The sequence below is a fragment of the Salmo salar genome, chromosome ssa04 (genome assembly GCF_905237065.1).
Source record: "Salmo salar chromosome ssa04, Ssal_v3.1, whole genome shotgun sequence".
Lineage (NCBI taxonomy): Eukaryota > Metazoa > Chordata > Actinopteri > Salmoniformes > Salmonidae > Salmo > Salmo salar.
In genome coordinates this window covers 10,918,017-11,038,044 of record NC_059445.1, presented here as the reverse complement: position 1 = coordinate 11,038,044, position 120,028 = coordinate 10,918,017, and the positions used below count along the sequence as shown (strand labels likewise).

Here is a 120,028-nt window from a genome sequence, read left to right as displayed (position 1 = left end):
GTGAGATCTGTTTGAAAAGGGGCCGTATCAAACGATCTATTCCTGCATTCACTGGCAAAGTAAAGAGAGAGCACACATGTACAAAAGCCCTCTGCATGAAGTTGTATTTACATACATGGGCACGGTATGCAATGCATGAGAAAACATCCATCTCTCCCAACACCATCGCCTGACTTCAACCCTCCCAACCCTCTGCCAGCGTTTCACGCTGATCTAATTGTTTTGACTGAACGCCGACCAGCCCCCATTAGCATGCCTGTCAGGTTCCTCTCCTCTTTTTTCATCCGTTCTTTTTTCTCTCTTTTTTTATCGCCCTGCTCCCCCTAATCAGTCCCTAGCTGGCAGTGCTTTGCATGGCGGGTGAGGAGAGAGAGAGAGTGTGTGTGTGTGTGTGTGTGTGTGTGTGTGTGTGTGTGTGTGTGTGTGTGTGTGTGTGTGTGTGTGTGTGTGTGAAGAGGAGTGAAGCGTGTGTTCAGGGAAGGGAGGTGTTTCCTTTCCGCATCTGCTGCCTAATCGACCTCAACACACCACTTCCGCCTCTCCGGGAGAGAGAGAGATATAGAGGGAGGGAGAGAGAGAGATAAAGAGGGAGGGAGAGAGAGAGAGAGATTGAGAGGGAGGGAGAGAGAGAGAGAGAGAGAGAGATTGAGAGGGAGGGAGAGAGAGAGATTGAGAGGGAGGGAGAGAGAGAGATTGAGAGGGAGGGAGAGAGAGAGATAAAGAGGGAGGGAGAGCGAGAAATTGAGAGGGAGGGAGGGAGAGAGAGATTGAGAGAGTGAAGCGGGAGAAGGAAGAGAAAAAGAGGGGAGAGAGAGAAAGGAAAAGAGAGAGAGTATGGGTGGAAAGAGAGAGAAGCGAGATGGAGAGAAAGAGGGAGAGAGAGAGAGAGAGAGAGAGAGAGAGAGAGAGAGAGAGAGAGAGAGAGAAAGAGACAGAGTGGAAGGAGGAAGAGAGAGCTGTGTCAGGTTACTGAACTAATTGTCTCGCTGATGTAATGCCACAGCATGTGCAGGTATTCCATCTGCTCCAGCTGGGGGGATGCACCTGACACACACACACACACACACACACACACACACACACACACACACACACACACACACACACACACACACACACACACACACACACACACACACACACACACACACACACACACGCCCCCAGCACACATCAAGACAGTCAACAAAAATCTGACACACAAACACCCACACACCACTCATACATGAATATGCGTACACATTACAGACCCAGCACCCTCACAACACACCCCTCCCACCTCTTCCCCACTTCTCAGTCTCACACTCCTACCAGTGCATTCATGTCAACACACCCCTGGCATTCACTTGTATACATGCAGTACTAAAATGGAACATTCAAAAGCTTTGACATTGGAGAGCTATTTGACCATTTTTCACAGAGAGGTGGAATGAGGATATGATGGTGTCATGTCCTTGGAAGGGCAGGAGAAAAGACAAATACCATGTCACGCCCTCTAAAGCTGCAAAAAGCTAAATGGACACCTTCACCCCTCCTGGCTATCAGGTTTCAATGGCCCCTCCTAAAAAATATAATACTTTATAATTCTCCCTAAAAGAATGGTGGGCAATTGCTATATTTTGGGGCGGCAGGTAGCTTACTGGTTAGAGTGTTGGGCCAGTAACCGAAAGGTTGCTAGATCGAATCCCTGAGCTGACAGGGTAAAAATCTGTTTTTCTGCCCCTGAACAAGGCAGTTAACCCACTATTCATATGCTGTCATTGTAAATAAGAATTTGTTCTTAATTGACTTGCCTAACTAAATAAAGTTTCAATAAAAAAAATATCAAAAATAGTTGTAGCAATTAAACTGACTTGACATCACATAAAAGAGAAGCATGTTAATAAATTAAAATAAAGTGTTCACATTTAAATAAATGTTAATGGAACGTGTGTCGCATTACAACATAACGTCTGAATGGCTATTCAAGAGACTGCTGCAAGTGAAAAGAAAGTGCCGCTTCAGTGGCAGGGCTGAGTACCTTCTAGCCTAGCTCCCTGCCTGGGTAAGACCTGAGACCTTCTAGCCTAGTTCCCTGCCTGGGTAAGACCTGAGACCTTCTAGCCTAGTTCCCTGCCTGGGTAAGACCTGAGACCTTCTAGCCTAGCTCCCTGCCTGGGTAAGACCTGAGACCTTCTAGCCTAGTTCCCTGCCTGGGTAAGACCTGAGACCTTCTAGCCTAGCTCCCTGCCTGGGTAAGACCTGAGACCTTCTAGCCTAGTTCCTGCTGGTAAAATAGTAGCTCCCTGCCTGGGTAAGACCTGAGATCTTCTAGCCTAGTTCCCTGCCTGGGTAAGACCTGAGATCTTCTAGCCTAGCTCCCTGCCTGGGTAAGACTTGAGACCTTCTAGCCTAGTTCCCTGCCTGGGTAAGACCTGAGATCTTCTAGCCTAGCTCCCTGCCTGGGTAAGACCTGAGATCTTCTAGCCTAGCTCCCTGCCTGGGTAGACGACCTGAAGATACCTTCTAGCCTAGCTCCCTGCCTGGGTAAGACCTGAGATCTTCTAGCCTAGCTCCCTGCCTGGGTAAGACTTGAGACCTTCTAGCCTAGCTCCCTGCCTGGGTAAGACCTGAGTTATTGAAATAAAACAGGTCCACAAAAGAGGACCAGCATGTTGTTAAATTAAGCACGTCCATCACAATATAGTCATATCATGGGTCAGTGTTTGATAGAGCCATAATGTAATGGTCTATGTGGTCCCATTGGCCACCATTATGCTACTGTATTATGCTGGTGTGGTTGCAGGCGCAGGAGTTCCCATGAAAGAGGACACGCCAGCCTTTTCACCAGGCTTGGCCATTGAAAGCGATCTAACGTACGGAAGGCCTTGGAACACAAGGACCCGGACGGATCACGTATCGCCACAAGGAACAATGACACGTTAGATGCCCCCGGTCACCCCCCTGCAGAATACAATAGGATTGAGAATGTCATTGAAGAAAGGCCTGAGTTCAAGTACATTAGGGGAATAGAGGTGGAGCCTCATCGGAAGGACGAAAGGGCCAATGCTAACGGCTGAAGCAGTTATTAAACCACTGGCTTTGGGTTTAGCTGGGATTTGTATAGGATATCTCACTGAGTTGTGCTTGGCTCCAGTCATCTCTCCTAATGGCACACAGGTGAGAGCTGGGCCTGAGGACAGTAGCTAGGTTGATAGGGGCTCTTTGTCCCCCGGAGTACGGACACACTATCTGGCAATAACAAGAAACAAAAGGCCCTTGTGAGGCCAATCACACACACACACACACACACACACACACACACACACACACACACACACACACACACACACACACACACACACACACACACACACACACACACACACACACACACACACACACACACACACACACACACACACACACACAACACACACATACACACACAAAGACACACACACACACACACACACATGTCATGCATACCAATTGACCAGTTTGTCTTATGAATACTTAGATACTTAGTAGTGGATAACTCTTCACAGCTTTCAATAACTCACTATAAACTGAGGAGGTGAATTACCGTATGACACTAGCCAGGATGCAATATCATATCAGGGTGGTAACGCTTTGTGACTGACCATAACTTCTGGTTGCTATGGACCTTGAGGCCAGGCTTGATCAACCTGTTTCACAGCAGACAGAATGATAGACGAGAACTCAGTGTTCAGAAACAACTCGTACACTTCCCCATGTAGACGGTGACGCCACCATTATGTCAATATTTGCAATGTACCTGTACACTTATACTCAGGGCAGCTTGTTTAGCGTGATGGAGAAACCCTTTAAAGTGGGCGGTGGCAGTGACGATCAGTTTACTGAAAACAATCAGCTGTTTGAGAACTGAGTTGTGACGCTGGTCCTTGGGCACAAGTCAAGAAAACAGAAAGTGGTGATAGGCAACGAGTGCCTGTGTTTCAGGTAAACAGTGGATGTGCTGACAGGACAAGGAGTGTCCTACATCACACTCTGTTCACTACTTTTGACCAGATCCTTATAGGCGCTGGTCAAAATTAGTCCACTATAGAGTGAATAGGATGTCTCTGTGTTTCAGGTCAACAGTAGGTGTGCTGATAGGTTAAGTGTGTCCCATTCAGCACGTCATTATAGTACAAAAGAGTTTAAATGGCTTTTTTGCTTGGTTAGATGGGAGATTGACGGTATTGTTTAATTGTGTAAACTAATGCCCCTAATTGACATTAGCAAGAGTCTGGGTGACCATTGTTCCCTTTTTGAGGAAACCTACAGAACTAGTGGCACAAGAATCTCTACATAGTAAACCTCTTATTTTCTGTAAGGCAGCCAGTGACTACTTGGCTGTTTGGCATTTATTAGGATGACTCATGTACTGGAGGCAGCTCTGCAGGGTAATCACTAGCTGGCACAGCCACAAAGTCGTAAAATTGTATTTTAAACCTACCCCTAACCACACTGCTAACGTTATGATTAACCCTAACCTTAAAATACGTTTTTAAAAATGTCAAGAATTTTTACAATATATAGTCAATTTTTCAGCCCTGCCTCTAGGACAAGATTCATCCCAATAAACGTCAACCTGCGCCTGAAGGTCTACATTCCAAGAGCGTGACAACACCTGATATAATGCAGTAGAGGAAGGACAGGTGAGGTGAGTTTTTGCTGATGAGACACACTGACTGTCTGGGAAAAGTGAGAGAGGCTAAAAGGACACTGCTTACCTGCAAAATGACAAACGAAAAAGAACCCTGACCTTAACCCTGACCTTAACCCATAACCCTGACCTTAACCCTGACCTTAACCCATAACCCTGACCTTAACCCATAACCCTGACCTTAACCCTGACCTTAACCCATAACCCTGACCTTAACCCATAACCCTGACCTTAACCCTGACCTTAACCCATAACCCTGACTTAACCCTGACCTTAACCCATAACCCTGACCTTAACCCTGACCTTAACCCATAACCCTGACCTTAACCCATAACCCTGACCTTAACCCTGACCTTAACCCATAACCCTGACCTTAACCCTGACCTTAACCCATAACCCTGACCTTAACCCATAACCCTGACCTTAACCCTGACCTTAACCCATAACCCTGACCTTAACCCATAACCCTGACCTTAACCCTGACCTTAACCTAATTTGAACCAATTCTGAAATAAAATATTGGTTTGCAGGTCAGGAGTGTATCTGTATAGCCTTTTTCGGGAAAAGCTATGTCAGTCATTATGACGACCAGTAATGATACTTTAGTTCAATTTTGAACCCAAATTGTGTTAAAATAAAAACAATCTTATGATAAATGTATGAGAATTTGACTTTAGAGAAAGTCAAGGCTGACCATGCCGTGATAGCCACCTAGACATTGTTCAGGCTGTAGTAGCACAGTAGTAACACTGGTGTTGACACGTGTCCATATATCTGGATGTTCACACTTCCCCTTTAAAATTCCAGAGACCAAACACTGGTTTAATAATTAAATGCTTCAGTCAGTGATAGAAGCCCTGTTTTAGTTCACTCATAATAGGTTGACTTATCTGGTTTAATACTGGGCCTGTAGCTACAGTATAGCCCCTCCTCCGTGCTGTAAGGCTACTGTGGCTCGGTTGGAGCACGGTTTGCATACGTGACCTCATCCCTGCGGGAATAGCTTGGTGCTCCCTCAGTCACATAACAACACAACAGGTGCTCGGCAGAAGCATCCATAGCTACAGTGCCCTTCGTCTATCTGGCTTTCACCCTCGAGTAACACGTGGTCCTCTGGAATCTATGACACTACGGTTGATTTGCTGAACTTCTATAAATACTTCCCTGTTGAAAGTCAACAGACATGCTGTTGACGTCTTACTGATATTCTATTGATAGTTTGTTGAGTATCCATCTACAGATGGAATATCCAAGTAAACTGTCACCTTTTCTTTTACAAAGCACTTAGGCGCAGAACTTACTATCGATCAAGTCAACAGGAAGCTATGAGATGTTAAAACCTGAGCTATAGCTAACCTAGTTGCCATAGTTATGACCTCAGGGGATCCAATTACCTTTAAGTTTGGCACTGTACTCCGTTTTGTCCGACTGACTCCTCCGCACCAGTGTCCCAAGGTTGATGTCACCTTTAATGTCGGCAGCGGTGTCATCGTTGGCCACCACGATGGTGTCCGTCTTCCTCCTCTCCAAGTGCATGTAGCGCAGGAAATTAGGCCTGGTTCTCCTCTTGATCACTTTCTCTTTTTCCTTCTCTTTCTCACTGCCGTTGTTGGCCTCCTTGTTGGGATCCATGTCGACCAAGAAGCCCTCTTCTTCTCCCCCCGTGCTCTCTGTCCAGCCAGGGAGAAAGAGAGAGGGAGAGAGGGACGGATGAAGAGAGAGCCTGAGAAGTGCAACAGGTGTACTGTAGTGCACTACTGCCAACGCCACACAGGTACTGTGGCCCCTCCCTCTCCAAGGCACCTGCCCTGCCGTACCTGTCACAGGAGAGCTCTGCGGCCCCTCCCTCTCCCAGGTACCTGCCTTGCCGTACCTGTCAGAGGAGAGCTCTGTGGCCCCTCCCTCTCCCAGGCTATTACCCTGCCATACCTGTCACAGGAGAGCTCTGTGGCCCCTCCCCCTCCCAGGCTCCTGCCTGCCATACCTGTCACAGGAGATCTCTGTGGTCATGCCCCCTCGACTGCTGTACTTCATGGCCCTGCCCCCTCCACTGCTGTGCAATGCAACGTCCCCGGGAACACCTGCATCTCTAGAGAGAGAGATAGAGGGATAAGAAGGGAGCAGTGGAGGAGAGAGGGACTATGACCACTACACTAACAAATGTACTATTTTGGTTTTACTAAAGAGAAGGGTCTCAAGGGACAACATGCAAAGCAAAACAATGCATGGAAAACTCTTGGTATTACATTGGTTACAGTATGCGTCAAGACAATGAGCCAGCATTTGTACATTTTATTTGTAATGTAAATGATGGTTATTGTTTTTTTTCCATTTGAAGAACCTGGGGTCTATATCTAAAGGTGTTTACTATTCAGAATACACACAACAAAAATACATCAAATATATAACCAATAGATAACCTTTATTTCTGAGAGCTCAAGGAATCCCACATCCATGTTCATGAGATCATTATTTCCCACCAACTGTAAAATTAGATGCATGAATTCAACAAGTGGGTTGCTGTGGGAAAAAAGTCTGTTCAAATGTCAAATAAGTGACTCATTGCAGCAGATGCTGCACTTTAGGCAGATAAATATTGAAGGATAAAAACAGAATGCACAGAATCCACATGTTCACAAACATACAGCATATTCTTCATAATAGAGAAATGTTGACGATAACACTTAAAGTTTGTCCAGGAGGGCTACAAGCTATAACTAGGGCCCAGAGGTTTTCCTGGTGATTTCACTTGGTCAGGGGAAAGAAACCTGGTCCTAATCATACTGTATATTAACAATGATGAAAAGTTGTCGGAAAAAGTTACTTGCTTACCTTTATAGGTCAAATCTCTTCTAAACTACAGCAAAGTAAATAGGGGATTAAAACGAGAGCACAAAGCACCAGGTCAAAGTGCACAGTGAGGAGGGAGGAGGGTTTTAAAGTGTGTATACCCATCTGCGTACAGCATTTGACCTGTGTTGACCATTCCTAATCGGCTGGGCTAGCCAATACGTTAGCTTATGTAGTTAAGACAAGCTACAGCAAACATTGAAAGCGATCAACAGTCACGAAGCACTGACTGCGCTTGAGAGAAAGAGAGAGGGGCATAATAGTGTAGTTTAAACATCATGTACTCTATACAGTATGTCCAGTAAATGAATGGGCCAATTTCAAAAACAAATGTTATTGAACCTACAAATGATTTGATCACAGTAACACGATAATACACACGGTTCTCACTCTGCTGATAAAACTGCCATACAAAAGTTTCAAGTTTCAATGTCACATGCACAAGTACAGTGAAGTGCCATTCTTGCAAACTCAAAACCCAACAACGCAACAATGCATTATCTGTCATACTTCAGCCAGATCTGGTTCAACAGGTATGTTGGCCATACAACAATAAGCTACTACAATGTTTTCTAGACAGGTCGTGCATTCCATGGTGAGAGGACAATGAATGGAGGCATCATTTCCCTCCCCACTGAAGCACAGGGCAATAAAGGCTCATATTGTGTTTCCAGCTCACTGTGTAGCGTGTTGTAAGACACCTGTTAGTCCTCCATTAGACTGTGTTGCTCCCTGTAAAACATTACACATCAGGTTGAATGACGTCATCCTGATTTTTTTTTATTCCAGAATAATACTTTCCCCTTGTGTGCCAAGCCTGTTCAGTCTGCTGAAGTTCATATGCCCTGGGGGAGCTTGTGGAAGTTAGGTAACCATGGGTGTGGACTGAGGTTCCGGCTTGGCATGGGGCTGCTATGCTGCTCAAAGATAGACTGGCTACAATGACTTCACACATGAGAGAAAGGGATTGTCAAAAAGTGACAATCAAACTCAAGATAAAACACACAATAGATGCGGTAAAGAGGTCAATGGAACTCGACCAGAACAATGGAAATACCATGGAAACGTGTGGGGGAAAGATCCCACATCTCCTCATTGCCCCCCAGCAAAATTAGCCTACATTTAGGCTATTGTTTACATGTGTATTTCACACTATATTGAGGTACAAATCAGAGTATAATACTTGTATGGATGTCAACCCCAATACATGTTCATGTCATCATCACCAATTAACTGCATTACAGTTAAAAATTACTTTGAGTACCACCACCGATTTCTCTATGCTAGCTATGCTACCAGCTTATACGAGCAGGAGTTAGCATTTAGCAGTCACTTCTTCTAAACTTGAAAAGGGACTACTTCTAAATGTTCAACATGGTCTCAGAGTATTTTGTATTATTCTGTACGTAAATCCGAGATACTCCATTTAGTATGACATGTTACGTTTCGTATGGTATGTTCCGAATTATAAACTGGGTGGTTCGAGCACTGAATGCTGATTGGCTGACAGCCGTGGTATATCAGATCGTATACCACGGGTACGACACAACATGTATTTTTACTGCTCTAATTACATTGGTAACCAGTTTATAATATCAATAAGGCACCTCAGAGGTTCGCGTCGTGCCTAAGAACAGCCCTTAGTCGTGGTATATTGGCCGTATACCATACCTCCTTGTGCCTTACTGCATAATTGTAATTTGCACAATATGTTACAAATTTGCAAAACATATAATATGTTACAAATTTGCAAAACATATGGGCTCCTGAGTGGCACTGTGGTCTAAGGCACTGCATCTCAGTGCTAGAGGTGTCACTACAGACCCTGGTTCAATTCCAGGCTGTATCACTACCGGCCGTGATTGGGAGTCACATAGGGCGGCGCACAATTGGCCCAGTGCTGTTAGGGTTTGGCTGGGGTAGGCTGTCATTGTAAATACAAATTTGTTCTTAACTGACTTGCCTAGATAAAGAAAAAGGTTCAATTTATTTTTATTTTTTTAAGTATATGTTATAAATTCTAATTTGTTGTGGCTAACGTTAGCTAGGTGGCTAGCCCTAACAATAGCTAGCTCTAGGGATTAGGAGTTAAGGTTAAGGGTTAGCTAAAAGGGTCAGGGTTAGGGGAAGGGTTAGCTAACATGCTAAGTAGTTGCAAAGTAGCTAAAAAGTAGTAAGTAGTTGCAAAGTTGATAATTAGCTAAAATGTTAAAGTTGTCCGTGATAATATTCGAACATGCAACCTTCGGGTTGCTAGATGTTTGTGGTATACAGCCACATTGTGGGCCTGTTAAAATACATCAATCATGAGTCATTGGACAAATATCCACTTTGTTAAATCACATTTGTTGAATGTGCATGTCACGGTTGTCTAAAGGAGCTGACCAAAGTGCAGCGTGGTTGTAGTTCCACATTTGATTAAATCCGTGAAACTTTGCAGAACATAAATAACTGAATATGAAAAAACAACAAACCGTGACGCAGCGAGAAACAAACACTACTCAAAAGATAATAACCCACAAAAACCCAGGAAGAAAAACCCCTACTTAAATAGGATCTCCAATTAGAGACAATGAGGACCAGCTGCCTCCAATTGGAGATCAACCCAAAAAACAACAACATAGAAATAGAAAAACTAGAACGTAAACATAGAAATACAAAACATAGAAAAACACAAAACACCCCCTGTCACGCCCTGACCTACTCTACCATAGAAAATAACCTCTTACTATGGTCATGACGTGACAGTACCCCCCCCAAAGGTGCAGATTCCGAATGCTACCACATTTACATTTACATTTAAGTCATTTAGCAGATGCTCTTATCCAGAGCGACTTACAAATTGGTGGATTCACCTTATGATATCCAGTGGAACAACCACTTACAATAGTATATCTAAATCTTTTGGGGGGGGGGGTGGGGGTTAGAAGGATTACTTTATCCTATCCAAGGTATTCTTTAAAGAGGTGGGGTTTCAGGTGTCTCCGGAAGGTGGTGATTGACTCCGCTGTCCTGGCGTCGTGAGGGAGCTTGTTCCACCATTGGGGTGCCAGAGCAGCGAACAGTTTTGACTGGGCTGAGCGGGAACTGTGCTTCCTCAGAGGTAGGGAGGCGAGCAGGCCAGAGGTGGATGAACGCAGTGCCCTTGTTTGGGTGTAGGGCCTGATCAGAGCCTGAAGGTACGGAGGTGCCGTTCCCCTCACAGCTCCGTAGGCAAGCACCATGGTCTTGTAGCAGATGCGAGCTTCAACAGGAAGCCAGTGGAGAGAGCGGAGGAGCGGGGTGACGTGAGAGAACTTGGGAAGGTTGAACACCAGACGGGCTGCGGCGTTCTGGATGAGTTGTAGGGGTTTAATGGCACAGGCAGGGAGCCCAGCCAACAGCGAGTTGCAGTAATCCAGACGGGAGATGACAAGTGCCTGGATTAGGACCTGCGCCGCTTCCTGTGTGAGGCAGGGTCATACTCTGCGAATGTTGTAGAGCATGAACCTACAGGATCGGGTCACCGCCTTGATGTTAGTAGAGAACGACAGGGTGTTGTCCAGGGTCACACCAAGGTTCTTAGCACTCTGGGAGGAGGACACAATGGAGTTGTCAACCGTGATGGCGAGATCATGGAACGTGCAGTCCTTCCCCGGGAGGAAGAGCAGCTCCGTCTTGCCGAGGTTCAGCTTGAGGTGGTGATCCGTCATCCACACTGATATGTCTGCCAGACATGCAGAGATGCGATTCGCCACCTGGTTATCAGAAGGGGGAAAGGAGAAGATTAATTGTGTGTCGTCTGTATAGCAATGATAGGAGAGACCATGTGAGGATATGACAGAGCCAAGTGACTTGGTGTATAGCGAGAATAGGAGAGGGCCTAGAACAGAGCCCTGGGGGACACCAGTGGTGAGAGCACGTGGTGCGGAGACAGATTCTCGCCACGCCACCTGGTAGGAGCGACCTGTCAGGTAGGACGCAATCCAAGCGTGGGCCGCGCCGGAGATGCCCAACTCGGAGAGGGTGGAGAGGAGGATCTGATGGTTCACCGTATCAAAGGCAGCAGATAGGTCTAGGAGGATGAAAGCAGAGGAGAGAGAGTTAGCTTTAGCAGTGCGGAGAGCCTCCGTGACACAGAGAAGAGCAGTCTCAGTTGAATGACCAGTCTTGAAACCTGACTGATTTGGATCAAGAAGGTCATTCTGAGAGAGATAGCAGGAGAGCTGGCCAAGGACGGCACGCTCAAGAGTTTTGGAGAGAAAAGAAAGAAGGGATACTGGTCTGTAGTTGTTGACTTCGGAGGGATCGAGTGTAGGTTTTTTCAGAAGGGGTGCAGCTCTTGCTCTCTTGAAGACGGAAGGGACGTAGCCAGCGGTCAAGGATGAGTTGATGAGCGAGGTGAGGTAAGGGAGAAGGTCTCCGGAAATGGTCTTGAGAAGAGAGGAGGGGATAGGGTCAAGCGGACGGGTTGTTGGGCGGCCGGCCGTCACAAGACGCGAGATTTCATCTGGAGAGAGAGGGGAGAAAGAGGTCTAAGCACAGGGTAGGGCAGTGTGAGCAGGACCAGCGGTGTCGTTTGACTTAGCAAACGAGGATCGGATGTCGTCAACCTTCTTTTCAAAATGGTTGATGAAGTCATCCGCAGAGAGGGAGGAGGGGGGGGAGGGGGAGGAGGATTCAGGAGGGAGGAGAAGGTGGCAAAGAGCTTCCTAGGGTTAGAGGCAGATGCTTGGAATTTAGAGTGGTAGAAAGTGGCTTTAGCAGCAGAGACAGAAGAGGAAAATGTAGAGAGGAGGGAGTGAAAGGACGCCAGGTCCGCAGGGAGGCGAGTTTTCCTCCATTTCCGCTCGGCTGCCGGAGCCCTGTTCTGTGAGCTCGCAATGAGTCGTCGAGCCACGGAGCAGGAGGGGAGGACCGAGCCGGCCTGGAGGATAGGGGACATAGAGAATCAAAGGATGCAGAAAGGGAGGAGAGGAGGGTTGAGGAGGCAGAATCAGGGGATAGGTTGGAGAAGGTTTGAGCAGAGGGAAGAGATGAGAGGATGGAAGAGGAGAGAGTAGCGGGAGAGAGAGAGCGAAGGTTGGGACGGCGCAATACCATCCGAGTAGGGGCAGAGTGAGAAGTGTTGGATGAGAGCGAGAGGGAAAAGGATACAAGGTAGTGGTCGGAGACTTGGAGGGGAGTTGCAATGAGATTAGTGGACGAACAGCATCTAGTAAAGATGAGGTCAAGCGTATTGCCTGCCTTGTGAGTAGGGGGGGAAGGTGAGAGGGTGAGGTCAAAAGAGGAGAGGAGTGGAAAGTTAGGAGGCAGAGAGGAATGAGTCAAAGGTAGACGTGGGGAGGTTAAAGTCACCCAGAACTGTGAGAGGTGAGCCATCCTCACCTCTCACCTACCAAACAAAACATAAACAAAAACAAAAGGGAGGGTTGGGTGGGTAACTCCTATCTATGGCGGCTCAAATGCAGTCAACATAACCTTAACCTCCAGCAGAGGAGGCGGCTCCGGTTCGGGGCGTAATACCTGCTCCACCCGCTGATCCTTCTGCTTTATTACCACCCGACCGTGGATCGTCGTCGAAAGAACCAGACTGTAGATCATTGCTGGAGATTCTGGGCTGCAGGCCGCTGCTGAAGACTCTGGGCTGCAGGCCGCCGCTGAACTCTCCGGGCTGCAGGCCGCCGCTGGAGACTCCGGGCTGCAGGCCGTCGCTGAAGACTCCGGGCTGGGGAGCGTCGCTGGAGGCTCCGGGCTGGGGAGCGTCGCTGAAGACTCTGGACTGGGGAGCGTCGCTGGAGGCTCCGGACTGGGGAGCGTCGCTGGAGGCTCCGGACTGGAGAGCGTCGCTGGAGGCTCCGGACTGGGGAGCGTCGCTGGAGGCTCCGGGCTGGGGAGTGTCGCTGAAGGCTCCGGACTGGGGAGCGTCGCTGGAGGCTCCGGACTGGGGAGCGTCGCTGGAGGCTCCGGACTGGGGAGCGTCACTGGAGGCTCCGGACTGGGGAGCGTTGCTGGAGGCTCCGGACTGGGGAGCGTCGCTGGAGGCTCCGTGCCATGGATCATCTCTACAGGCTCCGGGCCATGGATCATCCCTACAGGCTTCGTGCCATGGATCATCCCTACAGGCTCCGGGCCATGGATCATCACTGGAGGCTTCGTGCCATGGATCATCCCTACAGGCTTCAGACCATAGATCATCACTGGAGGCTTCTTTCGTGGAGCTGGAATAGGTCTCACCGGACTAGAGAACGTCGCTGAGAGTTCTGGACTAGGGAACGTCGCTGGAGGCCGGGTGCGCGAGGCGTTCTGACAGGTCGCACAGGTTTGTGTTGGCGAACTGGGGGTACCGTGCGTAGAGCTGGCGCAGGATAACCTGGGCCGAGAAGACGCACCAAAGACCAGGAACACTGAGCAGGCATGCTCCTTCCTGGCTGAATGCCAACTCTAGCACAGCACCTGTGAGGAGCTTGCACCGAGCGCACCGGGCTGTAGCTGCGCACTGGCGACACAGTGCGTATCTCAGCATAACATGGTGCTTGCTCGATCACTCGCCCACCACAGTAAGCACGGGAAGTTGGCATAGGTCTACAACCTGACTCTGCCAATCTCCCCGTGTGCCCCCCCCAAAAAATTGGGGGGCTGCCTCTCGCACTTGCCTCGCCGTTGGTATCGTGCCTCCACCTGCTTCCCCGGCATACTGTTGTATCTCTCCAATACCTGCTCCCAAGTCCAGTCTATCCTTTCCTCCAACTCCTCCAGCAACCAGGATGCCATCTCCTCCCGGGCACGCTGCTTAATCCAGTCCTCCTGTCCACCCTGCTTGGTCCTTTGATGGTGGGTTATTCTGTCACGGTTGTCTAAAGGAGCTGACCAAAGTGCAGCGTGGTTGTAGTTCCACATTTTATTAAATCCGTGAAACTTTGCAAAACATAAATAACTGAATATGACAAAACAACAAACCATGACGCAGAGAGAAACAAACACTACTCAAAAGATAATAACCCACAAAACCCCAGGAAGAAAAACCCCTACTTAAATATGATCTCCAATTAGAGACAACGAGGACCAGCTGCCTCCAATTGGAGATCAACCCAAAAAACAACAACATAGAAATAGAAAAACTAGAACTTAAACATAGAAATAGAAAACATAGAAAAACACTAAACATACCCTGTCACGCCCTGACCTACTCTACCATAGAAAATAACCTCTTATTATGGTTAGGACGTGACAGTGCGCCAATCCGGCGTCCTTCTATCCCCCACGGTCTGCGTTCCAATTACCTCTTTACCGCATCTATGTCTCAAGTGACTCCCTCCAACTGGTTACTGAAGGCCTACATACGGGTCAAAGTCAATCAATTCATCTATGTTTGTCGTGATTAAAGTACAGCGCCTTCAGAAACTATTCACACGCCTTGATTTTTTCCAAATTTTGTTGTGCCTGAATTTAAAATGGTTTAATGTAGTTTTTTTTTTTATCACTGGCCTACACACAATACCCCATAATGTCAAAGTGGAATTGTGTTTGTAGAAATTTGTACAAATGAATTACAAATTAGAAGCTGAAATGTCTTGAGTCAATAAGTATTCAACCCCTTTGTTATGGCAAGCCTAAATACGTTCAGGAATGTACTGAACAAGTCACATAAGTTGCATGGACTGTGTACAATAATAGTGCAATTTTTGAATGACTACCTCATCTCTGCACTTCACACATACAGTGCCTTCAGAAAGTATTCAGATCCCTTGACTTTTTCCACATTTTGTTAGGTTACAGCTTTAATCTAAAATTGATTAAATTGTTTTTTCCCCCTCATCAATCTGCACACAATACCCCATAATGACAAAACAAAAACAGGATTTTTGTTTGCTAATTTATTACAAATAAAAAACTGAAATATCACATTTACTTAAGTATTCAGACCCTTTACTCAGTACTTTGCTGAAGCACCTTTGGCAGCACTTACAGCCTTGAGTCTTCTTGGGTATGACGCTACAGGCTTGGCACACCTGTATTTGGGGAGTTTCTCCCATTCTTCTCTGCAGATCCTCTCAAACTCTGTCAGGTTAGATGGGGAGCATTGCTGCACAGCTATTTTCAGGTCTCTCCAGAGATGTTTGATCGGGTTCAAGTCCGGGCTCTGGCTGGGACACTCAAGGACTTTCAGAGACTTGTCCTGAAGCCCCTCCTGCGTTGTCTTGGCTGTGTGCTTAGGGTCATTATCCTGTTGGACAGTGAACCTTCGCCTCAGTCTGAGGTCCTGAGCACTCTAGAGCAAGTTTTCATCAAGAATCTCTCTGTACTTTTCTCTGTTCATCTTTGCCTCTATCCTGACTAGTCTCCCAGTCCCTGCCCCTGAAAAACATACCCACAGTATGATGCTGCCACCACCATGCTTCACCGTAGGGATGGTGCCAGTTTTCCTCTAGAAGTGTCGCTTGGCATTCAGGCCAAAGAGTTCAATCTTGGTTGCATTTGACCAGAGTATCTTGTTTCTCATGGTCTGAGAGTCTTTAGGTGCCTTTTGGCAAACTCCAAGCGGGCTATCAAGTGCCTTTTACTAAAGAGTGGTTTCCATCTGGCCGCTACCATAAAGGCCTGATTAGTAAAGTGCTGCAGAGATGGTTGTCCTTCTGGAAGCTTCACCCATCTCCACAGAGGAACTCTAGAGCTCTGTCAGGGTGACCATCGGGTTCTTTGTCACCTCCCTGACCAAGGTCCTTCTCCCCTGATTGCTCAGTTTGGCCGGGAGGCTAGCTCTAGGAAGAGTCTGGGTGGTTTCAAACTTTTTCCATTTAATAATGATGGAGGCCACTGTGTTCTTGGGGACCTTCAATGCTGCATACATTTTTTGGTAACCTTCCCCAGACCCTTCCCTCGACACAATCCTGTGTCGGAGCTCTACAGACAATTCCTTTGACCTCATGGCTTGGTTTTTGCTCTGACATGCACTGTCAACTGTGGGACCTTACATAGGTGTGTGCCTTTCTAAATCATGTCCAATCAATTGAATTTATCACAGGTGGACTCCAATCAGTTGTAGAAACATCTCAAGGATGATCAATGGAAACAGGATGCACCTGAGCTCAATTTCGAGTCTCATAGCAAAGGGTCTGAATACTTACGTAAATAAGGTATTTATGTTTATTTTTTATAAATTATAATAACCTATTTTCACTAGCTAATTTCTCGGGTATTGTGTGCCGATTGCTGAGGTTTTAAAAAATATATATATTTTAGAATGAGGCTGTAACGTAACAAAATGTGGAAAAAGTCAAGGGGTCTGAATACTTTCCAAAGGCACCGTACAATTATCTGTAAGGTCCATCAGTCGAGCAGTGAATTTCAAACACAGATTCATCCAAAAAGACCAAGGAGTTTTTCCAATTCCTTGCAGAGAAAGGCACCTATTGGTAGATGGGTAAAAATAAAAAAGCAGACATTGAATATCCCTTTGAGCATAAAGACTTAACTCAGTCTGGCTTCCAACTTACTCTTGAAATGTTAATAGTAGAATGCACTAGTAGAATCTTCTTGTTACAGTATGTCAGTCATTGCATACCTTAGAGAGATATTTATAACTTGTCAGAAATGTCCAGATCAACTAGCCCATGTCAGCTAACATTTTTTAGCTACTATAGGTTTTTTTTATCCCAAAGATTTTGTTGTAATGTTTGAGTCACTGAAATATCACATGAATACACATTAGACATGGCAAAATGTATAGAATTGTAAGAAAATGTGCTTTAATACTGCAAAATGTTCTCTGTACCTCATGACAAAATGTGTAGAACAGCAGGGAATAAGCTTCAAAACCTGCAAAGAAATGTCCATATCTGTTTATGTATGTGTGTGATTGTGTTTGTGTACATCAATAGTCTATTTATGAACATGGATACACTTTGAGATTTCAAACCAAGGACGGGTGCAGCTTAGCCTACCACCCGCTGGTGTTTATAGCCCTGATGTGTGCATCTTTTGTTTGAACAACCTGCGAGGCAATATGACAATAAAAGAAGACTGAGGGGAGGGAGAAACGCTGAAATGGCTGGTGTGGGTGTTTGTTTATCGAAGACCGCTAGCTGGGCACAAAAACAGCAGATAAGGACTTTGGTCTCTGTGGCTTCGCCAGCTTAATTACTAGCTTCCAGAACCATTACACCATTCAGGATGTGCTAGAGATGAGAAACACAAAAGCTAGGGCGCTACAAAGCCAGATAGGGCCGTTACCATAGTGGCCATAAGGAGGGCCCTGTCGCGTGAAGGAGGTTCATAAACTAGTGGGCAGATTAGACAGCTAGAAGATTGGCTGCTGAGGATTTGAACAGTCTGGAGTTGTCAGTGTCACAGCTTTAAGGAAAACTGGACATTAGCCTACAATATAGCCTAAGAAACTACCATTGTGGAATGAAATGGTATGAATGTGTTATTTAAGCAATAAGGCACGAGGGGGTGTGGTATATGGCCAATATACCACAGCTAAGGGCTGTTGTTACGCACAACGCAATGCAGAGTGCCTGGATACAGCTCTTAGCCGTGGTATATTGGCCATATAGCACAAACACCCGAGGTGCCTTATTGCTATTGTGGCTTTCAGCGAATCAGCATTCAGGGCTCGAACCACCCACTTAATAATGTGTAATTATGAAAAAACAAATGTTTTGCAACAGAATCGGCATAATGAAGACCCCATGTCTGTAACTGTATTTTTTATTGTACTTAAAAAAAAAAAATTGCCCAAATATATTTTTTATTAATATCAGTCTGTGACCTTTTCCAAGATGGCGGTGAACAGGGCCAACCGGCATAACGTTTTCATGCTACGCAGGAACAATTTAGTGAGCTCGCCATCTACTCTGACATTGACCTCAAGAAGGTCAGAGTTCAGCACCTCTCAAAGGTCATGTAGTGTGTTATAAATAGTCCAGTTTTTTTGTTGAAGAGATCTTTGTAATCAAAGAAAAATAAGGTAATACCACCAATCATCAATGGTTTGTCAATAGCTGCACATATCACTTGAGGATGAGAAAGTGATTGCTTGAGTATTTGGGCCCAATTAGTGCCCATGTCTGTAATGTTGAACAGGGGCTGCCTTGGCTGCACTGTATTCACTATTACAAACAAAAATGTGATTCAACACATCAACAGACCAGACCACGTCGACCAACACAGTCAGTAACACAAGACAAGTCTACATTCTCCCATTGATGGATGTCAGCCATTTTCTTTTGGCAAAGGTCTCCTGCGTCTTCCATGTTCTCCTTCCCTTGAGGAATGACCTTGGCTGAAGATAGGGGGCGGTAAACGATAAGGTAGGAACACATTCAGGAGCAACGCAGCACCGACGTGGGGAAATACTCAACGGGAAGCAGGAACTAAATGAAAAGAAGCCGCTATAATGCGTTTGCTTCTGCGCTCTTCGCTATGGTACACATCGGCATTTCTTGGTTCGCATACTGCCTTTAAAAGCGAGCTTGTCACACAAGAAATTACCTCATATCTGATAAAAACGATGCATTATCAAACCGAAGAGCGAGGACGACCGAACTCCTCTGACTACAGGATATATTTTAGTAAGTTATTAGCCAACCACCATGCAAGACACGGTAGCTCATTCCTTCACCGATTACCAAAACGTGGCCGTTAGTTAGGGTAAATGGTACGGTATTAGCTAAGGATACATATTTCACAGCTGGTTTGGGAACTTACAATTATGGCCGCGTGGTATGGTTACATTCTACACATTTCAAGTGTGAGATGTGTTTTGACTGAAAAACATCCATAATAATAGGTCTAACATGTTGTTGGATTAAAAACGCTATATTTAAATATGATTAGCTGCAACACTTTCAATTTACAGAGCTCTTGAATTTTGAAAGGACATATTTTTGGTGGCTACAATGTTGCCGTACCCTTTAACCTTTGTCACGTGTTCTGTCATTGGTGAAGACTTGTTACAAGTCGCCACAAAGTAATCCGTTTTCGCTTTTTATACGGTCTGGCTGGTAGGCTGTCACATTACAGTACAGGACTGATATATAATTAAGTCAAATTTGAAATACTATTTTCTTTCTATTGGTGTATATATGGGTTGTTAAAATGTGTTCCAGTGTGACATTAACAATGGCAGGTTTAAAGACGGGTCCCCATTGAATGTTTTAATTGCAGAAGACATTGATGGGGTATTCAGTTTTAAATGTACTTTTTGGACCTCGGTCCATATAGGTCAGTGTCACCCGCCTGACAGTTATAACCATTGAGGGGGTAGGGCATGTTGTCTTCAGTGTGAACTCCTCCACCCCGTACTATGGGATGATAAGAAATGCACTCATTTACAGAGAGCGAGCGAGTCTGGTCACACCTATTGGTTTAAAATGTTTACATTATTGTTATCTGGATGATGTAGAAAATTGGGTAAAGTCAGGCAAATGCCCAGATCAATGCCCTTTGCCTAAGGGATTTAACCCCATAGGTGGTGATTTAATGGCAGCTATGCATTTTGCTTGTTAGAACACATTGCCCTAATCCAGGTCAATGGGTTGGGGTTAACCTGGGTTTTGATGGGTGCCAGATTAGTTACTTAAAGGGGCAATTCTGCCATTTTCAACATCTCCATCACCGAACTAGTTTCTACATGTGAAAACAGCGTGTTACTATGACCTGTGCTTAAAAAGATAGGAAGAAAGGTCCTAAAACAATGCTTCTCTGTGACATCACAGGGTAGGATTTAAAAGTAAAAAAGTGATTTTCCAATAGAGGATATTTTATTGCTCCTCGCATCACTGCAAATATTAACTTTTGATCGTGTCATCGGGTAGAACTAACTTTCTCTATTTTTTTCCTACGAAACGTAGAAATGCTCAGTTTTCACACGTTGACACTGGTATTGTGCCGGAGATAATGAAAATGTGGTTGAAAAGGGGTGGAGTTAACCTTTTTGAAGCGTTAAAGTGGAACACTATTGCATTGCAGTGTTACATTTTTCTGTGTAGGGGCCTTACATTTTCTGTACCAACCAGTGGAAGCTCCTCAGGGGAGGACCGTCCTCAGTGAATTTCAATAAAAATACTGAAACAATAAAGTTATCAATTTTTAGATTAAACTATACTAAATATATTCACATGTCACCAAATAATTGACTTTAAAACACAGTTCTGCAATAAAGGTCTACAGTAGCCTCCGCAGCACTCTGTAGGGTAGCACCATGGTGTAGCCAGAGGACAGCTAGTTCACATCCTCCTCTGGGTACATTGGGTACATCCTCCAGTGTAACTGCTAAACTGCTTTCTGACTGTACAGTGTACTGCATGATTGTAGCTAGCAGGTTTACGCGTTAGTTCTAGTCGCTATGTTGACTGTGACATGACAAGGATGTAGGCTGTGTGTAGTGGTTATAGTGGTCATGATATGAAGGTTTAGCTTGGAAAGATTATTTCGCCTGGTCACAGACAGCTGATGTGTTGTGCACTGAAGTCCATAAGCGAAGGGAAAAGATGAGAGGAGGAGAGCGTGTAGATAGTTGCGAGAAGGAATTATATACAAACAAACAGCAATGGGATCATGCTGTTTTTATGTGGGTGCTATGAAAGTGAACTGTTTCTGTGTGATCGGGTGTATTCATTACGCTGAGTCTGTTGAAAAACATTTCTTAAACGGAAGCAAACGGAACCGGGATAAAAATAACAGAATTTGTCCAATAAAAATTCACATTTGTGACTGTTGGACTAATGATTACTCCCTAGATCAGCTAGATGCAGGCAAGAGTGTGCAAGGCGGTATTGAATGTGTCACTGTCTGTGACCTTGATTACTCAAAATGATCCACGTTGTAAACTTTTATTCATTGGCTAGGTTGTAGCAGCCTCATGATGGTCACAGGGAAAGTTTGAGTCATGTATAGCCTAAACTTATCGATGTTACATTGAGCTGGGTGAATGGAATATGAATGACAGTCATCCAATATGCTGTAATAGAAAAAGGCCATGTTCATAAAAAAATTATCATCCTCAAAAAATGTCAGGCTCCCGAGTGCCGCAGCGGTCTAAGACACTGCATCTCAGTGCAAGAGGCGTCACTACAGACCCTGGTTCGATTCGTGATTGATAGTCCCATAGGGCGGTGCACAATTGGCCCAGCGTCGTTAGGGTTTGGCCGGGGTAGGCCATCATTGTAAATAAGAATTTGTTATTAACTGACTTGCCTAGATAAAGAACAATCCTCCCTCATCTTAAACGGCACCGACCGCCACTGGCACCTAGTAACACTATAAATGTTGCATCAAGCACTTGGGGTATATCAACAGTTCCAGAAAGGTTTGAGAATGAATACAGTACGTCAGTCAATTTACTTTGCATGCGTTTCTGTTTTCTTCTAGAAACCTCTGACGGGAAATACATCTCTCCCTTTCATGATATTCCACTTATCGCCAATGGAGATCAGGTATGCTCTCGATGGTGCTACACATTTTGTTCAATCTGGGTCTATTCTTACTTGGTTGTTGTAGCTTTTATGAAACCGGTCTATGTGATGCAAGGGACAATGTTTCCATATTTCCTTTTTGCATGTGGAAATTATAATGGGTGTGAGTATGGAACCTTTTAGGCTGGCATTTTCAAACAGAAGCCACATTCATTGCCATTGATTTTTGGTGCGTTCAAGTGCTAAGACCACGTGTCAAACTCATTCCAAGCAGGGCTGAGTGTCAGTGGGTTTTTGCTCCACCCTTGTACTTGATTGATGAATTAAGGTCACTGATTTAGTAAGGAACTCCCCTCATCTGATTGTCCAGGTCTTAACTGAAAGGAAAGACCAAAAACCAGCAGACACTCGGTCCTCCTTGGAATGAGTTTGACACCCCTGGATTAGACAGAAAATCTCTGAAAAAGCATGATTTTATCTGACAAGGAAATATGTTTATTGAATATGTAAAGGTTATGCATACTTTTCAGCGGGTTTGTCAATAGTAAGGTGGCCTGCAAATGTCTAGCCATTTTGTAGCACCTCACTTGCTGGGTATTTTTCCTGTCAGTCTACTATTAGTGTCTGGAACCTCGTACGTGATGTCAGATATTGTGTAGGTCTACCAAATATGTCTTTATTATTAATGTCATTTGTGTCTTACTGAAGGAAAATGATGTGCCATCTAAAAAACTGAAGAAGAATGACAATGAGGTATTTGCTCATGCTGACATCTCTACTACAAACAAAGCAAAACAATTGAATCTCTTTAATGAATGCTGAACGCCTTGATTATATTATCTTTGATATAGTTCATATTTTGTTTTACAGGTTCTGTATAACATGGTTGTGGAGGTACCTCGATGGTCCAATGCCAAAATGGAGGCAAGTATTGTTTTGGGAGCCTGTCAATGTTACTTTAAGTATTAATCTAATACTATGGTGTGTCCATATACAAGAGAATTTGAGACAACCACCGACATAAAGGCGGTCGACTTTTGTCCGAGGTTTGTCGTCCCTCGTTGGCCGAGCTCTATTTTGATTGATCCAAACATCGTTGAGAGCTTTCTGACGTGCTAGCACACTGGTCTTTGACTAGAAACAGCCAGACAATAGATTAATAATGCATCTGTCTTAAAAAGAAAGGTCCTATAAATATCATCTTCCCTTAATTTATAATGATGTCCTTGCACCAGGCATCTTGTTAACGATATTTAAGCACTTCAGGCAGAGGGAGAGCGAGCTGGAGCTGTGTGAACTTTGAAAGTTGATGGAAAGGTCATCTCAAGGTCTCCAGCAGTGGCAGCTGATGGAATAGTAGAGGAGAATGAAAGTGCAAACTGGGTTTGTGGGTACTATTTATTTTATGAGGATTTTAAAATGGACGCCCTTCTGATGTCACTGTCTCTCTTAAGCTGGTAAACTGCTGACCCAAGTTTAGACTGACATCGTGTGTTAATTATGCATCTTTCTTTTAGATTGCAACCAAGGAACCACTGAACCCGATCAAGCAGGATATGAAGAAGGGCAAACTCCGATACGTGGCCAACGTGTTTCCTCATAAAGGTTACATCTGGAACTACGGGGCGCTCCCACAGGTGAGACCTCTGTCACCTCTGAGTTGATCATCCCGCTGTTGCGTTACAGTGCTCTCTTGTTACGGAGTTGATCATCCTTCTGTCGTGTTACGTATTTCACCATCCCTCTGTTTTCTTCCGGAGTTGAAGAAAATCAACAACTGGAGAGATTCTAAATGGACGTCTATCCCATTGTTAACCCTATTCGCTAGTCCTTCAGCGGAAAACACTAGAACGTCTCAGTGGAAACTCGACTGCCAGTAATGCATTTCTTCTTTCATCCTCCGGCAGTATTGATTTGGCCAAAGTAATTGACTAATACAGGCGGATACATGGAAAACACTTCACAATTCATAAAACGGGTCTTGTTGGTGAAATCCACAGCGTGTGGCCCTGAGCGTTTTCATATACGAGTGCATTAAGCAGCCTGCCCCGCGGACATCATTGATTTGCCCATTACTTATTATTATTGTCTGCTGCACTCCCCACTGGCTGAGAAAGATGCACTGTGGTCGGCTCGACAAATTTGACAGTTCATCTCACGATGTTCGAAACTACGGTATACAAACAGTGTTTACAGGGCTAATGTTGTTAGCGCTGTCTGTTCTCGTGTTGAAACAGACATGGGAAGACCCGAACCACACGGACAAGGACACCAAGTGCTGCGGTGACAATGACCCCATAGACGTCTGCGAAATCGGCACGCTGGTAAGACTGTCTAGACTTTGGCTAAATCATATCCAAGAATAATAACATTACTTGTATGTATGAAAGTTAATTTAGTCAGTTAATAGTTAATTTACAAACAGTATGTGTCTAGACCATATTATAATTGAGCAATAAGGCCTGACGAGGTGTGGTATATGGCCAGTATACCATGGCTAAGGGCGGTCCTTATGCACGACGCAACGCAGAGTGCCTGTATACATCCCTTAGCCATGATATATTGACCATATACAACAAACCCCCGAGGTGTCTTATTGCTATTATAAACTGGTTACCAACATAATAAGAGCAGTAAAAATAAATGTTTTGTCATACCCATTGTATACAGTCTGATATACCACAGCTGTCAGCCAATCAGTATTCAGAGCTTAAACCACCCATTTTATAATATGTATATAAAGTAGAACGTATAATGTAATACGTGTTAATAAAGAACACGTCATGTATATTGTACTTTTATCTGAGGAGTTGTCTCTCTTCTTACCTGTGTCCTGCAGGTGTGTTCCCCAGGTCAGGTGATCCAGGTGAAAGTGCTGGGGGTCCTGGCCATGATCGACGAGGGAGAGACGGACTGGAAGCTGATAGCCATCAACGCTGACGACCCAGAGGCCCCCAGCCTTAACAGTCAGTCTTAGGAACTTGTCATTGTTGTAGTAGACATTTTCAACACGTCGCACACATATTAGGCTCCGTTTACACAGGCAGCCCAATTCAATCAAATAGTGATAAAAAGATCTGGTCTTTTGACCAATCAGTTTTGAAAACGATCTGATGTGTAAAGATTGGATCTGACTGGTCAAAATACCAATTAGTGGAAAAATGATCAGAATTGGCCTGCCTGTGTAAACCCAGCCTTAGACACATTATCCGTAGCACAGTATCCATTAACCTAGTGTGTTTGATCCCAGTATTTTACATTTTTGTAATTTAGCAGAGGCTGTTGTCCAGACGTTGTTATCCAGAGTGCACACATTTGTCATATACTGGTCCCCTGTGGGAATCGAACCCACAACCCTGGCATTGCAAGCCCCATGCTCTACCAACTGAGCCACACAGGATCAGCATATGTTTAGAATCACAGTGTGCTCTCTTGTATTCTCCTCAGGTATCGAGGATGTCCGCAAAAGCAGATCAGGTCATTTGGAGGCCACGGTCGACTGGTTTAAAAAATACAAGGTGCCAGACGGCAAGCCCGAAAACCAGTTTGCGTTCAATGGACAGTTCAAAGACAAGGTACATGGAGTTTCTCCATTAGGGCCACATACTATATATTAAAGCGTAATAGCTGGCATATATCGTACTATTTTCCTGAAAGTGTTCCAGTCCAGTGCCATGGTAGTTACTTTAATAGGAGGGACTCTGATGGTGCAGTCCCTTCCCCAGGGATAGCAAATGATTAGTTTCTTTCTATTGTCCTTTGTCTCCCTCCCTCCATTCCTCCTCCTCTTTAGGACTTTGCTGTGGAGGTCATTAAGTCCACTCACGAGCACTGGAGGGCACTGGTGCAGAAGCAGACTAATGGTGGCGAGATAGATTGGTGAGCGTGTGTGTGTTATCCCAGCAGGGTGTGTTAGCCCACCAGGGTGTGTGTGTGCGTTTCAGTTTCATCCTACGTTACACATAATACACTGCTCATGTGGTCGGTCAGCTAACAGCCCCCCAGCACCCCTTATGAAATTACAATAAGCCTGCATTATGTGTTGTTGATTTTTCTGTGATGCTAGATAATGACCTAAGTTTCTTCTTTAACAACAGTAAAAACGTCTCTGTCTGCGAGAGCCCCTTCAAATTCACTGGGGAGGACGCCTGCAATGTGGTCAAATCGGTGAGAATATCAATTCAGCTCTGTGTGTGTTGTAACTACAACTAAGCTTTGTGTTTTCAAGCAATGTCGTCAGGAACATTCTTAGTATCGCGTTTGGATCTGATAGTCTTGTGACATCATATCCTGTGCTTCCTCCTTAGGCTCCTGCTGGTGGCGAGGCACTTCCTGTATCTGCAGAAGGTATGTATCAAGTGACTGACTTGCTTGACAATGAGACCCATTTTAGCCACATGATTGAATTGACAAATGCATATATTCATATTATATATGTGTATATATTACATTCCCTTTTTTAATGTCACATTGATATCCACTATTGTCTGTTACAGTGGACAAGTGGCATTTCCTTTCCAAGTGATTCTGGAGTGAAGTCCTGCGACGTAAAAAGCTGAGAACTTTTGTCCAATATTCAAATGAAGCACTTAAAATATTTTTTCTATTTTTACTGCAAATGTTTTAGTATTCAGCTGATTTGGTTATTCCCATCTAAATTTGTAAACGATTATATCATGTTTTATTGCATTATGTTTGAGACTGATGTTCTTGTACAGACAGACAGGCCTATTGTATTTTATTTAAAAGTGCCAAAATGCATTTCAGTAATGGGTTGTATGCTATTGAACTAAGAACCGTTATTTGATATTCATAATTTCTCAATTCGAAAACTACGCATGGTGTGCGTTTGATTGACATCAACAACATTTCCACACACAAACATGCAGACCAAAATAAATATTTGAACCACTCAAATTCAAATGACAACTAGATGTGAAACTTAAAACGTGCTTTAAATAAATATAAATTTTATTAAAAACACCCACATCTCAGCAATATCAGGAATGATATCATAAACAGCTTTCAAATAAACTGCATTCAGTACATTACAATACTTACAGCATTATAACATTCTTAATTCCATTTTTAGCATACCAACCTTAAAGGGTAACAAGGGAAGCAGTAATAAAAAAAAGACGGAGGCAGAAAATAACAAAACGTTTTAAAAACTTTAGTGTCTCGAACTGCAAAATACCAACGTGTACATTAAACTGCTAGCTTAACATAAGAGCTGTGCACTCTCGTGCGTTAGTCAAGCTCAAAGTCATTCAAGTAATGTTGAATCACACTCCAACACTCTGAAGCTTTTCAAGTATGGCTATGCTCGTCACCCGCTATGTCTCAGACACTCCTTTTCACAACCACAACCTGCTACTGTCGCTGGGTCCTGTACACTGAAATTCAACATTAAAATGATCTATTCTTTTTTTTCACAGAAACTGCAATCCTTTACAAAAACTATTAAGTGACTTGAGCTAACAGGAACCTTAGAGCTGTAAACATTGCTGTTTTTTGACAGTGAGTGTGGCAATCTACAAAACCCAGGAACATTATCTAACTGAGCGTCCTGTGAACCTGGAAAAGACTAAAAGATAGATTTGAAAGAAGATTGCTGATAGAAACATGGGCCATGGGTACATTTGACAAAATTACAATAAACCTACACCTTTTAACATATTACAATAGTAGGTTGTTATTAAAAATCAACAATTGTATTTCCGTAATACAAACACATGGTATGTACAATGTGGCATAATTTATTTTAAACACATTTACAATAATCTACTGATTTTCTTATCTTAAATAAAATGTTTTGTAATATTTTATTACATTGTTTTTTTTCTGAAAAAAGAAAGGAAGTGCTTTGGGAAAACGATAGTATAAATGTTAGAGTGGGGGGGTTGTCACTCAGAAATCACCGTTGACTCCTCATATATCATTAAAATCAAATGGAGAGAAAGATAATCGTAATATAATTGTTTAGTGGTTATAAATACATTTCACTATTAAACTATACACAGGCACACAAATGTGCATCATCATCTAGCATCATAACTGCCCTGGTCTTGCCTCACAGTAAAAGCGAACGCATCGCTCTTTACCTTGTCAATGCCACACTTTCCCTTTAGTCAATTCAGTGCATATTATGTGTTCAAATGTACTTCAAAAGTATACCACCAATCTACTAGCTAAAGCATAAGTACAACAAAAAAAACGCAGGTCGTCAATTCCATATTTTTGCTGATAAAGTTTAGTTTTGTGTTTTCTAAGTGTGTATGAGGGAAAAGAAGAAACCCACACACTGCTCTTGCTAGTGTCACTGCTCTTTATTGAGCTTTACGTATCAGCCACAAGGCCTTCATCAGATGGCTCTGACGAAAGCTCTGACAAGCCTTGAGGCTGATACATGAACCTTTAATAAAGAGCGGTGATACTAGCAAGAGCAGTGTGTGGGTTTCTTCTTATCTCAACTGTTACCGTGCACTTGCAACAAAGATAGCTCAGATGTGCGAGTGCCTTTTTAAGGGTGTGTGTATACAGTACCAGTCAAAAGTTTGGACACACCTACTCATTCAAGGGTTTTTCTTTATTTTTGACTATTTTCTACATAATAGTGAAGAATAATAGTGAAGATATCAAAACTATGAAATAACACATGGAATCACGTAGTAAAACCAAAAAAGTGTAAAACAAATCAACATATTTTAGATTCTTCAAAGTAGCCACCCTTTGTTTGCCTTGACAGCTTTGCACACTCTTGGCATTCTCTCAACCAGCTTCACCTGGAATGCTTTTCCAACAGTCTTGAAGGAGTTCCCACATATGCTGAGCCATTGTTGGCTGCTTTTCCTTCACTCTGTGGTCCAACTCATCCCAAACCATCTCAATTGGGTTGAGGTCGGGTGATTGTGGAGGCCAGGTCATCTGATGCAGCTCTCCATCACTCTCCTTCTTGGTCAAATAGCCCTTACACAGCCTGGAGGTATGTTGGGTCATTTTCCTGTTGAGCCCAACCCAGAAGGGATGGTGTATCACTGCCGAATGCTGTAGTAACCATGCTGGTTAAGTGTGCCTTGAATTCTAAGAAAATCACAGACAGTGTCACCAGCAAAGCACCCCCACATCACACATCCTCCTCCATGCTTCATGGTGGGAACCACACATGCAGAGATCATCCATTCACCTACTCTTCATCTCACAAAGACACGGCGGTTGGAACCCAAACAGTCAAATCTGGACTCATCAGACCAAAGGACAAATTTCCACTGGTCTAATGTCCATTGCTCATGTTTCTTGGCCCAAGCAAGTCTATTATTATTATTAGTGTCCATTAGTAGTGTTTCTTTGCAGCAATTTGACCATGAAGGCCTGATTCACGCAGTCTCCTCTGAACGGTTGATGTTGAGATGTGTCTGTTACCTGAACTCTGTGAAGCATTTATTTGGGCTGCAATTTCTGAGGCCGGTAACTCTAATGAACTTATCCTCTGCAGCAGAGGTAACTCTGGGTCTTCCTTTCCTGTGGCGGTCCTCATGAGAGCCAGTTTCATCATAGCGCTTGATGGTTTTTGCGACTGCGCTTGAAGAAACTTTCCGAATTGACTGACCTTCATGTTTTAAAGTAATGATGGACTGTCATATTTCTTTGCTTATTTGAGCTGTTCTTGTCATAATATGGAAATTCCACAAATTAACTTTTAACAAGGCACACCTGTTAATTGAAATGCATTCCAGGTGACTTCCTCATGAAACTGGTTGAGAGAATGCCAAGAGTGTGCAAAGCTGTCATCAAGGCAAAGGGTGGCTATATAAAATATATTTGGATTTTTTTCACACTTTTTTGGTTGCTACATGATTCCATATGTATTATTTAATAGTTTTGATGTCTTTACTATTATTCTACAATGTAGAATATAGTAAAAAATAAAGACAAACCCTTGAATGAGTAGGTGTGTCCAAACTTTTGACTGGTACTGTAAGTAATTCATTGGGATTCAAGATAGAGGCAAATCGCTGAATGAGAGGAAAACTAGATGAATGTACAGAAATGAGTTGAAATATCCCTGATTTTGCTATTATATCAAAGCTTAAAGTTCAAGTAATTCTTCCTAGTAGATCGAGCATGAAGAAAGCAGTAAGCAATGAACTCAGCCTTGGTGGTGGCCTGAAGTCTGTTATTGTAGTTAACTTTTTCTGAAAGTGACAACAAAGGAAGGAGAAGGAAATGTCTTTGTATCATGCTCCTGTAATATTGCCAAACTAGTTCTGAGGTATATGGCAAGTAGGTACTTTAACTGTACATCGTTCATTAGCCTTCTCAACGCCCCTAGGGTCTCACATTATATGTTCGCATAGCAAGTTGAGTAGCACCATATGTAATTAAAATCAGTTCAAACCCAAAGAAATATAACTTTTCTTTACAACACTAAAATCCTAAAGCGTTAAAAAAAGAGTAATTAATTTACTGTACAAATCTAATCTTTTATCATACAACTAGATTACAGTTATTTAAAGATCAACCACAGCAAGCCAGCTGCCTTTGAAACCGTGATACTGACATATGAGCTAACCCTGTTTCATGTCCTACACCAAAGGAAGGTAAGGAACATGTTCACAAAACACAACAGTCGCATGACAACACGTAATATAGCCACAATTCAGGTTTTTTTCTGTGAACCTGTGGTCAAGAACTCTGAAACAGTTGCTGACAAAGTAAATAACCCTTGAGAGAATATGCGAGAATCACATTTTTTGTTGTTGAATCATTACCGTCTAAAAATGCACCTTTTTTAGAATGTCTCGATTTACAATGTAAAGGACATGATAACAATTGTGAAACTGAAAGCACCAGAAAGTAAAATGTAAAAATTAGATTGGCATGATATTCTTACTGTTTTACAGGTAGGCTACAGTAATTTAAATCAAGTTTTTGTGATAAATCTATCAATTTCATGTCTAGAAAATAATTCCTTTGTTGTAACTGTAGACGTTTTTGCAACAATCATCTGATCTGAAGGTATTATCAAAATATTTTACCTTCAATATCAAAAGTGCTTTTTTTTTGCTGATGATATTTTGTCGATTTTGTACAGTATTTTCAGTTTCATCCATTTTCACACAAATCATCTGGAGAAACGCGTTTATCTATGCACACTGATTTGGTTCAAACATGAAGACATTTGAACAAAACTGTATAATAAAGACACGCTCCACTTTTAGCACCGTTATTGTGGTGTGTCCACAAAGTTCAGTGTTTTTTTTTACAGTATGTCAAGATTATATATAAAAAATAATGTTTAAACGCTTAATTAGAAAATGAAAGCCACCAAAAAAAACATTGTTTCCAGTAAATATAGAAGTCCTGATGTATTGGACCTGCAAAGCACCCGAGAAATGTTAACAGTGTGTATCTTGTAAAAGTAACCAGATAATAAATACTTCCTTAGTAGAGGGGGGTCAACCAACCAATCAGTAAGGTCCGAACTTTCAAGCGGTGACAAACCTGATGTACTCTATAACGTGGTACGACTTTAAATTGATCAAGTTTCTTCTCCACCCACGCTGTGTGTTCTTCTGACACTGTTGCTTACCGTGGGGAGAGAGAGGATGCTCTGTGTTTTGAGGCTAGTGGTGCTTCAGCTTGAGGTTTTAAGATAGCACCGTCAGTATAGCACCGTGAGTTTTTATTCTCAGTGTTATTCCTCATGAGTGAACCCTACAGAACAGTATGAATATCTCTTGTCTAGATGAAGCGGCTGTACGGCCCTGTGACCTTGGTAAAAGCGTAGGGCGACGTGTTGACGTAGGTGTTTGTGGTGCACGACATAGACCTCTCCATGAGGGTCTGGATGAAGCGCTTATATGGAGGCTCTCCTTGCTGCTCCGACAGCTCCGGGTGCTCCCTCTTCGCTCCCTTCTTAGTGCTCTTGCTGGGCGTCACTGTGGTGCCCTCGGCCCCGTTCCTCTCGGCGTCCTCATCCTTCTCCCGTTGCTTCTCGGCCATCTTGGCCTCCCACAGTGCCAGGCCATGCTTCGCCTCGTTCATGTTCTTGTGCTGGTAAAACACCAGGGAGATGCGAGCGGGGTGGTTGCGTTTGGGGTTTTTTAGCGGCGTGGTGGCATGCATCTCCCGTTTGGCACACTCGATGAGGATGGAGCCGTGGCTGGGCGCCACAGCCACCCCGCCGATCTCTGGATCCAGGAAGTTGTGCTCGTTGTCGGACCACATGGCCGGCTTCTCCTTGGGTGTGGTGGGCGTTGGCGGACCCGACCTGGGCTCCTGCTTGATCATGGGGGAACCCCCGTGGAGGTGTTCGTTGGGGAGCCCTGGGAACCCTGGTTGCGTGGGTGTCATGCACGGGCTTTGGAGACCCATCTCGGTCTTGACTTGCATACAGAAGGGGTCCTGGGGGCCGCCTGGGGGGAACATTTTGGTGCTCTGGGAGAGGTAGGGGTTGGGGTACCCACCAAACTGATTGCCTTTGCTTACTGCTGCTGCATAGTCCAGCCCTGGGTGGTGGGCTGAGGGTGGCCTGGAGAGGGCATCCAGATATTGGGCGTCGGGGGCACCGCTGGGACCGTACGAGGGGGGACCGTAGGGGCTCATGGGGTGGATGCCGGACCTCATGCTGCTACAGTTGCTGTAACCATTGATCTGTAAACCGGGCTCACCATACCGCGGAGGGTAGTTGACCCCATAGCGTTGGTGCGCACCATACTGCTGCTGCATGTCGGGGTAAAGCGCTCCTGGCCTCTGTTGCCGGTACATGTCCAGGTGCTTTGGGTTCAAGGTGTAGTAAGGGTGGTAATTGTCTAAGGGCGTACCTCCGTTACACTGGTAACCCGGGTAGGGGCTACCTGGAGTCATGGGGCTGGGATAAGAGCTTGGTGGATTCGACCCATTCATGTAAGAGGTGGGTAAGTGCAAAGGGGAGGGGTAAGAGCTTGCTGAAGCTGGTGGCTGGGGGTACATGCTACCTGGCTTGGAAGTGCTTTGAAAAGGGCCGGGGTGGTTGGGGAAGCGGACGTAGGGGCTGGCTGGATGGGGGGAGCCAGGGAAGGCGTGAAGGGCGTTCTGGTGCTGCTGTTGCTGGAGTTGCTGGAGGTGGGCGCCTTGGGGGTGACCTGGCGGCTGACCTGGTGGCTGGGGGGTCGTTCCCATGGTGCCTGGATTTGGACCTAGGAGAAGAGAGCGATGGAAACACATCTTAGAAACAGGCAGCATAACTAGGGCCTGCTGTTTTGGCCGATTATGTCACATTACCTAGATTTTTATCTTTATTTTAAATATTTTCCAGAAATTAGAATTACACCAAAAATGCAAGTAATTGTCTGAGGATGGTGCTGCACCATCTGACATAAAATGGCACAGTTTGATGAAAAAGCTTTAAATGAAAAGTTAAAATCCAAGTAATGTGACAAAACACAGGGCCCTAAGCATAACTTATAAAATGCTAAGAAATATTGTAGACTGACTGTGTACGATATCACCAGACATTATACAAGATGATGCCAAGGACGCATGTTGATCGATCTATAAAGATTCAATCTATTAGAGGCTGATGGAATGCTAGAAAGTGCCGGAGGAGAACAACAGTATCGTCTGTGTCTTCTATTCTAAAATATCACTAGTCCTCCCACATTGTGTCTGAACCCTTCTACACGGTGTACATCTCCACCCACCTGTCCCAGGAGTGCTCTGAGCTATGCTCTCATAAGTGCTACTAGATTTCAGCTTGGCCTGTAGGGCTTTCTCCGCCTTCGATGGCGTGTCCGGTCCACCGGCGTTCTTGTTCGCGGCAGCCCGCTTGGCGTCCAGCTTCTTCTGCCGGCAGGACTTGGCGGGCTCGGAGAGCATGCGGATCTGGCGGCGGAAGGCATTGAGCACCTGGATGGCGCCCGTCTTGATCTTCTCCTGCTGGCCCTCTGCACTGCCAAATTCGTCCGTTGGTGAGGCCTTGTAAAGGGGCAGCACATGGAGCTGCTCGTCCTCCGGAATCTTCCCGATCTGGCGGTTGTCCTCCTTGGTTAGCGTGCACACCTGGGATAGATGGTGGATTGGAAGAGACAAGCTTGAGTGCTCTGTTTGCTTTTTACAAATGTTTTGACTAGTGTTATTTTATTTACATCTGAATATCCACTGGGAAGAGGCATCTCCTGTTTATTGCAGTATTATTTTAGTATTTCTTTTTTTTTTAGCAAATTTAAACATTTGATACTGTATTAGCATTTTGCTCTGTCATATTTAGATGTTGGCTTACCACAGTGCTGCCCCCCTGCATGTTGTGGAGGTCTCTGTGAGCATGAGCACAGAAGTCCATACAAGCGGTGACCCCGGAGAAAGGTCGCCCCTCCCCCTTTCCCAGACGGCAGTCTGGCGCCCTTTGCTCATGTTCCACCTGTGGATGAACAATATGGGAGTTAGTCACTGTCTGCAGACAGGCGAGTCACTATACTAGTGTAGATAAGTGGTTCTATCTGGCGTTAAGAGAATGTGGGTTACTGGGTTAAGTACCAGTATGTCACAGAAATACTAGGGTTGTGTTCAGTTAAATGTTTTGAAAAATGGAGGCACAACTTGAACTTGTCCAATGAACACACAGATTTTCGTCTGCGGTTGCAAAACATTTTGCTACGGCGTGCCCCACTGAACACGACCCTCAGTGCAAAGAGAAGACATGGATTCCCATAGGGTTTATGTTACGAACTAAATCACTAAATGAAACTTATCACTGTTCAAGCTAATAAATAATTTAATTTAAAGGCTCCTGTTGGGGATATAGCCCCTTTAAATTAACCATTGGTGGATTTTTTTTAAAGCTTGTGTTGAGTTACATGGAGGCTGCCCAGAAATCCTTACCTGGTTTTGATAGGCATCCGGTGCCAGGGTTTTGTATGTGGGGGCCATTAGGGTTGCCAGATTCTGAAGGTTTTGCTCCAGCCTTTCTTCCTGATAGAGAAGCAAAACCATCAGTGTAGCTTTGTTTTGATGACTGGCAATGCATAATTAGAGTAACACTAAATAAATATGTTTATTAATACAGTATGTACTGTATGTTTCACCTCTTTTGGGTCGTCCCCAGTTAGCTTGAATTTGCGTGGGATTTTGCTCCTTGCAAACTTGCAGCCGTTGTAGTACATGCTCCAGGAACAGCCAAAGGAGAAGGAAGCACCACAGGCCTCTGGGTCCAGCCCCTGGCACGCACACGTCCTCCTAAACAACAAGGATGAGAGGAATAACTCCGTTATATAATTATACTGAACAAAAATATAAAAATAACATGCAACAATTTAAACTATTTTACTGAGTTATAGTTCATATAAAGAAATCAGTCAATTGAAATAAATTCATAAACCCTAATCTATGGATTTCACATGACTGGGCACAGGTGCAGCCATGGGTGGGCCTGGGAGGGCATAGGCCCAGCCAATCAGAATGTTTTTCACCACAAAAGGGCTTTAATACAGACAGAAATGCTCCTCAGTTTTATCAGCTGCCCGGCTGGCCTCAGATGATACTGCAGGTGAAGAAGTCGGATGTGGAGGTCCTGGTCTGGCATGGTTATACGTGGTCTGCGGTTGTAAGGCCGGTTGGACATACTGCCAAATTCTCCAAATAACGTTGGAGGTAGCTTATGGTCGAGAAATCAACATTCAACTCTCTGGTAACAGCTCTGGTGGACATTCCTGCAGTCAGCATGGCAATTGCACACTCTCTCAAAACTTGAGACATCTGTGGCATTGTGTCGTGTGACAAAACTGCACATTTTAGAGTGGCCTTTTATTGTCCCCAGAACAAGGTGCACCTGTGTAAAGATAATGCTGTTTATTCAGCTTCTTGATATGCCACACCTGATGGATGAATTATCTTCGCAAAGGAGAAATGCTCACTAACGGGGACATAAAGAAATTTGTGCAATTATTTCTGAGAAATACAATTTTTGTACATATGGAACATTTCTGGGATCTTTTATTTCAGCTCATGAAACCAACACTTTACATTAATATTTTTGTTCAGTATATTTGGTGGGAGCTTATATTTGTCCTATTTCACACATACAGTGTGTATTGGAAATGTGTTTTTTTGCATATGCTAATTCTCCCTGAGACATCCTAAGAGAGTGAGGTCATGGCCAAGGTCTGCCATTATCAACCACGATCTTAGATCTTAAGCTTAAGTGCCTTGCTTAAAGACACATCAACAGATTTTTCTCCTTGTCGTCTCTGGGATTTCAACTAGCGACGTTACGGTTATTGGCCCAAAGCTCTAACCAATAGGCCATGCTATTGTACAAAAATATAAAAGCAACATGTAAAGTGTTTATGTTTCATGAGCTGAAATAAAAAATCCGAGAAATGTTCCATATGCACAAAAAGCTTATTTCTCTAATATGTTGTGTACAATTTTTTTTACATCTCTGTTAGTGAGCATTTCCCCTTTGCCAAGTTAATTCATCCACCTGACAGGTGTGGCATATCAAGAAGCTGATTAAACAGCATGATAATTACACAGGTGCACCTTGTACTGGGGGCAATAAAAGGCCAATCTAAAATGTGCAGTTTTGTCACACAACACAATGCCACAGATGTCTCAAGTTGAGGGAGCGTGCAATTGGCATGCTGACTGCAGGAATGTCAAACAGAGCTGATTCCACAGAATTTAATGTTAATTTCTCTTGAATGTTGATTTCTCTACCATAAGCCGCCTCCAACGTCGTTTTAAAGATTTTGGCAGTACGTCCAACTGTCCTCACAGCCGCAAAACACGTGTAACCAAGCCAGCTCAGGACCTCCACATCCGGCTTCATCTGAGGGTGGGGGGGGGGGGGGGGAGTATCTCTGTCTGGTTCTGGCTCCCCAGTGGGTGGGCCTATGCCTTCCCAGGCCTACCCATGGCTGCACCCATTACCCAGTCATGTGAAATCCATAGATTATGGAATTTATTTCAATTGACTGATGTTTTTCTATGAACTGTAACTCAGTAAAATCTTCGATATTGTTGCATATTGCATTTATACCGCTGGTATTCCTTAACAACAAGGACGAGGGGAACAACTCCTTTATATCAGGCACATGTATTCCTTAACAACAACTATTAGGGGAACAACTCCTTTATATCAGGCACATGTACTCCTTAACAACAAGGATGAGAGGAACAACTCCTTTATATCAGGCACATGTACTCCTTAACAACAAGGACGAGGGGAACAACTCCTTTATATCAGGCACATGTATTCCTTAACAACAAGGACGAGGGGAACAACTCCTTTATATCAGGCACATGTATTCCTTAACAACAAGGACGAGAGGAACAACTCCTTTATATCAGGCACATGCACTCCTAACCAACAAGGATGAGAGGAACAACTCCTTTATATCAGGCACATGTACTCCTTAACAACAAGGACAAGAGGAACAACTCATTGAATGCTATTCATAAAACTCCATGCTAGATTTACCAAGTGCTCCCTCCTAGAAGTACATTTGTCAAAACCCTTAATCAACACCTACTATTTATTGTCATAGGCTTGGTTTAAATCCTGTGTATAAATATTTAATCAAACACATTGCTGTGAATTTATACATTTCCAAATACCAGGTGGTACGGTTACCATTCCAAAAAAGGTTTATTACGTACAGTTGAAGTCGGAAGTTTACATACACCTTAGCCAAATACATTTAAACTCAGTGTTTCACAATTCCTGACATTTAATCCAATTAAAAATTCCATGTCTTAGGTCAGTTAGGATCACTACTTTATTTGAAGAATGTGAAATGTCAGAATATTAGTAGAGAAAATTATTTATTTCAGCTTTTATTTCTTTCATCACATTCCCATTGGGTCAGAAGTTTACATACACTCAATTAGTATTTGGTAGCATTGCCTTTAAATTGTTTAACTTTGGGCCAAACATTTTGGGTAGCCTTCCACAAGCTTCCCACAATAAGTTGGGTACATTTTGGCCCATTCCTCCTGACAGAGCTGGTGTAACTGAGTCAGGTTTGTAGGCCTCCTTGCTCGCATACGCTTTTTCAGTTCTGCCCACAAATTTTCTATAGGATTGAGGTCAGGGCTTTGTGATGGCCACTCCAATACCTTGACTTTGTTGTCCTTAAGCCATTTTGCCACAACTTTGGAAGTATGCTTGGGGCATTGTCCATTTGGAAGACCCATTTGCGACCAAGCTTTAACTTCCTGACTGATGTCTTGAGATGTTGCTTCAATTTATCCACATCATTTTCCTTCATCATGATGCCATCTATTTTGTGAAGTGCACCTGTCCCTCCTGCAGCAAAGCACCCCCACCAGATGATGCTGCCACTCCCGTGCTTCACGGTTGGGATGGTGTTCGTCAGCTTGCAAGCCTCCCCCTTTTTCCTCCAAACATAATGATGGTCATTATGGCCAAACAGTTCTATTTTTGTTTCATCAGACCAGAGGACATTTCTCCAAAAAGTGTGATCTTTGTCGCCACGTGCAGTTGCAAACTGTAGTCTGGCTTTATTTATTTATTTATTTTTTTAAATTCTGCGGTCTTGGCTGATTTCTTTTGATTTTCCCATGATGTCAAGCAAAGAGGCACTGAGTTTGAAGGTAGGCCTTGAAATACATCCACAGGTACACCTCAATTTACTCAAATGATGTCAATAAGCCTATCAGAAGCTTCTAAAGCCATGACATAATTTTCTGCAATTTTCCAAGCTGTTTAAAGGCACAGTCAACTTAGTGTATGTAAACTTCTGACCCACAGTGAATTCTAAGTGAAATAATCTGTCTGTAAACAATTGTTGGAAAAATGACTTGTGTCATGTACAAAGTAGATGTCCTAACCGACTTGCCAAAACTATAGTTTGTTAACAAGACATTTGTGGAGTGGTTGAAAAACTAGTTTTAAAATGACTCCAACCTAAGTGTATGTGAACTTCCCACTTCAACTGTATACTCCCAATATCTTAAGTCAAATATAATTGTAATTGCGAAAACGTAAGTATGGATAATTGAGATTTATATAGGAACTAATCATCGCTTCCCAGTGGGAAAGTGTAGTTTCGAGCACACAAAGAAACTCCTATAACTTTTACTTATGAGTCAGCCTAGCAGTGAAAAATTACATTGGAAACCTGCAGTTAAGCCTTTCCGCCTTATGTCCCATGCCTATGTGAATGACATGGTAAATGTTATTCATAGTATACTGTTGGCAGTTGTTTGATGACACGGTGAATGACATTACATCATGCCGAAACGGCACGCTACACCATTACACATGCGCTCCTGTAGAGTGCAGACATTACACTTCCTGTTTGAGCGGTTGAGACAGATGCTGCCAGTAGAATAGTTAATGCAGTCATTGTGTGCATTGACTAGAACAAGCTGTTCTACCTGACAGTGTAGCCACAAACACAGCGCTTTGGAGAACTAAATTAGTTAGCTATGTTATACATGGAATAGCCTGGTCCCAGATCTGTTTGTGCTGTCTTAGCAACTCCTGTGAATGGTCATTGTCATGCCAACAAATGACCATAGGAGTTAGCAAGACAGCACAAACAGATCGGAGACCAGGCTAGACACAGAGGGATAAAGCATTAGAATGTCTAACTGACTGAGTGTAGGATGATTCTGATGGACCAGCTTTGGGCAAACTTTGTCACAAACAACGCTATGACATGGTAAGTGGGATCACTTCCTCTCATCACGGGTTGGGTTGAATAGCCTTTAACTATCAAAAATTCACCACCAGGTAACTCATCCCAGATAGGGTTCAGGGTATTGTAAAGTGAAGCTACCCAGAAGACAACAGAAGGGAGTGTGTGAATGAGCTGTTCTGTTCATTGGTATCAGGACCGGGACAAGCTGGCCTTTAATATTATGGTGTATCAACTGATCAAATGCCTAGCTAGTGTGTGTCATGTCTGGTTGTCAGTTAGTTTGTTTTCAGGTATTATATTCAATTTGAAGTTGTACACTGAACAAAAAGATAAATGCAACATGCAACAATTTCTAAGATTTTACAGTTACAGTTCGTATAAGGAAATCAGTAAATTGAAATAAATTAATTGAAATAATAAATTCAACTATGGATTTGACATGACTGGGAATACAGATATGCATCTGTTGGTCACAGATAGGCCTACCTTAATTTTAAACTGGTTGTACATTTGAATTAAAAACTTATTCACCTGAGGCGGACTTTCCTGTTTTGAGTGTACTATTTTGCAGTGTACTGTATTTGCATAGCAATGAGTAGCACAATGTGGTTGCAGTCCCCCTCAGTAATGTCTTGGACGTTGTCCGTGTCAAATAAATAATATGACTAAAATTAGAAAAGGTGAAGAAAATGTGTGCGCTTGGTTCAGCTGTCTAAACACATGTATGGTATGATTAGAAGCAGGGGCGCAACTTTGGTTTTAGAAGAGGGCGGTACATCATTTCTATTTTTTATTTTTTGCCAGATGGATAAACTCTCCAAACAGCGTACCCGACCACTCGGAGGCGTCCGCATGGTCCTAAAACACACCATTGCCTCGTTTAGGATCACATTCCAATGCTAAAACTTGGGGGTGGGGACAAAAATGCAATTTCAGAATGTGGGGGGACACCCGTCCCCAGTGAAAGTTGCGCCCCTGATTAGAAATTACGATTTTAGAGGCAAAGGCCCTTACTCTTCGTTGATAGCACATCGTCGCTGGGTGAGGGCGCCGTGTCTCGTCAGCGTGTCGCTGAGCTCCATGTAGAGCTGGTCTGCCATGGTGGTGGGGATGCCGTCCCAGATCAGGATGATCACCACGATGCACGCCGCCTCGCACTTGTGGCGCTCCCGCTCACGCACCAGCACCAGGAGTTTCTCGTCCACGCTGCCGCGCCGGATCACCTGGAACACACCAACGTTTTGATTTATTTTATTTGATTGTAAATCTCATTGAGATGAAGTGCCTTTTTCCCAGAGGCATCTGGTCTGAGATCACAGCGAGATAGTACAGTAAAATTTCCCTTCAAATTACAATATGGTGCGTTTTCACAATTGACAATTTTGCTCTAAATACCAATCCTCGATTCTAATTTCAGCTATCCCAATTGGGTGGCAGGTAGCCTAGCGTTTAAAGCGTTGGCCCGGTAACCGAAAGGTCGCTGGTTCGAATAGCCTAGCTGACAACGTGAACGATCTGTCGATGTGCACTTGATGAAGGAAAGGAACATCTTAATAAGATGCTACCACCACCCATGACTTCAACTCTATTCTTAAACCAATACTGTCTGATCAGTGATCACCAAAGTATGGAAGGTACACATTACAGCAGCCCCAATTCAGAGTGAATCCTCCATATATTTAGATTTTAGTACCCTAATTTGCTCCATAGGCACTGTACTACTATGGCTGACCTTGTAAAACAACACATTCCCTGCACCTATCCGGTGTGTGATAATAATAAAAAATGAATTTCTGAGATATTGTCATACTTCATTCACACTTACCCATTTAGCAATGGGGCATCCCTGTGTACTCTTCCCTTCTTTGCCTGTGTACACCACTTTTTCAATCCTGATGGCACTGCCAGTTAGCCCAGACCTTCAAAAGCAAGAATGATAGTTAGAGTAGATGCATGTGATATAGTAACAGAAGAGTGTACGGCAATAAAATGAGAATATGAACAATGTTTGTTAAGTGTGGGTGTAAATATGGGGTTCAGAAGTGTACAACGTTACAGAGCGTTCTGATTGTAACGTTACAGAGCGTTCTGATTGTAACGTCTCCACATTAAATGTGATATATATGATATACAGTGGGGGAAAAAAGTATTTGATCCCCTGCTGATTTTGTACGTTTGCCCACTTACAAAGAAATGATCAGTCTATAATTTTAATGGTAGCTTTATTTGAACAGTGAGAGACAAAATAACAACAAAAAAATCCAGAAAAACGCATATCAAAAATGTTATAAAATTATTTGCATTTTAATGAGGGAAACAAGTATTTGACACCTCTGCAAAACATGACTTAGTACTTGGTGGCAAAACTCTTGTTGGCAATCACAGAGGTCAGACGTTTCTTGTAGTTGGCCACCAGGTTTGCACACATCTCAGGAGGGATTTTGTCCCACTCCTCTTTGCAGATCTTCTCCAAGTCATTAAGGTTTCGAGGCTGACGTTTGACAACTCGAACCTTCAGCTCCCTCCACAGATTTTCTATGGGATTAAGGTCTGGAGACTGGCTAGGCCACTCCAGGACCTTAATGTGCTTCTTCTTGAGCCACTCCTTTGTTGCCTTGGCCGTGTGTTTTGGATCATTGTCATGCTGGAATACCCATCCCCAGACCCATTTTCAATGCCCTGGCTGAGGGAAGGAGGTTCTCACCCAAGATTTGACAGTACATGGCCCCGTCAAATGATGCGGTGAAGTTGTCCTGTCCCCTTAGCAGAAAAACACCCCCAAAGCATAATGTTTCTACTGCCATGTTTGACGGTGGGGATGGTGTTCTTGGGGTCATAGGCAGCATTCCTCCTTCTCCAAACACGACGAGTTGAGTTGATGCCAAAGAGCACCATTTTGGTCTCATCTGACCACAACCCTTTCACCAGTTGTCCTCTGAATCATTCAGATGTTCATTGGCAAACTTCAGACGGGCATGTATATGTATTCTTGAGCAGGGGGACCTTGCGGGCGCTGCAGGATTTCAGTCCTTCACGGCGTAATGTGTTACCAATTGTTTTCTTGGTGACTATGGTCCCAGCTGCCTTGAGATCATTGACAAGATCCTCCCGTGTAGTTCTGGGCTGATTCCTCACCGTTCTCATGATCATTGCAACCCCACGAGGTGAGATCTTGCATGGAGCCCCAGGCCGAGTGATATTGACAGTTCTTTTGTGTTTCTTCCATTTGCGAATTATCGCACCAAATGTTGTCACCTTCTCACCAAGCTGCTTGGCGATGGTCTTGTAGCCCATTCCAGCCTTGTGTAGGTCTACAATCTTGTCCCTGACATCCTTGGAGAGCTCTTTGGTCTTGGCCATGGTGGAAAGTTTGGAATCTGATTGATTGCTTCTGTGGACAGGTGTCTTTTTTACAGGTAACAAGCTGCGGTTAGGAGCACTCCCTTTAAGAGCGTGCTCTTAATCTCAGCTCGTTACCTGTATAAAAGACACCTGGAAGACAGAAATCTTTCTGATTGAGAGGGGGTCAAATACTTATTTCCCTCATTAAAATGCAAATCAATTTATAACATTTTTGACATGCGTTTTTCTGGATATTTTTGTTGTTATTCTGTCTCTCACTGTTCAAATAAACCTACCATTAAAATTATAGACTGATCCTTTCTTTATCAGTGGATAAACGTACAAAATCAGCAGGAGATCAAATACTTTTTCCCCCCACTGTATGCAATGATATATATATATATCTGTGTTGAAACCACAGTTCCTCCATAAAATCAAACCAAATGTATTTTTTATATATTTTTTAATTTTTTTTATATATTTTTTTTTATATAGCCCTTCGTACATCAGCTGATATTCTCAAAGTGCTGTACAGAAATGGCATCTTGGCACTCTCCCACCATTGTAAATAATATTTTGGAAGCTTTAGAAATGCATTTATTAATGTCTACATTTTGTTTTTGCCACGTTTATTCTATTACAGACACCATAATGCATACTTTTAAATTATATGATGTCGCCTAAACATACAAATAAAAATTAAAAAAATCCTTAAATTACAATTTTTAGAGATCACTAATGTTACTGTCCCCACTACAACAACAAAATACATGTAATTGTGTCCTTAAAACACTGTAGAATTCCATTCATTCCGAACACGGCCTGCTCCTACTGGGGAGTACCAATATGGCATCAAAGCCTCTCAATAGCATCAGCAATCCAGGGCTTATATACATCACTGGATATATGCCATTTAACAGACACTGTTATCCAAAGCAGCATACATTCATGCATGCATACATTTTACGTACGGGTGGTCTCAGGAATCGAACCCATGATCCTGCCGTTGCAAGAGCCATGCTCTACCAACTGAGCTACAGAGGACCACAGTCACACAGCTACAGAGGATCACAAATGTAAAAGGAATGGAACAAATACAGACTTGATGCATGTATTCCCAGGTTAAATACTAATGGAATGTCTATGTGTCATATCCATGTCATGATTTATATGCCACCATGTTGAATTCTGGTGAGTGGTAAAATCAGGAACCTGTCACTCTGAGTATGGAGGTCATGTGACCAGAAAGTGATCCCAAAATGGCTCTGGTGTGAGAAAGCTTGAGTTGAAATGTTTGTTTGAAACCATGAAAAGTTCAGTAATTGTGCACAGAAATACCTGTTCCTATGGTTTATTTGCGTGTGAGAAAGCAACGGTTTAAATGTTTGTTTGAAACATTGAAAAGTTATACATTCAGTAATTGTGCATAGAAAAACCTGTTCCTTTGTATTATGTGGAATGACGTGGGATAAAACAACCCACCTTGTCTCCATGATGTCACGGATGGCCTTGATATTCGGAGCGGAGCCCAGGTGAGTGTAATACGGCCCTTCGTCCTTCTCACTGATTGACTCTGTATCAAAACAAAGAAAGAGACAACCCCCATACCCAAATTAGACATCAACCAACAAATAATCTGTGTGTAAAGACAGACATGAAATGTGACTCACCCATGCAGTGGCAGGAAGGGATATCATACTGGGTCTTGATAGGAGTATCCAATAGGTTTTTAATGGGAGTATCCAAGAGTTTCATGGGGGAATTCATAAAACTCTGGAGCAGGGGTTCCTGCTTGGGGGTGAAGTCTAGGTGGGGTCTTTTCAGCCCATTGGAGCCAGGGCGCCCCATCCCCATGTCCTCCATCCCACCCAACCCACCGTCCAGGTCCGCGTGGGTCGAGAGCACCGTCACAGCGCCAGACTGCTCCACCTTGACCTTGTTGGGTGACCTGATGACGAGGGACTTCCTGTCGAAGACTGGCGAAAGCTGATACTGTCTGAGAGTCTGCTCCATGGTGGCTAGGATGCTCCGCTGGGAGCTGCTCTGGCTCTGCTCGCCGCAGCACGACGTCTGGGGCTGTGGATTGTACTCCTGCTTGACCTGGATGCCCCCCGCTACCATACCCATCTCCCGGCCCTGCTGTTGATGCTGCATCAAGGGCGGCGGTCCAGGCCCTTGGTGGTGAGGGTGTTCGAACCGCGGCCCATTCACCATCTTGATGGGCCGGACGCCGCGCTTGTAGTCTACAGGGGTCTGTGGATGAGTGTGACCCAGAGACCCACGCTCAGACTGCCTCTGTAGAAGATGCATCCTCAGGGCCGCGTGCCTCTGGAAGTCCCCCTGGGGTCCCCCATGTCCCAGGGGTGGAGGCCCCCCCCTCTGGAACTGGGCGCAAGACTCCTGCTGATTCTGCTCCATTTTAGGATACATCTGCTGTTGCTGTGCAGACACCTGCTGGTTTAAAGCACCGTGTGGTAAGTGAGGTAGCGGTTGTGGGGGGGTCTGGGTAAGGGGGAAGTCCATGTGGTTGGGGTGTGGTTGTCGGAGGTGGGGCGGTGGCGGCTGCTGGTGGGAGTATTGCTTGGGTCCGGGGCTTGGAGTGTACTGCCTCTGCTGTTGTTGTTGGTGCTGCTGTTGTTGTTGCTGCTTCATCTCCAGCTCCATCTCCATCTCCATGGTATTACTGCTGCTCTGTCTCCATGACGCCTGCTGGGACTGCTGTGCGTCGTTGGGCTGAGAGGGGTCTACAGGATTGTACCCAGGGTTGTTTCTCATCATAGACTGTATCTGCTGCTGGTGCCCAGGCTGGGGTTGACCACCCTGACCTCTGTAGCCTCCAGCAGGGGATTTCAGCTTCTTCTCTAGCCTGATGTAGTCCTCCAGCTTGAGTTTGTTTAGCTGTTGACCGTCCATCGTGCCCTGGTTGGGGTCCTGCGACTGGGGTGCGTTGACCGACTGCTGTCCGTCGTACTGAGACGGATGGGACAGCGGGCGCTGCTGCTGCTGTTGATGTTGTGGATGTTGTGGCGGCTGCAAAAAGCTAGGTGATAGTATTTCCTCTAGATCTGGGTCGCCTTCGCATAAGTGCTCTGGCTGCATGGGGGCTCGAAAACAATTCTCCCCTTGCTGCTGCTGTTGAGGAGGAGGAAGATTACACTGCTGCTGGTGCATGTGTTGTGTATGTGGCTGCTGTTGAGGAGGAAGATTACACTGTTGTTGGTGCATGTGAGAAGGGCCTTTAGAGTCGGCCTGCTGCTGCCACTCTGGGGCAGGGTTGTGTTGGGCAGGAGGCGCTTGGTGAGGCGACTGGGCCGGCCGCGGCTGCTGTTGCTGGTAGGCCCCTCCGGTGGGTCCTACGTCGAAGCTTTGTCCCCCTGTCTGGAACCTCCGTGCTGAGTCGGGCTCCAGCCTCTGGCCCCGGGAGTTTAGATCTATCCAGCCCATCTGGGAATTAGGGCAACTGGGATCCGCTCCTCCTCTCTGCTGCTGCTGGGTCGGGTCTTTCATCATCCCGTTTTGATGGGAGCGTTGGGGTCCGGGCTCGCTACCACCGGGCAGGGAAGCTGGGCCCATGGAGCCCTGGGGGCCCGTAGAGTCAGCTCCACAGGGGTTCCCGGTCTGCTGTTGCTGCATCCCATACTGTTGCTGCCGGCGCCTCCCCTCACTCTGCCCCATGCCTGGGCTGGGGAAAGGGCCGGGGCTGAACACAATGTCCTCTTCTGTCTGCAGCGGAGTGCTCTGCTCTAGAGGGGTCAGGAAAGAGTTCTGATGGTTAAACTCCTGGTTAGGTTTCCTGTAAATGCCCTCTGTGTTGTTCTGATGTTGTGAGCCGTCAGCGGGCTGCTGTTGCTGGTGCTCTCCTCTGTAACTGTTAGAATACCCATTCACCATATACGGGGCAGCTGAGTTGTTATATCCATTGCTGCCTTGCCCTTTAGGGGCTGCTACCCCAGTTTGCTGCTGTTTCTCAGAGGCAGGCATCTGGGCTGAAATGGGAGGGAACCCTGAGGTAAGAGAGGTAGGTGACTGCGTCGTGGCTTGTTCAGGCAGTTCAGGGAGTTCGTTGGTGAGTGAGCTAATGTCGTCGACCAACCCCACCTCTGGTTGAAACTCCTGCGCGCCCGTCTGTGCTGCGATGGACACTTGTTCTGGGTAATACTGAGACAGAGTTTTCTCTAGAAGGTCACCAGGTGTGCCTTTAATGGAATTGGGGCTCACTGTAGCACCGTTAGCTATTTGCTTGTTCCTCGATAGTGAGAAAATATCCCCTCCATTTGAGAAAGTATTACAGTTTCTCTTATCCAGTCTTGTCCCATCGCAGTCAAACTCCCCAGGCTTTGTCAACTCTGGGAAATCGTCCATGATGTCCCCACCATCCTTTTTGTCCCACATCTCCTCTCCATCCCCTCCATTAATCTCCAAATCCGATCTGAGTTTCTTGGCCTGGTGAAGGCCCAGTAAGGACTGGTCACAGAGCGCATGCTTCAGATCCCCGCCATTGATCATGTTATAAGAGCCTTGGTTGAACAGTCCCTGCACTCTGGCAGGACTGCTACAGTTCTCCCTGTGTCTCTTCATTGGGTTGACAACCCCTGCCACGGCCTTGTTGTAAAGGTTCCAGTTTCCATCCCCGTTGATCTGCTGATGGGCTCCTTCCGGCGACTGGGTGCCATTTTGGAGCTTGGCGGTGATCAGGTTGTCTGGTTGAGTGGCGGCGCAGAGTTGTGCTAGTATCAGACTTTCTTCCGTCTCCTGGCTGGCCTTTTCTGTTTCCATCTGGCCTGCTCTGAGTCCATTAACAGGGCTGCCCTCTGTGCGTCCTGCAGGAGAGACGGAGAGAGAGAGGTATTACTAACCATGAAATACAGAAACAACAGACAGTGATAAGGTATGATTACACATTTAAACAATAATGTGAATGGTGCACATAGCACTGATCTTGAATTAATGTGGAAATTGGTATTATATGATAATAGACAATTTTTATACAACCATCCTATGATTCGTCAAATGTCATCACTAGTTTCCACTTTCCCATAACATCATATTTGTTTGAAACGAAAGGGAAATAACACACATTCTCTCCTAAATTGAATGGAATTGGATTTATTTATAAACACTGAGGACAAAACACATGTGGGCGGCGACCCTTTGCATGGGGGCGGAAGATAGCCTAGTGGTTAGAGCGTTGGGCCAGTAACTGAAAGGTTGCTGGATCGAATCCCTGAGCTGACAAGGTAAAAGTCTGTCGTTCTGCCCCTGAACAAGGCAGTTAACCCTCTGTTCCTAGGCCGTCATTGTACATAAGAATTTGTTCTTAACTGACTTGCCTAGTTAAATAAAGTGTCGGGAAACAGTAATTGAGTCTGAAATCATCGCCAGCCTGGGTTACAGAGTTGAGTCAAAGGAGTAATATGTTTACACTTGGCTCTGAGTGGATTTCAGTTATGCGATATGAAGGAAGAGTCACAGAATTAGATTATCCTCAACTAGGTGGCAAGCAGGGAGAGAAATAAGAGTGCTGGGGGAAGGTTATCCCAGGACAACGTGCCGGGTCAACATGGAGTGACACACACAGTGTGGGAACCAGAGCAGTTGAACATTTTTTACTTATGGAAAAAGGAGGTCAGACTTTCTGTAATACTGTCCTGTGAGTTTCCGCCTTTATGAAATCAGAGATGGTGAAATACAATCAGCTCCATTTCCTTTAGTCAACCGAGCTAAATGTAAAAATACCACGAGGCCAGATGCATAATATTCCCAGTCTACATCCATCATGCTGTACCTGATGGGAGAAACGCCAGTGAAGTTGAGGAATATATCTTCTGAATGTGCTGCTCTTTTTAGACACAAATGAACGCAGTGGCACTCAGATTCTCACGAATCAATTGGCAGCCAGAGCAGTATGAATGCTTCTCTGAGACAGACTCTCTCAGGCAAAACATTATTGGGTAGACAAAACATGATCAAATTATGCACATTCACCCCCCTCTCCCAACCCCCACACCCTCAACCCCCCCACCCCCGATGCAACGAGACATTAGAAACTGTCTCGATATAGAGAGACAGCTCCAGGAAGGAAGGGGTCTCGATAAAGAAAGAAAAGCCAGAGGCAGCTTGCAGCATTCTTTGCGTGCGCAGCATATTCACAACACAGCACACAGCTCCGAACCTGAGCAGCTGTCTTTGGGGCTCAGCTTGGCGAGTGAGGCTTCACTCCACAGCTAGAAGCAGCCGAACATGTTTACAGAAGAGCGAAGGGAGCGAGAGAGGAGACATACCAACGGCTCCTCTACTCCTCCACCATGCCTCTTTCTTCTCAGGCAGATGCTGCTTGTATCAAACAAAGGGGTGCATGTGTCTGATCACATGGCTAGACACTGACCTCATTCCATGAACTGCTACATGCTGGGAGTTTATGCTATAGAATGACTTGTAATACGTGCTGGAGGATAAGATGACACTACCCTTTTCTTGAAGGAGAGGATGGGGAATAGGTTTTGTTCCATTTTTTGCTGGGGACTGGTACCTTTTTTTCATTCAATATGGAAGAAAAAATGTATATTTGTTAAAAGAGATTGAATGGGATCTTAAGCATTTACACATTTGTAACGTATTGTACGAATTGGAATTCATAACATATCATACAAAATGGATGACGTTGTGCACAATTTTCAGGCACCCGTTTTGGCTCATGAGTGCTAATTTAAAAACTACTGGCCGAAATTATACAAAACCTCTGTATCATCACTTTAAAGGAATATTAAATATATTTGTTACAGGTATAGTAAATATGTATATACACTGAATAAAAATATAAATGCAACATGTAAAGTGTTGGTCCATCTTTCATGAGCTGAAATAAAAGATCCCAGAAATGTTCTATACACACAAAAAGCTTATTTCACAAAAATGTTGTGCACAAATTTGATTACATCCCTGTTAGGAGAATTTCTCCTTTGCCAAGATAATCCATCCACCTAACAGGTGTGGCATATCACAAAGCTGATTAAACATCATGATTATTACACAGGTGCACCTTGTGCTGGGGACAATAAAAAGCCCCTCTAAAATGACATTTACATTTACGTCATTTAGCAGACGCTCTTATCCAGAGCGACTTACAAATTGGTGCATTCACCTTATGATATCCAGTGGGATAAAATGTGCAGTTTTGTCCCACAATACAATGCCACATGAACAATTGTCATGCTGACTGCAGTAATGTCCATCAGAGCTGTTGCAAGAGAATTTAATGTTGATTTCTCTACCATAAGCCATCGCCAACATCGTTTTCGAGAATTTGGCAGTACGTCCAACCGGTCTCACAACCTCAGACCACGTGTATGGCGTCGTGTGGGCAAGCAGTTTGCTGATGTCAATGTTGTGAACAGGCATGAGCTATGGACAACATACACAATTGCGTTTTATCGATAGAAATTTGAATTCACGGAAATACCATAATGAGATCCTGAGGCCCATTTGTTTAAGGTATCTGTGACCAACAGATGCATATCTGTATTACCACTCATGTGAAATCAATATATTATTTATTTAACTAGGCAAGTCAGTTAAGAACAAATTCTTATTTACAATGACAGCCTAGGAACAGATCAACTGCCTTGTTCAGGGGCAGAACAACCGATTTTTAACTTGTCCGCTCAGGGATAGCAACCTTTCTGCTACTAGTCTAACGCTCTAACCACTAGGCTACCTGCCTCCGCTAGATTAAGGCCTAATTAATTTATTTCAATTGACTGGTTCCCTCATATGAACTATAACTCAGTAAAATCTTTGAAATTGTTGCACATTGGTGTTATGTTTTAGTTCAGTATATATTTATTACATCAATGCTGAGTTCCACATTTTTCAAACTGTTGAAACATGACTGAGGCTGCGTCATGTAACAACGATATTCTCCTTCTGTAATGTTGATGTTTGAGACAGGCGGGGAAAGGAGGCTGGTAATATTACAGATGGTAGATGGGAAAAGAGCTTGCTAGGCGTCGGCTGTTTAGCACTGCTATTCCTCACCTTCTGCCCCATTGTAATTTACAGGTAACTGCCAAAACAAAGGAAACACTTGAGTAAATGAGCCCCATTAAGACAGTATGTTGGCGTTTCCTTTATTTTGGCAGTTACCTGTACGAGGGGTGGTTGAGGCCAACTATCTTATAGGAAACTTGGCTTTATCCCCTCCATATTGTCATGTCAGTAAGGCCATACTCTGGATAATATAACCCTGGTTCCACAGAGGTGTGAGTCCCTGGTAGCCAAGACAGACAGTCTACTCTGTCCTATACTGTAGTTAGGAACTTTATCATATGGGATTAGAGGTATAGAGTTAATGCACAACTCCTAGAGGACACCTAGAGGGACGATTGGGCAGTCGCAGATATTGAATTACATTATGGATTTGATTGAGTGTACGCTTATCAAATCCATGACCTTTGGTTTGGCCGTTGTGACAGACAGTCAACTTAGTTCACACTCTGGGCTGTCTATTGTTCACAAGGTCAAGCAATGACATCACGGTGGAGTCACGATCGGATAACACTGGATAGGCAGGAAATAAGATGCCTGATTCTCATATTGTAATATGATTCGGCCCCTGCAGTGCTCACACACCACATCTTGCCCCCTTTCAGTCATTCTGGTCTGTTGTGACTTGACAACAATGCTGACTTGTCCTGCCCATTGCACCGCAATATCACCAACTTAGTAAACATCAACACAGCCAAGTCTTTGTCAAATTTTCAGCAGGCAAATTATGCTGATGTAGCATAATTACAGTATGTCCTTGTGTGGAGATATTTCAGAGAAGGGTTTCAGAGCTACTGCACACCAACGGGCCTATCGTAGCTAGGTGAGAAGCCAGTTAAAGGCTGTTGAGGGTTGTATTGCATTGTGATGCAGGGAGGCATCTCTCTCCAAGAAGAGAGAGTGAAAGAGCAATACTGTGAACCTTCACTCGTCTCCTCCTCCTCATTCCCCCCCCCCCCCCCTCCCCCAGGGAAGCAAATATAGATTCCAGCGATGGCATTGATTTCTGTCTGCCACACGCCATTATTAATGCATGTAACATCCGCAGCATCTGTGAAATAATTACAACGCGCCAGGGCCAGAATCCAGCCACAGTCTAATCCATCATAATTATGAGCAACTCCTCTGCAGATGTCTCAAGGAGGAGCCGGCCGCGGCTCAAAAAGGAAGGGACTTTTCTGTAAAATATCACTGAAAGAGAGAGTTTTGGTGGTTAGTTTGACGTGGTGGGCTTCTAATGATTGTCGACAGCGCCATTAAGCCGGGAGAGCGTTGTCATCCCGCCGTTGAGATTTATGCTGTATCGCATTAGTGGAAACCAAGACTGTTCTCAGGACAGGTCTGCTGCTTTTGACTAGCAGAAGTGACTTTTCATAGCAAGTTAGGAGAATTAACGTGGCAGGTTAGGGCAATTAAGTTAAGGTTAGGAAAAGGGTTAGGACAACCAAGACTGTTGTCAGGGCAGGTCTGCTGCTTTTGACTAGAGCGTTGTCATCCCGCCGCTGAGATTTATGGGCCGTGGAAGACGAGGGCTGGTCGTGCGTGGTGTGGTGGCACAGGGCTGTATCTCAATAGTCTAAGATGGCTTCCTTTTCTCTTTCTTGCCGCATCTCCTTTCCCTTCATCATTGATGATTGGCGGCCCGGGCCGTGCCTCCATAGTCTAACATTGAGACAGGGCATTGAAATGACAACTTCCTCAGATCTCTGTTCTCTTAGGGACCACACACACCGCACGGAATGATGATCTGCTGTTTGTCTGCAGTTTGTTCGGCGCGGTGTGTTTCAGGGACCACCCGCTGGTGTACGTCTGACTGCTGACATTTCTGTCCTGTTCTACATGTAGAATCAGTTTGCAAATTACGGCTGGCATTATATTCAGAGGTGCTATGTACTCTTGGCTGGCAAACGCTACCGGTATGACCGTGACTTTTTAAAGCTCTCAAAACTCATGTCAGCAAAAATGTGTGTTTGAGGGCCACTAAATCATGTCCTTTCGTGCATGGAGCTCAGTGCGGGGGCCTCTAGAACGAAACCGCCAAACCGCTATGGTCCGATAAGAAAAACATGGTCCCCAACCTTTGAGAAACATAATTGGATCCAGCTTTAGATTCCCATGAAAACTCTCTCCCTCCCTTAAAGCGCGTTCAGCTCTATATGGAGCCGAGGACTGGTGTAGAAAAAAAGAGGGAGATATAATAATAAACAGCAGTGGTCGCGTGGTATGTTTCATTTGGCACAGTGTGTCTGTGTGTGTCTGTGCACGTGCACACCAAGTCAGTGGGGTTGATGATCTGGAGGCCATTACAGTTGCTTATGATCATGCAAGAGAAGCTGTCACCTTCAAACTGCACACTTAGACACACACTCTCTCTCACTCTCACTCTCTCGCTCTCACCTTCCAAGCCTGAACTTCATTAGGGCAAGAGAAGACTAAAAACAACAGTGAGAAAAAGTTGTGTGTGCATACTGTATGTCTGTGTATCACAAATCTACTAATGCACATATTGATGTATGGAGAGCTATCTATTTATCTGTCCAAAATAAAGGGTTGACTGATAGTAGATACGTTATGCTGGCTACAGCTCAGTACAGACTAGGTTGAGGTCGAGAGGAGAAAGGGATATGAGTGTATGTAGAAAAAGCTCACATGTAACCGATTCAGCTCCACATGTGCTGTATTCCATGTGTCTGGCAGGGCAGGGAGTGCATGAGGTACAGTTCAGTTTGTATGAGTTTCTGAGAGGGAAGAATTTAAATGAGGCACCTGCTGGGGCAGACTGACAGGAAAAAATGTAATTCATCATACCCAAAGTTTAGATGGAAAGTTATTTCGACTTCTATGTCGAGGGTCATAAGGTTCACACTGTAGTGTGCTTCCAGCACTTCCAATTTTTTACCCTTTAGTGAGAAAAAAAATGATTTATTATCACATACACAGGATAGGTGCAGTGTAAAGTTGTTTTGCAGAGTCAGCCATAGTAGTATGACGCCCCTGGAGCAAATTAGGGTTAAGTGCCTTGCTCAAGGGCACATTGACAGGTTTCTCACCTTGTCGGCTCGGGTATTCATTTAACTGGCCTAACCTGCTGCCCTCTACTCCTACAGTTTCGGTTAGTCACAATACAGAGACATTTCTTTAAAGAAAAAGTTACTCGTCCACTAACTTGAGGCAATCAGATCAAGCAATTACGGCTCATGTTTGCCCCCTCCAGCTATGCAGTTGCATTGTCTGTTGGGAAACAACAATAAACTCAGAGGAAACTGGTCAAACTCAGGGCAGGCTGGCTGGCTGGGCATTAACAATGTCCCCCCCGAGACTGTGTGTCATCCCTCCAGGACATTACCACCTCAGCACCAGACCCCCAGTGTTAGAGTGATAAATCACACACTAACGAGCCAGCCTGCCAGGATGAAATGGGGTGCTGCTCTCCCTGTCACTCTCCCTGTCACAACAGAGGTGACAGACCAACTGGAGGAGGAGTGAGAGGTAGGGCAATGGGAATTCTCAGGTTAACATCCAATCCACTCTGGTGGTGTCTCTCGTGACGTGAACATGCCCCCAAGTTCTGATGTTGAATTTGTCTCACGTGACGTGAAAATGCCCCGAGCTGAGCTCCGAGGTTGAGTATAAAGTTGTTGATGTCTATTGTCTACTCTAAGACTGAGTATGTCTCAGGATCAGGTCGACAATGAAAATAAAATGATAACGGAGAGGGGTGGAACGTTCTATACATTATAGCTATTTGTGAAACAATACCTTTTGCGAGTTACAATTACTTAATTTCCAAAACCGTTTCTAGTAAACTATCAATAAACAAGCAATAGCTGTAAAGACTTGAGTAAGTAAGTATGCCTTGGAGAAGTAAGCTTGTCACGTCCTGGCCATAGAGAGCTCTTATTTTCTATGGTAGAGTAGGTCAGGGCGTGACTGGGGGGGTTTATTCTAGTTTTATTTTTCTATGTTGTTTCGTTCTAGTTTCTGTTTTTCTATGTTGGGTTTTTTGGATGATCCCCAATTAGAGGCAGCTGGTCATCATTGTCTCTAATTGGGGATCATGTTTAAGTAGTTGTTTTTCCCACCTTTGTTTGTGGGAGATTATTTTGAGTTAGTGCATGTTGCACCTCTGTCGTCAGGGTTTGTTGTTTGTTGTTTATTGTATGTCTTGCATAGTTTCACATTATAATAAAATATGTGGAACGATATTCACGCTGCGCCTTGGTCCGTTCCTACACACAACCGTGACAGAATCTCCCACCACCAGAGGACCAAGCAGCGTGGTAAAGAGGAATGGACCTGGGAGGAAATCTTGGACGGGAAAGGACCCTGGAGGCAGAAAGGGGAGTATCGCCGTCCGAAGGAGGAGATGGAGGCAGCGAGAGCAGAACGGCGACGCTACGAGGAATTAGCACGGCAACAATGGAAGCTCGAGAGGCAGCTCCAAAAATGTTTTTGGGGGGGCGCACATGGAGTGGTCGGCGGAGCTGAGGGGTGAACCAGAGCCAGTCAGGGAGTCAAGTGAGGAACTCGACGAAAGATTCTGGAGAGAGGTGTTGGCATTGAGAGCGCTGCAGAGCGGGCGTGCTTACCCTGAGGAGCGTGTAACCAGTCAGGCACCGTGTTATGCGGTGATGCGCACTGTATCTCCAGTGCGCATTCATAGCCCGGTGCGCACTGTGCCTGCACCCTGCATTTGCCGGGCTAAAGTGAGCGTTCAGCCAGGACGGGTTGTGCCAGCTCTACGCTCCAGACCTCCAGTCCGCCTCCACGGTCCAGTATATCCTGCACCGGTTCTACGCACCAGGTCTTCAGTGTGCCTCCACAGCCCAGTACGTCCTATGCCTCCTCCTCGCACTCTCCCTGGAGTGCGTGTCCTTAGTCAGGTACGTCCTGTGCCTTCTCCTCGCACTCGCCCTGAAGTGCATGTCACCAGTTTGGTGCCACCTGTCCCGGCTCCACGCACTAGGCCTACGAATTATTTGCAATTATGTTCTGGCTCCCTGACTATCCGCTCAAGATAAATCGTCCCACGGCTGTATGTAGTTGATGATCCCTGGTATTGACCATCTATTCTAAAGTGCATGTCCTTAGTTATGATGCTGGAAACACATGGTGAAGATCAGCCATTAATAAAGCTGAACTGACTAATGTAGTTCCACTCAGACTGAGGATCTATTAGGACCCTTAAAGATGACGAGTCTTCCAGCAAGCTGCTGAGTGTGTGTGTGTGTGTGTGTGTGTGTGTGTGTGTGTGTGTGTGTGTGTGTGTGTGTGTGTGTGTGTGTGTGTGTGTGTGTGTGTGTGTGTGTGTGTGTGTGTGTGTGTGTGTGTGTGTGTGTGTGTGTGCGTGTGTGCATGTGTGCGTGTGTATTGCTGAGCTAATCCCTTTCAGACACAGCTGGATGTACCGTGCTACGGGCGTCCTCTCTCACCCTCCGCCATCATAATCAGAAGTGACAACGTCCCTTTGTCCAACATGGGGAACCTTCTTTGTTAGATAACTTCACATATGGGCTCCAAAATACTTCAACATACACAGACTGAGAATTAAGGAATGCCTAATAGATATTGTCTTTTCACGAACCCAAAAGGCAAGACTTAGACAAAAAATATGGTCCACTTGACAAAAAAAAGGTATGGCCCCAATATAAACTACTGTCCCATGTGACTTTGTTTTGTTTAGTCTCCCTCTCCCACTCTCTCTATGGAGTTAGTGTGTAAATCAGTAACTAAGTCAGAGGTAGAGCACTATCAGCGATCTGCTCCCAGCCCATGACGCCCAGCCTCCCACTGGGCCAAGTCAGTGTGCGGCTCCGCTCCGGATCCTCGGGGACTCCGCTCCAAAGTTTAGTGTTTGCCGAGCAGAGCTGAGCTGCTTGTCACAGTTGGATACTCCCACACCGACAACACAAAAAAACTCTCTCTGAGAACACAGATAACAAAGCCAGAGATCCCAGCTGAGTGCTGTACAAGCGCACATGCACACACACACTGAGAAAAATGTCCAATGTTGACTGTGCCTGGCTCCAAAACAATAGGGACAGATTGACTGCATTCTGTGTACTGCTAATTAAAAGGAATGATTCACAGTCTTCCTATTTTAACTCAGGAGTCTTCTGCATAATATGAGAAACCAGTGTCCACAACAAACATATGTTTCTATTGGGATCCATTGTGTTACAGAGCTTCACTGAAGATGCCTGATAGAACTTCACATTACTGATGCGTTTGATCTATTTTAAGTTTCCCTCTCCAGTTCCTAATGCCCACCAGGGAAAAGCTAGGCTTGTTATTTATTAAATGACTCCCTTGCTTTAAAGGTAGACTCAGCAATATGATGTTGATGCAGAAAGCAAACAGCGTAGTGGGTCAATTTCTGCAACATCTAAGAGCGTTAAAGCGCGAGGCTCAACTTCTCCACTGTTTTGGTCCCGTGGCTACCACACAGTAACAGCCTGAAGCGAACCCGTGCACCGTGCACCACAGATACTGTGTGTGACTGTGTGAGAGCGAACCTTTGCATCTCGCTCATCTCAATATCTGCGGTGCCGCTCATGGCAACATCATTCCGCTACCTTTAAAATGGAATTCAAATTGAGCTAGGTCCCTTTGTCCCTCCAGTGGTGTGTGTGCCCTTTGTTTTAATATTGTTGCTTGCGTGCTGGGTTTTGTAGCGTACGCTAGCGTACCTGTAGATTTCCAGTTATTGCGCTAATGCTAGTTAGCATTGGCTCGGAAAACAACCAGAATCTTGTCAGAATTGCCAGAATCTTGCAGTATCCCTTTAAGCCTGAGGGTAAGGAGTTAGATACTGGCAACAGTCGGTTATTGCTGTTAAACAATGTAGACAGTGTGCGCACCAGTGTCACTTAAGGACACTGGCAAAGGGGCGAGCGTGCAACTGTCACGAACAAGACATTTTAAGCACTATCCGACAGGAGAAGATTACAGATGTTGTACTATTCATGTACGAGCCATACATTGACACGTGGAGTCCAAAGCGTGGGTTTAATAAAAAATACTGACATTGTTTTCAAGGTCCCATTTCAATCTCTTTAAATGAATGGAGGGCTATGAATGGCTCTGGGGAGGGGGGGGGCTACTGTAATAGGCCAACTAACAGTTTGTTTTGTCATGGTCACCATATGACTTTAAAGCGGCATTCAGCAGTTGAAACAATTACAAAAAGTGTCCTCCCCGCTCCTGTTTCGGTAAAAACCTGAAAGATGGGACTGGAGAAATGTAACCACACTCAAATCTGTAGACAGAGCTATGTATGCAAGGACTGACCGTCCAAAATGATAGTTTTAACCATATGTTAGGGCTATATAGTGTTTGTTTACGTTTATTTAGTTTACAAACATTGGAGTCAAAAAAGCTTATATTTTGGGTTCTGATGGGGTAAACAGTTGAACTAAGTTTAAGGCATTTCTAAGTTAAATTCTATAAGAATCGATGGGTATATATAATGAATTTATATATCCACAAATGTAGCAACTGCAGTTTCCCCCTTTAACAGAAGTGTCGGTTTCCCTTAGCAGCCTATTCAATGAACGGAGGGATTCATTTTGGAATGAACTGACACAAAAACTCTCCAAAATACGCTTGGCAGACATTTATCTGGACCCTAATGCTCTTTCGTTATGTCATAATCTCAACATTTCCCTCCAAGAAATAATCCATGTCTCTTTCAACTAGAGTTAAGTGCAGCAAAGTGCATTGCAGTGGACTCACACTGTGTTTTTGTTGTTTCAGAGAGAGAGGGAGCAGCAGCAGTAGGAGAGGTGCGTTAGCAGACAGGGTCTATTGGCAGCCGTACGTGACATTCACGGATAATGACAGCCGCTAGAAGGACCATGTCTCAGTTGGTCTCAGGTTCAGACTTGGGCAATTGTGGGGGTCAGAGACGGACTCAACATACAGACTCAACATGTAGGGCAATTCTGGCAAATGCCAGAGGGGCTGGTCCATCTTTAGCCCAGTGGGCCTGTCTAAAGTCGGGTTTTAGCACGGAAATATAATTATTTTTCGCTAATAATGGGGGCCTTGAGGAAAGAATGGGCCAGTGTGTTATACACTGGTGGGGTATAAGGACATGCTCGGGGTCTGTATATATAGTGTCTCAGAGTGCTGATCCAGGAACAGTTAACCTTTTAGATCATCATTTATATTATTATATGGACAGAGGCGACCTGATCCTAGATTAGCACTCCTTCTCTGAAAGGCATTGTGAGTACAGACCCAGAGCTGGAGATATTCAAGAAGGACTCGTAAATCAGATGCACTCGTAAATCTCTCAAGCACCTTTTTCTTTCTCCCAGAATGGTCCCAAAAATAAGCCATTATCTCAAGTGTATGTTTCCCCTTCTTTGCCAATAGCTGCTTAACTATGTTCCTGTCTGGCGATACGAATGGGGAGCACGCTTCCATAGAGGCTGTACATCTTGGGGAAACGTTTGAGTCACTGCCAACCTTGTTAAACTGGATTACAAATCCAGCACTTCCAAAGTAACTTTTCTTAGTGTTTTATTGTCTTGTGTTTTTACTATTTCCACTTGATTTCCTCGTTTAAATGTGCCAAACACCTACATAGTGAAATGTTATGAAAGGCCATGTGATTAAAAACACATTGGGGTGAACAAATGTGGCGTGTTTGTCTGTCTGCCCAGTTTTTGATTTTCTGTTTTCCTTCAGTCAATGTAGTGATTGAGGTTTAAGATACATTTGTTGTACAGTATCAGTTGAGGTGGACACTTAAAAAGACTAGAGAATTAACACATGCCATTTTGGACCATAGATGTTGATTTTGTAACCCATATGTTACAAGCGTTCAATTGTCTGCATGCATGCTTTCTCTCTCTCTCTCTCTGTCTCGTTCTCTCTTTCTTTCGTTCTTCACCCTAATGCTTAATAATTATTTGGGGGGGGAGTCACAAGGTAGACCACTGACCAGCCCAGGGCACTTTTGAAACAGCCTGCCAACAACTCAGTCACTATAGGACCTTTGTTAACTCATTAGTATAGTACTCCAGTACTACAGCCCTGTCTGGTTCAAACTTCACTGGACTGTATGTTTATCAAGTACTTTAGCTAGTTCACATATTTACATGAACAACATGGTCTCTATGCACCATTACCACAATGGGGTCCAATTAGAAGTTGTCTCAATATTTAGAGTGGGACTGACCTCTCACCTCATACTGAACCCAAGCAACACACACACACACACACACACACACACAAATGCATGCACACACACTTTTCACAATTTACTGTACATCTGACAGTCTAATGTTGAAATGTAGTCTTTGTCTAATGCAAACATTTCATCTTTTCACAAAGAGATGTTCTGTTACTTCACCAGTACACCACTGTGAATAACAGCCTGGCTCTACTGTATCTGTCTTCCCTCTGGTCTAGCCAGGCAGCGCTGGACTGGTTTCAAGCTACACACTAGCTGTAGGACTTGAGTGACACCAAATCATTGGCTTCCCGTCCGAGCTGTAATTGGGTCAGATGACTGGCGTGCTACAGCGGTTTAAATCCCTCACATAAATATAGACTGGAAGACTCGCTTGCTATGTGGAGCTCCCACACTACCCCCCCTTTCTCGCTACATTACTCCAGAGACCAACTAGCTCTTCCTCATGCAAACAACCAAGTGAGTAATCAAGAGTCCTCGTATGTTGATTACTTTACATTAAGTTGCTGTAATGTAAAGTAACAACTTACAATAAATTGATGTAATGTAAAGTAACACTTTACAATAAGTTGCTGTAATGCAAAGTAACACTTTACAATAAGCTCTTATAGCTAAGTAGTAACACTGCAGTTACTACAGTAACAGCATAGTTATTTGTTAGTGTTACGAATACTACAACTGTTACAGCAGCGTAATGTCAAGTGTACTGAGTTGATTCAGTCCATGGGGTAGTGCCTCAATGGTAATCCGCTCTGGATCCCTGAACCTAAACACTGTAATACGGTGTTGGTAATAAGAGAACTCATGGTTCATTGTACGACAAAGCCCAACTATGCCTTTAAACAAATAAAAAATGACAAGTAAGCATTTCATTGTATCCTTACGAATAAACATTGAGTTGATTTTGATTTGGATCAGATTTGGATCAGCACTCTGAGACACTTTATAAAATACAGGACCTGGACGATTAATGGAAAAATGTGCTACTTCTTTGCAAGTTTTATTCTGACATCTAAGTTGCAAAATAATACCAGGCTCTGAAGTACTAGATTCTTTGTCGTGAAATATGAACTATTTTATTTTTTACTGGGACTCTTTTACGGCCTCCTGGAATACACACATTATATTGACTCCTGTGGCAACAATATTGAACGAATGAACACATTTTAAGTGCAATACTAGAGAAAAAGCCACGAATACAAAATACAAGTGAACACAAATACTATGTAATAAAGGACGTAATAGAAGACGTTATATATTGAGAAAAAATATATATATACTATGTCAAGTAACGGTATACAGTGCCTTGAAAGTATTCACACATCTTGACTTTTTCCACGTTTTGTTGTTACATCCTGATTTTAAAATGGATTCAATTGCGATTTATTTATTTTTTGTCACTGGCCTACACACATTACCCCAAAATGTCAGTGGAATGATGCTTTTTGGCATTTTTACAAATTAACAAAAAATGAAAAGATGAGTCTTGAGTCAAGTATTCAACCCCTTTGTTATGGCAAGCCTAAATAAAGTGCCTTCAGAAAGTATTCACAAAAATGTGTTGTTACAGCCTGAATAAAAATGTAATTGAATTGAGACTTTGTGTCATTTATCTACACACAATATCCCATAAGGTCAAATTGTTTGTAGGGAATTTGAGAAATGTATTAAAAAAATGTACTGAAATGTTTTGAGTCAATAAGTATTCAACTCCTTTGTTATGGCAAGCCTAAATACGTTCAGGAGTAAAAATGTGCTTAACAAATCGCATAATAAGTTGCATGGACTCATTCCATGTTCAATAACAGTGGTTAACATGATTTTTGAATGACTACCCCATCTCTGTACCCCACACATACAATTCTCTGTTCCTCAATTGAGTAGTGAATTTAAAGAACAGATTCAACTACAAAGAGCAGGGAGGTTTTTCAATGCCTTGCAAAGATTCTGAATATCCCTTTGAGCATGGTGAAGTTATTAATTACACTTTGGATGACGTATCAATACACCCAGTCACTACAAAGATAAAGGCGTCCTTTCTAACTCAGTTGCCGGAGAGCAAGGAAACTGCTCAGGGATTTCACTATGAGGCCAATGCTCATTGGTCATCGTTTCAGAGTTTAATGGTTATGATATGATAACTGAGGATGGACCAACAAAACTGTGGTTACTCCACAATACTAACCTAAGTGACAAAGTGGAAAGAAGGAAATATTCCAAAACATACATTCTGTTTGCAACAAGGCACTAAAGTAATATTGCAAAAAGTTTGGCAAAGGAATTAACTTTTTTTCCTGAATACAAAGTGTTATGTTTGGGGCAAACACAACACGTCACTGAGTACCACTCTTCATATTTTCAAGCATGGTGGTGGCTGCATCATGTTATGAGTGTGCTTTTCATCGGCAAGGACTAGGGAGTTTTTTAGGATAAAAATAAACTGAATACAGCTATAAGCACAGTCAAAATCCAAGTGGAAAACCTGGTTAAGTCTTCTTTCCAACAGACACTGGGAGACAAAAGTACCTTTCAGCAGGACAATAACCTAAAACACAAATCTAAACTGGAGTTGCTTACCAAGGCTACATTGAATGTTCCTGAGTGGCCTAGTTACAGTTTTGACTTAAACTGGCTTGAAAATCTATGGCAATACTTGAAAATGGCTGGCTAGCAATGATCAGCAATCAACTTGACAGAGCTTGAAGAATTTTCAAAAGAATAAAGGGCAAATATTGTACAATCCAGGTGTGCAAAGTGCTTAAACTTACCCAAAAAGACTCTGTAATCGCTGCCTAAAGTGCTTCCACAAAGTATTGACTCGGGGATATTTCTGTATTTCATCCTTAAAAAACATGTTTTCACTTTGTCATTATTGGGTATTGTGTGTAGATCAGTGAAAAAAACTAAAAATGTAATCCAATTTGAATTCCGGCTGTAACATCGAAATGTGGAATAAGTCAAAGAGTATGAATACTTTCTGAAGGCACTGTAATCAAGTAAATAGTGACCTGCTGAGCAGCAAGGTAGAGTAGCAAAAATGAATGGTATTACATAATAGCAGCTGTGTGTGTGTGTGTGTGTGTGTGTGTGTGTGTGTGTGTGTGTGTGTGTGTGTGTGTGTGTGTGTGTGTGTGTGTGTGTGTGTGTGTGTGTGTGTGTGTGTGTGTGTGTGTGTGTGTGTGTGTTGAAGTGGGTGTGCAGAGAGTCAGTGCTAGTAGGCTTAAGGTGCAGGTGGTTGGTAGGTATGTGGGAAGCCAGGGGTTAGTTGTTCAGCAGTCTTATGGCCTAGAGGCAGACACTGCCTCTGTCTCTGAACCTGTTGGTCTGAACCCTGATGCTCCGATACTGCCTGCCAGGATAAGTTTGACCTTTAAGATCATAATGACTAAACTAACACGGACAGGGGGACCGATCTGAGATCAGCTCTATGGAGACTCTTTATGAATATGGACCCAGTGTGCTGGAGGTGTTGGGGGACAGATGTTCATTCACACATGGCCATCTCACTGTGGGACCGATAAACCACCTCACACTTTGTGTCACGTGATTTGTGTCACGTGCTCATTGCAGAATCCCATAATGCACCTCAGATGGTCACCCATGCCTCCTCTCTCTCTCTCAACATGTGACGCTCTCGACGCAACTCTGGCTGGCTCTTCCAACAAAAGGCTTCTGTGTCTGCAGCACTCCGCAGTTAGTCTGCCCCCCCCCCAAAAAAAACATTTGCATGCTGCATGGAATATTGCAATGTTCTTTCTTCTCCAAATGCCTGCAACTCATTGAATCTGAAATGAAAACGGTTAGGCAGCGTTTCAGGGCATTCACTGGAAGATCTGCAAGTCAGTATATAAGTACATGTCTCTTTTGTCTCTCTCTCTGTCTCTCTCCTCTCTCTCCTACTCTCTGTCTGAAGCAGAATAATGCAGACTCACTGCTGGTATACCAGACCTACCTGTTGGAGGCTCCCACTGTGTCCTCAGTGTTTGGGATCGGTGCCTGGATGACACAGTATACTTCTGCATGAATGAAATGAGAGCGTTATACTGAGCGGGGTGTTATAGCGGAGGATGTTGACGGAAATTCCATCAGCGACGTCAAATCAGATCAAAGCAGCCAGTTTGGCGGGTTAAGATGAAATCAGACCACAGATTGCTTAGATCAGTCTAGCGGTCTACAAGCACAAACTTCATGCTCAGGACACTGCTTCTTCCTGACTGTAGAATGCTGAAAAAGCTCAACTTACTTACTTGAAGTAGGCAGCATATTCCCTTCACCTCCACTACGACATGTTCATGTTCAAGGATCTGTTGCCTGGCGACATCCACTGCTCTATTGGTCGCTCCATACATTCAGTATGAAACTGCCATCGTAAAATAGTCAAACTACACTATATATACAAAAGTATGTGTACACCCCTTCAAATTAGTGGATTAGGCTATTTCAGCCACACCCGTTGCTGACAGGTGTATAAAATCGAGCACACAGCCATGCAATCTCCAAAGACAAACATTGGCAGTAGAATGGCCTTACTGAAGACTTTCAACGTGGCACCGTCATAGGTTGCCACCTTTCCAACAAGTCAGTTAATCAAATTTCTGCCCTGCTAGAACTGCCCTGGTCAACTGTAAGTGCTGATATTTTGAAGTGGAAACGCAGCAAAGTGGTAGGCCACACAAGCTCAGTGCTGTCCACACAAGCTCAGACCGCCGAGTGCTGAAGCGCGTAGCGCATAAAAAACGTCTGTTCTAGGTTGCAACACTCACTACCGAGTTCCAAACTGCCTCTGGAAGCAATGTCAGCACAATAACTGTTTGTCGGGAGCTTCATGAAATGGGTTTCCATGACCGAGCAGCCGCACACCAGCCTAACATCACCATGTGCAATGCCAGTCATCGACTGGAGTGGTGTAAAGCTCTGCACCATTGAACTCTGGACCAGTGGAAACACTTTCTCTGGAATGATGAATCACGCTTCACCGGCTGGCAGTCCCATGGACAAATCTGGGTATGGTGGATGCCAGGAGAACGCTACCTGCCCGAATGCTTAGTGCCAATTTTAAAGTTTGGTCTGGGGCTGTTTTTCATGGTTCCGGCTAGACCCATTAGTTCCAGTGAAGGGAAATCTTATCGCTACAGTATACAATGACATTCTAGATGATTCAGTGCTTCCAACTTCGTGGCAAAAGTTTGTGCAAAGCCCTTTCCTGTTTCAGCTTGAAAAAGCTCCCGTGCACAAAGCAAGGTCCATACAGAAATGGTTTATCGAGATCGATGTGGAGGAACTTGACTGGCCTGCACAGAGCTCTGACCTCAATCCCATCGAACACCTTTGGGATGAATTGGAACGCTGACTGTGAGCCAGGCCTAATCGCCCAACATCAGTGACCGACCTCACTAATACCCTAGAGGCTGAAGCAAGTCCCCGCAGCAATGTTCCAACATCTAGTGGAAAGCCTTCCCAGAAGAGTGGATGCTGTTAGAGCAGCAAAGGTGGGGACCAACTCCATATTAATGCCCGTGATTTTGGAATGAGATGTTCAACAAGCAGGTGTTCACATACTTTTGGTTATGTAGTGTAAATCCTGCAAAAATCTGCAAAATGTATGTATTAGTTGCCTTACACAAAAAAATGAATGGCCTTAAAAGGTTTATTGATATAAAGCTCTCAAACTCTGGACCTCAAAGCCAGTTCCACTGCTTTTTTTCCATTGTTCCCCTATAATCAGGGAATGATTTAAACATGGTACACCAGGTGTGTGGAACAGAAAACCAGCAGGTTCCGGACTTCGTAGGGTAAGAGTTGAATTAAACCAGTTTAATGAGACGGTTGATACTCTTGCAGTACATTTGGATCAGAGTACAGATGTAGGATCTTAATTAGACCTATATTGTCACAACAAAATAATCCTGCAACAACAGGATTTGAATGTTTAGTCCGTAATGTTTCTTGATCGTTGGTTTGGCTATTTTGTTAGGCTACATGAAAAGTGAAATACTGTTAATAAATCAAATCAAATTGTATTTGTCACATGGTTAGTAAACAACAGGTGTAGACTAACAGTGAAATTATTACTTACGGGTTCTTTGCCAAAAATAAAACAGAAATAGTGACGCAAGGAATAAATACACAGTGAGTAACAGATATCAAGTTGTGTTAATGTGTTGTGGTTTTTCAGTGAATTTATGTAAATCACAAAGCTAATCTACATTTCCTGTGGTACTGTCACGCTTGTCGTTGGAAATGGAGGACCAAAACGCAGCAGGTACGTGAATGCTCATCTTGATTTTTAATTATCTTCAAAAATGAACATACAAAATAACAAAGAACGACCAATCGACAAAAAACAGTCTGGTAAGGCACAAGGCTATACACAGAATAATCACCCACAAATCACACACACAAACACACCCTAATATATGGGACTCTCAATCAAAGGCAGATAGACAACACCTGCCTTCAACTGAGAGTCCCAACCCCAATTAACCAAACATAGAAACACACACACCAGACTAACCATAGAATACAAACACAGATCATCAACCAAAAACCCGGAAATACTAAATCAAACACCCTTTACACAAACACACCACCCCGAACCACATAAAACAAATACCCTCTGCCACGTCCTGACCAAACTACAAAAACAATTAACCTTATACTGGCCAGGACGTGACAGGTACAGGGAAATTCTCAGCAACAAAAGATGAATCCAATTAAAGCATGTATCAGTAGTTTAAACAATAACAAAAAGTTGTCCTCGCCCATTTCGGTAAAAAGTTGAGGGATGGGGCTGGAGAAATTGAACCACTCTCAAATTCATAGACTGAGCTATGGATGCAAGTACTGACCATCCATGATATACAAACTATAGTTTTAACCATGTTTTCAGGCTATATAGTGTTTGTTTACGTTTTACTTTGTTTCGAGTTAACCAAGCTTATATTTTGGGTTCTGATCGGATACGACAGTTGAACTAAAGCTCATGAAGCATTTCTAAGTTATATTCTTCAAGAATCAATGGGTACATATTATTAAAGTCCCAAAATGTAGCAACTGCAGTTTTCCCCTTTTAACAGATGTTGATTTCCCTTAGTAGACGATTCATTGTACAGAGTGATTCATTTAGGCAGTGTATGAGTCCAAATGGATGTAGCCTCTGCTGATTGCCCCTTTTAAGATCCAACATCTGTAGCGAGCTATCCACATGGCGGACTCTATCCGTTATAAGTTGGATATCATTTACATTATACCAAGGGCATGGATATTACATTAACAGATCAAATTGTTTTCCAGTGGAGAAGTTCCATGTCTGAAGTTTAATCAAAAGGGCTACATTGCTGGCAAAGTTATCACATTTATTTGGGGAAATAACAGTAGTGTGGTATTTTATATAATGAGTATAATAGTTTATATTATTTTCTGGAAACCGAATATCTCGAAATTTAAGCAGTTCTCTCTAGCTTTCTCTCTCGTGTCTCTGGTATGAGGTGGGTTAGTTTTGACATTCTCCTCTATAATAGTGTGGTTTCCCTGTCTGAGGTGAAAGAATCTAGAAACGTGATAACGAGAAGCTCAAACGTGTACATTGTAGTGTACAGTCTAGCTCGTCAGCTCTAGCTCCTGTCTCTGGTTTGGTTTGAGGTGGGTGAGATTTAACATTCTCCTCTGCAACAGAACAGCTTCCTGTTGGTGCCTGCAGTCCAGGCCTAATCACCAGATTATGACATGATAAAGGCAGGGTGTGTCACATGACTTGCCTCTGGAGCCCTAGAGCACTGAACTCCCTCTCACTGTGTCTCTCCCTCTCTCTGTTGTCACTCAGTGATCAACTGGCTGTGGAATCCATTTCTGTTTCTGCAGACTGGGCAATCTCGTCTAGTGGATGCATTTCCCAATGCAAATAAGAATACAAACTAGGCACATTTTCATGCACCTTTTAAAAATCCTCAGACATTTTAGGAGTTTGTTATACATACTGTAATATTCAGTAGAATTAAAGGGACACATCATGACATCTTCAAACTAGGTGTCACGTTCTTGAAAATGAGCGGACCAAGGCGCAGCGTGCATTGAGTTCCACATCTTTTTAATACAAAGTGAAACTAGAAACAAAACCACAAAACTTACAAAGAACGTGAAGACGTAGTGTGTTTGGGCACTAACACAAACACAAACAATATCCCACAAACACAGGTGGGGAAATGGCTACCTAAATATGATCCCCAATCAGAGGCAACGATAAACAGCTGCCTCTAATTGGGAACCATATTAGCACCAACATAGAAATAAACATACTAGATCACCCCCTAGTCACGCCCTGACCTACTATACCATAGAGAACCAAGGGCTCTCTATGGTCAGGGCATGACACTAGGCTAAACTGTAACTGTAACAGTTTAAAGGCAGCCTGTTTGTATGTAATACCACTGCATTTACCACAGTACTTTGTATCAAATGACATCAACATACACGGTAATACCCTTCCTAAAATGTTTTCTTTGGATCTATATTAATAGATGACCTCAAACACACCTCACCCACTCCTGTTTGTAATTTCATCCCAGAAACCCCCAACCTCCTAAAAGAGTGGCCCTAGCATGGTCCTGCCTCTGCACCATACACCCCCAACCCCCTAAATGAGGGGCCCGAGCCTGGTCCTGCCTCTGCACCATACACCCCCAACCCCCTAAATGAGGGGCCCGAGCCTGGTCCTGCCTCTGCAAAGTACACCCCCAACCCCCTAAATGAGGGGCCTGAGCCTGGTCCTGCCTCTGCACCATACACCCCCCAACCCCCTAAATGAGGGGCCTGAGCCTGGTCCTGCCTCTGCACCATATACACCCCCAACCCCCTAAATGAGGGGCCCGAGCCTGGTCCTGCCTCTGCACCATACACCCCCAACCCCCTAAATGAGGGGCCCAAGCCTGGTCCTGCCTCTGCACCATACACCCCCAACCCCCTAAATGAGGGGCCCAAGCCTGGTCCTGCCTCTGCAAAGTACACCCCCAACCCCCTAAATGAGGGGCCTGAGCCTGGTCCTGCCTCTGCACCATACACCCCCAACCCCCTAAATGAGGGGCCCAAGCCTGGTCCTGCCTCTGCAAAGTACACCCCCAACCTCCTAAAAGAGTGGCCCTAGCCTGGTCCCGCCTCTGCAAAGTACACCCCCAACTTCCTAAATGAGGGGCCCGAGCTTGGTCCTGCCTCTGCAAAGTACTCCCCCAACCTCCTAAAAGAGGTGCCCGAGCCTGGTTCTGCCTCCGCACAATTCACATAGTCTAATTGTTGGCAGATGTGGCACTCTGTTTCTCTGTGGTACCGATTCACATTGAGGTATTTGTGCTCCCTCTCTCTCTCTCTCTGTAGTGTACAGTGGGAGTTAATGGACGGTCTCTGTTACCTCCACAACTGTGCTTTGACATCTATTCATCAGCGTTTCGTCCACATAATGTGTTTCAAATTTGACTTCAGTGTTGCGTTTAGTGAATGAATAGCGATCATTTGAATATCTGTAGAGACAGAGCAATACAACGAGACATCGGAAGTCCGACTTCGTCAGACTCAGTAAGGTCGGTTCGGTTTCAGTTCGATTATTAAAAAAGTATCACTGTTTTCGATTTCGGTTTCGATTACTTGAGTTGAATGCTGTAACAACACAGAATAAAACAATTAATAAAAGTCCAATGATGGTAGTGACTGCCCATTACTGCTTATCACTTATTAACTATAATTTATTCACATTACTTTACTTCAATAAAATATTTCAGTTGTATATTTTACATTTGTTTTATTTGATGACTATTTCATTCCAAGTCATCTCATCTCGATAGAGCTGCTGCCTATGCTGTCTGACAAAATTACTATTTTAGTAGTTCTTCAAAGTCAATAAGGCATTATGACTGCTGAATACCAACTATTAATCTCTTTGATCATGCATTTTCAGGTAGAGATACCTCACAATCAACTGCTGCTCTCTACATCCCCTCACGATAGTACACTCTTGTCTCTTCTGTAGCAGGTGTAAAATAAACACAGACCGGACAAGTAGATGCACAATGGATTATGGTCAATGTAGTTAATTACCACGTTTTATGTGCTAAACTATGTGGAATATTGGCATGTTGGAAACTGCAACTCCCTTCTATATCACACATTTCAGGCTGGATCTGATTTATCTCTAGAGAAACTGTGCAATGTGCGCCATTGAGCTCACAGTAAAAAAAAAAAAGAGTGAAATGGAATTCAAATAATTGAACCGATATTGGTCAATTAGTTGTTTAAAAAACGAAAAATAACAGAAATTGCAGTTAATCGCTCAGCCCTATAAGTCAGACTTTGTTGATCCCGGGGGTAGGAAAAAGATCTATACTGATGCCTCAAATTCGGATTGAAATGAAAAGTCTCTATAACTACTTTTTCATCAAATACCTGCTTATACTGGTTACGTCCCAAATTGCACCCTATTCCCTATATAGGGCACTACTTTTGACCAGAGCCCTATGGTGCGCTACATAAGGAATAAGGTTCCATTCGGGACGCAAACACTGACACAGATGTCAGTGATAACCTGTCTGACTGGCTTTTTCTCTGGTTGTGGGTTGGGTCCATCCTTTCCCATCAACTTCTGCCCTGATCTCACACAACTCGCTCAGCAGGAAGTGTGACTGGGTCATTTGCAAGCCCTGCACACACAAACTGCCACAAGTCATTATACAACAACCACACTATTAGCTGTGTGGTGTGCTTACAGTTAGATCTGCTCCCCTAGCATTAGCCTTGTTCATTCTGTAGCAATATACCTTTAGAGATTATCCAAACATTGAACTATGCTATCTTGCCTTGTACTGTTGTCTTCCTATCAGGGAAAAGTGGTGTGTTTCATTTGGATTGACTCTTGCTGAGTGGCTTACTTACTGACGTCAGAGGTTCTTACTGCTGATCGCAGCAACAAAACCCAAGCCTTAGATTTGATCCTGAAACACAGTTAGCGTTTTCTGTTAATACTGCAACCAATGTTAGTGGTACCATCTCTGTGCTGGTTTTCAATGGCGTCAATATGCATTGACTGCATGGCCCTGTCCTCCCATATCCAGGTCCACAGAGGTCAGTGCTGATAGGTTGGGGTTGATCATTAGCCCAGCCTGGACTGGAAATGTGTAACCTTGGGGTTTACCCCTCTGAACCAACTGACCCTGGATCATGGGAGACTCAGTCAGACTGGACTGGAAATGTGTAACCTTGGGGTTTACCCCTCTGAACCAACTGACCCTGGGAGACTCAGTCAGCCTGGACTGGAAATGTGTAACCTTGGGGTTTACCCCTCTGAACCAACTGACCCTGGATCATGGGAGACTCAGTCAGCCTGGACTGGAAATGTGTAACCTTGGGGTTTACCCCTCTGAACCAACTGACCCTGGGAGACTCAGTCAGCCTGGACTGGAAATGTGTAACCTTGGGGTTTACCCCTCTGAACCAACTGACCCTGGGAGACTCAGTCAGCCTGGACTGGCCCTGACTCTGCACGGCTTAGACACTGTAGCATGTGTTATTGACCTGTGCACACCAAGCTGCTATACAGATAAAGCCCTGTGTCCTTCTTTGTGTGTGTGTGTGTGTGTGTGTGTGTGTGTGTGTGTGTGTGTGTGTGTGTGTGTGTGTGTGCGCGCCCGCGTGTATGAAACCAAACGCACAGCAACCCAAACACACGCAACTGTGTAAACCGGCAACATGCTTCACAACCCACCCAACCTCACACAGCACACTCTCCAACCCCTCTGCCTCCCTCTACACCAACCATCCACCATTCCCTTGGTCTCTGCGCCACAGTCAATATAACTGACTAAACTTGATGAACTGTTGTGCGCCGCAAAGTTAATTTCTTTCAGAGTGCACGGTAGCCATGGCGACCACCTTATTAGTGCGCTAAAGCAATCTGCTCTAAACATTAACTGGAGCGCGGCTGAGTGGACAAAAGCTGCACTGGCAGGGAGTACATGTGCTTTACGCATTGATCCTACTCAGAGGGGATCGATAGAAAGCCACATTTGTGGTTGTTGCTGCTATGGTAGTGTTCGGCCATTTTGATTTTCTGTTTTCTCAAAACCAGACTTCTTTTAGTTTCTTTTTTTGGCTTGCAGGAGCTTGGAGCTGCATGAACTGTTTTGGTGAATGTAGTTTGTTTCATGTCCAAAATACTGAGATATACTACATTTCAAAAGCTGTTTTCTCCCAGTGCTGCAGTGAAACTCCATATTTAGATGGTGGTATAGTATTACCTTGCTGACTGTATGCTGCCTTGCACTTTTGGTGCTGCTTTTGGGAGCAAATTGCTGTTAATGATTTAAATAAAAATGGAATTGAATACCTTATATGATTGATCTGTTACACTTGACTGAAAGCATCTTTACACGCTGACCCAAGACTCATCTATCATGAAGCGAAAAATGTATGTCATGTTCAGGCCAACTTATGAGGGATCCCAATGTTTCTATTCTGCAAGCCCCCATATCTGGCAGTATACTTAGCTCACCTCACTGGAACATTTATTTAGCAAATGCTTTGTTTCTGTTTGAATGATCCAAATCCAACCCAGGGTGCCTTTAAACAGGAAGGGGAGGAGCCTTTAAACAGGAAGGGGATGTGCCTTTAAACAGGAAGGGGGGGTGCCTTTAAACAGGAAGGGGAAGTGAACAGTAAACAGGGTGCAGGGAAACATATGAAAAGGAAATCATAACATTAGACACACATGGCAGTGGAAGAATCCAATACCCAAAACGCCTTCTCAACAGATCTTATCATTAAATAGAATTGGGCTGATCTGTATGAAAGACACATGAGAACTGGGGGCCTATCTAAAATATGTAGTAGTTGCACACAAAACAACAACAAATTTTACATCTCTTCTCTTGGTAACATTTAACATGAAGTTGCGCTTGTGTAGTAATAACAATGTGTTACACAGTAATACAGTAATATCATTTAAATTATAGGCATTATGTTAGGTTACATCCAAAGCATGAATGCAGTGTGTGCCCCTGGACTTAAGTGAATGAGAAATATCCACCGTTTGAGCTCATCTGGCAAAATATTGATATCCTTCCACCGCATTGGTTTCCAAGCAGCCTGACCTAAACGACTGTTGCTATGGTCCCTCTTTTCCCTCCACTCAGCTGACACGAGGCACGTGACTCCCTCTCCTTATATGGAAGCAGCAGGATCACAAATCACTCTGAGTGAGGGATGCGTTCTACGAATTAAGGTTCCCAGAGAAGGACATTGAGTCACCACTAATCAAGTGGCAGATGAATTTATTTTTCCTACCGTGCCATTTCTCTTACACCCATATATAGTTTTTTATGTTGCTCTCATTCATTTAAATGACTCATAGAGCTATATGAATCATTAATCATGTTGCACTACTATCAGGCCGTTTAGTAGGTTACTGTGCATAGCTGTACATATAGACTGTTATTCCTTTCACTGTGAATGTCTTCCCTGGCCTGTAGGCCTATAGTCAAACACATCTGGAAGACTAAGCAAAGGACTGTGGTGTGGTGTAGATAAGGGTCCATTATTCAATCAGTAGAGCAGGGGAGGACACAACAATTCAATCCAAGGGAATCAAAGGGAATCAAAAAATAAAGATGGCCGCCGCTGCTAAAACCTCCTAAACCTGCTGAACCAGACTTTTTCCGCAATTCGCAATGTAAATACGTACGTCTGCATGAAAAACAAACAGCCTTGACATTGAGAGGGGGAAGGGATTGAAAGGAGAAGCACCAGCTGCCGCACCGGTCACATTCCACTGAGGAAACCTCATATCTGAGGCTGGGCTAGGCTGCTCGCTATGAGCCTTCAGAAGTTAGTGATGTCACTCAATGCAAAGTATGGCCTTGAGTAAGGGTTATGCTCTTGAATGACATTCAGGACCAGCTGTCTTTGTGTGCTCCATGCTGCTCCCTGTGTAGACAACAGGGGAGCCAGTTGGAGCCCTGGTAACCTTTTCAATGACAGCTCCCGGAGTTGGAGGGAGAAGCCACTTTACCTGACAGCCATTTTAGTAGGGCGTGTGAAATGCCAGCGACCTCACGATACGATATAATCACAATACTTAGGTGCCGATACGATATTTATTGCGATTCTCACAATTCTATATGCATTGCAATTTCGATTAGTTTTTAATCAGTCAGGGAAATAAAAGTGCTAAAAAAAACATTTGCTAACTTTTTAAAAAGAAGATAGAGAACAAGCTATAGGATGAAAAATACCAGCGTTGTAGCACAGGTACAGCCGACTACCTCTAGGTAACTCTATGAACAGTAGCATTTTATAGATTTTTTAAAACCGATTCTTGGAGTCAAATATAATAATAATAATAACATTCAGTACATTTTAGATGAAGGCAAACAGTCTCAGAAGAAGCAGTTGTTTATATGTGGTCCCTGTGTGGATTCCTTAATCATGGGGAGAGGATTGGGTTCCTTTTCAGATCATGCGACTCACTAATGAAGGCATTAGTTATGGAGATACATTTTCAGATCTTAACCTTTAGAAAAAAAATCACAGATCCGGATGCAGATTGGGCAGCTCGGTGCTTTGACAGTAAAATGCTTTCATCCTTCTCTATTGGCCTTAAAAGGAACACTTTGATTATCCAAATACACCACTACTTTCTGGGTTCAGATCTCCAGATATCTGATTCTCCCTTGTGTCCTTAGAGTATACTTTTTAAGTTACTGGCATTGATTGACCTCCTTCACACTTTGGATGGGTTCTGACCCATAAGCCTTAGCTTCTCACCCTAACTCTGCTGGTTTGTGGTTGGGTTGTTCTTACGGTAACTACTAGCCAAGCATCTTGATGAGGTGTGTGTGTGTGTGTGTGTGTGTGTGTGTGTGTGTGTGTGTGTGTGTGTGTGTGTGTGTGTGTGTGTGTGTGTGTGTGTGTGTGTGTGTGTGTGTCTGTGTGTGTACTCCCGCTCTCCACACACTCACAACCACGTGTTATAAACCACAGCTATAGTCAACCATGCTGTATCAGACAGCTAGTAGTCAACCAGACTGTATCAGACAGATAGTAGTCAACCAGACTGTATCAGACAGCTAGTAGTCAACCAGACTGTATCAGACAGATAGTAGTCAACCAGACTGTATCAGACAGCTAGTAGTCAACCATGCTGTATCAGACAGCTAGTAGTCAACCAGGCTGTATCAGACAGCTAGTAGTCAACCAGACTGTATCAGACAGCTAGTAGTCAACCAGACTGTATCAGACAGCTAGTAGTCAACCAGACTGTATCAGACAGCTAGTAGTCAACCATGCTGTAACAGACAGATAGTAGTCAACCAGACTGTATCAGACAGCTAGTAGTCAACCAGACTGTATCAGACAGCTAGTAGTCAACCAGACTGTATCAGACAGCTAGTAGTCAACCAGACTGTATCAGACAGCTAGTAGTCAACCAGACTGTATCAGACAGATAGTAGTCAACCAGACTGTATCAGACAGATAGTAGTCAACCAGACTGTATCAGACAGCTAGTAGTCAACCAGACTGTATCAGACAGCTAGTAGTCAACCAGACTGTATCAGACAGCTAGTAGTCAACCAGACTGTATCAGACAGCTAGTAGTCAACCAGACTGTATCAGACAGCTAGTAGTCAACCAGACTGTATCAGACAGCTAGTAGTCAACCAGACTGTATCAGACAGCTAGTAGTCAACCAGACTGTATCAGACAGCTAGTAGTCAACCAGACTGTATCAGACAGCTAGTAGTCAACCAGACTGTATCAGACAGCTAGTAGTCAACCAGACTGTATCAGACAGCTAGTAGTCAACCAGACTGTATCAGACAGCTAGTAGTCAACCAGACTGTATCAGACAGCTAGTAGTCAACCAGACTGTATCAGACAGCTAGTAGTCAACCAGACTGTATCAGACAGCTAGTAGTCAACCAGACTGTATCAGACAGCTAGTAGTCAACCAGACTGTATCAGACAGCTAGTAGTCAACCAGACTGTATCAGACAGATAGTAGTCAACCAGACTGTATCAGACAGATAGTAGTCAACCAGACTGTATCAGACAGCTAGTAGTCAACCAGACTGTATCAGACAGCTAGTAGTCAACCAGACTGTATCAGACAGCTAGTAGTCAACCAGACTGTATCAGACAGCTAGTAGTCAACCAGACTGTATCAGACAGATAGTAGTCAACCAGACTGTATCAGACAGATAGTAGTCAACCAGACTGTATCAGACAGCTAGTAGTCAACCAGACTGTATCAGACAGATAGTAGTCAACCAGACTGTATCAGACAGCTAGTAGTCAACCAGACTGTATCAGACAGCTAGTAGTCAACCAGACTGTATCAGACAGCTAGTAGTCAACCAGACTGTATCAGACAGCTAGTAGTCAACCATACTGTATCACCACCACAACACCCCTGCCGAGTTACAATGGATCAATCTTACACACACACACACGTGCACACGCACACGCACGCACACGCACACACACACACACACACACACACACACACACACACACACACACACACACACACACACACACACACCATATTAACATGTTTTTTGGGGGGTTTCAAGTGTTTTAATTCATGAGAACTACAGTCTAAAATCTGGTCTTTGATGAAAACAAATTCCCCTGGCGCTGTTTTATATCTGTATTGGATTTAGACACTGTAGTGTAGTGTTCAGTTGTTTTATCTAACCCTGAACTCTCTGAACTTTGCTAACCTGACAGAACTCTACCCAGCTTGGCTATATTTGAAGTTGTAAGGCAATGCTAGGGCAACTCCACTCACTCAGTCACGTGGTGGTTTTGACTTACTCTACATTCTTGACAAAGGGAAAATTAACTCGTTTTCCATTTGCACAGCTGGTAACAGTAAATATCCCCCCAGATTTTAGAAAACCACATTTGCTATTGAATTGACACCTCTTCAAATAGTCTGCCTCATCAAAAGGCAACATAGAGGAAACCAACACGAAAGATTCTCGGAAGGGGAGATATTAAAGTGAAACAAATATAAACGCCTTCAGAGGTGTGTGTTTGATACTCCAATATTCCGCTTTTTGGGGTTTCATTTCTGCCATGACTTCAGCCACAGTAAACTTCTTTCCTTTATTCATCTGAGAAAGGCTCAACCAGTAAAAGTTACAACCAGTAAGTAATTACAAGAAAAGCACCTAGTCATTCCATGCGCTGAGCAAACTGAATAACCGTTTCTCATAACTTTTGTTTGATCTTTGGACTGAATATTGCAACACGGTATGAAAACAGATAGCATGCTTCTAGTTACTAGCTTGGAGCCAGCCGTACTAGTGTGTAGGCTTATTTAGCCGTTCACGTGCTCTGGAGTCTCTGCTGTCAGCATGGCGGGAGCTCAGAGAGACGCTGACGCTGTCTTTAGCGTTGCCATGTTCTGCTTTCCAGACACTACCTTGGCCAGCGTCAATCTTTGTCTCTCGCTCACTCGCTTCACCTCTCCGCCTCCCCCATTCCTTTCGCTTGTGGTGGTGTCGGGGACCGATGGCAGCGTTCAAATATCTTGAGAGCGGAGAGGAGCGGCCGAGTGGCGGGAACGGGGAAGAGATGCTGCTCGCTTTCGGAGCTGTTACGTAACGAGGTCTACTCTGGAATGCCTGGACGGTGTTTGTAAACAGTGGCGGCCATGTGCTCACACTCACGTGGAGACCGGAAAGGGAGTTCTGTCCTAGTCGTGCCCTCACCGGCAGGTCTCCTCACCCCTGAGGTAAACCCCAACCGGCTGACATCGATACACACTTCAAGGGCCAAAAGAACACTCCCTCCAGTCGGCCCGTGCCACTTAGTCTCAACAAGACAGCCTTATCACTCTGAACCGTAGCCATAATTAAAACACAGACAGACAAATGGAAGGGCCAAGGCCTATTCGAGAGAAAGAGAGAGAGAGTTACAACACTGTATATAGACATGAGTGTAATGTTTACTGTACATTTTTATTGTTTTTTCACTTTTGTTTATTATCTACTTCACTTGCTTTGGCAATGTTAACATGTGTTTCCCATGCCAATAAAGCCCTTAAATTAGAGAGAGAGAGAGAGCGAGAGAGAGAGGTGTTCTGTCGTGGGTAGAGATACAAGGTGTTGCTTAATCACAGGAAGAAGATAATTGTGTAATTCTAGCGATGAGTAACAACCAGGGCAGGGCCAAAAAGAAAAACTGTGGTTTCTATACCAACAGTCAAATGCCAAACGAGGACTGAAATGCTGGGTGATCTTTTGGGAAATGAAACTCTTTCATAATATTGTTTAGAAATACACCCTATAGAAGCTGAAAAGCTAGAAGTGACTCATTTGAACACAACCTAAAAGCCTTGTGATGAGACAATCTACAGAGGTTCTAATGTAAATCATAAAGTAGACTATCTGGACAACATGCACGTTGAAAGTAAAGGCCATGCACATTGAATGACCTTCTAAAGAAATTGCATCCAATACACTCATGTAATAAGGCAGTAATAACTGTTACGGATACAGGTATCCTGAGTGTGTATCCTGTATGTGTATTTCTTTTCTCTCCTTCTCCTCCTCACAGGTGACAATCATCACTCCCCAATCAGTCACCAATCAGCCACAAACAGAAGACACCTGCTCCTCTTCCCTCACCCAATCACAGCCCCTTTCCCTTGGTTTAAAAACCCAGTCAGTTGTTTTCTCCCCAGACCAATCTTTGTGTTCATTCTCTCTCTCTCTCTCTCTGTGTGTGTGTGTCTCAAGCTCTCACTATATCTCTCTCTTTCTGTATTGATCTCTCTTTTGAATTGCAACTACATGTCACTTTGTCCATCCCACCTGTGAGTATTGTTTTGTTGTTTGACTTGTTTGTTTGTTTGGTGGGAAAAGGGGGTACCAAGACAAGTCGCCCATGGGCAAACATTACCCATAGGAATACTTTGTCTAAGTACCCTAGTTAGAACTGGGTGGACCACCCACTGTATTTTTGGTTAGTTAGCTAGCTGTTATTGAAGTAGGCTAGACTAGTTTAGGGGTGTTTTTGGATTATTGTTTCTTTGCTTGGGTCCAGCTCAGCCCCTTTTCTCACACCCCATTACCGTGTGTTTATAAATAAACCATTAGAGTTTGACGGTAGATTGTAGTTGTCTGTGGTTATTTGTTCTCACTGTTACTTTTTCACTATTATAATTTGCATGATTTATGTTACGGGTCTCGTTGCCATCCCCCCTAGACTGCTGGGCCAAAGAGTATTTGTAACAATAACCAATTGCAAGTTTTACCACGGTTCTTCAACTATCGAGGCTGGGAGCAGCAGAGAGCTAAATCAATATCTCCAGAGGTCAATATGAGACACAGTATGTCGCCATTTTGTCTGAGGAGGAGGGACGTGATCAACAGAGCCAGGTTGGTAGCTACACAGAGGCAATGCATTTCGAAATGTATCTTAACCTGTTCCACTGTGTCATCTCTGCAGCAGGGTTACCGTGGCCTTTGGGGTCGAAATGTGATGCGTGGCCTGCGGTTGGAGGTCAGAGGTAAAATTCAGCCCATTGTGAATGGACAGCATTGCTGCAGAAACCATGGAGACTGAAACCACTGGACATTCTTACCCCCAAAGCTTGATATTGTCTTTTCTCCCTTAGATAACATAAAGGGGAAGAAGGAGTAGTCCAACCATACCCAGCTTTATCAGTGGGTGTGGATTGATGAGAACAGCCATGCCCCCCCCCTCTAGCCACCATGTACAGTGAGGGAAAAAAGTATTTGATCCCCTGTTGATTTTGTACGTTTGCCCACTGACAAAGAAATGATCAGTCTATAATTTTAGTGGTAGGTTTATTTGAACAGTGAGAGACAGAATAACGACAAAAAATCCAGAAAAACGCATGGCAAATATGTTATAAATAGATTTGCATTTTAATGAGGGAAATAAGTACTTGACCCCCTCTCAATCAGAAAGATTTCTGGCTCCCAGGTGTCTTTTATACAGGTAATGAGCTGAGATTAGGAGCACACTCTTAAAGGGAGTGCTCCTAATCTCAGCTTGTTGCCTGTATAAAAGACACCTGTCCACAGAAGCAATCAATCAATCAGATTCCAAACTCTCCACCATGGCCAAGACCAAAGAGCTCTCCAAGGATGTCAGGGACAAGATTGTAGACCTACACAAGGCTGGAATGGGATACAAGACCATCGCCAAGCAGCTTGGTGAGAAGGTGACAACATTTGGTGCGATTATTCGCAAATGGAAGAAACACAAAAGAACTGTCAATCTCCCTCGGCCTGGGGCTCCATGCAAGATCTCACCTCGTGGAGTTGCAATGATCATGACAACGGTGAGGAATCAGCCCAGAACTACACGGGAGGATCTTGTCAATGATCTCAAGGCAGCTGGGACCATAGTCACCAAGAAAACAATTGGTAACACACTACGCCGTGAAGGACTGAAATCCTGCAGCGCCTGCAAGGTCCCCCTACTCAAGAAAGCACATATACATGCCTGTCTGAAGTTTGCCAATGAACATCTGAATGATTCAGAGGACAACTGGGTGAAAGTGTTGTGGTCAGATGAGACCAAAATGGAGCTCTTTGACATCAACTCGCCGTGTTTGGAGGAGGAGGAATGCTGCCTATGACCCCAAGAACACCATCCCCACCGTCAAACATGACGGTGGAAACATTATGCTTTGGGGGTGTTTTTCTGCTAAGGGGACAGGACAACTTCACCGCATCAAAGGGACGATGGATGGGGCCATGTACCATCAAATCTTGGGTGAGAACCTCCTTCCCTCAGCCAGGGCATTGAAAATGGGTCGTGGATGGGTATTCCAGCATGACAATGACCCAAAACACACAGCCAAGGCAACAAAGAAGGACATTAGGGTCCTGGAGTGGCCTAGCCAGTCTCCAGACCTTAATCCCATAGAACATCTGTGGAGGGAGCTGAAGGTTCGAGTTGCCAAACGTCAGCCTCGAAACCTTAATGACTTGGAGAAGATCTGCAAAGAGGAGTGGAGAGATGTGTGCAAACCTGGTGGCTAACTACAAGAAACGTCTGACCTCTGTGATTGCCAACAAGGGTTTTGCCACCAAGTACTAAGTCATGTTTTGCAGAGGGGGTCAAATACTTATTTCCGTCATTAAAATGCAAATCATTTTATAACATTTTTGACATGCGTTTTTCTGGATTTTTTTGTTATTCTGTCTCTCACTGTTCAAATAAACCTACCATTAAAATTATAGACTGATCATTTCTTTGTCAGTGAGCAAATGTACAAAATCAGCAGGGGATCAAATACTTTTTTCCCTCACTGTATTGACATTCTCCCTAGTACAATCTGTGGTGCAGATATGGTGCCTTTTTCCAATGCGGATGTAACATCACATGTGGTGCTAATGGAAACAGCACAAAGGGAAATTACACAATCTAGTCCTTGCTTTGGGCACAATATTTTACCCATAAATGAAGTATCAACTTTGACTTTTTATCTGTACTTATGATAGCACACTTATCTCTTGATAGAAGTTGAGAAACAAACTTTTGTATAGCAATCTTGCTGTCTGGTACCATCTAATATATCCATTGAAATAAAAATGTCTTCCTCGACTAACATTCTGCAGTATCAATGATGTAAGCAGTGCAATGTCCATTGCATTCAGTCTACTTACTGAGAAATGCAGTCAACAACTCAAGGAAGACACACAACTCAAAGACGAAGTCCATACATCCTCCAATATTGGCTTGCAGCTGTTTGATCCACTACAAAATAAAGCTAGTCTTAACCTTTAGCTTAAGATAAGCATACAGCTCCAATATGAATCAAGTAGAATTATTTTCACTCAAAGCCTATTTCTCTACATTATCTTATCTGGGTCAAATGAGCCTGAAATGTCACAATTAATTTCAAAACATAAAAAAACAGTATACTACCTCATCCAGTCAAAACAAACTTCACGAGAAATATGGAGTACTACGGTGCACTCCCCTAGTTACGTTACCAGATAGGTTGACGCTGCGCAGTCATTGACCATGCTTACCAAATCAAAACAGAGCCGGAGCCACGCTGCCATTGTTGCATGGAAGGCTTTTGATGCCTTCTTCAAAATATAATTAAAATGTAAATATTTAAATATCGCTCTCTGTTCTCTGATATCACAGAGGAACATTTTAGTTTGCCGATAGTTCTGTGGTAAAGATATATATATTTTTGAAATTCTCTGTTTACTTTATATGGTGGAGTCATTGACTAAAATGCAGATGAAGATTTGCCTTAATCAACAGTTCAAATAGCTAGATTAGCTTTGACGTTTGTCCTCGAGGCCCCTTTGACAAGCAACTGACATTTTTTGCTTAACATAACTGCAGTTCCCTCCAATACGTTTCACCACGTTAGGCTAGCTTTAGCCTACTACATTTACCCTGGCATTCCAAGCTATCACAGGTGATATTAGTTTGTAGCACTTGGCTGAGATTCCTTCATTGTTCTAGCATTAGCATATGCTAGCCTCTGCACTGTGCACCTCCCCTTGGCTGTGGTGTTTATTTACAACAGCTCATTAGTAGCCACTTGTTGTGCTGTGCACCCCCTGGGCAGGCATGCCTTACTTTGCATTTCACACAAACTACTACTGCTAGCTGCTATTGTGGGATGACCCCCGATTGAAAGTGCATGCAGGGCCAGCGCAATACACAAGCCCAAATACACAAATAAGGGCAAAAGATAGCAGGCCTTTATCTGTGTAATATTCTAGTAGGTCATTATGATGCTAATCCTAAATGTGGCCTGTTAGCAACTTCAGCAAAGATAACAGGAAAACAACACGCTCCATTAGCAACTAATTTGTTCAAGGGAAGAGAGGTGTTGGGCTAATAAAACCAGTCATCCTGGTTAGTGTAGTTTGGATGTGTGTAGGAATCCCTATTATTCGTTAGTACTGTATCTGACAGCTAGCATAGCATAGCTATGTACTGATGTGCATAGCTAATGATTAGCATAGCTAATGATTAGCATAGCTAATGATGATGTGCCTTGGTTTGTTTTATTTTCAATTAAAGTAAATTTATGTAAAATAAATACATTACAAAATACGGCAAATTGTAACAAAAACAAATGTCAACAACATCGAATCCTTTCTGTTCATCAGTAAAACATAAATGCAAATTGAGATCGAGTAAATGCTAGAAACACCTCCATTACTGCCTTTGTATTGACAATAATCTGTTTATTAAAGGTGCTGTCTGCTGCCTCCTTGCATGGCAGTGCATGTGGTTTGCCCAGACACATTATCTCAGACTCTCACAAAAGACAACATATATCATTTTATGTGTTAAATGATGAATATGTTAAACAGTAGGAAAACTGTTTGCATAATGCAAAGCTAACATGTCCTAATATGTTATATTATATTATAGTTGTCGTTGTTGTTCAATTGCTGGATTCTTAACATTTTCATGGTGACTTCATGGTGTAACAGAACTGAGTCAACTTCTGGGAGACATATTTGTTGGGGTCTAGTTGGGAAAAAAAATCTATTTCGGAAAAGACCTACTTCCAGGATTCCAATTCTTGTGTCGTTCAGCTAATGGTGTGGTCGTATTGAGTTTCAATTTCCTTTAAAGCTTCTGACCTCATCATCCCTCTGCTATCCACCACAATTCTCTTCTCTCTTTTCCACTCCTTGGACTGCACTGGACTGCCTTTGTGTCTGCTTGTCATTCACCGGTGAATGCAATGAAAGCTGATTCACAGGATGCACAAAGCCAGAAGCTAGCTACACTCTCCTCCGCTCCCAGCTCTCTTTCCCAGGCACTATAGTCTTAGTGATGGACTGGAGGCATAGTGCTGTTCTAAATTAGACCCAACATAGCAGAAAATCATCAACACAAGAACACAACCGTGAGACTACAAAGAAAAAAGGACAGAAACTGACTGCATGAATGATTTCTGGTTAAAGAGTCCTTCTCTATGATAGATTTGCAGAAGAAAATGATACATATTTTCCCTGTAAAACAAAGCACTCAAATAAAACATCAAAATAAGGACAATGGCCATTTTAGAGATGAGATATTTTTCAACTGGGAGCTAGCTGCTTCTCTGTTGCACTGAACATCAGAGGGATTTGCCTTGTTCATAATGCCTCAAGAAAAGTACTGAACAAGGTCTCCATTTTCTACACTAGACACATTCCTAAGGCTACTTGAGTGTCCACTGACCAACATTAGAGGCAAAAAACTGATATCTCTCTATTTCAACTAGCAAAAAAAGAAAAAAGAAAATTGTCAGCCATGTTGGAAGGAGCAGCTTTATCTAATATCCCCCACCTTATTAATTTAGCTAGCTCATGTTTTTGCTGAGGGAACATTAGCATGCCTTGTACTAAGCCACAGAGCCACCGAAAAGACCAACAAAAGGTCAAAAGGAGAAGGACAACGAGTGCAAAAAACAAACGGAGCTGAGTCTCACCTCTTTTTACGTCCCTCCACTTTGTAGAAATTCCAACAAACCGTCTGGATCTCCTCTTTAACAAATCCTAAAGGGCCGCCATCTTGCTTCCTTCTGTTCTTCTATGAAACAGACTATCCTCCAACATCAATATTCATGGGGCCAGTCTCTGACGTCAACGTCGACTCTTATCATCAGGAGGAGAAGCCCGGTCGGTCGGTGGTGTGTCCCTGTTGGCCACTCCGAATGCCACACATATGTAACTGGCAGAGAAGCAGCCAGCCAGCACGCCGTGTGTGTGTGTGTGTGTGTGTGTGTGTGTGTGTGTGTGTGTGTGTGTGTGTGTGTGTGTGTGTGTGTGTGTGTGTGTGTGTGTGTGTGTGTGTGTGTGTGTTTGTGTTCGGTGTGTATGTGTGTGTGTCAGCGGTAGAGTCTTGCCTTGCCTTGCCTTGCTGGCAAAGCTGAAGTAATGAGAAAACCTCTCTCCTGGTGAGTCTCTCCACCACACAAAGGGCCTGGGCTTTCTTTCCCCCCTTTTTTTCCCTTCTTCTCCTTCAGCCGCACACAATAGTGCACACTATGACTACGGCTGGCCCCAAGCACCGGACTGGATCTGCACAGTGACAGGACATGGGTTCCGCTCCGTCGTCCAATCCCTTTAAACTGACTCTAAAAGCTCTCTGGGCTTATCTGTCTGTCTGAGAAACAGAGGATTGGAGAGTAGCAAGGAGGCACACTCCCCCTTCCTTTAGTCAGACAGGAAGAGTGTGTGTGTGTGTGTGTGTGTGTGTGTGTGTGTGTGTGTGTGTGTGTGTGTGTGTGTGTGTGTGTGTGTGTGTGTGTGTGTGTGTGTGTGTGTGTGTGTGTGTGTGTGTGTGTGTGTGTGTGTGTGTGACTCAAGGAAACTCATGCCGAGCTCTAGGGGGATTTTTCCCCCACCCCTCTCTCCGTCTTGACTTCCTGGTTCTTCTTTCGGTTTCGTCAGTTTCTCTCAAGCTGTCATAGGTCGCAGGAGTTCCCCCATTGCCTCCCCCATGGCTTATTTATGACTCCTTGGAGACTTGCTTCTTCCACTCAGTCTCTCAAGACAGTTAGCTTCGTCTTCAGAGTACGCGAGTCGAGCCCTGCCCTCATTTCCAATGGTTCTTCTGGGTTTTGTTTTGGCACGCCTTGGCTGTCAGGCAAGCTCATTTCTTGAGCAGGCGTAAGACAACACTAACTTTTGAAAGGATCCATACAGGCAGCAGCATCCTTTTCTTTATGTGTCTGCCAAGAGCCCCACCTCCTGTTGACATTGGCCACGTGGGCTAGTAGCGAGGGAGAGGGAGACGGCGGGAGAGGGAGACGGCGGGAGAGGGAGACGGCGGGAGAGGGAGACGGCGGGAGAGAGGAGACGGCGGGAGAGAGGGACGGACAGAGAGAGAGCGAGAGGGACGGAGAGACAGAGAGACAACGAGAGAGGGGAGAGAGAAAGAGGGAGAGGGTGTGTGAGAGCGGGAATGTTTAAAAATACAAATTCAGCACTGTGAGGTATTTGAGAAACGAGGACGGACCTAGCATGGCTGTCAGGACGTTTAATTAGCTGCTACTGTTTAACACACCACCCAGCCGAGGGAGTTGTTTTGAGTTTCCCTGCCACTTATGTAGTAGCTGCCACTGTTTCCATGGGCTACTACGCCTACCCTCTGTCAACATAATAACTGTGTTGGATTGTTGCCATCATGATATAACCCAGAAATTAGGAAGTCGGCAAACTTGCATCTTGCATTAATGGAAAATCGCAGTTCTAGGATTTCATTTAGAACTATTCACTAGGTTTGTGCTGAAATACTGTTGGTGAAGTGTGTGCAAATGGGCTTTGTATCTCTCTTTCGTCATTAGGCCTATTTGCTTCATTGTTTTGCAAGAAGAAGAGGCAATGGCACTACATAAGATCAAGACCAGCCTACTTAGTACATGACTAAGTGTATGTCTAAGTATGCTGATGACTAAACACTGTACACGTCAGTTACCACAGTAAGTGAAATCAATGCAACACTTAAAAAGAGCTGCAGTCAGTTTCAGAATGGGTGGCAGGAAATAAGCTGGTCCTAAAACTGGTAAGCTGGTTTCAAAAACTAAAACCATTGTATTTGGGACAAATCATTCACTAAACCCTAAACCTCAACTAAATAATGTTTAAATTGAGCAAGTTGAGGAGACTAAACTGCTTGGTGTAACCCTGGATTGTAAACTGTCATGGACAAAACATATTGGTGCAACGGTAGCTAAGATGGGGAGAGGTCTGTTCGTAATAAAGCGCTGCTCTGCTTTCTTGACATCACGATCAACAAGACAAGCCATACAGGCCCTAGTTTTGTCACACCTGGACTACTGTCCATTAATGTGGTCAAGTGCCACAAAGAGGAACATAGGCACATTACAATTGGCTCATAACAGAGCAGCATGGCCCTTAGATGTACACGGAGAGCCAGCATTGATAATATGCATGTCAATCAGTGGAGGCTCCTCAAAGGAGGAAGCGGAGGACCACCCTCAGTGATTTTTTTAAAATTTTTAAATAGTGAAACATTTTTTTTTAAAGTTATAATTTTTAGATAAAACCATACAATCACGTCACCAAATAATTGATTAAAACACACTGTTTTGCAATGAAGGTCTACAGTAGCCTCAACAGCACTCTGCAGGGTAGCACCAATGTGTAGCCGGAGGACAGTTAGTTTCTGGGTACATTGACATCAATACAAAACCTAGGACGCTCCTGGTTCTCACCCCCTTCCATAGACTTACAGAGTAATTATGACAACTTCCAGAGGACGTCATCCAACCTATCAGAGCTCTTGTAGCATGCACTGACATGGTGTCCACCCAATCAAAGGATCAGAGAATGAATATAGAACTGAAAGCATAAGCTACAGCTAGCTAGCACTGCAGTAGTGAAAAGTTAACTCAAAGAGAGAGAAACACAATAGTTGGAATAGTTTGGAACAAATGAATTTCTTTAAAAGATTAAGGAGGAGCGAGAGAGAGCTATATTTAGTTGTATTTTTTTTCACCTACTGTACACTTAATTAGTTAGTGAATGCAGCTAGCTAGTTTAGCCGACTCAAACATCCGGATTAAACAGAGAGGGATGCTATGTTAGTTAGTTAGCTAGCTGGCTATGGCTATCCAACGCTGGAACTCAAGGTAAGCCTTTGGTTTTATTAATTTATTGCCACTGCGGCCTGTCGGTTTAACTGCTTGCTGCTGACTGTACACTGTACTGCATGATTGTAGTGGGTTTACTAATGCGTTAGTTCTAGTAGCCATGTTGACTATGACGTTAATATGGTGACACCGATGTAGGCTGTGTGTGTAGGCTGTGTGTAGCAGTTAGTGGTTATGATATGAAGGTTTTGCTTGTAAAGTTTTTTGTTATTGCCAGGTCACAGGGCTGATGTGTTCTGCACTGAAGTCCATAAGCGAAGGGAAAAGGTGAGAGGAGGAGAGTGCGTAGATGCGAGAAAGAATTATACAACGATCAAAGGGATCATGCTGTTTGTATGTGGCTGCTATGAAAGTAAACTGTGTTTGCGTGTGATCAGGGGTTTATTCATTCCACCGATTCTGTTGAAGGAGTTTCTTAAACGGAACGAAATAGAAATGTTCAATTATTCCTTTGCAACAGTTAGACTAATGATTACACCCTAAAACAGCTAGATTCAGGCAAGAGTGTGCAAGGCGGTATTGAATGTGTCAATGTCTGTCACCTTGATTACTCACATTTCTCTTGAGCTGTGCACATACGTTGTAAACTTTCATTCATAGGCTAGCTTGGAGCAACCTCATGATGGGTATAGGGAACATTAGAGTATCATGTAGTAGCCTAAACCTATCGATGTTACATTGATCTTGGTGAATGAAATATGAATGACAGTAATCCAATATGCTGTAATAGAAATAAAGCCATTCTCATTAAAAAAACGTCCTCCCTCATCTTAAATGGCACCGACCACCACTGAAGTCAATCTCTCCTGGCTCAGTGAAGGAGAGATTGACAGCATCACTGCTTGCCTTTGTGAGAGGTATTGATTGACATGTTAAAAAACCAAAGCTGTCTATTTAAATGACTAGCACACTGCTCAGACACCCATACATACCCATGCCACCAGGGGTCTCTTCGCAGTCCACAAATCCAGAACAGACTCTGGGTACCGCACAGTACTAGACAGAGCCGTGACTACATGGAACTCTCTTCCACATCAAGTAACTCAGTCAAACAGTAAAATCAGATAAAAAAAACCAGATAAACTTACACCTTACGGAAGAGCGGACTGTGAAGAGACACATAATTCGCAAACACATGCTAACACGCACTCTACACACACATACATTTGAATATTGTTATTTAGCTTTATTATTGATTTTGTATTGTAGATTTGTTATGGTAGAGTAGTATGTAATAATGTCTTGTGTTATGTATTGTTTTATTGTATGTAATTGTTATTGGACCGCAGGAAGAGTAGCTGGTGCCTTGGCAGCAGCTAATGGGGATCCTTAATAAATACAAATACAAAAATGCAAAGTACAATAGAAAACCGAATTGGAAATAAATTTGGCGCCTGGATTACATTTCTCCGGAATAGTACACCATGGAAAAAATACTAGAAATCCACACAATTGAATTCCCATATGAGTGCCTTGAAGTCATTCCAAATACCTTCCAGGGGCCACTCTTTAGCCAACCACATGTTAGAGAGCCATCGGTCCTTCCCTCTATAGCGCTCTGTTTAATTCTCCCTTCTTTGTCCCTGTGCTGATTTTAACAGGTGGTTATTGTCTGAAAATAATCTGCCTTTGGCTCCAATCCAGGTTTATTAAAGAGAGAGACTCCACCCCTTCTTCCATCGGCCCTGACTGCTTGCCTGCCTCTCTGCCTTGTAGTCTCTAGCTGGCATTTGTTGACTCAATAGTTTCAGGGCTCGGAGCAGGAAAGGAGATTTGTTTTTACACAGCGTGGGGGAGGGGCATGGGGCAGGGGCAAGGGTCGGGGGGGATGGGGGGGGGGTCAGCATAGCTGCGGCTCAGATATGTTAGGGCTAGGAGTGAGACTGGGACTGGTGCTTTGCTTGCAGCCTGAGCTGCCTTGCTGAAGGAGGATTCCACATACCTCAACTGGTTCAGTGTGGAGGTGGTGCTGGAATGTGTATCTAGACAACCTACTTGTCCTCTAGTGTTGTCATGATAGGATCCAGTTGCTTCACATGATTTCAATTAAGAGTAGACCTGTCCACTCTGCACCTTTCCGCTTTTCTTCCCAGAGAGAGCAACTGTTGATCAAATATTGATGACATTGTAATAAAATCAATTCTAAGTAGTTATTCCTTTTAATCTTACCAGGAATCCAGCATTGACGTGTGCTTTAATTTGGTAGTGAGTGAATATTGAATAGATGGCGTATATTGAGTAGTGTGATGGATTCTGCAGTGGGAGGGGGAGAAGGAGAGGGAATGTTTTGTGCCTGTCTTTGTAGCTTGTCTTTCTTTTCAGAGACTGAGGTCATCTTACTGAGACAATCCTATTATCCCGCGTCAAGCATTAAATACCTTTGATACTGTTCTCCTTGGTCACCGACTTCCATATTTATGTAGGCTGTTGTATTTTTTTTAAGGATTTTGGGCTAAATCCTTGATGTTTTTTCAAACCTGCCTAATAGATGGGTAGGTTGACAACGTAACAGAAATGATGCGCGCGCATCGTAGAGGCAAAAGGCTGTGTGGTGTTATCATTCTGAACGGTCAGATAGCTAGCAACAATGACAACAATGTGGGGAATTGTGGTGGCTTGTTTCAGCTGGTTGTATCTTCTTCTTGATACCATGTCTTGTTCTGTGGTGTTCTGACTTACATTTGTGTATACAGTGCAATTGGAAAGTATTCAGATATTTTTTTCCACAAAAATAAAAAACAGAAATACCTTATTTACGTAAGTATTCAGACCCTTTGCTATGAGACTCAAAATTGAGCTCAGGTGCATCCTGTTTCCATTGGTCATCCTTGAGATGTTTCGACAACTTGATTGGAGGAAACCTGGCACCATCCCTACGGTGAAGCATGGTGGTGGCAGGATCAAGAGAAATATGAACGGAGCAAAGTACAGAGAGATCCTTGATGAAAACCTGGTCCAGAGTGCTCAGGACCTCAGACTGGGGCGAAGGTTCACCTTCCAACAGGACAATGACCCTAAGCACATAGACAAGACAACGCAGGAGTGGCTTTGGGACAAGTCTCTAAATGTCCTTGAGTGGCCAAGCCAGAGCCCGGACTTGAGCCAGATCAAACATCTCTGGAAAGACCTGAAAATAGCTGTGCAGCAACTCTCCCCATCCAACCTGACAGAGCTTGAGAGGATCTGCAGAGAAGAATGGGAGAAACTCCCCAAATACAGGAGTGCCAAGCTTGTAGCACCATACGCAAGAAGACTCGAGGCTGTAATCGCTGCCAAATGTGCTTCAACAAAGTACTGAGTAAAGGGTCTGAATACTTATGTAAATGTGATATTACAATTTTTTTATTTCTAAAAACCCATTTTTGCTTTGTCATTATGGGGTATTGTGTGTAGATTGATGAGATTATAATATTTTTTTAATCCATTTTAGAATAAGGATGTAACATAACAAAATGTGGAAAAAGTCAAGGGGTCTGAATACTTTCCGAATGCACTGTGTATACATGGTCTATATATGGTGTATATATGGTGTAGTATGTGGACACCCATTCAAATGAGTGAATTTGGTTATTTCAGCCACACCTGCTGCTGACAGGTGTATAGAATCGAGCACACAGCCCCACGATCCCCATAGACAGACATTGGCAGTAGAATGTCCATACTGAAGAGCTCAGTCACTTTCAACGTGGCACTGTCATATGATGCCACCTTTCCAACATGTCAGTTCGTCAAATTTCTGCCCTGTTGGAGCTGTCCCGGTCAACTGTAAGTGAAGTGGAAACGTCCAGGAGCAACGGCTCAGCCGCAAACTGGTAGGCCACGCAAGCTCACCGAACGGGACCGCCGAGTGCTGAAGCACGTAACGAGTAAAAATCATCTGTCTTCGGTTGCAACACTCACTACCAAATTCCAAACTGCCTCTGGAAGCAAAGTCAACACAATAACTGTTCGTGGGGAACTTCATGAAATGGTTCCTGCCGCCATTGGACTGGAGCAGTGGAAACGCATTCTCTGGAGTGATGAATCACGCTTCACTGTCTGACAGTCAGACGGACTAATCTGGGTTTGGCAGTTGCCAGGAGACGGCAACCTGTCCTAATGCATTGTGCCAACTGTAAAGCTGGGTGGAGGAGGTATAATGGTCTAGGGCTTAGTTCCAGTGAAGGGAAATATTAATGCTACAAAGTACAATGACATTCTAGATGATTCTGTGCATCCAACTTTGTGGCAAAAGGTTAGGGAAGGCCCTTCCTGTTTCAGCATGACAATGCCTAAGGCACTGCATCTCAGTGCAAGAGGCGTCACTACAGTCTCTGGTTTGAATCCAGGCTGTATCACATCCGGCCGTGATCGGGAGTCACATAGGGCGGTGCACAATTGGCCCAGCATCTTCCGGGTTTGGCCGGGGTAGGCCGTCATTGTAAATAAAAATAATTCTTAACTGACTTGCCTAGTTAAATAAAGGTTCAATAAAAAATAAATAATATGTCCCTGTGCACAAAGCGAGGTCCATACAGAAATGGTTTGTCAAGATCGGTGTGGAAGAACTTAACTGACATGCACAGAGCCCTGACCTCAACTCCTTCGAACACCTTTGGGATGAATTGGAATGCCGAATGCGAGCAAGGCCTAATTGCCCAACATCAGTGACCAACCTCACTAATGCTCTTACGGTTGAATAGAAGCAAATCCCAGCAGCAATGTTCCAACATCGAGTGGAAAGCCTTCCCAGAAGAGTGGAGGCTGTGGCCATAAATGCCCATATTAATGCCCATGATTTTGGAATGAGATGTTCGACGAGCAGGTGTCCACATACTTTTTGTCATGTAGTGTATGTCCTATGCTAATATGGCAAATATTCACTAGCTAACGAACCAACAACTGTAACTGAAGGTATCAACTCTCCATTTGGGCTGATCTGTGCCCTGCTAGCACCTCCCCTGGTCAGAGGGGAATGTGGCAATCTCGCTGAGTTTATAAAGTGAAAAATCAGAGTTGCAGCATTATTCTGTCACCGTGGAATTTCCCCATACACACGCACAACAGACAGGGAATAAACATGGGAAGGATTTGGTTCTGTAATACAGGAGATGAACAGTCATTAATAGGCTGTACACAATTAGCATAGCATGAGCAAGAATCCAATGCAATAGCAATGCAAGAGCAATGATACCATTTGTAAGGACTGTAGAAATATAGATGCCTGTATTAAGACTGTATAGATCAAGGCTAGATAAGATAACAATTATCAGTAACTGCTACCAACAGTAAATTGTAAACGCACACAAGCACAAGTTGCAATAACAATATTAATTCACTTATGCACGCACTCCATCAGACAAGTCCACTCAGAGGAGAAGTGAGGAGACAGTGGCCTGCACAGTCAGAGGGGCTGTCCTGCCCCCTAACAACATGACTAGCAACGAATCAGGGGCAGGTCACACAGGTCAGAGAAAGTTTGAGTGGCCAGTTCATGGTACTCCGTTCGACCCCCTCAAATTCTGGACCTCAAAACCAGTTTCACTGCTTTTTTGTTGTTAATTCTTCCCCTCTAATCAGGATGTGATTTAGACCTGGGACACCAGGTGGGTGTAATTAATGATCAGGTAGGACAGACTCTGGCAGGCTCCGGACCTCGTAGGGTAAGATTTGATTACACCTGCCTTAGACTCAGGTTGTGTGGAATGGGGAGTGGAAAATGTTTTTGAGAGACAAGTGCTCATTGTGCAAATGTATTTATACTGAACAAAAATATAAATGCAACATGAAACAATTTCAAAGATTTTACTGAGTTACAGTTAGTTACAGTTCATATAAGGAAATCAGTCAAATGAAATAAATTCACTATGCCCTAATCTATGGATTTCACATGACTGGGAATATAGATCTCTATCTGTTGGCCACAGATACCTTTTAAAAAAAGGTAGGGGTGTTGATCAGAAAACCAGTCAGTATGTGGTGCGACCACCATTTGCCTCATGCAGAGTGACACATCTCCTTCGCATAGAGTTGATCAGGCTGTTGATTGTGGCCTGTGGAATGTTGTCCCACTCCTCTTAAATGGCTGTGCGAAGTTGCTGGATATTAGTGGGAACTGGAACACGCTGCCATATATGTCGATCCAGAGCATCCCAAACATGCTAAATGGGTGACATGTCTGGTGAGTGTGCAGGCCATGGAAGAACTGGGACATTTTCAGCTTCCAGGAATTGTGTACAGATTCTTGCGACATGGGGCCGTGCATTATCATGCTGAAAACATGAGGTGATGGCGTTGGATGAATGGCACGTCAATGTGCCTCAGGGTCTCGTCACAGTATCGCTTTGTGTTCAAATTGCCATCGCTAACATGCAATATTGTTCGTTGTCCATAGATTATGCCTGCTCATACCATAACCCCACCACTGCCATAGGGCACTCTGTTCACAACATTGACATCAGCAAAACAACGCCATACACGTGGTCAGCGGTTGTGAGGCCGGTTAGACGTACTGACCTAATTCTCTAAAACGACTTTGGAGGCTTATGGTAGAGGCATGAACATTCAATTCCTTGGCAACAGCTCTGGTGGACATTCCTGCAGTCAGCATGCCAATTGCACGCTCCCTCAAAACTTGAGACATCTGTGGCATTGTGTTGTGGGACAAAACTGCACATTCTAGAGTGGCCTTTAATTGTCCCCAGAACAAGGTGCACCTGTGTAATGATCATGCTGTTGATATGCTTCTTGATATGCCACACCTGTCAGGTGGTTGGATTATCTTGGCAAAGGATAAATGCTCACTAACAGGGATGTAAACAAATTTGTGGACAACATTTGAGAGAAATAAGCTTTTTGTGCATGTGGAACATTTCTGGGATCTTTTATTTCAGCTCATGAAACATGGAACCAACACTTTACATGTTGTGTTTATATTTTTGTTAAGTGTATGTTTTCAAGAAACATTTGGAGAGGAAATTTATTAAACCAAAGCTGTCTGTTTTTCCCCAAAGTTGCGCACGCCTTGCATCGGTTTGCTGTAATAAAAAACACCCGTCTATATAGCCTATAATCTATGTAGGCCTACTGTTTGAGGCTTGTTGTGAGTTGTCATCGCTGAGGCCAGAAAGAGCCAGCTGCATGTTGTGCTCATTCCCTCAACTACTACAGTAAACATTAGAATACCGTACTGCTACAGTAAATGCATCGTAAACATCAGATTACCCTACTGCCAATCCCCTTTACCTCCCTCTTTCCTCCTTTTTGGAAGTGGGGAAACCTCTCACCTCATCACCTCATCCGTAAACAGTGAGGAGTGAAGTGAATGACCCCGTGCCGCCGGGGGGCAATCAGGATATGGACACACTTGTCAATTTGAGAGAATTCACACCTCAACTTGACTGTGTGGGTATTAGGGGGAGATGGGCGAGTGGGATTAGAACTAACATTTTTCTAAAGTGGAAATGGTGGAGGGGATAGAACAGGTTGGACGTGGTGGAGGGGTGAAGGGGTCAGCACTCAGAGCTCAGTGGTCCTGCTGATTTTTATACCACCGCTTAGCAAAACAAAGGTGCGCACATGCACACACACACACACACACACACACACACACACACACACACACACACACACACACACACACACACACACACACACACACACATACAGGCCCTCTACAGAGGGGGCTGGATACTGGGGTTAAAGGGAGTTAGAGACCTGCGTCACAATGATGTCATTATTATTATGTTGATTATTTGATTGTTGTGAGTAAAGAAAAGCTAAGGTTTGTTAAATACTCACACTTAACAAAACCTCATTCGTTGATGTTGGTTAGTATGAAGTTATTCTCACAGTCTACCTCTTTGTTGTGTGTGGATCATGTGAATTGAACCATGTTTGTAAATAGCTGGAATCGGCCTGTACCACAATGACTTAAATACGTCCTCCGGTGATTTTTGAAATTTTTCTGTTGAAAAGCAATATCTCAAGTATAAATACATTAAAGGGCACACACTTAAGGGTAAGACAACTGTAAACTCCAAGGAGGCCATTACAAGGAGTTGATCTGTGAGGGACAATTCCTTGAGCCAGCGAGACTGGGGGTTAGGGTGTCTCTAGAGGTGCTACTTGGCCTCAGAGGTGCTGTCATTGCCTCCGAAGCTGACAGCTCTCAGAGGCCATCAGTGGAAGTTCACACAGTCACCTGGAGTGTTTACACACACACACACACACACACACACACACACACACACACACACACACACACACACACACACACACACACACACACACAACGTCAGGCTCCCCCTGAGCCAATACACAACTGACCGATTGCTGCATCCCCTCTAACAACATATCACCTACTGTCCCCCCTCCTCCCTCCCTCCCTCCCTCCCTCCCTCCCCTCCCTCCAGTTATCTTAAAAGACCAGGGAGAGTCGTTAGTGTGTATCTCGCATGGCCTAATTGCTTAATTCACAGTAAGGGGTGTAAGGAGCTTGGGTGGGGGGTTAGGTTAAGATTAAACTAGGAGGAGGAATTGGGGAGGGACTTCAGATAGCCTAAGGAACTGCAGTTCAGGATTATCTAGCATTCTGAGCACTGTAGAGTTTTAATTGTAATTTTTTTTTATTGAACTTTTATTGAACTAGGCAAGTCAGTTAAGAACAAATTCTTATTTACCATGACGGCCTACCCAGAGCTGAATCTTACTGAGCTATTTTGGAGCTATATTTCTGATCTTTCCCTAGCACTGTTGATCAAATGAACCTGGGCCACTTTTCCATTTTGACTATGTTTTTCATCAAGAAATCGGCTAGTGGCCATTCTCGTTTTGTTGTTGTTTTTCCACCTTTTGTCCTCGTCTATCTACACCAGCTGCTGTCTGCGGTGTGTGTCATCTAATAATTGACAGAGTTCCCTATTCGGCACAGCAGGGTTGGGATGAGGCCGATCAGGAATGAGCACTGTTCCTGTGGCAACCTGCTGCTTCCAAGTAGGGTTTTAGAGCCTGTTCCCGCATTGATGCCTCCATACAAAAACATCCTGTGGCGTTCTGCATTAGCATCGAACTGCCCCCGTGATATGCAACTTTTCAGGGAAGTTAGAAACCAATATAAACAGGCAGTTAGAAAAGCCAATGCTAGCTTTTTCAAGCAGAAATTTGCTTCCTGCAACACAAACTCAAAAAAGTTCTGGGACACTGTAAAGTCCTTGGAGAATAAGAGCACCTCCTCCCAGCTGCCCACTGCACTGAGGATAGGAAACTCTGTCACCACCGATAAATCCACTATAATTGAGAATTTCAATAAGCATTTTTCTGCGGCTGGCCATGCTTTCCACCTGGCTACCCCTACTCAGATCAACAGCACTGCACCCCCCACAGCAACTTGCCCAAGCCTTCCCCATTTCTCCTTCTCCCAAATCCAGTCAGCTGATGTTCTGAAAGAGCTGCAAAATCTGGACCCCTACAAATCAGCCGGGCTAGACAATCTGGACCCTTTCTTTCTAAAATAATCTGCAGAAATTGTTGCAACCCCTATTACTAGCCTGTTCAACCTCTCTTTCGTGTCGTCTGAGATTCCCAAAGATTGGAAAGCAGCTGCAGTCATCCCCCTCTTCAAAGGGGGGACACTCTTGACCCAAACTGCTACAGACCTATATCTATCCTACCCTGCATTTCTAAAGTCTTCGAAAGCCAAGTCAACAAACAGATTACCGACCATTTCGAATCCCACCGCACCTTATCCTCTGTGCAATCTGGTTTCAGAGCTGGTCATGGGTGCACCTCAGCCACGCTCAAGGTCCTAAACGATATCTTAACCGCCATCGATAAGAAACAATACTGTGCTGCCATATTCATTGACCTGGCCAAGGCTTTCGAGTCTGTCAATCACCACATCCTCATCCGCAGACTCAATAGCCTTGGTTTCTCAAATGATTGCCTTGCCTGGTTCACCAACTACTTCTCCGATAGAGTTCAGTGTGTCAAATCGGAGGGCCTGTTGTCCGAGCCTCTGGCAGTCTCTATGGGGGTGCCACGGGGTTCAATTCTTGAGCTGACTCTTTTCTCTGTATACATCAATGATGTCGCTCTTGCTGCTGGTGAGTCTCTGATCCACCTCTACGCAGACGACACCATTCTGTATACTTCTGGCCCTTCTTTGGACACTGTGTTAACTACCCTCCAGACGAGCTTCAATGCCATACAACTCTCCTTCCGTGGCCTCCAACTGCTCTTAAATACAAGTAAAACTAAATGCATGCTCTTCAACCGATCATTGCCTGCACCTGCCCGCCCGTCCAGCATCACTACTCTGGACGGTTCTGACTTAGAATATGTGGACAACTACAAATACCTAGGTGTCTGGTTAGACTGTAAACTCTCCTTCCAGACTCACTTCAAACATCTCCAATCCAAAGTTAAATTTAGAAGTGGCTTCCTATTTCGCAACAAAGCATCTTTCACTCATGCTGCCAAACATACCCTCGTAAAACTGACCATCCTACCGATCCTCGACTTCGGCGATGTCATTTACAAAATAGCCTCCAATACCCTACTCAATAAATTGGATGCAGTCTATCACAGTGCCATCCGTTTTGTCACCAAAGCTCCATATACTACCCACCACTGCGACCTGTACGCTCTCGTTGGCTGGCCCTCGCTTCATACTCATCGCCAAACCCACTGGCTCCAGGTCATCTACAAGACCCTGATAGGTAAAGTTCCCCCTTATCTCAGCTTGCTGGTCACCATAGCTGCACCCACCTGTAGCACGCGCTCCAGCAGGTATATCTCTCTGGTCACCCCCAAAGCCAATTCCTCCTTCGGCCGCTTCTCCTTCCAGTTCTCTGCTGCCAATGATTGGAACGAACTACAAAAATCTCTAAAACTGGAAACACTTATTTCCCTCACTTGCTTTAAGCACCAGCTGTCAGAGCAGCTCACAGATTACTGTACCTGTACATAGCCCATCTATAATTTAGCCCAAACAAATTCCTCTTCCCCTACTGTATTTATTTATTTTGCTCCTTTGCACCCCATTATTTCTACTTTGCACTTTCTTCCACTGCAAATCTACCATTCCAGTGTTAACTTGCTATATTGTATTTACTTCGCCACCATGGCCTTTTTTTGCCTTTATCTCCCTTATCTCCCTTCATTTGCTCACATTGTATATAGACTTATTTTTCTACTGTATTATTGACTGTATATTTGTTTTACTTCATGTGTAACTCTGTGTTGTTGTATGTGTCGAACTGCTTTGCTTTATCTTGGCCAGGTCGCAATTGTAAATGAGAACTTGTTCTCAACTTGCCTACCTGGTTAAATAAAGGTGAAATAAAAATAAATAAATAAATAAATACATCCCACTCAAACCCTTCACAAAAGCCCCAAGCCAAATTATCCAGAAGCAGGCTGTTTTTCAGGGTTAAGGAGCACCACATTCAGGCAGCGGTTGAGCAAGCCCCCTATGGTCTCGTGTAGCTCAGTTGGTAGAGAATGGCGCCAGGGTTATGGGTTCGATTCCCACGGGGAATTAGTATGAAAAAAATATGTAAATCTATGCACTCACTACTGTAAGTCACTCTGGATAAGAGCATCTGGTAAATGACTAAAATGTCATATGTAACTGGCTGTAGATTACTGAAGTTAGTGGTTCTCATACCTGGGTCTTGGAGGGAGGGTTGGTTGTAGGCTGGTTGCCTGGCTGTGTGGACCTCTTCTGGGATTCCTTGCAGATGGGCATGGGGGGATCCATTCCTTAGCTTCTAGCCCCGATCCCATCCAAATGCACCTGCAAGCTGGGTAGAGTGAGAGGGGTTTAGTCAGTCAATACTGGGTATAAGTGGGTCCCTAGTGGGCACCTGCAGTCAGTTAGCTCATTAGTCCAGCCGCACTGTTTCTACTCCTAATATGGCTGAAATTACAGTGTGAGGGGCACTTCCTGGTCCCACTGTCCAGATGCCACACTACTGGTATGCTGATTATAATTGAATGTTATTTGTCTTTGTTTGGCCAGTCACTGTATTAGTTAATCAACGCACATTCCACTTTTGTTGGTCAACTCTAGTCTAGATTATCAGAGAAGCTAGCTAGGTATACATGTAGCCAATCAATTTAAGCTTGGACAGTTCTGCCCTGAAGAGAAACCTGATGCTGTCTTTCTTTTTTCAGAATACTGCAGATAATTCCCAGAATGCTCTTCAGGATAGCTTGTTACCATGGGAATTTCCAAGGGTCCCAGGAGTTAATGAGGACCATATGTTGACATGTCATGTCAAACAGCACTATGGGAACGGTATCCATGCCAATCACAGGGGACAAGATGGTCATGTGAAATGGAGGGATGGACGCCCCCTACTGGCTGAACAAGATAATGAACGCCTTCAGTCCATCAAAGTAAAATGCCTGAGCTGTGGTTTATAATCTACGAAATGGTGAAACAATGGTGAAACCGTTTAGATTCCCAGGCTGTGGTTTCTGCATGGTTTCCTAGTGTAATATTCATTATATCAAGCAATCCACTATCCAAGATGTTCCTTCCCACTATGCATGTCAACACAGTGGGCTTGTGATTCTATTAAACAGTCATATTCACCAATAATTTCAACTCAGACCTGCTGTTTCCAGATGACCATAAATAACAATAACAATGACCTGACAAACGTTTGTGTGTTCGAGGTCGATTGAGGTAATAGAGTTATGTTTTTGTTTTTGAGAGATTTTCCTGGAAAAACTGTTTCTTTTGAAACAGTTAATTCCAAAAAGCTATATATATATATATATATATATATATATATAGTTATGCATCCAATTTCACACAGGAAATGTAAAAATGGACATTTCCCCATGGCTGTCGGACAAATTTCCCATTTAGATCCCTGAAATTCAAAATCTGTACCTCAAATACAACATTACTGTTTGATGTGAATGGAAAATATTTTGTTTTGTTGTCTAATGGTATTCCCAACCCTCCTGACACCACACATGCACATGAGAGAGAGTACGGGTTCAACCAAATAGACTGAAAACAGAGCCAGATTTAGTCATGGTCAGGGTATTGCTCCAATGTTGGCTATGTACTGTATATAATAGTAATAATAATATTAATAATAATTAGGGGTGCTTATATAGTCCTGTTTCACTATATGTACAAGTGGGTAACCTGTACAGGTGTGAAGTGTGAAATGGAAATGTGTTTTTTCATATCTGAGATACCTTCGGAGAGTGGGATCACGGCCCGGGAACCACGGCCACTAATGACGATGACCCTGGAGAAATTATGGTTAAGTGGCTTGCTCAAGAACAGAACGCCAGATCTGTTGAGTCTCTCTACAGCAGGGATCATCAACTAGATTAAGCCATGGGCTGATTTTTTTCCCTTTTTTTTTCTTGAGTGGATGGTCAGGGGGCCGGAACATAATTACAAGAAATGTGTAGACTGCTAATTGACCTCTAGGCCCAAACAGATATAATATTTGACAAAAAAAAATTACATTTCAAACCTTACTCACATATGCATACGATCACATATATTTGGTATTGTATTAGGATCCCCATTAGCTGTTGTGATAGCAGCAGCTACTCTTCCTGGGGTCCACACATCATGAAACATGAAATAATACAGAACATTCATTGACAAGAACAGCTCAAAGACAGAACTACATACATTTAAAACTTCACATGTACGGTACATATATAAAAAATATCTAGGTCAAATATCTCTCTATTATGGGTGGGAATTTACAAAATTAAAATCACTTAGAGCTGATTTGCTGGTGTTTTTACAGTCTTTTATGTTCAAAAATTAAATAATAAAAAATATAAACTTTGGAGAGCCAAATAAAATCCCCTGCGGGCCAAATTCAGCCCGCGGGCCGGCAGGTGGGGAATCCTGCTCTACAGTATCTGCGAGTGTAAATCTTAGCCGACTAGAGAGAGAGAGGGAAACAGTGTGTCCCTGTGCTGCAGTAGTCAGACAGCTGGCCCTGGACATCTGTCTTTGCTCCAACGCTAATTCAACATCTCCTCACGGGCAGCCCTGTGTAGCCTACATGGTCCCCATACCGACCAAACAACAACCTAATTCAACATTACCATCCAGCTGATCAGGGGAGGGAGACTGCGCGAACACACACACACACACACACACACACACACACACACACACACACACACACACACACACACACACACAGACGCCAACAACTGTCCCTACAGCAGGCAGTCCTAAACCCACCACTGTCACACGTCTGTAACCCCATCACTACAGTTTTTTTCAATTGCTAACATGCATTAGTCAAAACTGAAGTCACATTGTCAAAACGCTTCACACAGTCAGTGAAATAGAAGTGTATGTGGACCAAACTGTGAATAATTTTTCATTGCTTTCACACACAATGCATTCTATGACCACATTCTCCGAAATCCATGAACTCTTTTCTCGTTCATACTCCAGTTTCCAAAACTGTTAAAAACGCATTCAAAACAGAATGATGGCAAATGTCGTGCATTTCTGCAGTAACCAGATTGAAACATATAGAAAATCTCAGCAGAATATTTAATAATTCCAAACACACCTGATTGCAGTTTCAGCTGAAAGCCTACCCAAGTGTCCTGTTTTTAGTCTCGTTACCAAACAGACAAAAGAGGACGGCTTCGGAATGATTTAGTTTGGAAACATGGATCAAGGAAGACAGGTCGGTGGGGAAAGAAGAGTGGCAGGGAGAGGGAGAATGCGTGGAGGACAAAGGAGAGGAAGACCAAGAGCGGTGGTCTCTGATGAGATAAGGGCCACAATTATTGACCATGTTGTAAACCCTGGTCTCTCTTTGAGAGAGGCCGGTTGAAGGGTGCAACCAAATCTGCAGCGTTCAACAGTTGCATCAATAGTATGAATTTTCCTGTGAGATGTGCATCCTTCAATGATAATTGAACTACATATTACAGTACAATACAGTATGCTCACATTTTTACATGTACTGACATTTTGAAATATATTGATTGGTTTGTGTTTTTCAGTATTATCCAAATGTTGCCTCCCACAGGAAGGAGAGGCAGAATATTATCAGATACGCATGAAATTGCCATCGTTGACATGGTAATTGGCAACAATGCAATTAGACTGTGGGAAGTTTGGGACAGAGTGCTGGCAGACAATTTCACTTTTGGGAATGTGAATACGGTCAGCACAACGACAATTGCCAGAGTCCTAGAGAAACATAAAATAAGGAGGAAGCAGTTGTACACTGTACCCTTTGAGAGAAACGGTGAACGTGTGAAAGAACTCCAGTATCAATATGTCCAGGTAAGATGTCTGTTCAATTACCAAACAGGGTACATACACAGCTATGCATAATGTAAAGTACTGTAAAACTGTGGATTTACTGTATTTTACAGAGTAATGAAGATGGAAGCCAGGCAAACTGCACATGCATTCATCTTTGTGGATGAAGCTGGATTCAACCTGGCAAAAACACTCTGCAGGGGAAGAAATGTGATTGGACAGAGAGCAACCGTGGATGTCCCAGGCCAGAGAGGAGCTAACATCACAATGTGTGCAGCACTATCTAATGATGGTTTGCTGTTACACAAACCACTCATTGGCCCCTACAATACAGAGAGGCTCATTTATTTCCTGGATGACCTGCATAATGGACTTGTACCAGCGGAGGAGAGAGGGGCAAGAATCTCCCCGACCTTCGTTGTTGTGTGGGATAATGTGGCATTCCACCACTCTGCTGCAGTCACAGACTGGTTTACTGCACATCCCAGGATGTCAGGTCTATTCCTGCCTCCATACTCCCCCTTCCTAAACCCCATAGAGGAGTTTCTCTCTGCATGGAGGTGGAAGGTTTATGACCACAATCCACATGACCAGATGTCCTTACTGGATACCATGAACAGGGTATGGAAACACTTCTCCTGAAGACTGCCAGGGTTGGATAAGACATTCCAGAAGATACTTTCCAAGATGCATCGCCAGAGAAGACATAAGATGTGATGTTGATGAGAACTTGAGGCCAAATGCAGGAGAGAGGGAGAACTAGAACCCTCACAGTACTGTACAGTATAAGTGATTGTACTATACATGTTGATGAGAACCAGAACCCTCACAGTACTGTACAGTATGAGTGATTATACCATACATGTTGATGAGAACTAGAACCCTCACAGTACTGAACAGTATGAGTGATTATACCAGACATGTTGATGAGAACTAGAACCCTCACAGTACTGTACAGTATGAGTGATTATACTAGACATGTTGATGAGAACTAGAACCCTCACAGTACTGTAAAGTATGAGTGATTGTACTATACATGCTGATGAGAACTAGAACCCTCACAGTACTGTACAGTATGAGTGATTATACTACACATGTTGATGAGAACTAGAACCCTCACAGTACTGTACAGTATGAGTGATTATACTATACATGCTGATGAGAACTAGAACCCTCACAGTACTGTACAGTATGGTGATTATACTAGACATGTTGATGGCAGAACCCTCACAGTACTGAACAGTATGAGTGATTATACTAGACATGTTGATGAGAACCCTCACAGTACTGTACAGTATGAGTGATTATACTATACATGTTGATGAGAACTAGAACCCTCACAGTACTGTACAGTATGAGTGATTATACTATACATGTTGATGAGAACTAGAACCCTCACAGTACTGTACAGTATGAGTGATTATACTATACATGTTGATGAGAACCAGAACCCTCACAGTACTGTACAGTATGAGTGATTATACTATACATGTTGATGAGAACTAGAACCCTCACAGTACTGTACAGTATGAGTGATTATACTAGACATGTTGATGAGAACCCTCACAGTACTGTACAGTATGAGTGATTATACTAGACATGTTGATGAGAACTAGAACCCTCACAGTACTGTACAGTATGAGTGATTGTACTAGACATGTTGATGAGAACTAGAACCCTCACAGTACTGTACAGTATGAGTGATTATACTATACATGTTGATGAGAACTAGAACCCTCACAGTACTGTACAGTATGAGTGATTATACTAGACATGTTGATGAGAACTAGAACCCTCACAGTACTGTACAGTATGAGTGATTATACTAGACATGTTGATGAGAACTAGAACCCTCACAGTACTGTACAGTATGAGTGATTATACTATACATGTTGATGATGGTTTGTAATTATTATTGCATCCCTGGAATTTCAGGAATTTGTTTTTTGTTTCACCTATTTATTTTTCACAAGTAAATTATTATATGCAAAGATATAGAAAAAAATAAAGGCTATTGAAGCAAATTGCTGCATTTCTGACTCATTCTTGTTACATATACTTTAGTACAGTCAATAAAGTGAAAAGGTGTTATTCTTATTCTATAATGAAATACTGATTCATGTGAAAAATCATTCAAACTTCAGAGAGAAAAGTGAATCATTTATGTAATGCTCCCTGTTGTTAGTGTTTTTTAGGTCAGTGTGTTATGATTGACAAGTTATGCTTTCTGAGTGAGAATTGTTGCCAGTGTTATGGTCGAATGAGCTTATTTTGAGAAATGTATAAAGCGTTTTGGTGGTTTGAGTGAGTTTTGGAGGTGAGATCAACTGTTTGGCCAAGATGCATGTTGGTAATGTAGACTGTGTTTTGAAAAAGTGGCGTCAGAATTGACCGATGCTTGTTAGCAATTGAAAAAAACTGTAAGTCCCTTCATAGGTAGGCTAGACCATAGAAATATAAGTCCTAGAAAATACATTCCTATTCATTTAATTGTATTTCTATGGGCCTAGAAAATAGGAATTCTATTTTATTGTATTCTATTATGAAAGATTTACTGTTCTATACCTAGTGATGATAACTCCGATAAGTGGACCTCTGCTCTTTTGAGGAACCTTCAAATATTGAGAAACCTTTCCAATGTTCCCAGCTCAGACAGAGACACAATAGAGACCCTCTCTGTGTGAGCGATAACAATGACTGGGATAGTGTTGCTCAACACGTTGGTCCGTCTGGAATGTTTGCCGCGACAGCCTGCAACAGAGCTGTTGGCCGGTTACAGCAGATGTCTTATAGCTTGTATAGCCTGGTGTGTGTGTGTGTGTGTGTCTGTGTCAATATTGGTGTGTGTGTGTGTGTGTGTGTGTGTGTGTGTGTGTGTGTGTGTGTGTGTGTGTGTGTGTGTGTGTGTGTGTGTGTGTTTGTGTCAATATTGGGCTGTGTGTGTGTGTATGTGTCGGGTTGTGGGTGTGCACTGTAGCTCAGTGGTAGAGCATGGCGCTGTGTGGGTTCGGTTGTTGTATAAAATGTATGCAAGTCGCTCGGTAAGAGCGTCCGAAATATGTAAATGTGTGTCAATTCGGTGTGTTTGTGTGTGGTGTGTGTGTAGTGTATGTGTGTCATGTGTGTCAGTGTCTTTGTGCGAGCGTTAGTGGTGAAACGGACCGTAGTTGATCCGTACGGATCACCCCCCACGGTTCGGCACGCATGTGAACCGCCGATCAATTGCAAAGTTTAACCATCATAGTGTGAAATACAGTTTTACTGCCGCTGTTACTTTTGAAAGTAATAATTCCCTAAATCTCGATGCAGAGTTTCAGTGAAAAGGTAAAGACAAGACAGATGCGTGCTGTGTTTTACTCTGAAGCCTGAAGGTTGATTTGATTATTTAAAAAAGCAGTTGTGTGTACTGTTCACGTGAACGGGGCATGTTGAATCCCAACGAATTCATCCTGGATGCTCACATTGCAAAAAGCAAAGAAGAAAAAGAGCGGTGACAGCCATGGCTGGCGGAGGAGCTGAACAACTGGAAAAGCCTCCCGCTTCATTTAAGTCTCATTTATGGGAGCATTTTGGCTTCCCTGTCAAATATGATGACGGAAGAAGGGTGGTGGACCACACCATTACGGTGTGTAGGGTATGGTCATGGAAATACATGGAGCATGGCCACACATTTAAAGTGTCGTCACTCTGGTGTGTCAGTGACGGGAGCCAACTCAGCCAAGAGACAACTTCTCACCGTGACATTTAAGCCCTTTGCTGCAGAATCAGACCGGGCTGAAGCCATCACCAAATCTATTGGGATGTTTATCACTGCAGACATGAGACAATACTCTGTTGTGGAAAACAAAGGGTTTAAAAATATGGGGAAAGTGCTTGAGCCACGCTACGAAATCCCCTGGCGCATCCACTTCAGTATGAAGATCGTGCCAGATCTTTATGAACAGGAAAATATCAAAATTGTCGACAAATTATCCAAGGCATCCTCTGTTGCCCTCACCACAGAGGGGTGGACCTCTAGGGCAACAGAAAGCTACGTGACTGTAACTGCTCACTACACCACAGAGGAGTGGGAGATGTGAAGTCCGGTGCTACAGACACTCCCCTTCTATGAGAGTCACACAGGCACAAATCTGGCACAGGTACTGCTAGGAGCAGTAGCAGAGTGGAAGCTAGAGAGGCCGAATTGCAATATCCCTTTTTCTTTTTTCCACGAAGCACAACAGCCGCTCATGTGCTTAAGACCAAGCAAGAAATGTTACAGCTACTGACCCACAAGTTCATACACGATGTCACAACAAGATGGAATTCCCTTATGACATGTAGGAGAGCCATCTTGAGCAGCAGGCAGCTGTATACTCTGCACTGACAGACAAGATCCTGAAAAAAATAAAGACATCGTCACCTTGTCTGATGATGACATGATAGTGGCAGAGGAGGTCCTCCAGGTGCTCAAACCCCTCAAAACGATTACAACCCTACTGAGCACTGAAACTGCACCGTCTGTGTCCATGATCCTACCTCTGAAAACAAGGATTCTACAATCTATGGCCCCAAGTGAGGAAGACAGCACCATCACTAGAGATGTCAAGGCTGCTATTAGAGAGGACCTGAACCCCAGATACCCCCTTAATGTACAGGACTACCTTCGTAGATCTACTGCACTGGATCCAAGGTTCACGTCCCTGTCTCACCTAGACCTTTGCGAGCAAGGACACAAGCAAGACGTTTGCCAACACCATCAAAGAGGAGGTGGCATTCTACAAGGCATCAAGCAGCATTCCAGTGGGTGGTGATCCACTGGCATGGTGGAAAAGCAATGAGTGTAAATACCCTCACATTGCCATGATGGCAAGACGCTACCTGGCTGTGCTTGGCACTTCAGTTCCTAGCGAGAGGGTGTTCTCCACGGCAGGGGACATAGTGACTGAAAAGAGGTCTACCCTCTCCCCAGACAATGTAGACATCATCATCTTTTTGAAACATAATTTGAAGTTATAAGCTCAGGTCTGCTTTGCATTTACATTACATTTTTCATTTTAGTCATTTAGCAGACGCTCTTATCCAGAGCGACTTACAGTAGTGAATGCATACATTTCATTTCATGCATTTTTGTATTATTTTGTATTTTTTTGTGCTTTGCTTTCTTTTCTTTACTTTTTTTTGATGGTGTGGACACAGGCTATTTTTTCATTCACTATTGTTCAAGGAAGAAGGTATCATGCCTCATATTGCACTTTAATTTAACAATTGAGTATTGAATATTTTATTTAAAGATTTTATTTAAACAATGAAAAGTTCCTTGCTTTAAGTGTTCTTTAAGTAATAAATGGAAAGCAAAGTTATATTTGTGTAAGGGCCGTCGTCGTAATAAGACCAAGGTGCAGCGGAGGATGTGTATTCATTTTAAATATTTAATAAAAATGAACCACTACAAACAAAACACTCGATAGCAACGACAGCAAACAGTCCTGTCTGGTCCCAAATGAACAAAACAGAAAACAATCACCCACAAAACCCAAAGGAAAAACAGGCTACTCATGTGTGACTCCCAATCAGCAACAACAAACTACAGCTGTGCCTGATTGGAAGCCACACGGCCAAAATCAACGAAACAAACCAACCTAGAAAAAAGAACATAGAACGCCCACCCAATGTAACACCCTGGCCTAACCAAAATAAAGAACAAAAACCCCTCTCTATGGCCAGGGCGTTACAATTTGTCTCCATTTTTTTTTGTTGCTGATCCGAAAAAAGATCCGATCCGTGACGCAAAACCGTGATCCGAACCGTGAGTTTTGTGATCCGTTGCACCACTATCGAGCGTGTGTGTGACAGCTGAGGCAGTCTTTCCAGATAGCACTGACATGAAATCATCCCGTCACCTGATACAGGCCTGGCCCAGCATGACACACACGACACACGCTCCAAGGCATGTTGTTTTCACCAGTCAACACGTCCCCGTCCCCCCGAACTGACTGCTGAACCAACATGGGCCACAGCACTTAACCCCGTCAGGCAGAAGCAAGAAGGGCACAACCTTCACCCCAACCCCTATTGGAATCATCTTGGAGACTAGAGGATAGATATGAGCTATCAGAGCAGACTTCTGCTAGCCTTGTTAAACCAGGTGATCTAGTTTAAGGCTAGGATTAATCAGAACCGGAGATAGACGTGTACAGCGTTAAAGGTACTATCTGGGATTCTGATCATGTCGTTTTGGCGTGTCTGCCATTTTTCTAATCCCAGATTGAAGCTTTAAGTAATTAAGGTGACAGGCCACTAGGAGGTGAAGAAGTGTGTTGGTTGGTGATTCAGTGTGTGTAGCTACAGGAAGCTGAGTGTTGATGTCAACAGCCCTCTCCAAACCCCAGCGCTGATGGTGGTGTGACCTTGGATGTGACCTTGCTCCCGCTGCCCACGACGGCTGCATGTTGTGAGAAAAGTAGTTGAAGATCAATTTCAGGTGTGTGTGCACCGCAGGGGAGAATGGTACGTGGTTAGACGTGATTTAGGCACATACACACACTCACTCATGCAACCTCCCCCTCCCCTCATTCATCCTCAAACACACAAATTAAAATGTACATACACTACCGGTCAAACGTTTTAGAACACCTACTCATTCAAGAGTTTTTCTTTATTTTGACTATTTTCTACATTGTAGAATAATAGTGAAGACATCAAAACTATGAAATAACACATATGGAATCATGTAGTAACCAAAAAAGTTTTAAATAAATCAAAATATATTTTATAATTGAGATTCTTCAAAGAAGGCACACCTGTTAATTGATATGCATGCCAGGTGACTACCTCATGAAGCTGGTTGAGAGAATGCCAAGAGTGTGCAAAGATGTCATCAAGGCAAAGGGTGGCTATTTGAAGAATCTCAAATATAAAATATATTTTGCTTTGTTTAACACCTTTTTGTTTTCTACATGATTCCATACGTGTTATTTCATAGTTTTGATGTCTTCACTATTATTCTGCAATGTAGAAAATAGTAAACATAAAGAAAGACCCTTGAATGAGTAGGTGTTCTAAAACTTTTGACCAGTAGTGTAAATAATGATGATTTGTGTTCGCAGACATTCACGATATGGCAATGCCTAATACACTGACTTTAACCACACAACATGAATATGTGACATGAGAAGTCTCAAAATGTTGAAATATTAATACAATTATAAAATAATACAAGCGCATACATGTTGATTGTTTACTTCCTGACTCAGTGAATGCATCTGAGAGCTCAAAACACAGAACGAGATTGTGGGCAAAGAGGTAACGTTTTAGCTTAATGTCTTTATGCCGAGGGAGGCAAGGGCATGTGACGTGAACCCTGTCACTGACTGGCTTAACGAACAAATCACCCATCTAATGTTGGGCTTTTTTACGAGAGAGAGAGAGAGAGAGAGAGAGAGAGAGAGAGAGAGAGAGAGAGAGAGAGAGAGAGATATATATATATATATATATATCAACCCGGAGAGCGAGACCAACCAAGAGAGAGACAGATCTCCAACATAAGGATATTTTATTCAGTGACACATGGCCTAAGTGATTTCATGTGCAAATGTGATGGGCCTGGACCTGCCACCCTCCCCCGGGATCTAGCAGCACCAGTCTCATTAGAAGCTCTAATTGGCAGAGTCCTGAGAAAGGCAAAGCACTGAATGGGGCCATTAAACCCACCATCAAAGAGGTGTGGCTCTCATCCATAATTTTTTTCTCTCCTTCTTTTCTTTTCTTTTTTCTTTTGTTTAATGCTCAACTAAGTACCTGGGGTTCGTATTAAGAAGGGGGAAATTATATGAAATATGGTGTAACGCTCAAATATTACATGAAATAAAGTGTTAACAGTTATTATTTTAGGAATTACATGTAGTAGCCATATGTCTGAGTTTGGTCTTTGCTGAGTCATGTGTTACTGGGTTTGCAGTAACAGATAGGTCCCAATTAAAATTTTAATTGCATTTGTTGCTAATAACAGCAGGTGCGTTGGATGGACATGGAACAAACTTTCAATTTATAATGGCAACATTTCTACCTTCGCCAAATGTCCACCTGAAGTGAGTTTGTGTTTATACTGTGTGAAACACTATGTCCTCTGTATGAAATGAATTACTGTGGGAAGTTCATTACGCTACCGTATAGTGTAAGGATTATATCATGTACATTATTAAATGTCATATTATTAATTTGCCATAATACACAAGTAACCACCGGGCATGTATCACATTAGAGTTTACCCTGTATTTTATATCTAGAAAATCAGTACCACTTTACAAGAAATTGATCTCATACTTACAAGTAGTAAGAGTGGTAGTACACTAGTAACAACATGCTGTATATACTAACACTGGTATTACGCTAGTAACAACATGCTGTATATACTAACACTGGTATTACGCTAGTAACAACATGCTGTATATACTAACACTGGTATTACACTAGTAACAACATGCTGTATGTAATAACACTGGTATTACACTAGTAACAACATGCTGTATATACTAACACTGGTATTACACTAGTAACAACATGCTGTATGTAGTAACACTGGTAATACACTAGTAACAACATGCTGTATATAATAACACTGGTATTACACTAGTAACAACATGCTGTATATACTAACACTGGTATTACACTAGTAACAACATGCTGTATATACTAACACTGGTATTACACTAGTAACAACATGCTGTATATAATAACACTGGTATTACACTAGTAACAACATGCTGTATGTAGTAACACTGGTATTGCACTAGTAACAACATGCTGTATGTAATAACACTGGTTTTACACTAGTAACAACATGCTGTATGTAGTAACACTGGTATTACACTAGTAACAACATGCTGTATGTAGTAACACTGGTATTACACTAGTAACAACATGCTGTATGTAGTAACACTGGTATTACACTAGTAACAACATGCTGATATAAAGTAACACTGGTATTACACTAGTAACAACATGCTGTATATACTAACACTGGTATTGCACTAGTAAGAACACGCGGTATGTAGTAACACTGGAAGTACACTAGTAACAACATGCGGTATGTAGTAACACTGGTATTACACTAGTAACAACATGCTGTATGTAATAACACTGGTATTACACTAGTAACAACATGCTGTATGTAGTAACACTGGTATTACACTAGTAACAACATGCTGTATGTAATAACACTGGTATTACACTAACAACATGCTGTATGTAATAACACTGGTATTACACTAGTAACAACATGCTGTATGTAGTAACACTGATTTTACACTAGTAACAACATGCTGTATGTAATAACACTGGTATTACACTAGTAACAACATGCTGTATATACTAACACTGGTATTACACTAGTAACAACATGCTGTATGTAGTAACACTGGTAGTACACTAGTAACAACATGCTGTATGTAGTAACACTAGTTTTACACTAGTAATAACATGCTGTATGTAATAACACTGGTATTACACTAGTAACAACATGCTGTATGAAATAACACTGGTATTACACTAGTAACAACATGCTGTATATACTAACACTGGTATTACACTAGTAACAACATGCTGTACGTAGTAACACTGGTAGTACACTAGTAACAACATGCTGTATGAAATAACACTGGTATTGCACTAGTAACAACATGCTGTATAAAGTAACACTGGTATTAAACTAGTAACAACATGCTGTATATACTAACACTGGTATTGCACTAGTAAGAACATGCGGTATGTAGTAACACTGGTAGTACACTAGTAACAACATGCTGTATGTAATAACACTGGTATTACACTAGTAACAACATGCTGTATGTAGTAACACTGGTATTACACTAGTAACAACATGCTGTATGTAATAACACTGGTATTACACTAACAACATGCTGTATGTAATAACACTGGTATTACACTAGTAACAACATGCTGTATGTAGTAACACTGATTTTACACTAGTAACAACATGCTGTATGTAATAACACTGGTATTACACTAGTAACAACATGCTGTATATACTAACACTGGTATTACACTAGTAACAACATGCTGTATGTAGTAACACTAGTTTTACACTAGTAATAACATGCTGTATGTAATAACACTGGTATTACACTAGTAACAACATGCTGTTTGTAATAACACTGGTATTACACTAGTAACAACATGCTGTATATACTAACACTGGTATTACACTAGTAACAACATGCTGTACGTAGTAACACTGGTAGTACACTAGTAACAACATGCTGTATATACTAACACTGGTTTTACACTAGTAACAACATGCTGTATGTAGTAACACTGGTATTACACTAGTAACAACATGCTGTATGTAATAACACTGGTAGTACACTAGTAACAAAATGCTGTATGTAATAACACTGGTATTACACTAGTAACAACATGCTGTATGTAATAACACTGGTATTACACTAGTAACAACATGCTGTATATACCAACACTGGTATTACACTAGTAACAACATGCTGTACGTAGTAACACTGGTAGTACACTAGTAACAACATGCTGTATATACTAACACTGGTTTTACACTAGTAACAACATGCTGTATGTAGTAACACTGGTATTACACTAGTAACAACATGCTGTATGTAATAACACTGGTTTTACACTAGTAACAACATGCTGTATGTAGTAACACTGGTATTACACTAGTAACAACATGCTGTATAAAGTAACACTGGTATTACACTAGTAACAACATGCTGTATATACTAACACTGGTATTGCACTAGTAAGAACATGCGGTATGTAGTAACACTGGTAGTACACTAGTAACAACATGCTGTATGTAGTAACACTGGTATTACACTAGTAACAACATGCGGTATGTAGTAACACTGGTATTACACTAGTAACAACATGCTGTATGTAATAACACTGGTATTACACTAGTAACAACATGCTGTATGTAGTAACACTGGTATTACACTAGTAACAACATGCTGTATGTAGTAACACTGGTATTACACTAGTAAGAACATGCGGTATGTAGTAACACTGGTATTACACTAGTAACAACATGCTGTATGTAGTAACACTGGTATTACACTAGTAACAACATGCGGTATGTAGTAACACTGGTATTACACTAGTAACAACATGCTGTATGTAGTAACACTGGTATTACACTAGTAACAACATGCTGTATGAAGTAACACTGGTATTACACTAGTAACAACATGCTGTATATACTAACACTGGTATTGCACTAGTAAGAACACGCGGTATGTAGTAACACTGGTAGTACACTAGTAACAACATGCGGTATGTAGTAACACTGGTATTACACTAGTAACAACATGCTGTATGTAATAACACTGGTATTACACTAGTAACAACATGCTGTATGTAGTAACACTGGTATTACACTAGTAACAACATGCTGTATGTAATAACACTGGTATTACACTAACAACATGCTGTATGTAATAACACTGGTATTACACTAGTAACAACATGCTGTATGTAGTAACACTGGTTTTACACTAGTAACAACATGCTGTATGTAATAACACTGGTATTACACTAGTAACAACATGCTGTATGTACTAACACTGGTATTACACTAGTAACAACATGCTGTATGTAGTAACACTGGTAGTACACTAGTAACAACATGCTGTATGTAGTAACACTAGTTTTACACTAGTAATAACATGCTGTATGTAATAACACTGGTATTACACTAGTAACAACATGCTGTATGAAATAACACTGGTATTACACTAGTAACAACATGCTGTATATACTAACACTGGTATTACACTAGTAACAACATGCTGTACGTAGTAACACTGGTAGTACACTAGTAACAACATGCTGTATGAAATAACACTGGTATTGCACTAGTAACAACATGCTGTATAAAGTAACACTGGTATTACACTAGTAACAACATGCTGTATATACTAACACTGGTATTGCACTAGTAAGAACATGCGGTATGTAGTAACACTGGTAGTACACTAGTAACAACATGCTGTATGTAATAACACTGGTATTACACTAGTAACAACATGCTGTATGTAGTAACACTGGTATTACACTAGTAACAACATGCTGTATGTAATAACACTGGTATTACACTGTAACAACATGCTGTATGTAATAACACTGGTATTACACTAGTAACAACATGCTGTATGTAGTAACACTGGTTTTACACTAGTAACAACATGCTGTATGTAATAACACTGGTATTACACTAGTAACAACATGCTGTATATACTAACACTGGTATTACACTAGTAACAACATGCTGTATGTAGTAACACTGGTAGTACACTAGTAACAACATGCTGTATGTAGTAACACTAGTTTTACACTAGTAATAACATGCTGTATGTAATAACACTGGTATTACACTAGTAACAACATGCTGTTTGTAATAACACTGGTATTACACTAGTAACAACATGCTGTATATACTAACACTGGTATTACACTAGTAACAACATGCTGTACGTAGTAACACTGGTACTACACTAGTAACAACATGCTGTATATACTAACACTGGTTTTACACTAGTAACAACATGCTGTATGTAGTAACACTGGTATTACACTAGTAACAACATGCTGTATGTAATAACACTGGTAGTACACTAGTAACAACATGCTGTATGTAATAACACTGGTATTACACTAGTAACAACATGCTGTATGTAATAACACTGGTATTACACTAGTAACAACATGCTGTATGTACTAACACTGGTATTACACTAGTAACAACATGCTGTACGTAGTAACACTGGTAGTACACTAGTAACAACATGCTGTATATACTAACACTGGTTTTACACTAGTAACAACATGCTGTATGTAGTAACACTGGTATTACACTAGTAACAACATGCTGTATGTAATAACACTGGTTTTACACTAGTAACAACATGCTGTATGTAGTAACACTGGTATTACACTAGTAACAACATGCTGTATAAAGTAACACTGGTATTACACTAGTAACAACATGCTGTATATACTAACACTGGTATTGCACTAGTAAGAACATGCGGTATGTAGTAACACTGGTAGTACACTAGTAACAACATGCTGTATGTAGTAACACTGGTATTACACTAGTAACAACATGCGGTATGTAGTAACACTGGGATTACACTAGTAACAACATGCTGTATATAATAACACTGGTATTACACTAGTAACAACATGCTGTATGTAGTAACACTGGTATTACACTAGTAACAACATGCTGTATGTAGTAACACTGGTATTACACTAGTAAGAACATGCGGTATGTAGTAACACTGGTATTACACTAGTAACAACATGCTGTATGTAGTAACACTGGTATTACACTAGTAACAACATGCGGTATGTAGTAACACTGGTATTACACTAGTAACAACATGCTGTATGTAATAACACTGGTATTACACTAGTAACAACATGCTGTATGTAGTAACACTGGTATTACACTAGTAACAACATGCTGTATGTAATAACACTGGTATTACACTAACAACATGCTGTATGTAATAACACTGGTATTACACTAGTAACAACATGCTGTATGTAGTAACACTGATTTTACACTAGTAACAACATGCTGTATGTAATAACACTGGTATTACACTAGTAACAACATGCTGTATATACTAACACTGGTATTACACTAGTAATAACATGCTGTATGTAATAACACTGGTATTACACTAGTAACAACATGCTGTATGTAGGTACACTCGTATTACACTAGTAACAACATGCTGTATGTAGTAACACTGATTTTACACTAGTAACAACATGCTGTATGTAATAACACTGGTATTACACTAGTAACAACATGCTGTATATACTAACACGGGTATTACACTAGTAACAACATGCTGTATGTAATAACACTGGTATTACACTAGTAACAACATGCTGTATGTAGTAGCACTGGTATTACACTAGTAACAACATGCTGTATGTAGTAACACTGGTATTACATTAGTAACAACATGCTGTATGTAGTAACACTGGTATTACACTAGTAACAACATGCTGTATGTAATAACACTGGTATTACACTAACATGCTGTATGTAATAACACTGGTATTACACTAGTAACAACATGCTGTATGTAGTAACACTGGTATTACACTAGTAACAACATGCTGTATGTAGTAACACTGGTAGTACACTAGTAACAACATGCTGTATGTAATAACACTGGTATTACACTAGTAACAACATGCTGTATGTAGTAACACTGGTATTACACTAGTAACAACATGCTGTATGTAGTAACACTGGTATTACACTAGTAACAACATGCTGTATGTAGTAACACTGGTATTACACTAGTAACAACATGCTGTATAAAGTAACACTGGTATTACACTAGTAACAACATGCTGTATATACTAACACTGGTATTGCACTAGTAAGAACATGCGGTATGTAGTAACACTGGTATTACACTAGTAACAACATGCTGTATGTAGTAACACTGGTATTACACTAGTAACAACATGCTGTATGTAGTAACACTGGTATTACACTAGTAACAACATGCTGTATGTAGTAACACTGGTATTACACTAGTAACAACATGCTGTATGTAGTAACACTGGTATTACACTAGTAAGAACATGCGGTATGTAGTAACACTGTTATTACACTAGTAACAACATGCTGTATGTAGTAACACTGGTATTACACTAGTAACAACATGCGGTATGTAGTAACACTGGTATTACACTAGTAACAACATGCTGTATGTAGTAACACTGATTTTACACTAGTAACAACATGCTGTATGTAATAACACTGGTATTACACTAGTAACAACATGCTGTATATACTAACACGGGTATTACACTAGTAACAACATGCTGTATGTAATAACACTGGTATTACACTAGTAACAACATGCTGTATGTAGTAACACTGGTATTACACTAGTAACAACATGCTGTATGTAGTAACACTGGTATTACACTAGTAACAACATGCTGTATGTAGTAACACTGGTATTACACTAGTAACAACATGCTGTATGTAGTAACACTGGTATTACACTAGTACAACATGCTGTATGTAATAACACTGGTATTACACTAGTAACAACATGCTGTATGTAATAACACTGGTATTACACTAGTAACAACATGCTGTATGTAATAACACTGGTAGTACACTAGTAACAACATGCTGTATGTAATAACACTGGTATTACACTAGTAACAACATGCTGTATATACTAACACTGGTATTACACTAGTAACAACATGCTGTATGTAGTAACACTGGTAGTACACTAGTAACAACATGCTGTATGTAGTAACACTGGTTTTACACTAGTAATAACATGCTGTATGTATTTAACACTGGTATTACACTAGTAACAACATGCTGTATGTAGTAACCCTGGTATTACACTAGTAACAACATGCTGTATATACTAACACTGGTATTACACTAGTAACAACATGCTGTACTTAGTAACACTGGTATTACACTAGTAACAACATGCTGTACGTAGTAACACTGGTATTACACTAGTAACAACATGCTGTATGTAGTAACACTGGTATTACACTAGTAACAACATGCTGTATATAATAACACTGGTTTTACACTAGTAACAACATGCTGTATGTAGTAACACTGGTATTACACTAGTAACAACATGCTGTATGTAATAACACTGGTATTACACTAGTAACAACATACTGTATGTCGTAACACTGGTATTACACTAGTAACAACATGCTGTATGTAGTAACACTGGTATTACACTAGTAACAACATGCTGTATGTACTAACACTGGTATTGCACTAGTAAGAACATGCGGTATGTAGTAACACTGGTAGTACACTAGTAACAACATGCGGTATGTAGTAACACTGGTATTACACTAGTAACAACATGCTGTATGTAATAACACTGGTATTACACTAGTAACAACATGCTGTATGTAGTAACACTGGTATTACACTAGTAACAACATGCTGTATGTAGTAACACTGGTATTGCACTAGTAAGAACATGCGGTATGTAGTAACACTGTTATTACACTAGTAACAACATGCTGTATGTAGTAACACTGGTATTACACTAGTAACAACATGCTGTATGTACTAACACTGGTATTACACTAGTAACAACATGCTGTATGTAGTAACACTGGTAGTACACTAGTAACAACATGCTGTATATACTAACACTGGTTTTACACTAGTAACAACATGCTGTATGTAGTAACACTGGTATTACACTAGTAACAACATGCTGTATGTAATAACACTGGTATTACACTAGTAACAACATGCTGTATGTAATAACACTGGTTTTACACTAGTAACAACATGCTGTATGTAGTAACACTGGTATTACACTAGTAACAACATGCTGTATAAAGTAACACTGGTATTACACTAGTAACAACATGCTGTATATACTAACACTGGTATTGCACTAGTAAGAACATGCGGTATGTAGTAACACTGGTAGTACACTAGTAACAACATGCGGTATGTAGTAACACTGGTATTACACTAGTAACAACATGCTGTATGTAGTAACACTGGTATTACACTAGTAACAACATGCTGTATGTAGTAACACTGGTATTACACTAGTAACAACATGCTGTATGTAATAACACTGGTATTACACTAGTAACAACATGCTGTATGTAGTAACACTGGTATTACACTAGTAACAACATGCTGTATGTAATAACACTGGTATTACACTAAAAACATGCTGTATGTAATAACACTGGTATTACACTAGTAACAACATGCTGTATGTAGTAACACTGATTTTACACTAGTAACAACATGCTGTATGTAATAACACTGGTATTACACTAGTAACAACATGCTGTATGTAGTAACACTGGTATTACACTAGTAACAACATGCTGTATGT

General features: G+C 43.0%; 3 protein-coding genes and 1 long non-coding RNA gene across 4 annotated transcripts in view; 2 read left to right on the top strand and 2 right to left on the bottom strand.

Moving 5' to 3' along the window:
- The window catches only part of LOC106602290 (rho guanine nucleotide exchange factor 38-like), a 19,468-nt gene extending 11,864 nt beyond the window's left edge, over positions 1-7,604 (bottom strand). The window contains 4 exon segments of the mRNA XM_045716462.1: positions 6,067-6,342; positions 6,657-6,761; positions 7,093-7,155; positions 7,505-7,604. Coding sequence (XP_045572418.1) covers positions 6,067-6,304 — 238 coding nt within the window. The 5' untranslated portion in view covers positions 6,305-6,342; positions 6,657-6,761; positions 7,093-7,155; positions 7,505-7,604.
- Positions 7,605-18,791: 11,187 nt separating this feature from the next.
- On the top strand, positions 18,792-27,749 carry LOC106602282 (inorganic pyrophosphatase). The gene is made up of 12 exons (XM_045716461.1): positions 18,792-19,077; positions 21,878-21,942; positions 22,630-22,674; positions 22,792-22,845; positions 23,439-23,558; positions 24,159-24,245; positions 24,761-24,887; positions 25,369-25,496; positions 25,715-25,800; positions 26,019-26,088; positions 26,229-26,268; positions 26,418-27,749. Exons 1-12 carry the CDS (start codon positions 18,903-18,905, stop codon positions 26,444-26,446), a joined length of 1,026 nt encoding a protein of 341 aa, XP_045572417.1. The 5' UTR covers positions 18,792-18,902; the 3' UTR covers positions 26,447-27,749.
- Positions 27,750-29,724: 1,975 nt separating this feature from the next.
- Positions 29,725-85,301, bottom strand: LOC106602283 (methylcytosine dioxygenase TET2). The gene is made up of 10 exons (XM_045716459.1): positions 84,641-85,301; positions 44,582-47,731; positions 44,394-44,484; positions 41,395-41,488; positions 40,584-40,792; positions 34,986-35,136; positions 34,783-34,872; positions 34,184-34,321; positions 33,606-33,963; positions 29,725-33,101 (listed from the first exon to the last, which is right to left on the bottom strand). The coding sequence occupies exons 2-10, from the start codon at positions 47,685-47,687 to the stop codon at positions 31,666-31,668; spliced, it is 5,673 nt and encodes a 1,890-aa protein (XP_045572415.1). The 5' UTR covers positions 47,688-47,731; positions 84,641-85,301; the 3' UTR covers positions 29,725-31,665.
- Positions 85,302-86,030: 729 nt separating this feature from the next.
- Positions 86,031-100,415, top strand: LOC106610350 (uncharacterized). Its single transcript, XR_006769546.1, has 2 exons — positions 86,031-86,102; positions 99,986-100,415. It is a non-coding gene; the product is annotated as an uncharacterized lncRNA (long non-coding RNA).
- Positions 100,416-120,028: the final 19,613 nt, after the last annotated feature.

What these genes read in the sequence shown, in the direction of transcription:
- LOC106602282 (XM_045716461.1), top strand. Translation starts at nt 18,903, where the DNA reads ATGCGTTTGCTTCTGCGCTCTTCGCTATGGTACACATCGGCATTTCTT. An exon ending in TTATCGCCAATGGAGATCAG is followed by an intron (nt 21,943 to 22,629) that starts GTATGCTCTCGA and finishes GTCTTACTGAAG; the next exon opens with GAAAATGATGTGCCATCTAA. An exon ending in ACTACGGGGCGCTCCCACAG is followed by an intron (nt 23,559 to 24,158) that starts GTGAGACCTCTG and finishes GTGTTGAAACAG; the next exon opens with ACATGGGAAGACCCGAACCA.
- LOC106602283 (XM_045716459.1), bottom strand. Translation starts at nt 47,687, where the DNA reads ATGGAAACAGAAAAGGCCAGCCAGGAGACGGAAGAAAGTCTGATACTA. An exon ending in CGTGACATCATGGAGACAAG is followed by an intron (nt 41,489 to 44,393) that starts GTGGGTTGTTTT and finishes TTGCTTTTGAAG; the next exon opens with GTCTGGGCTAACTGGCAGTG. An exon ending in TCAGAGCACTCCTGGGACAG is followed by an intron (nt 33,102 to 33,605) that starts GTGGGTGGAGAT and finishes CTCTTCTCCTAG; the next exon opens with GTCCAAATCCAGGCACCATG.